Source organism: Lonchura striata, chromosome 2, assembly GCF_046129695.1.
Source record: "Lonchura striata isolate bLonStr1 chromosome 2, bLonStr1.mat, whole genome shotgun sequence".
In the NCBI taxonomy this organism is placed as follows: Eukaryota; Metazoa; Chordata; class Aves; order Passeriformes; family Estrildidae; genus Lonchura; species Lonchura striata.
The window spans coordinates 20,624,664-20,766,317 of NC_134604.1; positions in this window are offsets into that span (position 1 = coordinate 20,624,664).

Here is a 141,654-nt window from a genome sequence, read left to right on the forward strand (position 1 = left end):
TTGCTGATGTCAGTTTGTAGGGCTCCCTTTGGTCTAACAGGGCAGCACAAGTTTTAGGAGGGTACAACTTTGGTCTGCGATCCATCCTTCGGCATAGGGATTCTTTACAGTCAGGCCCCAGCCCAGGGCCAGGGGCCCCTGGGCACATCCTTTGGCCATTTTCCCTGGGAAAGAAAATTCACCAGTCCAGGTTGCTGATGTCAGTTTGTAGGGCTCCCTTGGGTCTATCAGGGCAGCAGAAGTATGAGATGGGGACAACTTCACTCAGGGGTCCATCCTTCGATATAGGGATATTTTGCATTCAGGTCCCAGCCAGGGGCCAGGGGCCCCTGGGCACATCCTTTGGCCATTTTCCCTGGGAAAGAAAACTCACCAGTCCATGTTTCTGATGTCAGTTTGTAGGGCTCACTTGGGTCTATCTAGGGAGGAGAAATTTGAGGAGGGGACAACTTCGGTTTGGGGTCCAAACTTGGATATAAGGATTCTTTGCAGTCAGGGCCCAGCTCAGGGCCAGGGGCCCCTGGGCACATCCTTTGGCCATTTTCCCTGGGAAAGAAAACTCACCAGTCCAGGTTGCTGATGTCAGTTTGTAGGGCTCCCTTGGGTCTATCAGGGCAGCAGAAATTTAAGGAGGGGACAACTTCGGTCTGGGGTCCATCCTTCGATATAAGGATTCTTATCAGTCAGGGCCCAGCCCAGTGCCATGGTCCCCTGGGCACATCCTTTGGCCATTTTCCCTGGGAAAGAAAACTCCACCAGTCCATGTTTCTGATGTCAGTTTGTAGGGCTCACTTGGGTCTATCTAGGGAGGAGAAATTTGAGGAGGGGACAACTTCGGTTTGGGGTCCAAACTTGGATATAAGGATTCTTTGCAGTCAGGGCCCAGCTCAGGGCCAGGGGCCCCTGGGCATATCCTTTGGCCATTTTCCCTGGAAAAGAAAATTCACCAGTCCAGGTTGCTGATGTCAGTTTGTAGGGCTCCCTTGAATCTATCAGGGCAGCACAAGTTTCAGGAGGGGACAACTTCGGTCTGGGGTCCATCCTTCGATATAAGGATTTTTTACGTTCAGGCCCCAGCCCAGTGCCAGGGTCCACAGGGCACATCCTTTGGCCATTTTCCCTGGGAAAGAATATTCACCAGTCCAGGTTGCTGATGTCAGTTTGTAGGGCTCCCTTGGGTCTATCAGGGCAGCACAAGTATGAGATGGGGACAACTTCACTCAGGGGTCCATCCTTCGATATAGGGATATTTTGCATTCAGGTCCCAGCCAGGGGCCAGGGGCCCCTGGGCACATCCTTTGGCCATTTTCCCTGGGAAAGAAAACTCACCAGTCCATGTTTCTGATGTCAGTTTGTAGGGCTCACTTGGGTCTATCTAGGCAGGAGAAATTTGAGGAGGGGACAACTTCGGTTTGGGGTCCAATCTTGGATATAAGGATTCTTTGCAGTCAGGGCCCAGCTCAGGGCCAGGGGCCCCTGGGCATATCCTTTGGACATTGTCCCTGGAAAAGAAAATTCACCAGTCCAGGTTGCTGATGTCAGTTTGTAGGGCTCCCTTGAATCTATCAGGGCAGCAAAAGTTTCAGGAGGGGACAACTTCGGTCTGGGGTCCATCCTTCGATATAAGGATTTTTTACATTCAGGCCCCAGCCCAGTGCCAGGGTCCACAGGGCACATCCTTTGGCCATTTTCCCTGGGAAAGAAAACTCACCAGTCCAGGTTCTTTATGTCAGTTTGTAGGGCTCCCTTGGGTCTATCAGGGCAGCACAACTTTCAGGAGGGGACAACTTCGATCTGGGGTCCATCCTTCGATATATGGATTTTTTGCAGTCAGGGCCCGCCCAGTGCAAGGGGCCCGGGGAACATCCTTTGGCCATTTTCCCTGGGAAAGAAAACTCACCAGTCCAGGTTCCTGATGTCAGTTTGTAGGGCTCCCTTGGGTCTATCTGGGCAGCAGAAATTTGAGGAGGGGACAACTTTGGTCTGCTATCCATCCTTCGATATAGGGATTCTTTGCAGTCAGGGCCCAGCCCAGGGCCAGGGGCCCCTGGGCACATCCTTTGGCCATTTTCCCTGGGAAAGAAAACTCACCAGTCCAGGTTCCTGATGTCAGTTTGTAGGGCTCCCTTGGGTCTATCAGGGCAGCAGAAGTATGAGATGGGGACAACTTCACTCAGGGGTCCATCCTTCGATATCGGGATTGTTTGCATTCAAACCCCAGCCGTGGGCCAGGGGCCCCTGGGCACATCCTTTGGCCATTTTCCCTGGGAAAGAAAACTCACCAGTCCAGGTTGCTGATGTCAGTTTGTAGGGCTCCCTTGGGTCTATCAGGGCAGCAGAAATTTGAGGAGGGGACAACTTCGGTCTGGGGTCCATCCTTCGATATAAGGATTCTTATCAGTCAGGGCCCAGCCCAGTGCCATGGCCCCCTGGGCACATCCTTTGGCCATTTTCCCTGGGAAAGAAAACTCACCAGTCCATGTTCCTGATGTCAGTTTGTAGGGCACCCTTGGGTCTATCTGGGCAGCAGAAATTTGAGGAGGGGACAACTTTGGTCTGCGATCCATCCTTCAATATAGGGATTCTTTGAAGTCAGGGCCCAGCCCAGGGCCGGGGGCCCCTGGGTACATCCTTTGGCCATTTTCCATAGGAAAGAAAACTCACCAGTCCAGGTTGCTGATGTCAGTTTGTAGGGCTCCCTTGGGTCTATCAGGGCCGCAGAAGTAAGAGATGGGGACAACTTCACTCAGGGGTCCATCCTTTGATATAAGGATTCTTTGCATTCAAACCCCAGCCGTGGGCTAGGGGCCCCTGGGCACATCCTGTGGCCATTTTCCCTGGGAAAGAAAACTCACCAGTCCAGGTTGCTGATGTCAGTTTGTAGGGCTCCCTTGGGTCTAACAGGGCATCAGAAATATGAGATGGGGACAACTTTGGTCTGGGGTGCGTCCTTCGATATAAGGATTCTTTGAAGTCAAGAGCCAGCCCAGGGCCAGGGGCCCCTGGGCACATCCTTTGGCCATTTTCCCTGGCAAAGAAAACTCACCAGTCCATGTTCCTGATGTCAGTTTGTAGGGCACCCTTGGGTCTATCTGGGCAGCAGAAATTTGAGGAGGGGAGAACTTCGGTTTGGGGTCCAAACTTGGATATAAGGATTCTTTGCAGTCAGGGCCCCAGCCCAGGGCCAGGGGCCCCTGGGCACAACCTTTGGCCATTTTCCCTGGGAAAGAATATTCACCAGTCCAGGTTCCTTATGTCACTTTGTAGGGGTCCCTTGGGTCTATCTGGGCAGCACAATTTTGAGGAGGGGACAATTTCGGTTTGGGGTCCAAACTTCGATATAAGGATTTTTTGCAGTCATGCCCGAGCCCAGTGCCAGGGTCCCCAGGGCACATCCTTTGGTCATTTTCCCTGGGAAAGAAAACTCACCAGTCCAGGTTGCTGATGTCAGTTTGTAGGGCTCCCTTTGGTCTAACAGGGCAGCACAAGTTTTAGGAGGGTACAACTTTGGTCTGCGATCCATCCTTCGGCATGAGGATTCTTTACAGTCAGGCCCCAGCCCAGGGCCAGGGGCCCCTGGGCACATCCTTTGGCCATTTTCCCTGGGAAAGAAAACTCACCAGTCCATGTTTCTGATGTCAGTTTGTAGGGCTCCCTTGGGTCTATCAGGGCAGCAGAAGTATGAGATGGGGACAACTTCACTCAGGGGTCCATCCTTCGATATAGGGATATTTTGCATTCAGGTCCCAGCCAGGGGCCAGGGGCCCCTGGGCACATCCTTTGGCCATTTTCCCTGGGAAAGAAAACTCCACCAGTCCATGTTTCTGATGTCAGTTTGTAGGGCTCACTTGGGTCTATCTAGGGAGGAGAAATTTGAGGAGGGGACAACTTCGGTTTGGGGTCCAAACTTGGATATAAGGATTCTTTGCAGTCAGGGCCCAGCTCAGGGCCAGGGGCCCCTGGGCATATCCTTTGGCCATTTTCCCTGTAAAAGAAAATTCACCAGTCCAGGTTGCTGATGTCAGTTTGTAGGGCTCCCTTGAATCTATCAGGGCAGCACAAGTTTCAGGAGGGGACAACTTCGGTCTGGGGTCCATCCTTCGATATAAAGATTTTTTACATTCAGGCCCCAGCCCAGTGCCAGGGTCCACAGGGCACATCCTTTGGCCATTTTCCCTGGGAAAGAAAATTCACCAGTCCAGGTTGCTGATGTCAGTTTGTAGGGCTCCCTTGGGTCTATCAGGGCAGCACAAGTATGAGATGGGGACAACTTCACTCAGGGGTCCATCCTTCGATATAGGGATATTTTGCATTCAGGTCCCAGCCAGGGGCCCGGGGCCCCTGGGCACATCCTTTGGCCATTTTCCCTGGGAAAGAAAACTCACCAGTCCATGTTTCTGATGTCAGTTTGTAGGGCTCCCTTGGGTCTATCAGGGCAGCACAACTTTCAGGAGGGGACAACTTCGATCTGGGGTCCATCCTTCGATATATGGATTTTTTGCAGTCAGGGCCCGCCCAGTGCAAGGGGCCCCTGGGCACATCCTTTGGTCATTTTCCCTGGGAAAGAAAACTCACCAGTCCAGGTTCCTGATGTCAGTTTGTAGGGCTCCCTTGGGTCTATCTGGGCAGCAGAAATTTGAGGAGGGGACAACTTTGGTCTGCGATCCATCCTTCGATATAGGGATTCTTTGCAGTCAGGGCCCAGCCCAGGGCCAGGGGCCCCTGGGCACATCCTTTGGCCATTTTCCCTGGGAAAGAAAACTCACCAGTCCAGGTTGCTGATGTCAGTTTGTAGGGCTCCCTTGGGTCTATCAGGGCAGCAGAAGTATGAGATGGGGACAACTTCACTCAGGGGTCCATCCTTCGATATCGGGATTGTTTGCATTCAAACCCCAGCCGTGGGCCAGGGGCCCCTGGGCACATCCTGTGGCCATTTTCCCTGGGAAAGAAAACTCACCAGTCCAGGTTGCTGATGTCAGTTTGTAGGGCTCCCTTGGGTCTATCAGGGCAGCAGAAATTTGAGGAGGGGACAACTTCGGTCTGGGGTCCATCCTTCGATATAAGGATTCTTTGCAGTCAGGGCCCAGCCCAGTGCCAGGGCCCAATGGCCACATCCTTTGGCCATTTTCCCTGGGAAAGAAAACTCACCAGTCCAGGTTGCTGATGTCAGTTTGTAGGGCTCCCTTGGGTCTATCTGGGCAGCAGAAATTTGAGGAGGCGACAACTTTGGTCTGCAATCCATCCTTCAATATAGGGACTCTTTGAAGTCAGTGCCCAGCCGAGTGCCGGAGGCCCCTGGGCACATCCTTTGGCCATTTTCCATAGGAAAGAAAACTCACCAGTCCAGGTTGCTGATGTCAGTTTGTAGGGCTCCCTTGGGTCTATCAGGGCAGCAGAAGTATGAGATGGGGACAACTTCACTCAGGGGTCCATCCTTCGATATATGGATTGTTTGCATTCAAACCCCAGCCGTGGGCCAGGGGCCCCTGGGCACATCCTTTGGCCATTTTCCCTGGGAAAGAAAACTCACCAGTCCAGGTTCCTGATGTCAGTTTGTAGGGCTCCCTTGGGTCTATCAGGGCAGCAGAAATTTGAGGAGGGGACAACTTCGGTCTGGGGTCCATCCTTCGATATAAGGATTCTTTGCAGTCAGGGCCCAGCCCAGTGCCAGGGCCCCCTGGGCACATCCTTTGGCCATTTTCCCTGGGAAAGAAAACTCACCAGTCCATGTTCCTGATGTCAGTTTGTTGGGCACCCTTGGGTCTATCTGGGCAGCAGAAATTTGAGGAGGGGACAACTTTGGTCTGCGATCCATCCTTCAATATAGGGATTCTTTGAAGTCAGGGCCCAGCCCAGGGCCAGGGGCCCCTGGGTACATCCTTTGGCCATTTTCCCTGGGAAAGAAAACTCACCAGTCCAGGTTGCTGATGTCAGTTTGTAGGGCTCCCTTGGGTCTATCAGGGCCACAGAAGTAAGAGATGGGGACAACTTCACTCAGGGGTCCATCCTTTGATATAAGGATTCTTTGCATTCAAACCCCAGCCGTGGGCTAGGGGCCCCTGGGCACATCCTGTGGCCATTTTCCCTGGGAAAGAAAACTCACCAGTCCAGGTTGCTGATGTCAGTTTGTAGGGCTCCCTTGGGTCTAACAGGGCAGCAGAAATATGAGATGGGGACAACTTTGGTCTGGGGTGCGTCCTTCGATATAAGGATTCTTTGAAGTCAAGAGCCAGCCCAGGGCCAGGGGTCCCTGGGCACATCCTTTGGCCATTTTCCCTGGCAAAGAAAACTCACCAGTCCATGTTCCTGATGTCAGTTTGTAGGGCATCCTTGGGTCTATCTGGGCAGCAGAAATTTGAGGAGGGGACAACTTCGGTTTGGGGTCCAAACTTGGATATAAGGATTCTTTGCAGTCAGGGCCCAGCCCAGGGCCAGGGGCCCCTGGGCACAACCTTTGGCCATTTTCCCTGGGAAAGAATATTCACCAGTCCAGGTTCCTTATGTCAATTTGTAGGGGTCCCTTGGGTCTATCTTGGCAGCACAATTTTGAGGAGGGGACAATTTCGGTTTGGGGTCCAGACTTCGATATAAGGATTTTTTGCAGTCATGCCCGAGCCCAGTGCCAGGGTCCCCAGGGCACATCCTTTGGCCATTTTCCCTGGGAAAGAAAACTCACCAGTCCAGGTTGCTGATGTCAGTTTGTAGGGCTCCCTTTGGTCTAACAGGGCAGCACAAGTTTTAGGAGGGTACAACTTTGGTCTGCGATCCATCCTTCGGCATAGGGATTTTTTACAGTAAGGCCCCAGCCCAGGGCCTGGGGCCCCTGGGCACATCCTTTGGCCATTTTCCCTGGGAAAGAAAATTCACCAGTCCAGGTTGCTGATGTCAGTTTGTAGGGCTCCCTTGGGTCTATCAGGGCAGCACAAGTATGAGATGGGGACAACTTCACTCAGGGGTCCATCCTTCGATATAGGGATATTTTGCATTCAGGTCCCAGCCAGGGGCCAGGGGCCCCTGGGCACATCCTTTGGCCATTTTCCCTGGGAAAGAAAACTCACCAGTCCATGTTTCTGATGTCAGTTTGTAGGGCTCACTTGGGTCTATCTAGGCAGGAGAAATTTGAGGAGGGGACAACTTCGGTTTGGGGTCCAAACTTGGATATAAGGTTTCTTTGCAGTCAAGCCCCAGACGAGGTCCAGGGGCCCCTGGGCACATCCTTTGGCCATTTTCCCTGGGAAAGAAAACTCACCAGTCCAGGTTCCGGATGTCACTTTGTAGGGCTCCCTTGGGTCTATCAGGGCAGCACAAGTTTGAGGAGGGGACAATTTCGGTCTGGGGTCCATTCTTCGATATAAGGATTCTTTGCATTCAGGTCCTCGCCAGGGGCCAGGGGCCCCTGGGCACATCCTTTGGCCATTTTCCCTGGGAAAGAAAATTCACCAGTCCAGGTTGCTGATGTCAGTTTGTAGGGCTCCCTTTGGTCTAACAGGGCACCAGAAATTTGAGGAGGGGACAACTTTGGTCGGCGATCCGTCATTCAACATAGGGATTCTTCACGGTCAGGCCCCAGCCCAGTGCCAGGGGCCCCTGGGCACATCCTTTGGCCATTTTCCCTGGGAAAGAAAACTCACCAGTCCAGGTTGCTGATGTCAGTTTGTAGGGCTCCCTTAGGTCTATCTAGGCAGCAGAAATTTGAGGAGGGGACAACTTCGGTCTGGGGTCCATCCTTCGATATAAGGATTTTTTGCATTCAGGCCCCAGCCCCGTGCCAGGGTCCCCAGGGCACATTCTTTGGCCATTTTCCCTAGGAAAGAAAACTCACCAGTCCAGGTTGCTGATGTCAGTTTGTAGGGCTCCCTTGGGTCTATCAGGGCAGCACAAGTTTCAGGAGGGGACAACTTTGGTCTGCAATCCATCCATCAATATAGGGATTCTTTGCAGTCAGGGCCCAGCCCAGGGCCAGGGGCCCCTGGGCACATCCTTTGGCCATTTTCCCTGGGAAAGAAAACTCACCAGTCCAGGTTGCTGATGTCAGTTTGTAGGGCTCCCTTGGGTCTATCAGGGCAGCACAAGTTTTAGTTGGAGACAACTTTTGTCTGTGATCAATCCTTCAATATAAGGATTATTTGCAGTCAGGTCCGAGCCCAGTGCCAGGGGCCCCTGGGCACATTCTTTGGCCATTTCCCCTGGGAAAGAAAACTCACCAGTCCAGGTTCCTGATGTCACTTTGTAGGGTTCCCTTGGGTCTATCTTGGCAGCACAATTTTGAGGAGGGGACAATTTCGGTTGGGGTCCAAACTTCGATATAAGGATTTTTTGCAGTCATGCCCGAGCCCAGGGCCAGGGTCCACAGGGCACATCCTTTGGCCATTTTCCCTGGGAAAGAAAACTCACCAGTCCAGGTTCTTTATGTCAGTTTGTAGGGCTCCCTTGGGTCTATCAGGGCAGCAGAAATTTGAGGAGGGGACAACTTCGGTCTGGGGTCCATCCTTCGATATATGGATTTTTTGCATTCAGGTCCCCGCCCAGTGCAAGGGGCCCCTGGGCACATCCTTTGGCCATTTTCCCTGGGAAAGAAAACTCACCAGTCCAGGTTCCTGATGTCAGTTTGTAGGGCTCCCTTGGGTCTATCTGGGCAGCAGAAATTTGAGGAGGGGACAACTTTGGTCTGCGATCCATCCTTCAATATATGGATTCTTTGCAGTCAGGGCCCAGCCCAGGGCCAGGGCCCCCTGGCCACATCCTTTGGCCATTTTCCCTGGGAAAGAAAACTCACCAGTCCATGTTTCTGATGTCAGTTTGTAGGGCTCCCTTGGGTCTATCTGGGCAGCAGAAATTTGAGGAGGCGACAATTTTGGTCTGCGATCCATCCTTCAATATAGGGACTCTTTGAAGTCAGGGCCCAGCCGAGTGCCAGAGGCCCCTGGGCACATCCTTTGGCCATTTTCCATAGGAAAGAAAACTCACCAGTCCAGGTTGCTGATGTCAGTTTGTAGGGCTCCCTTGGGTCTATCAGGGCAGCACAAGTATGAGATGGGGATAACTTCACTAAGGGGTCCATCCTTTGATATAAGGATTCTTTGCATTCAAACCCCAGCCGTGGGCTAGGGGCCCCTGGGCACATCCTGTGGCCATTTTCCCTGGGAAAGAAAACTCACCAGTCCAGGTTGCTGATGTCAGTTTGTAGGGCTCCCTTGGGTCTAACAGGGCAGCAGAAATATGAGATGGGGACAACTTTGGTCTGGGGTGCGTCCTTCGATATAAGGATTCTTTGAAGTCAAGAGCCAGCCCAGGGCCAGGGGCCCCTGGGCACATCCTTTGCCCATTTTCCCTGGGAAAGAAAACTCACCAGTCCATGTTCCTGATGTCAGTTTGTAGGGCACCCTTGGGTCTATCTGGGCAGCAGAAATTTGAGGAGGGGACAACTTCGGTTTGGGGTCCAAACTTGGATATAAGGATTCTTTGCAGTCAGGGCCCAGCCCAGGGCCAGGGGCCCCAGGGCACAACCTTTGGCCATTTTCCCTGGGAAAGAATATTCACAAGTCCAGGTTCCTTATGTCACTTTGTAGGGGTCGCTTGGGTCTATCTGGGCAGCACAATTTTGAGGAGGGGACAATTTCGTTTTGGGGTCCAAACTTGGATATAATGATTTTTTGCAGTCATGGCCGAGCCCAGTGCCAGGGTCCCCAGGGCACATCCTTTGGCCATTTTCCCTGGGAAAGAAAACTCACCAGTCCAGGTTGCTGATGTCAGTTTGTAGGGCTCCCTTTGGTCTAACAGGGCAGCACAAGTTTTAGGAGGGTACAACTTTGGTCTGCGATCCATCCTTCGGCATAGGGATTCTTTACAGTCAGGGCCCAGCCCAGGGCCAGGGGCCCCTGGGCACATCCTTTGGCCATTTTCCCTGGGAAAGAAAATTCACCAGTCCAGGTTGCTGATGTCAGTTTGTAGGGCTCCCTTGGGTCTATCAGGGCAGCACAAGTATGAGATGGGGACAACTTCACTCAGGGGTCCATCCTTCGATATAGGGATATTTTGCATTCAGGTCCCAGCCAGGGGCCAGGGGCCCCTGGGCACATCCTTTGGCCATTTTCCCTGGGAAAGAAAACTCACCAGTCCATGTTTCTGATGTCAGTTTGTAGGGCTCACTTGGGTCTATCTAGGCAGGAGAAATTTGAGGAGGGGACAACTTCGGTTTGGGGTCCAAACTTGGATATAAGGATTCTTTGCAGTCAGGGCCCAGCTCAGGGCCAGGGGCCCCTGGGCATATCCTTTGGCCATTTTCCCTGGAAAAGAAAATTCACCAGTCCAGGTTGCTGATGTCAGTTTGTAGGGCTCCCTTGAATCTATCAGGGCAGCAAAAGTTTCAGGAGGGGACAACTTCGGTCTGGGGTCCATCCTTCGATATAAGGATTTTTTACATTCAGGCCCCAGCCCAGTGCCAGGGTCCACAGGGCACATCCTTTGGCCATTTTCCCTGGGAAAGAAAACTCACCAGTCCAGGTTTCTAATGTCAGTTTGTAGGGATCACTTGGGTCTATCAGGGCAGCACAACTTTCAGGAGGGGACAACTTCGATCTGGGGTCCATCCTTCGATATATGGATTTTTTGCAGTCAGGGCCCAGCCCAGTGCAAGGGGCCCCTGGGCACATCCTTTGGCCATTTTCCCTGGGAAAGAAAACTCACCAGTCCAGGTTGCTGATGTCAGTTTGTAGGGCTCCCTTGGGTCTATCTGGGCAGCAGAAATTTGAGGAGGGGACAACTTTGGTCTGCGATCCATCCTTCGATATAGGGATTCTTTGCAGTCAGGGCCCAGCCCAGGGCCAGGGGCCCCTGGGCACATCCTTTGGCCATTTTCCCTGGGAAAGAAAACTCACCAGTCCAGGTTGCTGATGTCAGTTTGTAGGGCTCCCTTGGGTCTATCAGGGCAGCAGAAGTATGAGATGGGGACAACTTCACTCAGGGGTCCATCCTTCGATATAAGGTTTCTTTGCAGTCAAGCCCCAGACGAGGTCCAGGGGCCCCTGGGCACATCCTTTGGCCATTTTCCCTGGGAAAGAAAACTCACCAGTCCAGGTTGCTGATGTCAATTTTTAGGGCTCGCTTGGGTCTATCTGGGCAGCACAATTTTGAGGAGGGGATAACTTCGGTCTGCGATCGATACTTCGATATAAGGATTTTTTGCAGTCAGGTCCGAGCCCAGGGCCAGGGGCCCCTGGGCACATCCTTGGGCCATTTTCTCTGGGAAAGAATATTCACCAGCCCCGGTTGCTACTGTCAGTTTGTAGGGCTCCCTTGGGTTGATCTGGGCAGCACAAGTTTGAGGAGGGGACAATTTCGGTCTGGGGTCCATTCTTCGATATAAGGATTCTTTGCATTCAGGTCCTCGCCTGGGGCCAGGGGCCCCTGGGCACATCCTTTGGCCATTTTCCCTGGGAAAGAAAATTCACCAGTCCAGGTTGCTGATGTCAGTTTGTAGGGCTCCCTTTGGTCTAACAGGGCAGCAGAAATTTGAGGAGGGGACAACTTTGGTCGGCGATCCGACATTCGACATAGGGATTCTTCACAGTCAGGCCCCAGCCCAGTGCCAGGGGCCCCTGGGCACATCCTTTGGCCATTTTCCCTGGGAAAGAAAACTCACCAGTCCAGGTTGCTGATGTCAGTTTGTAGGGCTCCCTTAGGTCTATCTAGGCAGCAGAAATTTGAGGAGGGGACAACTTCGGTCTGGGGTCCATCCTTCGATATAAGGATTTTTTGCATTCAGGCCCCAGCCCCGTGCCAGGGTCCCCAGGGCACATTCTTTGGCCATTTTCCCTAGGAAAGAAAACTCACCAGTCCAGGTTGCTGATGTCAGTTTGTAGGGCTCCCTTGGGTCTATCAGGGCAGCACAAGTTTCAGGAGGGGACAACTTTGGTCTGCGATCCATCCATCAATATAGGGATTCTTTGCAGTCAGGGCCCAGCCCAGGGCCAGGGGCCCCTGGGCACATCCTTTGGCCATTTTCCCTGGGAAAGAAAACTCACCAGTCCAGGTTGCTGATGTCAGTTTGTAGGGCTCCCTTGGGTCTATCAGGGCAGCAGAAATTTGAGGAGGGGACAACTTCGGTCTGCGATCCATCCTTCGGCATAGGGATTCTTTACAGTCAGGGCCCAGCCCAGGGCCAGGGGCCCCTGGGCACATCCTTTGGCCATTTTCCCTGGGAAAGAAAATTCACCAGTCCAGGTTGCTGATGTCAGTTTGTAGGGCTCCCTTGGGTCTATCAGGGCAGCAGAAGTATGAGATGGGGACAACTTCACTCAGGGGTCCATCCTTCGATATAGGGATATTTTGCATTCAGGTCCCAGCCAGGGGCCAGGGGCCCCTGGGCACATCCTTTGGCCATTTTCCCTGGGAAAGAAAACTCACCAGTCCATGTTTCTGATGTCAGTTTGTAGGGCTCACTTGGGTCTATCTAGGCAGGAGAAATTTGAGGAGGGGACAACTTCGGTTTGGGGTCCAAACTTGGATATAAGGATTCTTTGCAGTCAGGGCCCAGCTCAGGGCCAGGGGCCCCTGGGCATATCCTTTGGCCATTTTCCCTGGAAAAGAAAATTCACCAGTCCAGGTTGCTGATGTCAGTTTGTAGGGCTCCCTTGAATCTATCAGGGCAGCAAAAGTTTCAGGAGGGGACAACTTCGGTCTGGGGTCCATCCTTCGATATAAGGATTTTTTACATTCAGGCCCCAGCCCAGTGCCAGGGTCCACAGGGCACATCCTTTGGCCATTTTCCCTGGGAAAGAAAACTCACCAGTCCAGGTTTCTAATGTCAGTTTGTAGGGATCACTTGGGTCTATCAGGGCAGCACAACTTTCAGGAGGGGACAACTTCGATCTGGGGTCCATCCTTCGATATATGGATTTTTTGCAGTCAGGGCCCAGCCCAGTGCAAGGGGCCCCTGGGCACATCCTTTGGCCATTTTCCCTGGGAAAGAAAACTCACCAGTCCAGGTTCCTGATGTCAGTTTGTAGGGCTCCCTTGGGTCTATCTGGGCAGCAGAAATTTGAGGAGGGGACAACTTTGGTCTGCGATCCATCCTTCGATATAGGGATTCTTTGCAGTCAGGGCCCAGCCCAGGGCCAGGGGCCCCTGGGCACATCCTTTGGCCATTTTCCCTGGGAAAGAAAACTCACCAGTCCAGGTTGCTGATGTCAGTTTGTAGGGCTCCCTTGGGTCTATCAGGGCAGCAGAAGTATGAGATGGGGACAACTTCACTCAGGGGTCCATCCTTCGATATAAGGTTTCTTTGCAGTCAAGCCCCAGACGAGGTCCAGGGGCCCCTGGGCACATCCTTTGGCCATTTTCCCTGGGAAAGAAAACTCACCAGTCCAGGTTGCTGATGTCAATTTTTAGGGCTCGCTTGGGTCTATCTGGGCAGCACAATTTTGAGGAGGGGATAACTTCGGTCTGCGATCGATACTTCGATATAAGGATTTTTTGCAGTCAGGTCCGAGCCCAGGGCCAGGGGCCCCTGGGCACATCCTTGGGCCATTTTCTCTGGGAAAGAATATTCACCAGCCCCGGTTGCTACTGTCAGTTTGTAGGGCTCCCTTGGGTTGATCTGGGCAGCACAAGTTTGAGGAGGGGACAATTTCGGTCTGGGGTCCATTCTTCGATATAAGGATTCTTTGCATTCAGGTCCTCGCCTGGGGCCAGGGGCCCCTGGGCACATCCTTTGGCCATTTTCCCTGGGAAAGAAAATTCACCAGTCCAGGTTGCTGATGTCAGTTTGTAGGGCTCCCTTTGGTCTAACAGGGCAGCAGAAATTTGAGGAGGGGACAACTTTGGTCGGCGATCCGACATTCGACATAGGGATTCTTCACAGTCAGGCCCCAGCCCAGTGCCAGGGGCCCCTGGGCACATCCTTTGGCCATTTTCCCTGGGAAAGAAAACTCACCAGTCCAGGTTGCTGATGTCAGTTTGTAGGGCTCCCTTAGGTCTATCTAGGCAGCAGAAATTTGAGGAGGGGACAACTTCGGTCTGGGGTCCATCCTTCGATATAAGGATTCTTTGCAGTCAGGGCCCAGCCCAGTGCCAGGGCCCCCTGGCCACATCCTTTGGCCATTTTCCCTGGGAAAGAAAACTCACCAGTCCAGGTTGCTGATGTCAGTTTGTAGGGCTCCCTTGGGTCTATCTGGGCAGCAGAAATTTGAGGAGGCGACAACTTTGGTCTGCGATCCATCCTTCAATATAGGGACTCTTTGAAGTCAGGGCCCAGCCGAGTGCCAGAGGCCCCTGGGCACATCCTTTGGCCATTTTCCATAGGAAAGAAAACTCACCAGTCCAGGTTGCTGATGTCAGTTTGTAGGGCTCCCTTGGGTCTATCAGGGCAGCACAAGTATGAGATGGGGACAACTTCACTAAGGGGTCCATCCTTCGATATATGGATTGTTTGCATTCAAACCCCAGCCGTGGGCCAGGGGCCCCTGGGCACATCCTTTGGCCATTTTCCCTGGGAAAGAAAACTCACCAGTCCAGGTTGCTGATGTCAGTTTGTAGGGCTCCCTTGGGTCTATCAGGGCAGCAGAAATTTGAGGAGGGGACAACTTCGGTCTGGGGTCCATCCTTCGATATAAGGATTCTTTGCAGTCAGGCCCCAGCCCAGTGCCATGGCCCCCTTGGCACATCCTTTGGCCATTTTCCCTGGGAAAGAAAACTCACCAGTCCATGTTCCTGATGTCAGTTTGTAGGGCTCCCTTGGGTCTATCTGGGCAGCAGAAATTTGAGGAGGGGACAAATTCACTTAGGGGTCCATCCTTCGATATATGGATTGTTTGCATTCAAACCGCAGCCGTGGGCCAGGGGCCCCTGGGCACATCCTTTGGCCATTTTCCCTGGGAAAGAAAACTCACCAGTCCAGGTTGCTGATGTCAGTTTGTAGGGCTCCCTTGGGTCTATCAGGGCAGCAGAAGTATGAGATGGGGACAACTTCACTCAGGGGTCCATCCTTCGATATAAGGATTCTTTGAAGTCAAGCGCCAGCCCAGGGCCAGGGGCCCCTGGGCACATCCTTTGGCCATTTTCCCTAGGAAAGAAAACTCACCAGTCCAGGTTGCTGATGTCAATTTTTAGGGCTCCCTTGGGTCTATCTGGGCAGCACAATTTTGAGGAGGGGATAACTTCGGTCTGCGATCGATACTTCGATATAAGGATTTTTTGCAGTCAGGTCCGAGCCCAGGACCAGGGGCCCCTGGGCACATCCTTGGGCCATTTTCCCTGGGAAAGAATATTCACCAGCCCCGGTTGCTAATGTCAGTTTGTAGGGCTCCCTTGGGTCGATCTGGGCAGCACAAGTTTGAGGAGGGCACAACTTCCGTCTGGGGTCCAATCTTCGATATAAGGATTCTTTGCAGTCAGGGCCCAGCCGAGTGCCGGAGGCCCCTGGGCACATCCTTTGGCCATTTTCCATAGGAAAGAAAACTCACCAGTCCAGGTTGCTGATGTCAGTTTGTAGGGCTCCCTTGGGTCTATCAGGGCAGCAGAAGTATGAGATGGGGACAACTTCACTCAGGGGTCCATCCTTCGATATATGGATTGTTTGCATTCAAACCGCAGCCGTGGGCCAGGGGCCCCTGGGCACATCCTTTGGCCATTTTCCCTGGGAAAGAAAACTCACCAGTCCAGGTTGCTGATGTCAGTTTGTAGGGCTCCCTTGGGTCTATCAGGGCAGCAGAAATTTGAGGAGGGGACAACTTCGGTCTGGGGTCCATCCTTCGATATAAGGATTCTTTGCAGTCAGGGTCCAGCCCAGTGCCAGGGCCCCCTGGGCACATCCTTTGGCCATTTTCCCTGGGAAAGAAAACTCACCAGTCCATGTTCCTGATGTCAGTTTGTAGGGCACCCTTGGGTCTATCTGGGCAGCAGAAATTTGAGGAGGGGACAACTTTGGTCTGCGATCCATCCTTCAATATAGGGATTCTTTGAAGTCAGGGCCCAGCCCAGGGCCAGGGGCCCCTGGGTACATCCTTTGGCCATTTTCCATAGGAAAGAAAACTCACCAGTCCAGGTTGCTGATGTCAGTTTGTAGGGCTCCCTTGGGTCTATCAGGGCAGCACAAGTATGAGATGGGGACAACTTCACTCAGGGGTCCATCCTTCGATATATGGATTGTTTGCATTCAAACCCCAGCCCAGTTCCAGGGCCCCCTGGGCACATCCTGTGGCCTTTTTCCCTGGGAAAGAAAACTCACCAGTCCAGGTTGCTGATGTCAGTTTGTAGGGCTCCCTTGGGTCTATCAGGGCAGCAGAAATTTGAGGAGGGGACAACTTCGGTCTGGGGTCCATCCTTCGATATAAGGATTCTTTGCAGTCAGGGCCCAGCCCAGTGCCAGGGCCCCCTGGGCACATCCTTGGGCCATTTTCCCTGGGAAAGAAAACTCACCAGTCCAGGTTGCTGATGTCAGTTTGTAGGGCTCCCTTGGGTCTATCAGGGCAGCACAACTTTCAGGAGGGGACAACTTCGATCTGGGGTCCATCCTTCGATATATGAATTTTTTGAATTCAGGTCCCAGCCCAGTGCAAGGGGCCCCTGGGCACATCCTTTGGCCATTTTCCCTGGGAAAGAAAACTCACCAGTCCAGGTTGCTGATGTCAGTTTGTAGGGCTCCCTTGGGTCTATCTGGGCAGCAGAAATTTGAGGAGGGGACAACTTTGGTCTGCGATCCATCCTTCGATATAGGGATTCTTTGCAGTCAGGGCCCAGCCCAGGGCCAGGGGCCCCTGGGCACATCCTTTGGCCATTTTCCCTGGGAAAGAAAATTCACCAGTCCAGGTTGCTGATGTCAGTTTGTAGGGCTCCCTTGGGTCTATCAGGGCAGCACAAGTATGAGATGGGGACAACTTCACTCAGGGGTCCATCCTTCGATATAGGGATATTTTGCATTCAGGTCCCAGCCAGGGGCCAGGGGCCCCTGGGCACATCCTTTGGCCATTTTCCCTGGGAAAGAAAACTCACCAGTCCATGTTTCTGATGTCAGTTTGTAGGGCTCACTTGGGTCTATCTAGGGTGGAGAAATTTGAGGAGGGGACAACTTCGGTTTGGGGTCCAAACTTGGATATAAGGATTCTTTGCAGTCAGGGCCCAGCTCAGGGCCAGGGGCCCCTGGGCATATCCTTTGGCCATTTTCCCTGGAAAAGAAAATTCACCAGTCCAGGTTGCTGATGTCAGTTTGTAGGGCTCCCTTGAATGTATCAGGGCAGCACAAGTTTCAGGAGGGGACAACTTCGGTCAGGGGTCCATCCTTCGATATAAGGATTTTTTACATTCAGGCCCCAGCCCAGTGCCAGGGTCCACAGGGCACATCCTTTGGCCATTTTCCCTGGGAAAGAAAACTCACCAGTCCAGGTTGCTGATGTCAGTTTGTAGGGCTCCCTTGGGTCTATCAGGGCAGCAGAAGTATGAGATGGGGACAACTTCACTCAGGGGTCCATCCTTCGATATATGGATTGTTTGCATTCAAACCCCAGCCGTGGGCCAGGGGCCCCTGGGCACATCCTTTGGCCATTTTCCCTGGGAAAGAAAACTCACCAGTCCAGGTTGCTGATGTCAGTTTGTAGGGCTCCCTTGGGTCTATCAGGGCAGCAGAAATTTGAGGAGGGGACAACTTCGGTCTGGGGTCCATCCTTCGATATAAGGATTCTTTGCAGTCAGGGCCCAGCCCAGTGATAGGGCCCCCTGGGCACATCCTTTGGCCATTTTCCCTGGGAAAGAAAACTCACCAGTCCATGTTCCTGATGTCAGTTTGTAGGGCACCCTTGGGTCTATCTGGGCAGCAGAAATTTGAGGAGGGGACAACTTTGGTCTGCGATCCATCCTCCAATATAGGGATTCTTTGAAGTCAGGGCCCAGCCCAGGGCCAGGGGCCCCTGGGTACATCCTTTGGCCATTTTCCATAGGAAAGAAAACTCACCAGTCCAGGTTGCTGATGTCAGTTTGTAGGGCTCCCTTGGGTCTATCAGGGCCGCAGAAGTAAGAGATGGGGACAACTTCACTCAGGGGTCCATCCTTTGATATAAGGATTCTTTGCATTTAAACCCCAGCCGTGGGCTAGGGGCCCCTGGGCACATCCTTTGGCCATTTTCCCTGGGAAAGAAAACTCACCAGTCCAGGTTGCTGATGTCAGTTTGTAGGGCTCCCTTGGGTCTAACAGGGCAGCAGAAATATGAGATGGGGACAACTTTGGTCTGGGGTGCGTCCTTCGATATAAGGATTCTTTGAAGTCAAGAGCCAGCCCAGGGCCAGGGGCCCCCTGGGCACATCCTTTGGCCATTTTCCCTGGCAAAGAAAACTCACCAGTCCATGTTCCTGATGTCAGTTTGTAGGGCACCCTTGGGTCTATCTGGGCAGCAGAAATTTGAGGAGGGGACAACTTCGGTTTGGGGTCCAAACTTGGATATAAGGATTCTTTGCAGTCAGGGCCCAGCCCAGGGCCAGGGGCCCCTGGGCACAACCTTTGGCCATTTTCCCTGGGAAAGAATATTCACCAGTCCAGGTTCCTTATGTCACTTTGTAGGGGTCCCTTGGGTCTATCTGGGCAGCACAATTTTGAAGAGGGGACAATTTCGGTTTGGGGTCCAAACTTGGATATAAGGATTTTTTGCAGTCATGCCCGAGCCCAGTGCCAGGGTCCCCAGGGCACATCCTTTGGCCATTTTCCCTGGGAAAGAAAACTCACCAGTCCAGGTTGCTGATGTCAGTTTGTAGGGCTCCCTTTGGTCTAACAGGGCAGCACAAGTTTTAGGAGGGTACAACTTTGGTCTGCGATCCATCCTTCGGCATAGGGATTCTTTACAGTCAGGCCCTAGCCCAGGGCCAGGGGCCCCTGGGCACATCCTTTGGCCATTTTCCCTGGGAAAGAAAATTCACCAGTCCAGGTTGCTGATGTCAGTTTGTAGGGCTCCCTTGGGTCTATCAGGGCAGCACAAGTATGAGATGGGGACAACTTCACTCAGGGGTCCATCCTTCGATATAGGGATATTTTGCATTCAGGTCCCAGCTGTGGGCCAGGGGCCCCTGGACACATCCTTTGGCCATTTTCCCTGGGAAAGAAAACTCACCAGTCCATGTTTCTGATGTCAGTTTGTAGGGCTCACTTGGGTCTATCTAGGGTGGAGAAATTTGAGGAGGGGACAACTTCGGTTTGGGGTCCAAACTTGGATATAAGGATTCTTTGCAGTCAGGGCCCAGCTCAGGGCCAGGGGCCCCTGGGCATATCCTTTGGCCATTTTCCCTGGAAAAGAAAATTCACCAGTCCAGGTTGCTGATGTCAGTTTGTAGGGCTCCCTTGAATGTATCAGGGCAGCACAAGTTTCAGGAGGGGACAACTTCGGTCTGGGGTCCATCCTTCGATATAAGGATTTTTTACATTCAGGCCCCAGCCCAGTGCCAGGGTCCACAGGGCACATCCTTTGGCCATTTTCCCTGGGAAAGAAAACTCACCAGTCCAGGTTCCTGATGTCAGTTTGTAGGGCTCCCTTGGTTCTATCTGGGCAGCAGAAATTTGAGGAGGGGACAACTTTGGTCTGCGATCCATCCTTCGATATAGGGATTCTTTGCAGTCAGGGCCCAGCCCAGGGCCAGGGGCCTCTGGGCACATCCTTTGGCCATTTTCCCTGGGAAAGAAAACTCACCAGTCCAGGTTGCTGATGTCAGTTTGTAGGGCTCCCTTGGGTCTATCAGGGCAGCAGAAGTATGAGATGGGGACAACTTCACTCAGGGGTCCATCCTTCGATATATGGATTGTTTGCATTCAAACCCCAGCCGTGGGCCAGGGGCCCCTGGGCACATCCTTTGGCCATTTTCCCTGGGAAAGAAAACTCACCAGTCCAGGTTGCTGATGTCAGTTTGTAGGGCTCCCTTGGGTCTATCAGGGCAGCAGAAATTTGAGGAGGGGACAACTTCGGTCTGGGGTCCATCCTTCGATATAAGGATTCTTTGCAGTCAGGGCCCAGCCCAGTGCCAGGGCCCCCTGGGCACATCCTTTGGCCATTTTCCCTGGCAAAGAAAACTCACCAGTCCATGTTCCTGATGTCAGTTTGTAGGGCACCCTTGGGTCTATCTGGGCAGCAGAAATTTGAGGAGGGGACAACTTTGGTCTGCGATCCATCCTTCAATATAGGGATTCTTTGAAGTCAGGGCCCAGCCCAGGGCCAGGGGCCCCTGGGTACATCCTTTGGCCATTTTCCATAGGAAAGAAAACTCACCAGTCCAGGTTGCTGATGTCAGTTTGTAGGGCTCCCTTGGGTCTATCAGGGCCGCAGAAGTAAGAGATGGGGACAACTTCACTCAGGGGTCCATCCTTTGATATAAGGATTCTTTGCATTCAAACCCCAGCCGTGGGCTAGGGGCCCCTGGGCACATCCTGTGGCCATTTTCCCTGGGAAAGAAAATTCACCAGTCCAGGTTGCTGATGTCAGTTTGTAGGGCTCCCTTGAATCTATCAGGGCAGCAAAAGTTTCAGGAGGGGACAACTTCGGTCTGGGGTCCATCCTTCGATATAAGGATTTTTTACATTCAGGCCCCAGCCCAGTGCCAGGGTCCACAGGGCACATCCTTTGGCCATTTTCCCTGGGAAAGAAAACTCACCAGTCCAGGTTTCTAATGTCAGTTTGTAGGGATCACTTGGGTCTATCAGGGCAGCACAACTTTCAGGAGGGGACAACTTCGATCTGGGGTCCATCCTTCGATATATGGATTTTTTGCAGTCAGGGCCCAGCCCAGTGCAAGGGGCCCCTGGGCACATCCTTTGGCCATTTTCCCTGGGAAAGAAAACTCACCAGTCCAGGTTCCTGATGTCAGTTTGTAGGGCTCCCTTGGGTCTATCTGGGCAGCAGAAATTTGAGGAGGGGACAACTTTGGTCTGCGATCCATCCTTCGATATAGGGATTCTTTGCAGTCAGGGCCCAGCCCAGGGCCAGGGGCCCCTGGGCACATCCTTTGGCCATTTTCCCTGGGAAAGAAAACTCACCAGTCCAGGTTGCTGATGTCAGTTTGTAGGGCTCCCTTGGGTCTATCAGGGCAGCAGAAGTATGAGATGGGGACAACTTCACTCAGGGGTCCATCCTTCGATATAAGGTTTCTTTGCAGTCAATCCCCAGACGAGGTCCAGGGGCCCCTGGGCACATCCTTTGGCCATTTTCCCTGGGAAAGAAAACTCACCAGTCCAGGTTGCTGATGTCAATTTTTAGGGCTCGCTTGGGTCTATCTGGGCAGCACAATTTTGAGGAGGGGATAACTTCGGTCTGCGATCGATACTTCGATATAAGGATTTTTTGCAGTCAGGTCCGAGCCCAGGGCCAGGGGCCCCTGGGCACATCCTTGGGCCATTTTCTCTGGGAAAGAATATTCACCAGCCCCGGTTGCTACTGTCAGTTTGTAGGGCTCCCTTGGGTTGATCTGGGCAGCACAAGTTTGAGGAGGGGACAATTTCGGTCTGGGGTCCATTCTTCGATATAAGGATTCTTTGCATTCAGGTCCTCGCCTGGGGCCAGGGGCCCCTGGGCACATCCTTTGGCCATTTTCCCTGGGAAAGAAAATTCACCAGTCCAGGTTGCTGATGTCAGTTTGTAGGGCTCCCTTTGGTCTAACAGGGCAGCAGAAATTTGAGGAGGGGACAACTTTGGTCGGCGATCCGACATTCGACATAGGGATTCTTCACAGTCAGGCCCCAGCCCAGTGCCAGGGGCCCCTGGGCACATCCTTTGGCCATTTTCCCTGGGAAAGAAAACTCACCAGTCCAGGTTGCTGATGTCAGTTTGTAGGGCTCCCTTAGGTCTATCTAGGCAGCAGAAATTTGAGGAGGGGACAACTTCGGTCTGGGGTCCATCCTTCGATATAAGGATTTTTTGCATTCAGGCCCCAGCCCCGTGCCAGGGTCCCCAGGGCACATTCTTTGGCCATTTTCCCTAGGAAAGAAAACTCACCAGTCCAGGTTGCTGATGTCAGTTTGTAGGGCTCCCTTGGGTCTATCAGGGCAGCACAAGTTTCAGGAGGGGACAACTTTGGTCTGCGATCCATCCATCAATATAGGGATTCTTTGCAGTCAGGGCCCAGCCCAGGGCCAGGGGCCCCTGGGCACATCCTTTGGCCATTTTCCCTGGGAAAGAAAACTCACCAGTCCAGGTTCCTGATGTCAGTTTGTAGGGCTCCCTTGGGTCTATCAGGGCAGCAGAAATTTGAGGAGGGGACAACTTCGGTCTGCGATCCATCCTTCGGCATAGGGATTCTTTACAGTCAGGGCCCAGCCCAGGGCCAGGGGCTCCTGGGCACATCCTTTGGCCATTTTCCCTGGGAAAGAAAATTCACCAGTCCAGGTTGCTGATGTCAGTTTGTAGGGCTCCCTTGGGTCTATCAGGGCAGCACAAGTATGAGATGGGGACAACTTCACTCAGGGGTCCATCCTTCGATATAGGGATATTTTGCATTCAGGTCCCAGCCAGGGGCCAGGGGCCCCTGGGCACATCCTTTGGCCATTTTCCCTGGGAAAGAAAACTCACCAGTCCATGTTTCTGATGTCAGTTTGTAGGGCTCACTTGGGTCTATCTAGGCAGGAGAAATTTGAGGAGGGGACAACTTCGGTTTGGGGTCCAAACTTGGATATAAGGATTCTTTGCAGTCAGGGCCCAGCTCAGGGCCAGGGGCCCCTGGGCATATCCTTTGGCCATTTTCCCTGGAAAAGAAAATTCACCAGTCCAGGTTGCTGATGTCAGTTTGTAGGGCTCCCTTGAATCTATCAGGGCAGCAAAAGTTTCAGGAGGGGACAACTTCGGTCTGGGGTCCATCCTTCGATATAAGGATTTTTTACATTCAGGCCCCAGCCCAGTGCCAGGGTCCACAGGGCACATCCTTTGGCCATTTTCCCTGGGAAAGAAAACTCACCAGTCCAGGTTTCTAATGTCAGTTTGTAGGGATCACTTGGGTCTATCAGGGCAGCACAACTTTCAGGAGGGGACAACTTCGATCTGGGGTCCATCCTTCGATATATGGATTTTTTGCAGTCAGGGCCCAGCCCAGTGCAAGGGGCCCCTGGGCACATCCTTTGGCCATTTTCCCTGGGAAAGAAAACTCACCAGTCCAGGTTCCTGATGTCAGTTTGTAGGGCTCCCTTGGGTCTATCTGGGCAGCAGAAATTTGAGGAGGGGACAACTTTGGTCTGCGATCCATCCTTCGATATAGGGATTCTTTGCAGTCAGGGCCCAGCCCAGGGCCAGGGGCCCCTGGGCACATCCTTTGGCCATTTTCCCTGGGAAAGAAAACTCACCAGTCCAGGTTGCTGATGTCAGTTTGTAGGGCTCCCTTGGGTCTATCAGGGCAGCAGAAGTATGAGATGGGGACAACTTCACTCAGGGGTCCATCCTTCGATATAAGGTTTCTTTCCAGTCAAGCCCCAGACGAGGTCCAGGGGCCCCTGGGCACATCCTTTGGCCATTTTCCCTGGGAAAGAAAACTCACCAGTCCAGGTTGCTGATGTCAATTTTTAGGGCTCGCTTGGGTCTATCTGGGCAGCACAATTTTGAGGAGGGGATAACTTCGGTCTGCGATCGATACTTCGATATAAGGATTTTTTGCAGTCAGGTCCGAGCCCAGGGCCAGGGGCCCCTGGGCACATCCTTGGGCCATTTTCTCTGGGAAAGAATATTCACCAGCCCCGGTTGCTACTGTCAGTTTGTAGGGCTCCCTTGGGTTGATCTGGGCAGCACAAGTTTGAGGAGGGGACAATTTCGGTCTGGGGTCCATTCTTCGATATAAGGATTCTTTGCATTCAGGTCCTCGCCTGGGGCCAGGGGCCCCTGGGCACATCCTTTGGCCATTTTCCCTGGGAAAGAAAATTCACCAGTCCAGGTTGCTGATGTCAGTTTGTAGGGCTCCCTTAGGTCTATCTAGGCAGCAGAAATTTGAGGAGGGGACAACTTCGGTCTGGGGTCCATCCTTCGATATAAGGATTTTTTGCATTCAGGCCCCAGCCCCGTGCCAGGGTCCCCAGGGCACATTCTTTGGCCATTTTCCCTAGGAAAGAAAACTCACCAGTCCAGGTTGCTGATGTCAGTTTGTAGGGCTCCCTTGGGTCTATCAGGGCAGCACAAGTTTCAGGAGGGGACAATTTCGGTCTGCGATCCATCCATCAATATAGGGATTCTTTGCAGTCAGGGCCCAGCCCAGGGCCAGGGGCCCCTGGGCACATCCTTTGGCCATTTTCCCTGGGAAAGAAAACTCACCAGTCCAGGTTGCTGATGTCAGTTTGTAGGGCTCCCTTGGGTCTATCAGGGCAGCAGAAATTTGAGGAGGGGACAACTTCGGTCTGGGGTCCATCCTTCGATATAAGGATTCTTTGCAGTCAGGGCCCAGCCCAGTGCCAGGGCCCCCTGGCCACATCCTTTGGCCATTTTCCCTGGGAAAGAAAACTCACCAGTCCAGGTTGCTGATGTCAGTTTGTAGGGCTCCCTTGGGTCTATCTGGGCAGCAGAAATTTGAGGAGGCGACAACTTTGGTCTGCGATCCATCCTTCAATATAGGGACTCTTTGAAGTCAGGGCCCAGCCGAGTGCCAGAGGCCCCTGGGCACATCCTTTGGCCATTTTCCATAGGAAAGAAAACTCACCAGTCCAGGTTGCTGATGTCAGTTTGTAGGGCTCCCTTGGGTCTATCAGGGCAGCCCAACTTTCAGGAGGGGACAACTTCGATCTGGGGTCCATCCTTCGATATATGAATTTTTTGAATTCAGGTCCCAGCCCAGAGCAAGGGGCCCCTGGGCACATCCTTTGGCCATTTTCCCTGGGAAAGAAAACTCACCAGTCCAGGTTGCTGATGTCAGTTTGTAGGGCTCCCTTGGGTCTATCTGGGCAGCAGAAATTTGAGGAGGGGACAATTTTGGTCTGCGATCCATCCTTCGATATAGGGATTCTTTGCAGTCAGGGCCCAGCCCAGGGCCAGGGGCCCCTGGGCACATCCTTTGGCCATTTTCCCTGGGAAAGAAAATTCACCAGTCCAGGTTGCTGATGTCAGTTTGTAGGGCTCCCTTGGGTCTATCAGGGCAGCACAAGTATGAGATGGGGACAACTTCACTCAGGGGTCCATCCTTCGATATAGGGATATTTTGCATTCAGGTCCCAGCCAGGGGCCAGGGGCCCCTGGGCACATCCTTTGGCCATTTTCCCTGGGAAAGAAAACTCACCAGTCCATGTTTCTGATGTCAGTTTGTAGGGCTCACTTGGGTCTATCTAGGGTGGAGAAATTTGAGGAGGGGACAACTTCGGTTTGGGGTCCAAACTTGGATATAAGGATTCTTTGCAGTCAGGGCCCAGCTCAGGGCCAGGGGCCCCTGGCCATATCCTTTGGCCATTTTCCCTGGAAAAGAAAATTCACCAGTCCAGGTTGCTGATGTCAGTTTGTAGGGCTCCCTTGAATCTATCAGGGCAGCACAAGTTTCAGGAGGGGACAACTTCGGTCTGGGGTCCATCCTTCGATATAAGGATTTTTTACATTCAGGCCCCAGCCCAGTGCCAGGGTCCACAGGGCACATCCTTTGGCCATTTTCCCTGGGAAAGAAAACTCACCAGTCCAGGTTCCTGATGTCAGTTTGTAGGGCTCCCTTGGGTCTATCTGGGCAGCAGAAATTTGAGGAGGGGACAACTTTGGTCTGCGATCCATCCTTCGATATAGGGATTCTTTGCAGTCAGGGCCCAGCCCAGGGCCAGGGGCCTCTGGGCACATCCTTTGGCCATTTTCCCTGGGAAAGAAAACTCACCAGTCCAGGTTGCTGATGGCAGTTTGTAGGGCTCCCTTGGGTCTATCAGGGCAGCAGAAGTATGAGATGGGGACAACTTCACTCAGGGGTCCATCCTTCGATATATGGATTGTTTGCATTCAAACCCCAGCCGTGGGCCAGGGGCCCCTGGGCACATCCTTTGGCCATTTTCCCTGGGAAAGAAAACTCACCAGTCCAGGTTGCTGATGTCAGTTTGTAGGGCTCCCTTGGGTCTATCAGGGCAGCAGAAATTTGAGGAGGGGACAACTTCGGTCTGGGGTCCATCCTTCGATATAAGGATTCTTTGCAGTCAGGGCCCAGCCCAGTGCCAGGGCCCCCTGGGCACATCCTTTGGCCATTTTCCCTGGGAAAGAAAACTCACCAGTCCATGTTCCTGATGTCAGTTTGTAGGGCACCCTTGGGTCTATCTGGGCAGCAGAAATTTGAGGAGGGGACAACTTTGGTCTGTGATCCATCCTTCAATATAGGGATTCTTTGAAGTCAGGGCCCAGCCCAGGGCCAGGGGCCCCTGGGTACATCCTTTGGCCATTTTCCATAGGAAAGAAAACTCACCAGTCCAGGTTGCTGATGTCAGTTTGTAGGGCTCCCTTGGGTCTATCAGGGCAGCAGAAGTATGAGATGGGGACAACTTCACTCAGGGGTCCATCCTTCGATATATGGATTGTTTGCATTCAAACCCCAGCCGTGGGCCAGGGGCCCCTGGGCACATCCTTTGGCCATTTTCCCTGGGAAAGAAAACTCACCAGTCCAGGTTGCTGATGTCAGTTTGTAGGGCTCCCTTGGGTCTATCAGGGCAGCAGAAATTTGAGGAGGGGACAACTTCGGTCTGGGGTCCATCCTTCGATATAAGGATTCTTTGCAGTCAGGGCCCAGCCCAGTGCCAGGGCCCCCTGGGCACATCCTTTGGCCATTTTCCCTGGGAAAGAAAACTCACCAGTCCATGTTCCTGATGTCAGTTTGTAGGGCACCCTTGGGTCTATCTGGGCAGCAGAAATTTGAGGAGGGGACAACTTTGGTCTGCGATCCATCCTTCAATATAGGGATTCTTTGAAGTCAGGGCCCTGCCCAGGGCCAGGGGCCCCTGGGTACATCCTTTGGCCATTTTCCATAGGAAAGAAAACTCACCAGTCCAGGTTGCTGATGTCAGTTTGTAGGGCTCCCTTGGGTCTATCTGGGCAGCAGAAATTTGAGGAGGGGACAACTTTGGTCTGCGATCCATCCTTCGATATAGGGATTCTTTGCAGTCAGGGCCCAGCCCAGGGCCAGGGGCCCCTGGGCACATCCTTTGGCCATTTTCCCTGGGAAAGAAAATTCACCAGTCCAGGTTGCTGATGTCAGTTTGTAGGGCTCCCTTGGGTCTATCAGGGCAGCACAAGTATGAGATGGGGACAACTTCACTCAGGGGTCCATCCTTCGATATAGGGATATTTTGCATTCAGGTCCCAGCCAGGGGCCAGGGGCCCCTGGGCACATCCTTTGGCCATTTTCCCTGGGAAAGAAAACTCACCAGTCCATGTTTCTGATGTCAGTTTGTAGGGCTCACTTGGGTCTATCTAGGGTGGAGAAATTTGAGGAGGGGACAACTTCGGTTTGGGGTCCAAACTTGGATATAAGGATTCTTTGCAGTCAGGGCCCAGCTCAGGGCCAGGGGCCCCTGGCCATATCCTTTGGCCATTTTCCCTGGAAAAGAAAATTCACCAGTCCAGGTTGCTGATGTCAGTTTGTAGGGCTCCCTTGAATCTATCAGGGCAGCACAAGTTTCAGGAGGGGACAACTTCGGTCTGGGGTCCATCCTTCGATATAAGGATTTTTTACATTCAGGCCCCAGCCCAGTGCCAGGGTCCACAGGGCACATCCTTTGGCCATTTTCCCTGGGAAAGAAAACTCACCAGTCCAGGTTCCTGATGTCAGTTTGTAGGGCTCCCTTGGGTCTATCTGGGCAGCAGAAATTTGAGGAGGGGACAACTTTGGTCTGCGATCCATCCTTCGATATAGGGATTCTTTGCAGTCAGGGCCCAGCCCAGGGCCAGGGGCCTCTGGGCACATCCTTTGGCCATTTTCCCTGGGAAAGAAAACTCACCAGTCCAGGTTGCTGATGGCAGTTTGTAGGGCTCCCTTGGGTCTATCAGGGCAGCAGAAGTATGAGATGGGGACAACTTCACTCAGGGGTCCATCCTTCGATATATGGATTGTTTGCATTCAAACCCCAGCCGTGGGCCAGGGGCCCCTGGGCACATCCTTTGGCCATTTTCCCTGGGAAAGAAAACTCACCAGTCCAGGTTGCTGATGTCAGTTTGTAGGGCTCCCTTGGGTCTATCAGGGCAGCAGAAATTTGAGGAGGGGACAACTTCGGTCTGGGGTCCATCCTTCGATATAAGGATTCTTTGCAGTCAGGGCCCAGCCCAGTGCCAGGGCCCCCTGGGCACATCCTTTGGCCATTTTCCCTGGGAAAGAAAACTCACCAGTCCATGTTCCTGATGTCAGTTTGTAGGGCACCCTTGGGTCTATCTGGGCAGCAGAAATTTGAGGAGGGGACAACTTTGGTCTGTGATCCATCCTTCAATATAGGGATTCTTTGAAGTCAGGGCCCAGCCCAGGGCCAGGGGCCCCTGGGTACATCCTTTGGCCATTTTCCATAGGAAAGAAAACTCACCAGTCCAGGTTGCTGATGTCAGTTTGTAGGGCTCCCTTGGGTCTATCAGGGCAGCAGAAGTATGAGATGGGGACAACTTCACTCAGGGGTCCATCCTTCGATATATGGATTGTTTGCATTCAAACCCCAGCCGTGGGCCAGGGGCCCCTGGGCACATCCTTTGGCCATTTTCCCTGGGAAAGAAAACTCACCAGTCCAGGTTGCTGATGTCAGTTTGTAGGGCTCCCTTGGGTCTATCAGGGCAGCAGAAATTTGAGGAGGGGACAACTTCGGTCTGGGGTCCATCCTTCGATATAAGGATTCTTTGCAGTCAGGGCCCAGCCCAGTGCCAGGGCCCCCTGGGCACATCCTTTGGCCATTTTCCCTGGGAAAGAAAACTCACCAGTCCATGTTCCTGATGTCAGTTTTTAGGGCACCCTTGGGTCTATCTGGGCAGCAGAAATTTGAGGAGGGGACAACTTTGGTCTGCGATCCATCCTTCAATATAGGGATTCTTTGAAGTCAGGGCCCTGCCCAGGGCCAGGGGCCCCTGGGTACATCCTTTGGCCATTTTCCATAGGAAAGAAAACTCACCAGTCCAGGTTGCTGATGTCAGTTTGTAGGGCTCACTTGGGTCTATCAGGGCCGCAGAAGTAAGAGATGGGGACAACTTCACTCAGGGGTCCATCCTTTCATATAAGAATTCTTTGCATTCAAACCCCAGCTGTGGGCTAGGGGCCCCTGGGCACATCCTGTGGCCATTTTCCCTGGGAAAGAAAATTCACCAGTCCAGGTTGCTGATGTCAGTTTGTAGGGCTCCCTTGGGTCTATCAGGGCAGCAGAAATATGAGATGGGGACAACTTTGGTCCTGGGTGCGTCCTTCGATATAAGGATTCTTTGAAGTCAAGAGCCAGCCCAGGGCCAGGGGCCCCTGGGCACATCCTTTGGCCATTTTCCCTGGCAAAGAAAACTCACCAGTCCATGTTCCTGATGTCAGTTTGTAGGGCACCCTTGGGTCTATCTGGGCAGCAGAAATTTGAGGAGGGGACAACTTCGGTTTGGGGTCCAAACTTGGATATAAGGATTCTTTGCAGTCAGGGCCCAGCCCAAAGCCAGGGGCCCCTGGGCACAACCTTTGGCCATTTTCCCTGGGAAAGAATATTCACCAGTCCAGGTTCCTTATGTCACTTTGTAGGGGTCCCTTGGGTCTATCTGGGCAGCACAATTTTGAGGAGGGGAGAATTTCGGTTTGGGGTCCAAACTTGGATATAAGGATTTTTTGCAGTCATGCCCGAGCCCAGTGCCAGGGTCCCCAGGGCACATCCTTTGGCCATTTTCCCTGGGAAAGAAAACTCACCAGTCCAGGTTGCTGATATCAGTTTGTAGGGCTCCCTTTGGTCTAACAGGGCAGCACAAGTTTTAGGCGGGTACAACTTTGGTCTGCGATCCATCCTTCGGCATAGGGATTCTTTACAGTCAGGCCCCAGCCCAGGGCCAGGGGCCCCTGGGCACATCCTTTGGCCATTTTCCCTGGGAAAGAAAACTCACCAGTCCAGGTTGCTGATGTCAGTTTGTAGGGCTCCCTTGGGTCTATCAGGGCAGCACAAGTATGAGATGGGGACAACTTCACTCAGGGGTCCATCCTTCGATATAGGGATATTTTGCATTCAGGTCCCAGCCAGGGGCCAGGGGCCCCTGGGCACATCCTTTGGCCATTTTCCCTGGGAAAGAAAACTCACCAGTCCATGTTTCGGATGTCAGTTTGTAGGGCTCACTTGGGTCTATCTAGGCAGGAGAAATTTGAGGAGGGGACAACTTCGGTTTGGGGTCCAAACTTGGATATAAGGATTCTTTGCAGTCAGGGCCCAGCTCAGGGCCAGGGGCCCCTGGGCATATCCTTTGGCCATTTTCCCTGGGAAAGAAAATTCACCAGTCCAGGTTGCTGATGTCAGTTTGTAGGGCTCCCTTGAATCTATCAGGGCAGCACAAGTTTCAGGAGGGGACAACTTCGGTCTGGGGTACATCCTTCGATATAAGGATTTTTTACATTCAGGCCCCAGCCCAGTGCCAGAGTCCACAGGGCACATCCTTTGGCCATTTTCCCTGGGAAAGAAAATTCACCAGTCCAGGTTGCTGATGTCAGTTTGTAGGGCTCCCTTGGGTCTATCAGGGCAGCACAACTTTCAGGAGGGGACAACTTCGATCTGGGGTCCATCCTTCGATATATGGATTTTTTGCAGTCAGGGCCCAGCCCAGTGCAAGGGGCCCCTGGGCACATCCTTTGGCCATTTTCCCTGGGAAAGAAAACTCACCAGTCCAGGTTGCTGATGTCAGTTTGTAGGGCTCCCTTGGGTCTATCTGGGCAGCAGAAATTTGAGGAGGGGACAACTTTGGTCTGCGATCCATCCTTCGATATAGGGATTCTTTGCAGTCAGGGCCCAGCTGTGGGCCAGGGGCCCCTGGGCACATCCTTTGGCCATTTTCCCTGGGAAAGAAAACTCACCAGTCCAGGTTGCTGATGTCAGTTTGTAGGGCTCCCTTGGGTCTATCAGGGCAGCACAAGTATGAGATGGGGACAACTTCACTCAGGGGTCCATCCTTCGATAAAAGGTTTCTTTGCAGTCAAGCCCCAGACGAGGTCCAGGGGCCCCTGGGCACATCCTTTGGCCATTTTCCCTGGGAAAGAAAACTCACCAGTCCAGGTTGCTGATGTCAATTTTTAGGGCTCGCTTGGGTCTATCTGGGCAGCACAATTTTGAGGAGGGGATAACTTCGGTCTGCGATCGACACTTCGATATAAGGATTTTTTGCAGTCAGGTCCGAGCCCAGGGCCAGGGGCCCCTGGGCACATCCTTGGGCCATTTTCTCTGGGAAAGAATATTCACCAGCCCCGGTTGCTACTGTCAGTTTGTAGGGCTCCCTTGGGTCGATCTGGGCAGCACAAGTTTGAGGAGGGGACAATTTCGGTCTGGGGTCCAAACTTCGATATAAGGATTCATTGCAGTCAGGTCCGAGCCCAGTGCCAGGGTCCCCTGGGCACATCCTTTAGCCATTTTCCCTGGGAAAGAAAACTCACCAGTCCAGGTTCCGGATGTCACTTTGTAGGGGTCCCTTGGGTCTATCTGGGCAGCACAAGTTTGAGGAGCGGACAATTTCGGTCTGGGGTCCATTCTTCGATATAAGGATTCTTTGCATTCAGGTCCTCGCCAGGGGCCAGGGGCCCCTGGGCACATCCTTTGGCCATTTTCCCTGGGAAAGAAAATTCACCAGTCCAGGTTGCTGATGTCAGTTTGTAGGGCTCCCTTTGGTCTAACAGGGCAGCAGAAATTTGAGGAGGGGACAACTTTGGTCTCCGATCCGTCATTCGACATAGGGATTCTTCACAGTCAGGCCCCAGCCCAGTGCCAGGGGCCCCTGGGCACATCCTTTGGCCATTTTCCCTGGGAAAGAAAATTCACCAGTCCAGGTTGCTGATGTCAGTTTGTAGGGCTCCCTTAGGTCTATCTAGGCAGCAGAAATTTGAGGAGGGGACAACTTCGGTCTGGGGTCCATCCTTCGATATAAGGATTTTTTGCATTCAGGCCCCAGCCCCGTGCCAGGGTCCCCAGGGCACATTCTTTGGCCATTTTCCCTAGGAAAGAAAACTCACCAGTCCAGGTTGCTGATGTCAGTTTGTAGGGCTCCCTTGGGTCTATCTGGGCAGCAGAAATTTGAGGAGGGGACAACTTTGGTCTGCGATCCATCCTTCGATATAGGGATTCTTTGCAGTCAGGGCCCAGCCCAGGGCCAGGGGCCCCTGGGCACATCCTTTGGCCATTTTCCCTGGGAAAGAAAACTCACCAGTCCAGGTTGCTGATGTCAGTTTGTAGGGCTCCCTTGGGTCTATCAGGGCAGCAGAAGTATGAGATGGGGACAACTTCACTCAGGGGTCCATCCTTCGATAAAAGGTTTCTTTGCAGTCAAGCCCCAGACGAGGTCCAGGGGCCCCTGGGCACATCCTTTGGCCATTTTCCCTGGCAAAGAAAACTCACCAGTCCAGGTTGCTGATGTCAATTTTTAGAGCTCCCTTGGGTCTATCAGGGCAGCAGAAATTTGAGGAGGGGACAACTTCGGTCTGGGGTCCATCCTTCGATATAAGGATTCTTTGCAGTCAGGGCCCAGCCCAGTGCCAGGGCCCCCTGGGCACATCCTTTGGCCATTTTCCCTGGGAAAGAAAACTCACCAGTCCATGTTCCTGATGTCAGTTTGTAGGGCACCCTTGGGTCTATCTGGGCAGCAGAAATTTGAGGAGGGGACAACTTTGGTCTGCGATCCATCCTTCAATATAGGGATTCTTTGAAGTCAGGGCCCAGCTCAGGGCCAGGGGCCCCTGGGTACATCCTTTGGCCATTTTCCATAGGAAAGAAAACTCACCAGTCCAGGTTGCTGATGTCAGTTTGTAGGGCTCCCTTGGGTCTATCAGGGCCGCAGAAGTAAGAGATGGGGACAACTTCACTCAGGGGTCCATCCTTTGATATAAGGATTCTTTGCATTCAAACCCCAGCCGTGGGCTAGGGGCCCCTGGGCACATCCTGTGGCCATTTTCCCTGGGAAAGAAAATTCACCAGTCCAGGTTGCTGATGTCAGTTTGTAGGGCTCCCTTGGGTCTATCAGGGCAGCAGAAATATGAGATGGGGACAACTTTGGTCTGGGGTGCGTCCTTCGATATAAGGATTCTTTGAAGTCAAGAGCCAGCCCAGGGCCAGGGGCCCCTGGGCACATCCTTTGGCCATTTTCCCTGGCAAAGAAAACTCACCAGTCCATGTTCCTGATGTCAGTTTGTAGGGCACCCTTGGGTCTATCTGGGCAGCAGAAATTTGAGGAGGGGACAACTTCGGTTTGGGGTCCAAACTTGGATATAAGGATTCTTTGCAGTCAGGGCCCAGCCCAGGGCCAGGGGCCCCTGGGCACAACCTTTGGCCATTTTCCCTGGGAAAGAATATTCACCAGTCCAGGTTCCTTATGTCACTTTGTAGGGGTCCCTTGGGTCTATCTGGGCAGCACAATTTTGAGGAGGGGAGAATTTCGGTTTGGGGTCCAAACTTGGATATAAGGATTTTTTGCAGTCATGCCCGAGCCCAGTGCCAGGGTCCCCAGGGCACATCCTTTGGCAATTTTCCCTGGGAAAGAAAACTCACCAGTCCAGGTTGCTGATGTCAGTTTGTAGGGCTCCCTTTGGTCTAACAGGGCAGCACAAGTTTTAGGCGGGTACAACTTTGGTCTGCGATCCATCCTTCGGCATAGGGATTCTTTACAGTCAGGCCCCAGCCCAGGGCCAGGGGCCCCTGGGCACATCCTTTGGCCATTTTCCCTGGGAAAGAAAACTCACCAGTCCAGGTTGCTGATGTCAGTTTGTAGGGCTCCCTTGGGTCTATCAGGGCAGCACAAGTATGAGATGGGGACAACTTCACTCAGGGGTCCATCCTTCGATATAGGGATATTTTGCATTCAGGTCCCAGCCAGGGGCCAGGGGCCCCTGGGCACATCCTTTGGCCATTTTCCCTGGGAAAGAAAACTCCACCAGTCCATGTTTCTGATGTCAGTTTGTAGGGCTCACTTGGGTCTATCTAGGGTGGAGAAATTTGAGGAGGGGACAACTTCGGTTTGGGGTCCAAACTTGGATATAAGGATTCTTTGCAGTCAGGGCCCAGCTCAGGGCCAGGGGCCCCTGGGCATATCCTTTGGCCATTTTCCCTGGAAAAGAAAATTCACCAGTCCAGGTTGCTGATGTCAGTTTGTAGGGCTCCCTTGAATCTATCAGGGCAGCACAAGTTTCAGGAGGGGACAACTTCGGTCTGGGGTCCATCCTTCGATATAAGGATTTTTTACATTCAGGCCCCAGCCCAGTGCCAGAGTCCACAGGGCACATCCTTTGGCCATTTTCCCTGGGAAAGAAAATTCACCAGTCCAGGTTGCTGATGTCAGTTTGTAGGGCTCCCTTGGGTCTATCAGGGCAGCACAACTTTCAGGAGGGGACAACTTCGATCTGGGGTCCATCCTTCGATATATGGATTTTTTGCAGTCAGGGCCCAGCCCAGTGCAAGGGGCCCCTGGGCACATCCTTTGGCCATTTTCCCTGGGAAAGAAAACTCACCAGTCCAGGTTGCTGATGTCAGTTTGTAGGGCTCCCTTGGGTCTATCTGGGCAGCAGAAATTTGAGGAGGGGACAACTTTGGTCTGCGATCCATCCTTCGATATAGGGATTCTTTGCAGTCAGGGCCCAGCCCAGGGCCAGGGGCCCCTGGGCACATCCTTTGGCCATTTTCCCTGGGAAAGAAAACTCACCAGTCCAGGTTGCTGATGTCAGTTTGTAGGGCTCCCTTGGGTCTATCAGGGCAGCAGAAGTATGAGATGGGGACAACTTCACTCAGGGGTCCATCCTTCGATATAGGGATATTTTGCATTCAGGTCCCAGCCAGGGGCCAGGGGCCCCTGGGCACATCCTTTGGCCATTTTCCCTGGGAAAGAAAACTCACCAGTCCATGTTTCTGATGTCAGTTTGTAGGGCTCACTTGGGTCTATCTAGGGTGGAGAAATTTGAGGAGGGGACAACTTCGGTTTGGGGTCCAAACTTGGATATAAGGATTCTTTGCAGTCAGGGCCCAGCTCAGGGCCAGGGGCCCCTGGGCATATCCTTTGGCCATTTTCCCTGGAAAAGAAAATTCACCAGTCCAGGTTGCTGATGTCAGTTTGTAGGGCTCCCTTGAATCTATCAGGGCAGCACAAGTTTCAGGAGGGTACAACTTCGGTCTGGGGTCCATCCTTCGATATAAGGATTTTTTACATTCAGGCCCCAGCCCAGTGCCAGGGTCCACAGGGCACATCCTTTGGCCATTTTCCCTGGGAAAGAAAACTCACCAGTCCAGGTTCCTGATGTCAGTTTGTAGGGCTCCCTTGGGTCTATCTGGGCAGCAGAAATTTGAGGAGGGGACAACTTTGGTCTGCGATCCATCCTTCGATATAGGGATTCTTTGCAGTCAGGGCCCAGCCCAGGGCCAGGGGCCTCTGGGCACATCCTTTGGCCATTTTCCCTGGGAAAGAAAACTCACCAGTCCAGGTTGCTGATGTCAGTTTGTAGGGCTCCCTTGGGTCTATCAGGGCAGCAGAAGTATGAGATGGGGACAACTTCACTCAGGGGTCCATCCTTCGATATATGGATTGTTTGCATTCAAACCCCAGCCATGGGCCAGGGGCCCCTGGGCACATCCTTTGGCCATTTTCCCTGGGAAAGAAAACTCACCAGTCCAGGTTGCTGATGTCAGTTTGTAGGGCTCCCTTGGGTCTATCAGGGCAGCAGAAATTTGAGGAGGGGACAACTTCGGTCTGGGGTCCATCCTTCGATATAAGGATTCTTTGCAGTCAGGGCCCAGCCCAGTGCCAGGGCCCCCTGGGCACATCCTTTGGCCATTTTCCCTGGGAAAGAAAACTCACCAGTCCATGTTCCTGATGTCAGTTTGTAGGGCACCCTTGGGTCTATCTGGGCAGCAGAAATTTGAGGAGGGGACAACTTTGGTCTGCGATCCATCCTTCAATATAGGGATTCTTTGAAGTCAGGGCCCAGCCCAGGGCCAGGGGCCCCTGGGTACATCCTTTGGCCATTTTCCATAGGAAAGAAAACTCACCAGTCCAGGTTGCTGATGTCAGTTTGTAGGGCTCCCTTGGGTCTATCAGGGCCGCAGAAGTAAGAGATGGGGACAACTTCACTCAGGGGTCCATCCTTTGATATAAGGATTCTTTGCATTCAAACCCCAGCCGTGGGCTAGGGGCCCCTGGGCACATCCTGTGGCCATTTTCCCTGGGAAAGAAAATTCACCAGTCCAGGTTGCTGATGTCAGTTTGTAGGGCTCCCTTGGGTCTATCAGGGCAGCAGAAATATGAGATGGGGACAACTTTGGTCCTGGGTGCGTCCTTCGATATAAGGATTCTTTGAAGTCAAGAGCCAGCCCAGGGCCAGGGGCCCCTGGGCACATCCTTTGGCCATTTTCCCTGGCAAAGAAAACTCACCAGTCCATGTTCCTGATGTCAGTTTTTAGGGCACACTTGGGTCTATCTGGGCAGCAGAAATTTGAGGAGGGGACAACTTCGGTTTGGGGTCCAAACTTGGATATAAGGATTCTTTGCAGTCAGGGCCCAGCCCAGGGCCAGGGGCCCCTGGGCACAACCTTTGGCCATTTTCCCTGGGAAAGAATATTCACCAGTCCAGGTTCCTTATGTCACTTTGTAGGGGTCCCTTGGGTCTATCTGGGCAGCACAATTTTGAGGAGGGGAGAATTTCGGTTTGGGGTCCAAACTTGGATATAAGGATTCATTGCAGTCAGGTCCGAGCCCAGTGCCAGGGTCCCCTGGGCACATCCTTTAGCCATTTTCCCTGGGAAAGAAAACTCACCAGTCCAGGCTCCGGATGTCACTTTGTAGGGCTCCCTTGGGTCTATCTGGGCAGCACAAGTTTGAGGAGGGGACAATTTCGGTCTGGGGTCCATTCTTCGATATAAGGATTCTTTGCATTCAGGTCCTCGCCAGGGGCCAGGGGCCCCTGGGCACATCCTTTGGCCATTTTCCCTGGGAAAGAAAATTCACCAGTCCAGGTTGCTGATGTCAGTTTGTAGGGCTCCCTTTGGTCTAACAGGGCAGCAGAAATTTGAGGAGGGGACAACTTTGGTCTCCGATCCGTCATTCGACATAGGGATTCTTCACAGTCAGGCCCCAGCCCAGTGCCAGGGGCCCCTGGGCACATCCTTTGGCCATTTTCCCTGGGAAAGAAAATTCACCAGTCCAGGTTGCTGATGTCAGTTTGTAGGGCTCCCTTAGGTCTATCTAGGCAGCAGAAATTTGAGGAGGGGACAACTTCGGTCTGGGGTCCAAACTTCGATATAAGGATTTTTTGCATTCAGGCCCCAGCCCAGTGCCAGGGTCCCCAGGGCACATTCTTTGGCCATTTTCCCTAGGAAAGAAAACTCACCAGTCCAGGTTGCTGATGTCAGTTTGTAGGGCTCCCTTGGGTCTATCTGGGCAGCAGAAATTTGAGGAGGGGACAACTTTGGTCTGCGATCCATCCTTCGATATAGGGATTCTTTGAAGTCAGGGCCCAGCTCAGGGCCAGGGGCCCCTGGGTACATCCTTTGGCCATTTTCCATAGGAAAGAAAACTCACCAGTCCAGGTTGCTGATGTCAGTTTGTAGGGCTCCCTTGGGTCTATCAGGGCCGCAGAAGTAAGAGATGGGGACAACTTCACTCAGGGGTCCATCCTTTGATATAAGGATTCTTTGCATTCAAACCCCAGCCGTGGGCTAGGGGCCCCTGGGCACATCCTGTGGCCATTTTCCCTGGGAAAGAAAATTCACCAGTCCAGGTTGCTGATGTCAGTTTGTAGGGCTCCCTTGGGTCTATCAGGGCAGCAGAAATATGAGATGGGGACAACTTTGGTCTGGGGTGCGTCCTTCGATATAAGGATTCTTTGAAGTCAAGAGCCAGCCCAGGGCCAGGGGCCCCTGGGCACATCCTTTGGCCATTTTCCCTGGCAAAGAAAACTCACCAGTCCATGTTCCTGATGTCAGTTTGTAGGGCACCCTTGGGTCTATCTGGGCAGCAGAAATTTGAGGAGGGGACAACTTCGGTTTGGGGTCCAAACTTGGATATAAGGATTCTTTGCAGTCAGGGCCCAGCCCAGGGCCAGGGGCCCCTGGGCACAACCTTTGGCCATTTTCCCTGGGAAAGAATATTCACCAGTCCAGGTTCCTTATGTCACTTTGTAGGGGTCCCTTGGGTCTATCTGGGCAGCACAATTTTGAGGAGGGGAGAATTTCGGTTTGGGGTCCAAACTTGGATATAAGGATTTTTTGCAGTCATGCCCGAGCCCAGTGCCAGGGTCCCCAGGGCACATCCTTTGGCAATTTTCCCTGGGAAAGAAAACTCACCAGTCCAGGTTGCTGATGTCAGTTTGTAGGGCTCCCTTTGGTCTAACAGGGCAGCACAAGTTTTAGGCGGGTACAACTTTGGTCTGCGATCCATCCTTCGGCATAGGGATTCTTTACAGTCAGGCCCCAGCCCAGGGCCAGGGGCCCCTGGGCACATCCTTTGGCCATTTTCCCTGGGAAAGAAAACTCACCAGTCCAGGTTGCTGATGTCAGTTTGTAGGGCTCCCTTGGGTCTATCAGGGCAGCACAAGTATGAGATGGGGACAACTTCACTCAGGGGTCCATCCTTCGATATAGGGATATTTTGCATTCAGGTCCCAGCCAGGGGCCAGGGGCCCCTGGGCACATCCTTTGGCCATTTTCCCTGGGAAAGAAAACTCCACCAGTCCATGTTTCTGATGTCAGTTTGTAGGGCTTACTTGGGTCTATCTAGGGTGGAGAAATTTGAGGAGGGGACAACTTCGGTTTGGGGTCCAAACTTGGATATAAGGATTCTTTGCAGTCAGGGCCCAGCTCAGGGCCAGGGGCCCCTGGGCATATCCTTTGGCCATTTTCCCTGGAAAAGAAAATTCACCAGTCCAGGTTGCTGATGTCAGTTTGTAGGGCTCCCTTGAATCTATCAGGGCAGCACAAGTTTCAGGAGGGGACAACTTCGGTCTGGGGTCCATCCTTCGATATAAGGATTTTTTACATTCAGGCCCCAGCCCAGTGCCAGAGTCCACAGGGCACATCCTTTGGCCATTTTCCCTGGGAAAGAAAATTCACCAGTCCAGGTTGCTGATGTCAGTTTGTAGGGCTCCCTTGGGTCTATCAGGGCAGCACAACTTTCAGGAGGGGACAACTTCGATCTGGGGTCCATCCTTCGATATATGGATTTTTTGCAGTCAGGGCCCAGCCCAGTGCAAGGGGCCCCTGGGCACATCCTTTGGCCATTTTCCCTGGGAAAGAAAACTCACCAGTCCAGGTTGCTGATGTCAGTTTGTAGGGCTCCCTTGGGTCTATCTGGGCAGCAGAAATTTGAGGAGGGGACAACTTTGGTCTGCGATCCATCCTTCGATATAGGGATTCTTTGCAGTCAGGGCCCAGCCCAGGGCCAGGGGCCCCTGGGCACATCCTTTGGCCATTTTCCCTGGGAAAGAAAACTCACCAGTCCAGGTTGCTGATGTCAGTTTGTAGGGCTCCCTTGGGTCTATCAGGGCAGCAGAAGTATGAGATGGGGACAACTTCACTCAGGGGTCCATCCTTCGATATAGGGATATTTTGCATTCAGGTCCCAGCCAGGGGCCAGGGGCCCCTGGGCACATCCTTTGGCCATTTTCCCTGGGAAAGAAAACTCACCAGTCCATGTTTCTGATGTCAGTTTGTAGGGCTCACTTGGGTCTATCTAGGGTGGAGAAATTTGAGGAGGGGACAACTTCGGTTTGGGGTCCAAACTTGGATATAAGGATTCTTTGCAGTCAGGGCCCAGCTCAGGGCCAGGGGCCCCTGGGCATATCCTTTGGCCATTTTCCCTGGAAAAGAAAATTCACCAGTCCAGGTTGCTGATGTCAGTTTGTAGGGCTCCCTTGAATCTATCAGGGCAGCACAAGTTTCAGGAGGGTACAACTTCGGTCTGGGGTCCATCCTTCGATATAAGGATTTTTTACATTCAGGCCCCAGCCCAGTGCCAGGGTCCACAGGGCACATCCTTTGGCCATTTTCCCTGGGAAAGAAAACTCACCAGTCCAGGTTCCTGATGTCAGTTTGTAGGGCTCCCTTGGGTCTATCTGGGCAGCAGAAATTTGAGGAGGGGACAACTTTGGTCTGCGATCCATCCTTCGATATAGGGATTCTTTGCAGTCAGGGCCCAGCCCAGGGCCAGGGGCCTCTGGGCACATCCTTTGGCCATTTTCCCTGGGAAAGAAAACTCACCAGTCCAGGTTGCTGATGTCAGTTTGTAGGGCTCCCTTGGGTCTATCAGGGCAGCAGAAGTATGAGATGGGGACAACTTCACTCAGGGGTCCATCCTTCGATATATGGATTGTTTGCATTCAAACCCCAGCCATGGGCCAGGGGCCCCTGGGCACATCCTTTGGCCATTTTCCCTGGGAAAGAAAACTCACCAGTCCAGGTTGCTGATGTCAGTTTGTAAGGCTCCCTTGGGTCTATCAGGGCAGCAGAAATTTGAGGAGGGGACAACTTCGGTCTGGGGTCCATCCTTCGATATAAGGATTCTTTGCAGTCAGGGCCCAGCCCAGTGCCAGGGCCCCCTGGGCACATCCTTTGGCCATTTTCCCTGGGAAAGAAAACTCACCAGTCCATGTTCCTGATGTCAGTTTGTAGGGCACCCTTGGGTCTATCTGGGCAGCAGAAATTTGAGGAGGGGACAACTTTGGTCTGCGATCCATCCTTCAATATAGGGATTCTTTGAAGTCAGGGCCCAGCCCAGGGCCAGGGGCCCCTGGGTACATCCTTTGGCCATTTTCCATAGGAAAGAAAACTCACCAGTCCAGGTTGCTGATGTCAGTTTGTAGGGCTCCCTTGGGTCTATCAGGGCCGCAGAAGTAAGAGATGGGGACAACTTCACTCAGGGGTCCATCCTTTGATATAAGGATTCTTTGCATTCAAACCCCAGCCGTGGGCTAGGGGCCCCTGGGCACATCCTGTGGCCATTTTCCCTGGGAAAGAAAATTCACCAGTCCAGGTTGCTGATGTCAGTTTGTAGGGCTCCCTTGGGTCTATCAGGGCAGCAGAAATATGAGATGGGGACAACTTCGGTCTGGGGTCCATCCTTCGATATAAGGATTCTTTGAAGTCAAGAGCCAGCCCAGGGCCAGGGGCCCCTGGGCACATCCTTTGGCCATTTTCCCTGGCAAAGAAAACTCACCAGTCCATGTTCCTGATGTCAGTTTTTAGGGCACACTTGGGTCTATCTGGGCAGCAGAAATTTGAGGAGGGGACAACTTCGGTTTGGGGTCCAAACTTGGATATAAGGATTCTTTGCAGTCAGGGCCCAGCCCAGGGCCAGGGGCCCCTGGGCACAACCTTTGGCCATTTTCCCTGGGAAAGAATATTCACCAGTCCAGGTTCCTTATGTCACTTTGTAGGGGTCCCTTGGGTCTATCTGGGCAGCACAATTTTGAGGAGGGGAGAATTTCGGTTTGGGGTCCAAACTTGGATATAAGGATTCATTGCAGTCAGGTCCGAGCCCAGTGCCAGGGTCCCCTGGGCACATCCTTTAGCCATTTTCTCTGGGAAAGAAAACTCACCAGTCCAGGCTCCGGATGTCACTTTGTAGGGCTCCCTTGGGTCTATCTGGGCAGCACAAGTTTGAGGAGGGGACAATTTCGGTCTGGGGTCCATTCTTCGATATAAGGATTCTTTGCATTCAGGTCCTCGCCAGGGGCCAGGGGCCCCTGGGCACATCCTTTGGCCATTTTCCCTGGGAAAGAAAATTCACCAGTCCAGGTTGCTGATGTCAGTTTGTAGGGCTCCCTTTGGTCTAACAGGGCAGCAGAAATTTGAGGAGGGGACAACTTTGGTCTCCGATCCGTCATTCGACATAGGGATTCTTCACAGTCAGGCCCCAGCCCAGTGCCAGGGGCCCCTGGGCACATCCTTTGGCCATTTTCCCTGGGAAAGAAAATTCACCAGTCCAGGTTGCTGATGTCAGTTTGTAGGGCTCCCTTAGGTCTATCTAGGCAGCAGAAATTTGAGGAGGGGACAATTTCGGTCTGGGGTCCAAACTTCGATATAAGGATTTTTTGCATTCAGGCCCCAGCCCAGTGCCAGGGTCCCCAGGGCACATTCTTTGGCCATTTTCCCTAGGAAAGAAAACTCACCAGTCCAGGTTGCTGATGTCAGTTTGTAGGGCTCCCTTGGGTCTATCTGGGCAGCAGAAATTTGAGGAGGGGACAACTTTGGTCTGCGATCCATCCTTCGATATAGGGATTCTTTGCAGTCAGGGCCCAGCCCAGGGCCAGGGGCCCCTGGGCACATCCTTTGGCCATTTTCCCTGGGAAAGAAAACTCACCAGTCCAGGTTGCTGATGTCAGTTTGTAGGGCTCCCTTGGGTCTATCACGGCAGCAGAAGTATGAGATGGGGACAACTTCACTCAGGGGTCCATCCTTCGATATAGGGATATTTTGCATTCAGGTCCCAGCCAGGGGCCAGGGGCCCCTGGGCACATCCTTTGGCCATTTTCCCTGGGAAAGAAAACTCACCAGTCCATGTTTCTGATGTCAGTTTGTAGGGCTCACTTGGGTCTATCTAGGGTGGAGAAATTTGAGGAGGGGACAACTTCGGTTTGGGGTCCAAACTTGGATATAAGGATTCTTTGCAGTCAGGGCCCAGCTCAGGGCCAGGGGCCCCTGGGCATATCCTTTGGCCATTTTCCCTGGAAAAGAAAATTCACCAGTCCAGGTTGCTGATGTCAGTTTGTAGGGCTCCCTTGAATCTATCAGGGCAGCACAAGTTTCAGGAGGGGACAACTTCGGTCTGGGGTCCATCCTTCGATATAAGGATTTTTTACATTCAGGCCCCAGCCCAGTGCCAGAGTCCACAGGGCACATCCTTTGGCCATTTTCCCTGGGAAAGAAAATTCACCAGTCCAGGTTGCTGATGTCAGTTTGTAGGGCTCCCTTGGGTCTATCAGGGCAGCACAACTTTCAGGAGGGGACAACTTCGATCTGGGGTTCATCCTTCGATATATGGATTTTTTGCAGTCAGGGCCCAGCCCAGTGCAAGGGGCCCCTGGGCACATCCTTTGGCCATTTTCCCTGGGAAAGAAAACTCACCAGTCCAGGTTGCTGATGTCAGTTTGTAGGGCTCCCTTGGGTCTATCTGGGCAGCAGAAATTTGAGGAGGGGACAACTTTGGTCTGCGATCCATCCTTCGATATAGGGATTCTTTGCAGTCAGGGCCCAGCCCAGGGCCAGGGGCCCCTGGGCACATCCTTTGGCCATTTTCCCTGGGAAAGAAAACTCACCAGTCCAGGTTGCTGATGTCAGTTTGTAGGGCTCCCTTGGGTCTATCAGGGCAGCAGAAATTTGAGGAGGGGACAACTTTGGTCTGCGATCCATCCTTCGATATAGGGATTCTTTGCAGTCAGGGCCCAGACGAGGTCCAGGGGCCCCTGGGCACATCCTTTGCCCATTTTCCCTGGGAAAGAAAACTCACCAGTCCAGGTTGCTGATGTCAATTTTTAGGGCTCGCTTGGGTCTATCTGGGCAGCACAATTTTGAGTAGGGGATAACTTCGGTCTGCGATCGACACTTCGATATATGGATTTTTTGCAGTCAGGTCCGAGCCCAGGGCCAGGGGCCCCTGGGCACATCCTTGGGCCATTTTCTCTGGGAAAGAATATTCACCAGCCCCGGTTGCTACTGTCAGTTTGTAGGGCTCCCTTGGGTCGATCTGGGCAGCACTAGTTTGAGGAGGGGACAATTTCGGTCTGGGGTCCAAACTTCGATATAAGGATTCATTGCAGTCAGGTCCGAGCCCAGTGCCAGGGTCCCCTGGGCACATCCTTTAGCCATTTTCCCTGGGAAAGAAAACTCACCAGTCCAGGTTCCGGAGGTCACTTTGTAGGGCTCCCTTGGGTCTATCTGGGCAGCACAAGTTTGAGGAGGGGACAATTTCGGTCTGGGGTCCATTCTTCGATATAAGGATTCTTTGCATTCAGGTCCTCGCCAGGGGCCAGGGGCCCCTGGGCACATCCTTTGGCCATTTTCCCTGGGAAAGAAAATTCACCAGTCCAGGTTGCTGATGTCAGTTTGTAGGGCTCCCTTTGGTCTAACAGGGCAGCAGAAATTTGAGGAGGGGACAACTTTGGTCTCCGATCCGTCATTCGACATAGGGATTCTTCACAGTCAGGCCCCAGCCCAGTGCCAGGGGCCCCTGGGCACATCCTTTGGCCATTTTCCCTGGGAAAGAAAATTCACCAGTCCAGGTTGCTGATGTCAGTTTGTAGGGCTCCCTTAGGTCTATCTAGGCAGCAGAAATTTGAGGAGGGGACAACTTCGGTCTGGGGTCCATCCTTCGATATAAGGATTTTTTGCATTCAGGCCCCAGCCCCGTGCCAGGGTCCCCAGGGCACATTCTTTGGCCATTTTCCCTAGGAAAGAAAACTCACCAGTCCAGGTTGCTGATGTCAGTTTGTAGGGCTCCCTTGGGTCTATCAGGGCAGCACAAGTTTCAGGAGGGGACAACTTTGGTCTGCGATCCATCCATCAATATAGGGATTCTTTGCAGTCAGGGCCCAGCCCAGTGGCATGGCCCCCTGGGCACATTCTTTGGCCATTTTCCCTGGGAAAGAAAACTCACCAGTCCATGTTCCTGATGTCAGTTTGTAGGGCACCCTTGGGTCTATCTGGGCAGCAGAAATTTGAGGAGGGGACAACTTTGGTCTGCGATCCATCCTTCAATATAGGGATTCTTTGAAGTCAGGGCCCAGCCCAGGGCCAGGGGCCCCTGGGTACATCCTTTGGCCATTTTCCATAGGAAAGAAAACTCACCAGTCCAGGTTGCTGATGTCAGTTTGTAGGGCTCCCTTGGGTCTATCAGGGCCGCAGAAGTAAGAGATGGGGACAACTTCACTCAGGGGTCCCTCCTTTGATATAAGGATTCTTTGCATTCAAACCCCAGCCGTGGGCTAGGGGCCCCTGGGCACATCCTGTGGCCATTTTCCCTGGGAAAGAAAACTCACCAGTCCAGGTTGCTGATGTCAGTTTGTAGGGCTCCCTTGGGTCTAACAGGGCAGCAGAAATATGAGATGGGGACAACTTTGGTCTGGGGTGCGTCCTTCGATATAAGGATTCTTTGAAGTCAAGAGCCAGCCCAGGGCCAGGGGCCCCTGGGCACATCCTTTGGCCATTTTCCCTGGCAAAGAAAACTCACCAGTCCATGTTCCTGATGTCAGTTTGTAGGGCACCCTTGGGTCTATCTGGGCAGCAGAAATTTGAGGAGGGGACAACTTCGGTTTGGGGTCCAAACTTGGATATAAGGATTCTTTGCAGTCAGGGCCCAGCCCAGGGCCAGGGGCCCCTGGGCACAACCTTTGGCCATTTTCCCTGGGAAAGAATATTCACCAGTCCAGGTTCCTTATGTCACTTTGTAGGGGTCCCTTGGGTCTATCTGGGCAGCACAATTTTGAGGAGGGGACAATTTCGGTTTGGGGTCCAAACTTGGATATAAGAATTTTTTGCAGTCATGCCCGAGCCCAGTGCCAGGGTCCCCAGGGCACATCCTTTGGCCATTTTCCCTGGGAAAGAAAACTCACCAGTCCAGGTTGCTGATGTCAGTTTGTAGGGCTCCCTTTGGTCTAACAGGGCAGCACAAGTTTTAGGAGGGTACAACTTTGGTCTGCGATCCATCCTTCGGCATAGGGATTCTTTACAGTCAGGCCCCAGCCCAGGGCCAGGGGCCCCTGGGCACATCCTTTGGCCATTTTCCCTGGGAAAGAAAACTCACCAGTCCATGTTTCTGATGTCAGTTTGTAGGGCTCACTTGGGTCTATCTAGGCAGGAGAAATTTGAGGAGGGGACAACTTCGGTTTGGGGTCCAAACTTGGATATAAGGATTCTTTGCAGTCAGGGCCCAGCTCAGGGCCAGGGGCCCCTGGGCATATCCTTTGGCCATTTTCCCTGGAAAAGAAAATTCACCAGTCCAGGTTGCTGATGTCAGTTTGTAGGGCTCCCTTGAATCTATCAGGGCAGCAAAAGTTTCAGGAGGGGACAACTTCGGTCTGGGGTCCATCCTTCGATATAAGGATTTTTTACATTCAGGCCCCAGCCCAGTGCCAGGGTCCACAGGGCACATCCTTTGGCCATTTTCCCTGGGAAAGAAAACTCACCAGTCCAGGTTCCTGATGTCAGTTTGTAGGGCTCCCTTGGGTCTATCAGGGCAGCACAACTTTCAGGAGGGGACAACTTCGATCTGGGGTCCATCCTTCGATATGTGGATTTTCTGCAGTCAGGGCCCAGCCCAGTGCAAGGGGCCCCTGGGCACATCCTGTGGCCATTTTCCCTGGGAAAGAAAACTCACCAGTCCAGGTTGCTGATGTCAGTTTGTAGGGCTCCCTTGGGTCTATCTGGGCAGCAGAAATTTGAGGAGGGGACAACTTTGGTCTCCGATCCGTCATTCGACATAGGGATTCTTTGCAGTCAGGGCCCAGCCCAGGGCCAGGGGCCCCTGGGCACATCCTTTGGCCATTTTCCCTGGGAAAGAAAACTCACCAGTCCAGGTTGCTGATGTCAGTTTGTAGGGCTCCCTTGGGTCTATCAGGGCAGCAGAAGTATGAGATGGGGACAACTTCACTCAGGGGTCCATCCTTCGATATCGGGATTGTTTGCATTCAAACCCCAGCCGTGGGCCAGGGGCCCCTGGGCACATCCTGTGGCCATTTTCCCTGGGAAAGAAAACTCACCAGTCCAGGTTGCTGATGTCAGTTTGTAGGGCTCCCTTGGGTCTATCAGGGCAGCAGAAATTTGAGGAGGGGACAACTTCGGTCTGGGGTCCATCCTTCGATATAAGGATTCTTATCAGTCAGGGCCCAGCCCAGTGCCATGGCCCCCTGGGCACATCCTTTGGCCATTTTCCCTGGGAAAGAAAACTCACCAGTCCATGTTCCTGATGTCAGTTTGTAGGGCACCCTTGGGTCTATCTGGGCAGCAGAAATTTGAGGAGGGGACAACTTTGGTCTGCGATCCATCCTTCAATATAGGGATTCTTTGAAGTCAGGGCCCAGCCCAGGGCCAGGGGCCCCTGGGTACATCCTTTGGCCATTTTCCCTGGGAAAGAAAACTCACCAGTCCAGGTTGCTGATGTCAGTTTGTAGGGCTCCCTTGGGTCTATCAGGGCAGCAGAAGTATGAGATGGGGACAACTTCACTCAGGGGTCCATCCTTCGATATCGGGATTGTTTGCATTCAAACCCCAGCCGTGGGCCAGGGGCCCCTGGGCACATCCTGTGGCCATTTTCCCTGGGAAAGAAAACTCACCAGTCCAGGTTGCTGATGTCAGTTTGTAGGGCTCCCTTGGGTCTATCAGGGCAGCAGAAATTTGAGGAGGGGACAACTTCGGTCTGGGGTCCATCCTTCGATATAAGGATTCTTATCAGTCAGGGCCCAGCCCAGTGCCATGGCCCCCTGGGCACATCCTTTGGCCATTTTCCCTGGGAAAGAAAACTCACCAGTCCATGTTCCTGATGTCAGTTTGTAGGGCACCCTTGGGTCTATCTGGGCAGCAGAAATTTGAGGAGGGGACAACTTTGGTCTGCGATCCATCCTTCAATATAGGGATTCTTTGAAGTCAGGGCCCAGCCCAGGGCCAGGGGCCCCTGGGTACATCCTTTGGCCATTTTCCATAGGAAAGAAAACTCACCAGTCCATGTTTCTGATGTCAGTTTGTAGGGCTCACTTGGGTCTATCTAGGGAGGAGAAATTTGAGGAGCGGACAACTTCGGTTTGGGGTCCAAACTTGGATATAAGGATTCTTTGCAGTCAGGGCCCAGCTCAGGGCCAGGGGCCCCTGGGCATATCCTTTGGCCATTTTCCCTGGAAAAGAAAATTCACCAGTCCAGGTTGCTGATGTCAGTTTGTAGGGCTCCCTTGAATCTATCAGGGCAGCAAAAGTTTCAGGAGGGGACAACTTCGGTCTGGGGTCCATCCTTCGATATAAGGATTTTTTACATTCAGGCCCCAGCCCAGTGCCAGGGTCCACAGGGCACATCCTTTGGCCATTTTCCCTGGGAAAGAAAATTCACCAGTCCAGGTTGCTGATGTCAGTTTGTAGGGCTCCCTTGGGTCTATCAGGGCAGCACAAGTATGAGATGGGGACACTTCACTCAGGGGTCCATCCTTCGATATAGGGATATTTTGCATTCAGGTCCCAGCCAGGGGCCAGGGGCCCCTGGGCACATCCTTTGGCCATTTTCCCTGGGAAAGAAAACTCACCAGTCCATGTTTCTGATGTCAGTTTGTAGGGCTCACTTGGGTCTATCTAGGCAGGAGAAATTTGAGGAGGGGACAACTTCGGTTTGGGGTCCAAACTTGGATATAAGGATTCTTTGCAGTCAGGGCCCAGCTCAGGGCCAGGGGCCCCTGGGCATATCCTTTGGCCATTTTCCCTGGAAAAGAAAATTCACCAGTCCAGGTTGCTGATGTCAGTTTGTAGGGCTCCCTTGAATCTATCAGGGCAGCAAAAGTTTCAGGAGGGGACAACTTCGGTCTGGGGTCCATCCTTCGATATAAGGATTTTTTACATTCAGGCCCCAGCCCAGTGCCAGGGTCCACAGGGCACATCCTTTGGCCATTTTCCCTGGGAAAGAAAACTCACCAGTCCAGGTTCCTGATGTCAGTTTGTAGGGCTCCCTTGGGTCTATCAGGGCAGCACAACTTTCAGGAGGGGACAACTTCGATCTGGGGTCCATCCTTCGATATGTGGATTTTCTGCAGTCAGGGCCCAGCCCAGTGCAAGGGGCCCCTGGGCACATCCTGTGGCCATTTTCCCTGGGAAAGAAAACTCACCAGTCCAGGTTGCTGATGTCAGTTTGTAGGGCTCCCTTGGGTCTATCTGGGCAGCAGAAATTTGAGGAGGGGACAACTTTGGTCTCCGATCCGTCATTCGACATAGGGATTCTTTGCAGTCAGGGCCCAGCCCAGGGCCAGGGGCCCCTGGGCACATCCTTTGGCCATTTTCCCTGGGAAAGAAAACTCACCAGTCCAGGTTGCTGATGTCAGTTTGTAGGGCTCCCTTGGGTCTATCAGGGCAGCAGAAGTATGAGATGGGGACAACTTCACTCAGGGGTCCATCCTTCGATATCGGGATTGTTTGCATTCAAACCCCAGCCGTGGGCCAGGGGCCCCTGGGCACATCCTGTGGCCATTTTCCCTGGGAAAGAAAACTCACCAGTCCAGGTTGCTGATGTCAGTTTGTAGGGCTCCCTTGGGTCTATCAGGGCAGCAGAAATTTGAGGAGGGGACAACTTCGGTCTGGGGTCCATCCTTCGATATAAGGATTCTTATCAGTCAGGGCCCAGCCCAGTGCCATGGCCCCCTGGGCACATCCTTTGGCCATTTTCCCTGGGAAAGAAAACTCACCAGTCCATGTTCCTGATGTCAGTTTGTAGGGCACCCTTGGGTCTATCTGGGCAGCAGAAATTTGAGGAGGGGACAACTTTGGTCTGCGATCCATCCTTCAATATAGGGATTCTTTGAAGTCAGGGCCCAGCCCAGGGCCAGGGGCCCCTGGGTACATCCTTTGGCCATTTTCCCTGGGAAAGAAAACTCACCAGTCCAGGTTGCTGATGTCAGTTTGTAGGGCTCCCTTGGGTCTATCAGGGCAGCAGAAATTTGAGGAGGGGACAACTTCACTCAGGGGTCCATCCTTCGATATCGGGATTGTTTGCATTCAAACCCCAGCCGTGGGCCAGGGGCCCCTGGGCACATCCTGTGGCCATTTTCCCTGGGAAAGAAAACTCACCAGTCCAGGTTGCTGATGTCAGTTTGTAGGGCTCCCTTGGGTCTATCAGGGCAGCAGAAATTTGAGGAGGGGACAACTTCGGTCTGGGGTCCATCCTTCGATATAAGGATTCTTATCAGTCAGGGCCCAGCCCAGTGCCATGGCCCCCTGGGCACATCCTTTGGCCATTTTCCCTGGGAAAGAAAACTCACCAGTCCATGTTCCTGATGTCAGTTTGTAGGGCACCCTTGGGTCTATCTGGGCAGCAGAAATTTGAGGAGGGGACAACTTTGGTCTGCGATCCATCCTTCAATATAGGGATTCTTTGAAGTCAGGGCCCAGCCCAGGGCCAGGGGCCCCTGGGTACATCCTTTGGCCATTTTCCATAGGAAAGAAAACTCACCAGTCCATGTTTCTGATGTCAGTTTGTAGGGCTCACTTGGGTCTATCTAGGGAGGAGAAATTTGAGGAGCGGACAACTTCGGTTTGGGGTCCAAACTTGGATATAAGGATTCTTTGCAGTCAGGGCCCAGCTCAGGGCCAGGGGCCCCTGGGCATATCCTTTGGCCATTTTCCCTGGAAAAGAAAATTCACCAGTCCAGGTTGCTGATGTCAGTTTGTAGGGCTCCCTTGAATCTATCAGGGCAGCAAAAGTTTCAGGAGGGGACAACTTCGGTCTGGGGTCCATCCTTCGATATAAGGATTTTTTACATTCAGGCCCCAGCCCAGTGCCAGGGTCCACAGGGCACATCCTTTGGCCATTTTCCCTGGGAAAGAAAATTCACCAGTCCAGGTTGCTGATGTCAGTTTGTAGGGCTCCCTTGGGTCTATCAGGGCAGCACAAGTATGAGATGGGGACACTTCACTCAGGGGTCCATCCTTCGATATAGGGATATTTTGCATTCAGGTCCCAGCCAGGGGCCAGGGGCCCCTGGGCACATCCTTTGGCCATTTTCCCTGGGAAAGAAAACTCACCAGTCCATGTTTCTGATGTCAGTTTGTAGGGCTCACTTGGGTCTATCTAGGCAGGAGAAATTTGAGGAGGGGACAACTTCGGTTTGGGGTCCAAACTTGGATATAAGGATTCTTTGCAGTCAGGGCCCAGCTCAGGGCCAGGGGCCCCTGGGCATATCCTTTGGCCATTTTCCCTGGAAAAGAAAATTCACCAGTCCAGGTTGCTGATGTCAGTTTGTAGGGCTCCCTTGAATCTATCAGGGCAGCAAAAGTTTCAGGAGGGGACAACTTCGGTTTGGGGTCCATCCTTCGATATAAGGATTTTTTACATTCAGGCCCCAGCCCAGTGCCAGGGTCCACAGGGCACATCCTTTGGCCATTTTCCCTGGGAAAGAAAACTCACCAGTCCAGGTTCCTGATGTCAGTTTGTAGGGCTCCCTTGGGTCTATCAGGGCAGCACAACTTTCAGGAGGGGACAACTTCGATCTGGGGTCCATACTTCGATATGTGGATTTTTTGCAGTCAGGGCCCAGCCCAGTGCAAGGGGCCCCTGGGCACATCCTGTGGCCATTTTCCCTGGGAAAGAAAACTCACCAGTCCAGGTTGCTGATGTCAGTTTGTAGGGCTCCCTTGGGTCTATCTGGGCAGCAGAAATTTGAGGAGGGGACAACTTTGGTCTCCGATCCGTCATTCGACATAGGGATTCTTTGAAGTCAGGGCCCAGCCCAGGGCCAGGGGCCCCTGGGCACATCCTTTGGCCATTTTCCCTGGGAAAGAAAACTCACCAGTCCAGGTTGCTGATGTCAGTTTGTAGGGCTCCCTTGGGTCTATCAGGGCAGCAGAAGTATGAGATGGGGACAACTTCACTCAGGGGTCCATCCTTCGATATCGGGATTGTTTGCATTCAAACCCCAGCCGTGGGCCAGGGGCCCCTGGGCACATCCTGTGGCCATTTTCCCTGGGAAAGAAAACTCACCAGTCCAGGTTGCTGATGTCAGTTTGTAGGGCTCCCTTGGGTCTATCAGGGCAGCAGAAATTTGAGGAGGGGACAACTTCGGTCTGGGGTCCATCCTTCGATATAAGGATTCTTATCAGTCAGGGCCCAGCCCAGTGCCATGGCCCCCTGGGCACATCCTTTGGCCATTTTCCCTGGGAAAGAAAACTCACCAGTCCATGTTCCTGATGTCAGTTTGTAGGGCACCCTTGGGTCTATCTGGGCAGCAGAAATTTGAGGAGGGGACAACTTTGGTCTGCGATCCATCCTTCAATATAGGGATTCTTTGAAGTCAGGGCCCAGCCCAGGGCCAGGGGCCCCTGGGTACATCCTTTGGCCATTTTCCATAGGAAAGAAAACTCACCAGTCCAGGTTGCTGATGTCAGTTTGTAGGGCTCCCTTGGGTCTATCAGGGCCGCAGAAGTAAGAGATGGGGACAACTTCACTAAGGGGTCCATCCTTTGATATAAGGATTCTTTGCATTGAAACCCCAGCCGTGGGCTAGGGGCCCCTGGGCACATCCTGTGGCCATTTTCCCTGGGAAAGAAAACTCACCAGTCCAGGTTGCTGATGTCACTTTGTAGGGCTCCCTTGGGTCTAACAGGGCAGCAGAAATATGAGATGGGGACAACTTTGGTCTGGGGTGCGTCCTTCGATATAAGGATTCTTTGAAGTCAAGAGCCAGCCCAGGGCCAGGGGCCCCTGGGCACATACTTTGGCCATTTTCCCTGGCAAAGAAAACTCACCAGTCCATGTTCCTGATGTCAGTTTGTAGGGCTCCCTTGGGTCTATCTGGGCAGCAGAAATTTGAGGAGGGGACAACTTCGGTTTGGGGTCCAAACTTGGATATAAGGACTCTTTGCAGTCAGGGCCCAGCCCAGGGCCAGGGGCCCCTGGGCACAACCTTTGGCCATTTTCCCTGGGAAAGAATATTCACCAGTCCAGGTTCCTTATGTCACTTTGTAGGGGTCCCTTGGGTCTATCTGGGCAGCACAATATTGAGGAGGGGAAAATTTCGGTTTGGGGTACAAACTTCGATATAAGGATTTTTTGCAGTCATGCCCGAGCCCAGTGCCAGGGTCCCCAGGGCACATCCTTTGGCCATTTTCCCTGGGAAAGAAAACTCACCAGTCCAGGTTCCTGATGTCAGTTTGTAGGGCTCCCTTTGGTCTAACAGGGCAGCACAAGTTTTAGGAGGGTACAACTTTGGTCTGCGATCCATCCTTCGGCATAGGGCTTCTTTACAGTCAGGCCCCAGCCCAGGGCCAGGGGCCCCTGGGCACATCCTTTGGCCATTTTCCCTGGGAAAGAAAATTCATCAGTCCAGGTTGCTGATGTCAGTTTGTAGGGCTCCCTTGGGTCTATCAGGGCAGCACAAGTATGAGATGGGGACAACTTCACTCAGGGGTCCATCCTTCGATATAGGGATATTTTGCATTCAGGTCCCAGCCAGGGGCCAGGGGCCCCTGGGCACATCCTTTGGCCATTTTCCCTGGGAAAGAAAACTCACCAGTCCATGTTTCTGATGTCAGTTTGTAGGGCTCACTTGGGTCTATCTAGGCAGGAGAAATTTGAGGAGGGGACAACTTCGGTTTGGGGTCCAAACTTGGATATAAGGATTCTTTGCAGTCAGGGCCCAGCTCAGGGCCAGGGGCCCCTGGGCATATCCTTTGGCCATTTTCCCTGGAAAAGAAAATTCACCAGTCCAGGTTGCTGATGTCAATTTGTAGGGCTCCCTTGAATCTATCAGGGCAGCAAAAGTTTCAGGAGGGGACAACTTCGGTCTGGGGTCCATCCTTCGATATAAGGATTTTTTACATTCAGGCCCCAGCCCAGTGCCAGGGTCCACAGGGCACATCCTTTGGCCATTTTCCCTGGGAAAGAAAACTCACCAGTCCAGGTTCCTGATGTCAGTTTGTAGGGCTCCCTTGGGTCTATCAGGGCAGCACAACTTTCAGGAGGGGACAACTTCGATCTGGGGTCCATCCTTCGATATATGGATTTTTTGCAGTCAGGGCCCAGCCCAGTGCAAGGGGCCCCTGGGCACATCCTTTGTCCATTTTCCCTGGGAAAGAAAACTCACCAGTCCAGGTTCCTGATGTCAGTTTGTAGGGCTCCCTTGGGTCTATCTGGGCAGCAGAAATTTGAGGAGGGGACAACTTTGGTCTGCGATCCATCCTTCGATATAGGGATTCTTTGCAGTCAGGGCCCAGCCCAGGGCCAGGGGCCCCTGGGCACATCCTTTGGCCATTTTCCCTGGGAAAGAAAACTCACCAGTCCAGGTTGCTGATGTCAGTTTGTAGGGCTCCCTTGGGTCTATCAGGGCAGCAGAAGTATGAGATGGGGACAACTTCACTCAGGGGTCCATCCTTCGATATCGGGATTGTTTGCATTCAAACCCCAGTTGTGGGCCAGGGGCCCCTGGGCACATCCTTTGGCCATTTTCCCTGGGAAAGAAAACTCACCAGTCCAGGTTGCTGATGTCAGTTTGTAGGGCTCCCTTGGGTCTATCAGGGCAGCAGAAATTTGAGGAGGGGACAACTTCGGTCTGGGGTCCATCCTTCGATATAAGGATTCTTATCAGTCAGGGCCCAGCCCAGTGCCATGGCCCCCTGGGCACATCCTTTGGCCATTTTCCCTGGGAAAGAAAACTCACCAGTCCAGGTTGCTGATGTCAGTTTGTAGGGCTCCCTTGGGTCTATCAGGGCAGCACAAGTATGAGATGGGGACAACTTCACTCAGGGGTCCATCCTTCGATATAGGGATATTTTGCATTCAGGTCCCAGCCAGGGGCCAGGGGCCCCTGGGCACATCCTTTGGCCATTTTCCCTGGGAAAGAAAACTCACCAGTCCATGTTTCTGATGTCAGTTTGTAGGGCTCACTTGGGTCTATCTAGGCAGGAGAAATTTGAGGAGGGGACAACTTCGGTTTGGGGTCGAAACTTGGATATAAGGATTCTTTGCAGTCAGGGCCCAGCTCAGGGCCAGGGGCCCCTGGGCATATCCTTTGGCCATTTTCCCTGGAAAAGAAAATTCACCAGTCCAGGTTGCTGATGTCAGTTTGTAGGGCTCCCTTGAATCTATCAGGGCAGCAAAAGTTTCAGGAGGGGACAACTTCGGTCTGAGGTCCATCCTTCGATATAAGGATTTTTTACATTCAGGCCCCAGCCCCGTGCCAGGGTCCACAGGGCACATCCTTTGGCCATTTTCCCTGGGAAAGAAAACTCACCAGTCCAGGTTCCTGATGTCAGTTTGTAGGGCTCCCTTGGGTCTATCAGGGCAGCACAAGTTTCAGGAGGGGACAACTTTGGTCTGCAATCCATCCATCAATATAGGGATTCTTTGCAGTCAGGGCCCAGCCCAGGGCCAGGGGCCCCTGGGCACATCCTTTGGCCATTTTCCCTGGGAAAGAAAACTCACCAGTCCAGGTTGCTGATGTCAGTTTGTAGGGCTCCCTTGGGTCTATCAGGGCAGCACAAGTTTTAGTTGGAGACAACTTTTGTCTGTGATCAATCCTTCAATATAAGGATTATTTGCAGTCAGGTCCGAGCCCAGTGCCAGGGGCCCCTGGGCACATCCTTTGGCCATTTCCCCTGGGAAAGAAAACTCACCAGTCCAGGTTCCTGATGTCACTTTGTAGGGTTCCCTTGGGTCTATCTTGGCAGCACAATTTTGAGGAGGGGACAATTTCGGTTTGGGGTCCAAACTTCGATATAAGGATTTTTTGCAGTCATGCCCGAGCCCAGTGCCAAGGTCCACAGGGCACATCCTTTGGCCATTTTCCCTGGGAAAGAAAACTCACCAGTCCAGGTTCTTTATGTCAGTTTGTAGGGCTCCCTTGGGTCTATCAGGGCAGCACAACTTTCAGGAGGGGACAACTTCGATCTGGGGTCCATCCTTCGATATATGGATTTTTTGCATTCAGGTCCCCGCCCAGTGCAAGGGGCCCCTGGGCACATCCTTTGGCCATTTTCCCTGGGAAAGAAAACTCACCAGTCCAGGTTCCTGATGTCAGTTTGTAGGGCTCCCTTGGGTCTATCTGGGCAGCAGAAATTTGAGGAGGGGACAACTTTGGTCTGCGATCCATCCTTCAATATATGGATTCTTTGCAGTCAGGGCCCAGCCCAGGGCCAGGGCCCCCTGGCCACATCCTTTGGCCATTTTCCCTGGGAAAGAAAACTCACCAGTCCATGTTTCTGATGTCAGTTTGTAGGGCTCCCTTGGGTCTATCTGGGCAGCAGAAATTTGAGGAGGGGACAACTTTGGTCTGCGATCCATCCTTCAATATAGGGACTCTTTGAAGTCAGGGCCCAGCCGAGTGCCAGAGGCCCCTGGGCACATCCTTTGGCCATTTTCCATAGGAAAGAAAACTCACCAGTCCAGGTTGCTGATGTCAGTTTGTAGGGCTCCCTTGGGTCTATCAGGGCAGCACAAGTATGAGATGGGGACAACTTCACTAAGGGGTCCATCCTTTGATATAAGGATTCTTTGCATTCAAACCCCAGCCGTGGGCTAGGGGCCCCTGGGCACATCCTTTGGCCATTTTCCCTGGGAAAGAAAACTCACCAGTCCAGGTTGCTGATGTCAGTTTGTAGGGCTCCCTTGGGTCTAACAGGGCAGCAGAAATATGAGATGGGGACAACTTTGGTCTGGGGTGCGTCCTTCGATATAAGGATTCTTTGAAGTCAAGAGCCAGCCCAGGGCCAGGGGCCCCTGGGCACATCCTTTGGCCATTTTCCCTGGCAAAGAAAACTCACCAGTCCATGTTCCTGATGTCAGTTTGTAGGGCACCCTTGGGTCTATCTGGGCAGCAGAAATTTGAGGAGGGGACAACTTCGGTTTGGGGTCCAAACTTGGATATAAGGATTCTTTGCAGTCAGGGCCCAGCCCAGGGCCAGGGGCCCCTGGGCACAACCTTTGGCCATTTTCCCTGGGAAAGAATATTCACCAGTCCAGGTTCCTTATGTCACTTTGTAGGGCTCCCTTGGGTCTATCTGGGCAGCACAGTTTTGAGGAGGGGACAATTTCGGTTTGGGGTCCAAACTTGGATATAAGGATTTTTTGCAGTCATGCCCGAGCCCAGTGCCAGGGTCCCCAGGGCACATCCTTTGGCCATTTTCCCTGGGAAAGAAAACTCACCAGTCCAGGTTGCTGATGTCAGTTTGTAGGGCTCCCTTTGGTCTAACAGGGCAGCACAAGTTTTAGGAGGGTACAACTTTGGTCTGCGATCCATCCTTCGGCATAGGGATTCTTTACAGTCAGGGCCCAGCCCAGGGCCAGGGGCCCCTGGGCACATCCTTTGGCCATTTTCCCTGGTAAAGAAAATTCACCAGTCCAGGCTGCTGATGTCAGTTTGTAGGGCTCCCTTGGGTCTATCAGGGCAGCACAAGTATGAGATGGGGACAACTTCACTCAGGGGTCCATCCTTCGATATAGGGATATTTTGCATTCAGGTCCCAGCCAGGGGCCAGGGGCCCCTGGGCACATCCTTTGGCCATTTTCCCTGGGAAAGAAAACTCACCAGTCCATGTTTCTGATGTCAGTTTGTAGGGCTCACTTGGGTCTATCTAGGGAGGAGAAATTTGAGGAGGGGACAACTTCGGTTTGGGGTCCAAACTTGGATATAAGGATTCTTTGCAGTCAGGGCCCAGCTCAGGGCCAGGGGCCCCTGGGCATATCCTTTGGCCATTTTCCCTGGAAAAGAAAATTCACCAGTCCAGGTTGCTGATGTCAGTTTGTAGGGCTCCCTTGAATCTATCAGGGCAGCACAAGTTTCAGGAGGGGACAACTTCGGTCTGGGGTCCATCCTTCGATATAAGGATTTTTTACATTCAGGCCCCAGCCCAGTGCCAGGGTCCACAGGGCACATCCTTTGGCCATTTTCCCTGGGAAAGAAAATTCACCAGTCCAGGTTGCTGATGTCAGTTTGTAGGGCTCCCTTGGGTCTATCAGGGCAGCACAAGTATGAGATGGGGACAACTTCACTCAGGGGTCCATCCTTCGATATAGGGATATTTTGCATTCAGGTCCCAGCCAGGGGCCAGGGGCCCCTGGGCACATCCTTTGGCCATTTTCCCTGGGAAAGAAAACTCACCAGTCCAGGTTCCTGATGTCAGTTTGTAGGGCTCCCTTGGGTCTATCTGGGCAGCAGAAATTTGAGGAGGGGACAACTTCGGTTTGGGGTCCAAACTTGGATATAAGGATTCTTTGCAGTCAGGGCCCAGCTCAGGGCCAGGGGCCCCTGGGCATATCCTTTGGCCATTTTCCCTGGAAAAGAAAATTCACCAGTCCAGGTTGCTGATGTCAGTTTGTAGGGCTCCCTTGAATCTATCAGGGCAGCAAAAGTTTCAGGAGGGGACAACTTCGGTCTGGGGTCCATCCTTCGATATAAGGATTTTTTACATTCAGGCCCCAGCCCAGTGCCAGGGTCCACAGGGCACATCCTTTGGCCATTTTCCCTGGGAAAGAAAACTCACCAGTCCAGGTTCCTGATGTCAGTTTGTAGGGCTCCCTTGGGTCTATCAGGGCAGCACAACTTTCAGGAGGGGACAACTTCGATCTGGGGTCCATCCTTCGATATATGGATTTTTTGCAGTCAGGGCCCAGCCCAGGGCCAGGGGCCCCTGGGCACATCCTTTGGCCATTTTCCCTGGGAAAGAAAACTCACCAGTCCAGGTTGCTGATGTCAGTTTGTAGGGCTCCCTTGGGTCTATCAGGGCAGCAGAAGTATGAGATGGGGACAACTTCACTCAGGGGTCCATCCTTCGATATAAGGTTTCTTTGCAGTCAAGCCCCAGACGAGGTCCAGGGGCCCCTGGGCACATCCTTTGGCCATTTTCCCTGGGAAAGAAAACTCACCAGTCCAGGTTGCTGATGTCAATTTTTAGGGCTCGCTTGGGTCTATCTGGGCAGCACAATTTTGAGGAGGGGATAACTTCGGTCTGCGATCGATACTTCGATATAAGGATTTTTTGCAGTCAGGTCCGAGCCCAGGGCCAGGGGCCCCTGGGTACATCCTTGGGCCATTTTCTCTGGGAAAGAATATTCACCAGCCCCGGTTGCTACTGTCAGTTTGTAGGGCTCCCTTGGGTTGATCTGGGCAGCACAAGTTTGAGGAGGGGACAATTTCGGTCTGGGGTCCATTCTTCGATATAAGGATTCTTTGCATTCAGGTCCTCGCCTGGGGCCAGGGGCCCCTGGGCACATCCTTTGGCCATTTTCCCTGGGAAAGAAAATTCACCAGTCCAGGTTGCTGATGTCAGTTTGTAGGGCTCCCTTTGGTCTAACAGGGCAGCAGAAATTTGAGGAGGGGACAACTTTGGTCGGCGATCCGTCATTCGACATAGGGATTCTTCACAGTCAGGCCCCAGCCCAGTGCCAGGGGCCCCTGGGCACATCCTTTGGCCATTTTCCCTGGGAAAGAAAACTCACCAGTCCAGGTTGCTGATGTCAGTTTGTAGGGCTCCCTTAGGTCTATCTAGGCAGCAGAAATTTGAGGAGGGGACAACTTCGGTCTGGGGTCCATCCTTCGATATAAGGATTTTTTGCATTCAGGCCCCAGCCCCGTGCCAGGGTCCCCAGGGCACATTCTTTGGCCATTTTCCCTAGGAAAGAAAACTCACCTGTCCAGGTTGCTGATGTCAGTTTGTAGGGCTCCCTTGGGTCTATCAGGGCAGCACAAGTTTCAGGAGGGGACAACTTTGGTCTGCGATCCATCCATCAATATAGGGATTCTTTGCAGTCAGGGCCCAGCCCAGGGCCAGGGGCCCCTGGGCACATCCTTTGGCCATTTTCCCTGGGAAAGAAAACTCACCAGTCCAGGTTGCTGATGTCAGTTTGTAGGGCTCCCTTGGGTCTATCAGGGCAACAGAAGTATGAGATGGGGACAACTTCACTCAGGGGTCCATCCTTGGATATAAGGATTCTTTGCATTCAAAGCCCAGCCGTGGGCCAGGGGCCCCTGGGCACATCCTTTGGCCATTTTCCCTGGGAAAGAAAACTCACCAGTCCAGGTTGCTGATGTCAGTTTGTAGGGCTCCCTTGGGTCTATCAGGGCAGCAGAAATTTGAGGAGGGACAACTTCAGTCTGGGTTCCATCCTTCGATATAAGGATTTTTTGCAGTCATGCCCGAGCCCAGTGCCGGGGTCCCCTGGGCACATCCTTTGGCCATTTCCCCTGGGAAAGAAAATTCACCAGTCCAGGTTGCTGATGTCAGTTTGTAGGGCTCCCTTGGGTCTAACAAGGCAGCAGAAGTATGAGATGGGGACAACTTCACTCAGGGGTCCATCCTTCGATATAAGGATTCTTTGCATTCAAGCCCCAGCCGAGGGCCAGGGGCCCATGGGGACATCCTTTGGCCATTTTCCCTGGGAAAGAAAACTCACCAGTCCATGTTTCTGATGTCAGTTTGTAGGGCTCCCTTGGGTCTATCAGGGCAGCACAACTTTCAGGAGGGGACAACTTCGGTCTGGGGTCCATCCTTCGATATAAGGATTCTTTGCATTCAGGACCCCGCCCAGTGCAAGGGGCCCCTGGGCCCATCCTTTGGCCATTTTCCCTGGGAAAGAAAACTCACCAGTCCAGGTTCCTGATGTCAGTTTGTAGGGCTCCCTTGGGTCTATCTGGGCAGCAGAAATTTGAGGAGGGGACAACTTTGGTCTGCGATCCATCCTTCAATATAGGGATTCTTTGCAGTCAGGCCCCAGCCCAGGGCCAGGGGCCCCTGGGCACATCCTTTGGCCATTTTCCCTGGGAAAGAAAACTCACCAGTCCAGGTTCCTGATGTCAGTTTGTAGGGCTCCCTTGGGTCTATCAGGGCAGCAGAAGTATGAGATGGGGACAACTTCACTCAGGGGTCCATCCTTCGATATAAGGATTCTTTGCAGTCAAGACTCAGTCGAGGTCCAGGGGCACCTGAGGACATCCTTTGGCCATTTTCCCTGGGAAAGAAAACTCACCAGTCCAGGTTGCTGATGTCAATTTTTAGGGCTCCCTTGGGTCTATCTGGGCAGCACTATTTTGAGGAGGGGATAACTTCGGTCTGCGATCGATACTTCGATATAAGGATTTTTTGCAGTCAGGTCCGAGCCCAGGGTCAGGGGCCCCTGGGCACATCCTTGGGCCATTTTCCCTGGGAAAGAATATTCACCAGCCCCGGTTGCTAATGTCAGTTTGTAGGGCTCCCTTGGGTCGATCTGGGCAGCACAAGTTTGAGGAGGGCACAACTTCTGTCTGGGGTCCAAACTTCGATATAAGGATCCTTTGCAGTCAGATCCGAGCCCAGCGCCAGGGGCCCCTGGGTACATCCTTTGGCCATTTTCCCTGGGAAAGAAAACTCACCAGTCCAGGTTGCTGATTTCAGTTTGTAGGGCTCCCTTGGGTCTATCAGGGCAGCAGAAATTTGAGGAGGGGACAACTTTGGTCTGTGATCCATCCTTCGATATAGGGATTCTTTACAGTCAGGCCCCAGCCCAGGGCCAGGGGCCCCTGGGCACATCCTTTGGCCATTTTCCCTGGGAAAGAAAACTCACCAGTCCAGGTTGCTGATGTCAGTTTGTAGGGCTCCCTTGGGTCTATCAGGGCAGCAGAAATTTGAGGAGGGGACAACTTCTGTCTGGGGTCCATCCTTCGATATAAGGATTCTTTGCAGTCAGGGCCCAGCCCAGTGCCAGGGCCCCCTGGCCACATCCTTTGGCCATTTTCCCTGGGAAAGAAAACTCACCAGTCCAGGTTGCTGATGTCAGTTTGTAGGGCTCCCTTGGGTCTATCTGGGCAGCAGAAATTTGAGGAGGCGACAACTTCGGTCTGCGATCCATCCTTCAATATAGGGACTCTTTGAAGTCAGGGCCCAGCCGAGTGCCAGAGGCCCCTGGGCACATCCTTTGGCCATTTTCCATAGGAAAGAAAACTCACCAGTCCAGGTTGCTGATGTCAGTTTGTAGGGCTCCCTTGGGTCTATCAGGGCAGCAGAAATTTGAGGAGGGGACAACTTCGGTCTGGGGTCCATCCTTCGATATAAGGATTCTTTGCAGTCAGGCCCCAGCCCAGTGCCATGGCCCCCTGGGCACATCCTTTGGCCATTTTCCCTGGGAAAGAAAACTCACCAGTCCATGTTCCTGATGTCAGTTTGTAGGGCACCCTTGGGTCTATCTGGGCAGCAGAAATTTGAGGAGGGGACAAATTTGGTCTGCGATCCATCCTTCAATATAGGGATTCTTTGAAGTCAGGCCCCAGCCCAGTGCCAGGGGCCCCTGGGCACATCCTTTGGCCATTTTCCCTGGGAAAGAAAACTCACCAGTCCAGGTTGCTGATGTCAGTTTGTAGGGCTCCCTTGGGTCTATCAGGGCAGCAGAAGTATGAGATGGGGACAACTTCACTCAGGGGTCCATCCTTCTATATAAGGAATCTTTGAAGTCAAGCGCCAGCCCAGGGCCAGGGGCCCCTGGACACATCCTTTGGCCATTTTCCCTGGGAAAGAAAACTCACCAGTCCAGGTTGCTGATGTCAATTTTTAGGGCTCCCTTGGGTCTATCTGGGCAGCACAATTTTGAGGAGGGGATAACTTCGGTCTGCGATCGATACTTCGATATAAGGATTTTTTGCAGTCAGGTCCGAGCCCAGGACCAGGGGCCCCTGGGCACATCCTTGGGCCATTTTCCCTGGGAAAGAATATTCACCAGCCCCGGTTGCTAATGTCAGTTTGTAGGGCTCCCTTGGGTCGATCTGGGCAGCACAAGTTTGAGGAGGGCACAACTTCTGCCTGGGGTCCAAACTTCGATATAAGGATTCTTTGCAGTCAGGTCCGAGCCCAGTGCCAGGGGCCCCTGGGCACATCCTTTGGCCATTTTCCCTGGGAAAGAAAACTCACCAGTCCAGGTTGCTGATGTCAGTTTGTAGGGCTCCCTTGGGTCTATCAGGGCAGCAGAAATTTGAGGAGGGGACAACTTTGGTCTGCGATCCATCCTTCAATATATGGATTCTTTGCAGTCAGGGCCCAGCCCAGGGCCAGGGCCCCCTGGCCACATCCTTTGGCCATTTTCCCTGGGAAAGAAAACTCACCAGTCCATGTTTCTGATGTCAGTTTGTAGGGCTCCCTTGGGTCTATCTGGGCAGCAGAAATTTGAGGAGGCGACAACTTTGGTCTGCGATCCATCCTTCAATATAGGGACTCTTTGAAGTCAGGGCCCAGCCGAGTGCCAGAGGCCCCTGGGCACATCCTTTGGCCATTTTCCATAGGAAAGAAAACTCACCAGTCCAGGTTGCTGATGTCAGTTTGTAGGGCTCCCTTGGGTCTATCAGGGCAGCACAAGTATGAGATGGGGACAACTTCACTAAGGGGTCCATCCTTTGATATAAGGATTCTTTGCATTCAAACCCCAGCCGTGGGCTAGGGGCCCCTGGGCACATCCTGTGGCCATTTTCCCTGGGAAAGAAAACTCACCAGTCCAGGTTGCTGATGTCAGTTTGTAGGGCTCCCTTGGGTCTAACAGGGCAGCAGAAATATGAGATGGGGACAACTTTGGTCTGGGGTGCGTCCTTCGATATAAGGATTCTTTGAAGTCAAGAGCCAGCCCAGGGCCAGGGGCCCCTGGGCACATCCTTTGGCCATTTTCCCTGGGAAAGAAAACTCACCAGTCCATGTTCCTGATGTCAGTTTGTAGGGCACCCTTGGGTCTATCTGGGCAGCAGAAATTTGAGGAGGGGACAACTTCGGTTTGGGGTCCAAACTTGGATATAAGGATTCTTTGCAGTCAGGGCCCAGCCCAGGGCCAGGGGCCCCTGGGCACAACCTTTGGCCATTTTCCCTGGGAAAGAATATTCACCAGTCCAGGTTCCTTATGTCACTTTGTAGGGGTCCCTTGGGTCTATCTGGGCAGCACAATTTTGAGGAGGGGACAACTTCGGTTTGGGGTCCAAACTTGGATATAAGGATTTTTTGCAGTCATGCCCGAGCCCAGTGCCAGGGTCCCCAGGGCACATCCTTTGGCCATTTTCCCTGGGAAAGAAAACTCACCAGTCCAGGTTGCTGATGTCAGTTTGTAGGGCTCCCTTTGGTCTAACAGGGCAGCACAAGTTTTAGGAGGGTACAACTTTGGTCTGCGATCCATCCTTCGGCATAGGGATTCTTTACAGTCAGGGCCCAGCCCAGGGCCAGGGGCCCCTGGGCACATCCTTTGGCCATTTTCCCTGGGAAAGAAAATTCACCAGTCCAGGTTGCTGATGTCAGTTTGTAGGGCTCCCTTGGGTCTATCAGGGCAGCACAAGTATGAGATGGGGACAACTTCACTCAGGGGTCCATCCTTCGATATAGGGATATTTTGCATTCCGGTCCCAGCCAGGGGCCAGGGGCCCCTGGGCACATCCTTTGGCCATTTTCCCTGGGAAAGAAAACTCACCAGTCCATGTTTCTGATGTCAGTTTGTAGGGCTCACTTGGGTCTATCTAGGGAGGAGAAATTTGAGGAGGGGACAACTTCGGTTTGGGGTCCAAACTTGGATATAAGGATTCTTTGCAGTCAGGGCCCAGCTCAGGGCCAGGGGCCCCTGGGCATATCCTTTGGCCATTTTCCCTGGAAAAGAAAATTCACCAGTCCAGGTTGCTGATGTCAGTTTGTAGGGCTCCCTTGAATCTATCAGGGCAGCACAAGTTTCAGGAGGGGACAACTTCGGTCTGGGGTCCATCCTTCGATATAAGGATTTTTTACATTCAGGCCCCAGCCCAGTGCCAGGGTCCACAGGGCACATCCTTTGGCCATTTTCCCTGGGAAAGAAAATTCACCAGTCCAGGTTGCTGATGTCAGTTTGTAGGGCTCCCTTGGGTCTATCAGGGCAGCACAAGTATGAGATGGGGACAACTTCACTCAGGGGTCCATCCTTCGATATAGGGATATTTTGCATTCAGGTCCCAGCCAGGGGCCAGGGGCCCCTGGGCACATCCTTGGGCCATTTTCTCTGGGAAAGAATATTCACCAGCCCCGGTTGCTACTGTCAGTTTGTAGGGCTCCCTTGGGTTGATCTGGGCAGCACAAGTTTGAGGAGGGGACAATTTCGGTCTGGGGTCCATTCTTCGATATAAGGATTCTTTGCATTCAGGTCCTCGCCTGGGGCCAGGGGCCCCTGGGCACATCCTTTGGCCATTTTCCCTGGGAAAGAAAATTCACCAGTCCAGGTTGCTGATGTCAGTTTGTAGGGCTCCCTTTGTTCTAACAGGGCAGCAGAAATTTGAGGAGGGGACAACTTCGGTCTGGGGTCCATCCTTCGATATAAGGATTTTTTGCATTCAGGCCCCAGCCCCGTGCCAGGGTCCCCAGGGCACATTCTTTGGCCATTTTCCCTAGGAAAGAAAACTCACCAGTCCAGGTTGCTGATGTCAGTTTGTAGGGCTCCCTTGGGTCTATCAGGGCAGCAAAAGTTTCAGGAGGGGACAACTTTGGTCTGCGATCCATCCATCAATATAGGGATTCTTTGCAGTCAGGTCCCAGCCCAGGGCCAGGGGCCCCTGGGTACATCCTTTGGCCATTTTCCCTGGGAAAGAAAACTCACCAGTCCAGGTTGCTGATGTCAGTTTGTAGGGCTCCCTTGGGTCTATCAGGGCAACAGAAGTATGAGATGGGGACAACTTCACTCAGGGGTCCATCCTTCTATATAAGGATTCTTTGCATTCAAAGCCCAGCCGTGGGCCAGGGGCCCCTGGGCACATCCTTTGGCCATTTTCCCTGGGAAAGAAAACTCACCAGTCCAGGTTGCTGATGTCAGTTTGTAGGGCTCCCTTGGGTCTATCAGGGCAGCACAAGTATGAGATGGGGACAACTTCACTCAGGGGTCCATCCTTCGATATAGGGATATTTTGCATTCAGGTCCCAGCCAGAGGCCAGGGGCCCCTGGGCACATCCTTTGGCCATTTTCCCTGGGAAAGAAAACTCACCAGTCCATGTTTCTGATGTCAGTTTGTAGGGCTCACTTGGGTCGATCTAGGGAGGAGAAATTTGAGGAGGGGACAACTTCGGTTTGGGGTCCAAACTTGGATATAAGGATTTTTTACATTCAGGCCCCAGCCCAGTGCCAGGGTCCACAGGGCACATCCTTTGGCCATTTTCCCTGGGAAAGAAAACTCACCAGTCCAGGTTCCTGATGTCAGTTTGTAGGGCTCCCTTGGGTCTATCAGGGCAGCACAACTTTCAGGAGGGGACAACTTCGATCTGGGGTCCATCCTTCGATATATGGATTTTTTGCAGTCAGGGCCCAGCCCAGTGCAAGGGGCCCCTGGGCACATCCTTTGGCCATTTTCCCTGGGAAAGAAAACTCACCAGTCCAGGTTCCTGATGTCAGTTTGTAGGGCTCCCTTGGGTCTATCAGGGCAGCAGAAGTATGAGATGGGGACAACTTCACTCAGGGGTCCATCCTTCGATATAAGGTTTCTTTGCAGTCAAGCCCCAGACGAGGTCCAGGGGCCCCTGGGCACATCCTTTGGCCATTTTCCCTGGGAAAGAAAACTCACCAGTCCAGGTTGCTGATGTCAATTTTTAGGGCTCCCTTGGGTCTATCTGGGCAGCACAATTTTGAGGAGGGGATAACTTCGGTCTGCGATCGATACTTCGATATAAGGATTTTTTGCAGTCAGGTCCGAGCCCAGGGCCAGGGGCCCCTGGGCACATCCTTGGGCCATTTTCTCTGGGAAAGAATATTCACCAGCCCCGGTTGCTACTGTCAGTTTGTAGGGCTCCCTTGGGTTGATCTGGGCAGCACAAGTTTGAGGAGGGGACAATTTCGGTCTGGGGTCCATTCTTCGATATAAGGATTCTTTGCATTCAGGTCCTCGCCTGGGGCCAGGGGCCCCTGGGCACATCCTTTGGCCATTTTCCCTGGAAAAGAAAATTCACCAGTCCAGGTTGCTGATGTCAGTTTGTAGGGCTCCCTTTGGTCTAACAGGGCAGCAGAAATTTGAGGAGGGGACAACTTTGGTCGGCGATCCGTCATTCGACATAGGGATTCTTCACAGTCAGGCCCCAGCCCAGTGCCAGGGGCCCCTGGGCACATCCTTTGGCCATTTTCCCTGGGAAAGAAAACTCACCAGTCCAGGTTGCTGATGTCAGTTTGTAGGGCTCCCTTAGGTCTATCTAGGCAGCAGAAATTTGAGGAGGGGACAACTTCGGTCTGGGGTGCATCCTTCGATATAAGGATTTTTTGCATTCAGGCCCCAGCCCCGTGCCAGGGTCCCCAGGGCACATTCTTTGGCCATTTTCCTTAGGAAAGAAAACTCACCAGTCCAGGTTGCTGATGTCAGTTTGTAGGGCTCCCTTGGGTCTATCAGGGCAGCACAAGTTTCAGGAGGGGACAACTTTGGTCTGCGATCCATCCATCAATATAGGGATTCTTTGCATTCAGGTCCCAGCCCAGGGCCAGGGGCCCCTGGGCACATCCTTTGGCCATTTTCCCTGGGAAAGAAAACTCACCAGTCCAGGTTGCTGATGTCAGTTTGTAGGGCTCCCTTGGGTCTATCAGGGCAACAGAAGTATGAGATGGGGACAACTTCACTCAGGGGTCCATCCTTCTATATAAGGATTCTTTGCATTCAAAGCCCAGCCGTGGGCCAGGGGCCCCTGGGCACATCCTTTGGCCATTTTCCCTGGGAAAGAAAACTCACCAGTCCAGGTTGCTGATGTCAGTTTGTAGGGCTCCCTTGGGTCTATCAGGGCAGCAGAAATTTGAGGAGGGGACAACTTCAGTCTGGGTTCCATCCTTCGATATAAGGATTTTTTGCAGTCATGCCCGAGCCCAGTGCCGGGGTCCCCTGGGCACATCCTTTGGCCATTTCCCCTGGGAAAGAAAATTCACCAGTCCAGGTTGCTGATGTCAGTTTGTAGGGCTCCCTTGGGTCTATCAGGGCAGCAGAAGTATGAGATGGGGACAACTTCACTCAGGGGTCCATCCTTCTATATAAGGATTCTTTGAAGTCAGGGCCCAGCCGAGTGCCAGAGGCCCCTGGGCACATCCTTTGGCCATTTTCCATAGGAAAGAAAACTCACCAGTCCAGGTTGCTGATGTCAGTTTGTAGGGCTCCCTTGGGTCTATCAGGGCAGCACAAGTATGAGATGGGGACAACTTCACTAAGGGGTCCATCCTTCGATATATGGATTGTTTGCATTCGAACCCCAGCCGTGGGCCAGGGGCCCCTGGGCACATCCTTTGGCCATTTTCCCTGGGAAAGAAAACTCACCAGTCCAGGTTGCTGATGTCAGTTTGTAGGGCTCCCTTGGGTCTATCAGGGCAGCAGAAATTTGAGGAGGGGACAACTTCGGTCTGGGGTCCATCCTTCGATATAAGGATTCTTTGCAGTCAGGCCCCAGCCCAGTGCCATGGCCCCCTGGGCACATCCTTTGGCCATTTTCCCTGGGAAAGAAAACTCACCAGTCCATGTTCCTGATGTCAGTTTGTAGGGCACCCTTGCGTCTATCTGGGCAGCAGAAATTTGAGGAGGGGACAAATTTGGTCTGCGATCCATCCTTCAATATAGGGATTCTTTGAAGTCAGGCCCCAGCCCACTTCCAGGGGCCCCTGGGCACATCCTTTGGCCATTTTCCCTGGGAAAGAAAACTCACCAGTCCAGGTTGCTGATGTCAGTTTGTAGGGCTCCCTTGGGTCTATCAGGGCAGCAGAAGTATGAGATGGGGACAACTTCACTCAGGGGTCCATCCTTCTATATAAGGATTCTTTGAAGTCAAGCGCCAGCCCAGGGCCAGGGGCCCCTGGACACACCCTTTGGCCATTTTCCCTGGGAAAGAAAACTCACCAGTCCAGGTTGCTGATGTCAATTTTTAGGGCTCCCTTGGGTCTATCTGGGCAGCACAATTTTGAGGAGGGGATAACTTCGGTCTGCGATCGATACTTCGATATAAGGATTTTTTGCAGTCAGGTCCGAGCCCAGGACCAGGGGCCCCTGGGCACATCCTTGGGCCATTTTCCCTGGGAAAGAATATTCACCAGCCCCGGTTGCTAATGTCAGTTTGTAGGGCTCCCTTGGGTCGATCTGGGCAGCACAAGTTTGAGGAGGGCACAACTTCTGCCTGGGGTCCAAACTTCGATATAAGGATTCTTTGCAGTCAGGTCCGAGCCCAGTGCCAGGGGCCCCTGGGCACATCCTTTGGCCATTTTCCCTGGGAAAGAAAACTCACCAGTCCAGGTTGCTGATGTCAGTTTGTAGGGCTCCCTTGGGTCTATCAGGGCAGCAGAAATTTGAGGAGGGGACAACTTCGGTCTGGGGTCCATCCTTCGATATAAGGATTCTTTGCAGTCAGGCCCCAGCCCAGTGCCATGGCCCCCTGGGCACATCCTTTGGCCATTTTCCCTAGGAAAGAAAACTCACCAGTCCATGTTCCTGATGTCAGTTTGTAGGGCACCCTTGGGTCTATCTGGGCAGCAGAAATTTGAGGAGGGGACAAATTTGGTCTGCGATCCATCCTTCAATATAGGGATTCTTTGAAGTCAGGCCCCAGCCCACTTCCAGGGGCCCCTGGGCACATCCTTTGGCCATTTTCCCTGGGAAAGAAAACTCACCAGTCCAGGTTGCTGATGTCAGTTTGTAGGGCTCCCTTGGGTCTATCAGGGCAGCAGAAGTATGAGATGGGGACAACTTCACTCAGGGGTCCATCCTTCGATATAAGGTTTCTTTGCAGTCAAGCCCCAGACGAGGTCCAGGGGCCCCTGGGCACATCCTTTGGCCATTTTCCCTGGGAAAGAAAACTCACCAGTCCAGGTTGCTGATGTCAATTTTTAGGGCTCGCTTGGGTCTATCTGGGCAGCACAATTTTGAGGAGGGGATAACTTCGGTCTGCGATCGATACTTCGATATAAGGATTTTTTGCAGTCAGGTCCGAGCCCAGGGCCAGGGGCCCCTGGGTACATCCTTGGGCCATTTTCTCTGGGAAAGAATATTCACCAGCCCCGGTTGCTACTGTCAGTTTGTAGGGCTCCCTTGGGTTGATCTGGGCAGCACAAGTTTGAGGAGGGGACAATTTCGGTCTGGGGTCCATTCTTCGATATAAGGATTCTTTGCATTCAGGTCCTCGCCTGGGGCCAGGGGCCCCTGGGCACATCCTTTGGCCATTTTCCCTGGGAAAGAAAATTCACCAGTCCAGGTTGCTGATGTCAGTTTGTAGGGCTCCCTTTGGTCTAACAGGGCAGCAGAAATTTGAGGAGGGGACAACTTTGGTCGGCGATCCGTCATTCGACATAGGGATTCTTCACAGTCAGGCCCCAGCCCAGTGCCAGGGGCCCCTGGGCACATCCTTTGGCCATTTTCCCTGGGAAAGAAAACTCACCAGTCCAGGTTGCTGATGTCAGTTTGTAGGGCTCCCTTAGGTCTATCTAGGCAGCAGAAATTTGAGGAGGGGACAACTTCGGTCTGGGGTCCATCCTTCGATATAAGGATTTTTTGCATTCAGGCCCCAGCCCCGTGCCAGGGTCCCCAGGGCACATTCTTTGGCCATTTTCCCTAGGAAAGAAAACTCACCTGTCCAGGTTGCTGATGTCAGTTTGTAGGGCTCCCTTGGGTCTATCAGGGCAGCACAAGTTTCAGGAGGGGACAACTTTGGTCTGCGATCCATCCATCAATATAGGGATTCTTTGCAGTCAGGGCCCAGCCCAGGGCCAGGGGCCCCTGGGCACATCCTTTGGCCATTTTCCCTGGGAAAGAAAACTCACCAGTCCAGGTTGCTGATGTCAGTTTGTAGGGCTCCCTTGGGTCTATCAGGGCAACAGAAGTATGAGATGGGGACAACTTCACTCAGGGGTCCATCCTTGGATATAAGGATTCTTTGCATTCAAAGCCCAGCCGTGGGCCAGGGGCCCCTGGGCACATCCTTTGGCCATTTTCCCTGGGAAAGAAAACTCACCAGTCCAGGTTGCTGATGTCAGTTTGTAGGGCTCCCTTGGGTCTATCAGGGCAGCAGAAATTTGAGGAGGGACAACTTCAGTCTGGGTTCCATCCTTCGATATAAGGATTTTTTGCAGTCATGCCCGAGCCCAGTGCCGGGGTCCCCTGGGCACATCCTTTGGCCATTTCCCCTGGGAAAGAAAATTCACCAGTCCAGGTTGCTGATGTCAGTTTGTAGGGCTCCCTTGGGTCTAACAAGGCAGCAGAAGTATGAGATGGGGACAACTTCACTCAGGGGTCCATCCTTCGATATAAGGATTCTTTGCATTCAAGCCCCAGCCGAGGGCCAGGGGCCCATGGGGACATCCTTTGGCCATTTTCCCTGGGAAAGAAAACTCACCAGTCCATGTTTCTGATGTCAGTTTGTAGGGCTCCCTTGGGTCTATCAGGGCAGCACAACTTTCAGGAGGGGACAACTTCGGTCTGGGGTCCATCCTTCGATATAAGGATTCTTTGCATTCAGGACCCCGCCCAGTGCAAGGGGCCCCTGGGCCCATCCTTTGGCCATTTTCCCTGGGAAAGAAAACTCACCAGTCCAGGTTCCTGATGTCAGTTTGTAGGGCTCCCTTGGGTCTATCTGGGCAGCAGAAATTTGAGGAGGGGACAACTTTGGTCTGCGATCCATCCTTCAATATAGGGATTCTTTGCAGTCAGGCCCCAGCCCAGGGCCAGGGGCCCCTGGGCACATCCTTTGGCCATTTTCCCTGGGAAAGAAAACTCACCAGTCCAGGTTCCTGATGTCAGTTTGTAGGGCTCCCTTGGGTCTATCAGGGCAGCAGAAGTATGAGATGGGGACAACTTCACTCAGGGGTCCATCCTTCGATATAAGGATTCTTTGCAGTCAAGACTCAGTCGAGGTCCAGGGGCACCTGAGGACATCCTTTGGCCATTTTCCCTGGGAAAGAAAACTCACCAGTCCAGGTTGCTGATGTCAATTTTTAGGGCTCCCTTGGGTCTATCTGGGCAGCACTATTTTGAGGAGGGGATAACTTCGGTCTGCGATCGATACTTCGATATAAGGATTTTTTGCAGTCAGGTCCGAGCCCAGGGTCAGGGGCCCCTGGGCACATCCTTGGGCCATTTTCCCTGGGAAAGAATATTCACCAGCCCCGGTTGCTAATGTCAGTTTGTAGGGCTCCCTTGGGTCGATCTGGGCAGCACAAGTTTGAGGAGGGCACAACTTCTGTCTGGGGTCCAAACTTCGATATAAGGATCCTTTGCAGTCAGATCCGAGCCCAGCGCCAGGGGCCCCTGGGTACATCCTTTGGCCATTTTCCCTGGGAAAGAAAACTCACCAGTCCAGGTTGCTGATTTCAGTTTGTAGGGCTCCCTTGGGTCTATCAGGGCAGCAGAAATTTGAGGAGGGGACAACTTTGGTCTGTGATCCATCCTTCGATATAGGGATTCTTTACAGTCAGGCCCCAGCCCAGGGCCAGGGGCCCCTGGGCACATCCTTTGGCCATTTTCCCTGGGAAAGAAAACTCACCAGTCCAGGTTGCTGATGTCAGTTTGTAGGGCTCCCTTGGGTCTATCAGGGCAGCAGAAATTTGAGGAGGGGACAACTTCTGTCTGGGGTCCATCCTTCGATATAAGGATTCTTTGCAGTCAGGGCCCAGCCCAGTGCCAGGGCCCCCTGGCCACATCCTTTGGCCATTTTCCCTGGGAAAGAAAACTCACCAGTCCAGGTTGCTGATGTCAGTTTGTAGGGCTCCCTTGGGTCTATCTGGGCAGCAGAAATTTGAGGAGGCGACAACTTCGGTCTGCGATCCATCCTTCAATATAGGGACTCTTTGAAGTCAGGGCCCAGCCGAGTGCCAGAGGCCCCTGGGCACATCCTTTGGCCATTTTCCATAGGAAAGAAAACTCACCAGTCCAGGTTGCTGATGTCAGTTTGTAGGGCTCCCTTGGGTCTATCAGGGCAGCAGAAATTTGAGGAGGGGACAACTTCGGTCTGGGGTCCATCCTTCGATATAAGGATTCTTTGCAGTCAGGCCCCAGCCCAGTGCCATGGCCCCCTGGGCACATCCTTTGGCCATTTTCCCTGGGAAAGAAAACTCACCAGTCCATGTTCCTGATGTCAGTTTGTAGGGCACCCTTGGGTCTATCTGGGCAGCAGAAATTTGAGGAGGGGACAAATTTGGTCTGCGATCCATCCTTCAATATAGGGATTCTTTGAAGTCAGGCCCCAGCCCAGTGCCAGGGGCCCCTGGGCACATCCTTTGGCCATTTTCCCTGGGAAAGAAAACTCACCAGTCCAGGTTGCTGATGTCAGTTTGTAGGGCTCCCTTGGGTCTATCAGGGCAGCAGAAGTATGAGATGGGGACAACTTCACTCAGGGGTCCATCCTTCTATATAAGGAATCTTTGAAGTCAAGCGCCAGCCCAGGGCCAGGGGCCCCTGGACACACCCTTTGGCCATTTTCCCTGGGAAAGAAAACTCACCAGTCCAGGTTGCTGATGTCAATTTTTAGGGCTCCCTTGGGTCTATCTGGGCAGCACAATTTTGAGGAGGGGATAACTTCGGTCTGCGATCGATACTTCGATATAAGGATTTTTTGCAGTCAGGTCCGAGCCCAGGACCAGGGGCCCCTGGGCACATCCTTGGGCCATTTTCCCTGGGAAAGAATATTCACCAGCCCCGGTTGCTAATGTCAGTTTGTAGGGCTCCCTTGGGTCGATCTGGGCAGCACAAGTTTGAGGAGGGCACAACTTCTGCCTGGGGTCCAAACTTCGATATAAGGATTCTTTGCAGTCAGGTCCGAGCCCAGTGCCAGGGGCCCCTGGGCACATCCTTTGGCCATTTTCCCTGGGAAAGAAAACTCACCAGTCCAGGTTGCTGATGTCAGTTTGTAGGGCTCCCTTGGGTCTATCAGGGCAGCAGAAATTTGAGGAGGGGACAACTTTGGTCTGCGATCCATCCTTCAATATATGGATTCTTTGCAGTCAGGGCCCAGCCCAGGGCCAGGGCCCCCTGGCCACATCCTTTGGCCATTTTCCCTGGGAAAGAAAACTCACCAGTCCATGTTTCTGATGTCAGTTTGTAGGGCTCCCTTGGGTCTATCTGGGCAGCAGAAATTTGAGGAGGCGACAACTTTGGTCTGCGATCCATCCTTCAATATAGGGACTCTTTGAAGTCAGGGCCCAGCCGAGTGCCAGAGGCCCCTGGGCACATCCTTTGGCCATTTTCCATAGGAAAGAAAACTCACCAGTCCAGGTTGCTGATGTCAGTTTGTAGGGCTCCCTTGGGTCTATCAGGGCAGCACAAGTATGAGATGGGGACAACTTCACTAAGGGGTCCATCCTTTGATATAAGGATTCTTTGCATTCAAACCCCAGCCGTGGGCTAGGGGCCCCTGGGCACATCCTGTGGCCATTTTCCCTGGGAAAGAAAACTCACCAGTCCAGGTTGCTGATGTCAGTTTGTAGGGCTCCCTTGGGTCTAACAGGGCAGCAGAAATATGAGATGGGGACAACTTTGGTCTGGGGTGCGTCCTTCGATATAAGGATTCTTTGAAGTCAAGAGCCAGCCCAGGGCCAGGGGCCCCTGGGCACATCCTTTGGCCATTTTCCCTGGGAAAGAAAACTCACCAGTCCATGTTCCTGATGTCAGTTTGTAGGGCACCCTTGGGTCTATCTGGGCAGCAGAAATTTGAGGAGGGGACAACTTCGGTTTGGGGTCCAAACTTGGATATAAGGATTCTTTGCAGTCAGGGCCCAGCCCAGGGCCAGGGGCCCCTGGGCACAACCTTTGGCCATTTTCCCTGGGAAAGAATATTCACCAGTCCAGGTTCCTTATGTCACTTTGTAGGGGTCCCTTGGGTCTATCTGGGCAGCACAATTTTGAGGAGGGGACAACTTCGGTTTGGGGTCCAAACTTGGATATAAGGATTTTTTGCAGTCATGCCCGAGCCCAGTGCCAGGGTCCCCAGGGCACATCCTTTGGCCATTTTCCCTGGGAAAGAAAACTCACCAGTCCAGGTTGCTGATGTCAGTTTGTAGGGCTCCCTTTGGTCTAACAGGGCAGCACAAGTTTTAGGAGGGTACAACTTTGGTCTGCGATCCATCCTTCGGCATAGGGATTCTTTACAGTCAGGGCCCAGCCCAGGGCCAGGGGCCCCTGGGCACATCCTTTGGCCATTTTCCCTGGGAAAGAAAATTCACCAGTCCAGGTTGCTGATGTCAGTTTGTAGGGCTCCCTTGGGTCTATCAGGGCAGCACAAGTATGAGATGGGGACAACTTCACTCAGGGGTCCATCCTTCGATATAGGGATATTTTGCATTCCGGTCCCAGCCAGGGGCCAGGGGCCCCTGGGCACATCCTTTGGCCATTTTCCCTGGGAAAGAAAACTCACCAGTCCATGTTTCTGATGTCAGTTTGTAGGGCTCACTTGGGTCTATCTAGGGAGGAGAAATTTGAGGAGGGGACAACTTCGGTTTGGGGTCCAAACTTGGATATAAGGATTCTTTGCAGTCAGGGCCCAGCTCAGGGCCAGGGGCCCCTGGGCATATCCTTTGGCCATTTTCCCTGGAAAAGAAAATTCACCAGTCCAGGTTGCTGATGTCAGTTTGTAGGGCTCCCTTGAATCTATCAGGGCAGCACAAGTTTCAGGAGGGGACAACTTCGGTCTGGGGTCCATCCTTCGATATAAGGATTTTTTACATTCAGGCCCCAGCCCAGTGCCAGGGTCCACAGGGCACATCCTTTGGCCATTTTCCCTGGGAAAGAAAATTCACCAGTCCAGGTTGCTGATGTCAGTTTGTAGGGCTCCCTTGGGTCTATCAGGGCAGCACAAGTATGAGATGGGGACAACTTCACTCAGGGGTCCATCCTTCGATATAGGGATATTTTGCATTCAGGTCCCAGCCAGGGGCCAGGGGCCCCTGGGCACATCCTTGGGCCATTTTCTCTGGGAAAGAATATTCACCAGCCCCGGTTGCTACTGTCAGTTTGTAGGGCTCCCTTGGGTTGATCTGGGCAGCACAAGTTTGAGGAGGGGACAATTTCGGTCTGGGGTCCATTCTTCGATATAAGGATTCTTTGCATTCAGGTCCTCGCCTGGGGCCAGGGGCCCCTGGGCACATCCTTTGGCCATTTTCCCTGGGAAAGAAAATTCACCAGTCCAGGTTGCTGATGTCAGTTTGTAGGGCTCCCTTTGTTCTAACAGGGCAGCAGAAATTTGAGGAGGGGACAACTTCGGTCTGGGGTCCATCCTTCGATATAAGGATTTTTTGCATTCAGGCCCCAGCCCCGTGCCAGGGTCCCCAGGGCACATTCTTTGGCCATTTTCCCTAGGAAAGAAAACTCACCAGTCCAGGTTGCTGATGTCAGTTTGTAGGGCTCCCTTGGGTCTATCAGGGCAGCAAAAGTTTCAGGAGGGGACAACTTTGGTCTGCGATCCATCCATCAATATAGGGATTCTTTGCAGTCAGGTCCCAGCCCAGGGCCAGGGGCCCCTGGGTACATCCTTTGGCCATTTTCCCTGGGAAAGAAAACTCACCAGTCCAGGTTGCTGATGTCAGTTTGTAGGGCTCCCTTGGGTCTATCAGGGCAACAGAAGTATGAGATGGGGACAACTTCACTCAGGGGTCCATCCTTCTATATAAGGATTCTTTGCATTCAAAGCCCAGCCGTGGGCCAGGGGCCCCTGGGCACATCCTTTGGCCATTTTCCCTGGGAAAGAAAACTCACCAGTCCAGGTTGCTGATGTCAGTTTGTAGGGCTCCCTTGGGTCTATCAGGGCAGCACAAGTATGAGATGGGGACAACTTCACTCAGGGGTCCATCCTTCGATATAGGGATATTTTGCATTCAGGTCCCAGCCAGAGGCCAGGGGCCCCTGGGCACATCCTTTGGCCATTTTCCCTGGGAAAGAAAACTCACCAGTCCATGTTTCTGATGTCAGTTTGTAGGGCTCACTTGGGTCGATCTAGGGAGGAGAAATTTGAGGAGGGGACAACTTCGGTTTGGGGTCCAAACTTGGATATAAGGATTCTTTGCAGTCAGGGCCCAGCTCAGGGCCAGGGGCCCCTGGGCACATCCTTTGGCCATTTTCCCTGGAAAAGAAAATTCACCAGTCCAGGTTGCTGATGTCAGTTTGTAGGGCTCCCTTGAATCTATCAGGGCAGCAAAAGTTTCAGGAGGGGACAACTTCGGTCTGGGGTCCATCCTTCGATATAAGGATTTTTTACATTCAGGCCCCAGCCCAGTGCCAGGGTCCACAGGGCACATCCTTTGGCCATTTTCCCTGGGAAAGAAAACTCACCAGTCCAGGTTCCTGATGTCAGTTTGTAGGGCTCCCTTGGGTCTATCAGGGCAGCACAACTTTCAGGAGGGGACAACTTCGATCTGGGGTCCATCCTTCGATATATGGATTTTTTGCAGTCAGGGCCCAGCCCAGTGCAAGGGGCCCCTGGGCACATCCTTTGGCCATTTTCCCTGGGAAAGAAAACTCACCAGTCCAGGTTCCTGATGTCAGTTTGTAGGGCTCCCTTGGGTCTATCAGGGCAGCAGAAGTATGAGATGGGGACAACTTCACTCAGGGGTCCATCCTTCGATATAAGGTTTCTTTGCAGTCAAGCCCCAGACGAGGTCCAGGGGCCCCTGGGCACATCCTTTGGCCATTTTCCCTGGGAAAGAAAACTCACCAGTCCAGGTTGCTGATGTCAATTTTTAGGGCTCCCTTGGGTCTATCTGGGCAGCACAATTTTGAGGAGGGGATAACTTCGGTCTGCGATCGATACTTCGATATAAGGATTTTTTGCAGTCAGGTCCGAGCCCAGGGCCAGGGGCCCCTGGGCACATCCTTGGGCCATTTTCTCTGGGAAAGAATATTCACCAGCCCCGGTTGCTACTGTCAGTTTGTAGGGCTCCCTTGGGTTGATCTGGGCAGCACAAGTTTGAGGAGGGGACAATTTCGGTCTGGGGTCCATTCTTCGATATAAGGATTCTTTGCATTCAGGTCCTCGCCTGGGGCCAGGGGCCCCTGGGCACATCCTTTGGCCATTTTCCCTGGAAAAGAAAATTCACCAGTCCAGGTTGCTGATGTCAGTTTGTAGGGCTCCCTTTGGTCTAACAGGGCAGCAGAAATTTGAGGAGGGGACAACTTTGGTCGGCGATCCGTCATTCGACATAGGGATTCTTCACAGTCAGGCCCCAGCCCAGTGCCAGGGGCCCCTGGGCACATCCTTTGGCCATTTTCCCTGGGAAAGAAAACTCACCAGTCCAGGTTGCTGATGTCAGTTTGTAGGGCTCCCTTAGGTCTATCTAGGCAGCAGAAATTTGAGGAGGGGACAACTTCGGTCTGGGGTGCATCCTTCGATATAAGGATTTTTTGCATTCAGGCCCCAGCCCCGTGCCAGGGTCCCCAGGGCACATTCTTTGGCCATTTTCCCTAGGAAAGAAAACTCACCAGTCCAGGTTGCTGATGTCAGTTTGTAGGGCTCCCTTGGGTCTATCAGGGCAGCACAAGTTTCAGGAGGGGACAACTTTGGTCTGCGATCCATCCATCAATATAGGGATTCTTTGCATTCAGGTCCCAGCCCAGGGCCAGGGGCCCCTGGGCACATCCTTTGGCCATTTTCCCTGGGAAAGAAAACTCACCAGTCCAGGTTGCTGATGTCAGTTTGTAGGGCTCCCTTGGGTCTATCAGGGCAACAGAAGTATGAGATGGGGACAACTTCACTCAGGGGTCCATCCTTCTATATAAGGATTCTTTGCATTCAAAGCCCAGCCGTGGGCCAGGGGCCCCTGGGCACATCCTTTGGCCATTTTCCCTGGGAAAGAAAACTCACCAGTCCAGGTTGCTGATGTCAGTTTGTAGGGCTCCCTTGGGTCTATCAGGGCAGCAGAAATTTGAGGAGGGGACAACTTCAGTCTGGGTTCCATCCTTCGATATAAGGATTTTTTGCAGTCATGCCCGAGCCCAGTGCCGGGGTCCCCTGGGCACATCCTTTGGCCATTTCCCCTGGGAAAGAAAATTCACCAGTCCAGGTTGCTGATGTCAGTTTGTAGGGCTCCCTTGGGTCTATCAGGGCAGCAGAAGTATGAGATGGGGACAACTTCACTCAGGGGTCCATCCTTCTATATAAGGATTCTTTGAAGTCAGGGCCCAGCCGAGTGCCAGAGGCCCCTGGGCACATCCTTTGGCCATTTTCCATAGGAAAGAAAACTCACCAGTCCAGGTTGCTGATGTCAGTTTGTAGGGCTCCCTTGGGTCTATCAGGGCAGCACAAGTATGAGATGGGGACAACTTCACTAAGGGGTCCATCCTTCGATATATGGATTGTTTGCATTCGAACCCCAGCCGTGGGCCAGGGGCCCCTGGGCACATCCTTTGGCCATTTTCCCTGGGAAAGAAAACTCACCAGTCCAGGTTGCTGATGTCAGTTTGTAGGGCTCCCTTGGGTCTATCAGGGCAGCAGAAATTTGAGGAGGGGACAACTTCGGTCTGGGGTCCATCCTTCGATATAAGGATTCTTTGCAGTCAGGCCCCAGCCCAGTGCCATGGCCCCCTGGGCACATCCTTTGGCCATTTTCCCTGGGAAAGAAAACTCACCAGTCCATGTTCCTGATGTCAGTTTGTAGGGCACCCTTGCGTCTATCTGGGCAGCAGAAATTTGAGGAGGGGACAAATTTGGTCTGCGATCCATCCTTCAATATAGGGATTCTTTGAAGTCAGGCCCCAGCCCACTTCCAGGGGCCCCTGGGCACATCCTTTGGCCATTTTCCCTGGGAAAGAAAACTCACCAGTCCAGGTTGCTGATGTCAGTTTGTAGGGCTCCCTTGGGTCTATCAGGGCAGCAGAAGTATGAGATGGGGACAACTTCACTCAGGGGTCCATCCTTCTATATAAGGATTCTTTGAAGTCAAGCGCCAGCCCAGGGCCAGGGGCCCCTGGACACACCCTTTGGCCATTTTCCCTGGGAAAGAAAACTCACCAGTCCAGGTTGCTGATGTCAATTTTTAGGGCTCCCTTGGGTCTATCTGGGCAGCACAATTTTGAGGAGGGGATAACTTCGGTCTGCGATCGATACTTCGATATAAGGATTTTTTGCAGTCAGGTCCGAGCCCAGGACCAGGGGCCCCTGGGCACATCCTTGGGCCATTTTCCCTGGGAAAGAATATTCACCAGCCCCGGTTGCTAATGTCAGTTTGTAGGGCTCCCTTGGGTCGATCTGGGCAGCACAAGTTTGAGGAGGGCACAACTTCTGCCTGGGGTCCAAACTTCGATATAAGGATTCTTTGCAGTCAGGTCCGAGCCCAGTGCCAGGGGCCCCTGGGCACATCCTTTGGCCATTTTCCCTGGGAAAGAAAACTCACCAGTCCAGGTTGCTGATGTCAGTTTGTAGGGCTCCCTTGGGTCTATCAGGGCAGCAGAAATTTGAGGAGGGGACAACTTCGGTCTGGGGTCCATCCTTCGATATAAGGATTCTTTGCAGTCAGGCCCCAGCCCAGTGCCATGGCCCCCTGGGCACATCCTTTGGCCATTTTCCCTAGGAAAGAAAACTCACCAGTCCATGTTCCTGATGTCAGTTTGTAGGGCACCCTTGGGTCTATCTGGGCAGCAGAAATTTGAGGAGGGGACAAATTTGGTCTGCGATCCATCCTTCAATATAGGGATTCTTTGAAGTCAGGCCCCAGCCCACTTCCAGGGGCCCCTGGGCACATCCTTTGGCCATTTTCCCTGGGAAAGAAAACTCACCAGTCCAGGTTGCTGATGTCAGTTTGTAGGGCTCCCTTGGGTCTATCAGGGCAGCAGAAGTATGAGATGGGGACAACTTCACTCAGGGGTCCATCCTTCTATATAAGGATTCTTTGAAGTCAAGCGCCAGCCCAGGGCCAGGGGCCCCTGGACACATCCTTTGGCCATTTTCCCTGGGAAAGAAAACTCACCAGTCCAGGTTGCTGATGTCAATTTTTAGGGCTCCCTTGGGTCTATCTGGGCAGCACAATTTTGAGGAGGGGATAACTTCGGTCTGCGATCGATACTTCGATATAAGGATTTTTTGCAGTCAGGTCCGAGCCCAGGACCAGGGGCCCCTGGGCACATCCTTGGGCCATTTTCCCTGGGAAAGAATATTCACCAGCCCCGGTTGCTAATGTCAGTTTGTAGGGCTCCCTTGGGTCGATCTGGGCAGCACAAGTTTGAGGAGGGCACAACTTCTGCCTGGGGTCCAAACTTCGATATAAGGATTCTTTGCAGTCAGGTCCGAGCCCAGTGCCAGGGGCCCCTGGGCACATCCTTTGGCCATTTTCCCTGGGAAAGAAAACTCACCAGTCCAGGTTGCTGATGTCAGTTTGTAGGGCTCCCTTGGGTCTATCAGGGCAGCAGAAATTTGAGGAGGGGACAACTTCGGTCTGGGGTCCATCCTTCGATATAAGGATTCTTTGCAGTCAGGCCCCAGCCCAGTGCCATGGCCCCCTGGGCACATCCTTTGGCCATTTTCCCTGGGAAAGAAAACTCACCAGTCCATGTTCCTGATGTCAGTTTGTAGGGCACCCTTGGGTCTATCTGGGCAGCAGAAATTTGAGGAGGGGACAAATTTGGTCTGCGATCCATCCTTCAATATAGGGATTCTTTGAAGTCAGGCCCCAGCCCACTTCCAGGGGCCCCTGGGCACATCCTTTGGCCATTTTCCCTGGGAAAGAAAACTCACCAGTCCAGGTTGCTGATGTCAGTTTGTAGGGCTCCCTTGGGTCTATCAGGGCAGCAGAAGTATGAGATGGGGACAACTTCACTCAGGGGTCCATCCTTCTATATAAGGATTCTTTGAAGTCAAGCGCCAGCCCAGGGCCAGGGGCCCCTGGACACATCCTTTGGCCATTTTCCCTGGGAAAGAAAACTCACCAGTCCAGGTTGCTGATGTCAATTTTTAGGGCTCCCTTGGGTCTATCTGGGCAGCACAATTTTGAGGAGGGGATAACTTCGGTCTGCGATCGATACTTCGATAAAAGGATTTTTTGCAGTCAGGTCCGAGCCCAGGACCAGGGGCCCCTGGGCACATCCTTGGGCCATTTTCCCTGGGAAAGAATATTCACCAGCCCCGGTTGCTAATGTCAGTTTGTAGGGCTCCCTTGGGTCGATCTGGGCAGCACAAGTTTGAGGAGGGCACAACTTCTGCCTGGGGTCCCAACTTCGATATAAGGATTCTTTGCAGTCAGGTCCGAGCCCAGTGCCAGGGGCCCCTGGGCACATCCTTTGGCCATTTTCCCTGGGAAAGAAAACTCACCAGTCCAGGTTGCTGATGTCAGTTTGTAGGGCTCCCTTGGGTCTATCAGGGCAGCAGAAATTTGAGGAGGGGACAACTTCGGTCTGGGGTCCATCCTTCGATATAGGGATTCTTTGAAGTCAGGCCCCAGCCCACTTCCAGGGGCCCCTGGGCACATCCTTTGGCCATTTTCCCTGGGAAAGAAAACTCACCAGTCCAGGTTGCTGATGTCAGTTTGTAGGGCTCCCTTGGGTCTATCAGGGCAGCAGAAGTATGAGATGGGGACAACTTCACTCAGGGGTCCATCCTTCTATATAAGGATTCTTTGAAGTCAAGCGCCAGCCCAGGGCCAGGGCCCCCTGGACACATCCTTTGGCCATTTTCCCTGGGAAAGAAAACTCACCAGTCCAGGTTGCTGATGTCAATTTTTAGGGCTCCCTTGGGTCTATCTGGGCAGCACAATTTTGAGGAGGGGATAACTTCGGTCTGCGATCGATACTTCGATATAAGGATTTTTTGCAGTCAAGTCCGAGCCAAGGCCAGGGGACCCTGGGCACATCCTTGGGCCATTTTCCCTGGGAAAGAATATTCACCAGCCCCGGTTGCTAATGTCAGTTTGTAGGGCTCCCTTGGGTCGATCTGGGCAGCACAAGTTTGAGGAGGGCACAACTTCTGCCTGGGGTCCAAACTTCGATATAAGGATTCTTTGCAGTCAGGTCCGAGCCCAGTGCCAGGGGCCCCTGGGCACATCCTTTGGCCATTTTCCCTGGGAAAGAAAACTCACCAGTCCAGGTTGCTGATGTCAGTTTGTAGGGCTCCCTTGGGTCTATCAGGGCAGCAGAAATTTGAGGAGGGGACAACTTTGGTCTGCGATCCATCCTTCGATATAGGGATTCTTTACAGTCAGGCCCCAGCCCAGGGCCAGGGGCCCCTGGGCACATCCTTTGGCCATTTTCCCTGGGAAAGAAAACTCACCAGTCCAGGTTGCTGATGTCAGTTTGTAGGGCTCCCTTGGGTCTATCTGGGCAGCAGAAATTTGAGGAGGCGACAACTTCGGTCTGCGATCCATCCTTCAATATAGGGACTCTTTGAAGTCAGGGCCCAGCCGAGTGCCAGAGGCCCCTGGGCACATCCTTTGGCCATTTTCCATAGGAAAGAAAACTCACCAGTCCAGGTTGCTGATGTCAGTTTGTAGGGCTCCCTTGGGTCTATCAGGGCAGCACAAGTATGAGATGGGGACAACTTCACTAAGGGGTCCATCCTTCGATATATGGATTGTTTGCATTCGAACCCCAGCCGTGGGCCAGGGGCCCCTGGGCACATCCTTTGGCCATTTTCCCTGGGAAAGAAAACTCACCAGTCCAGGTTGCTGATGTCAGTTTGTAGGGCTCCCTTGGGTCTATCAGGGCAGCAGAAATTTGAGGAGGGGACAACTTCGGTCTGGGGTCCATCCTTCGATATAAGGATTCTTTGCAGTCAGGCCCCAGCCCAGTGCCATGGCCCCCTGGGCACATCCTTTGGCCATTTTCCCTGGGAAAGAAAACTCACCAGTCCATGTTCCTGATGTCAGTTTGTAGGGCACCCTTGGGTCTATCTGGGCAGCAGAAATTTGAGGAGGGGACAAATTTGGTCTGCGATCCATCCTTCAATATAGGGATTCTTTGAAGTCAGGCCCCAGCCCACTTCCAGGGGCCCCTGGGCACATCCTTTGGCCATTTTCCCTAGGAAAGAAAACTCACCAGTCCAGGTTGCTGATGTCAGTTTGTAGGGCTCCCTTGGGTCTATCAGGGCAGCAGAAGTATGAGATGGGGACAACTTCACTCAGGGGTCCATCCTTCTATATAAGGATTCTTTGAAGTCAAGCGCCAGCCCAGGGCCAGGGGCCCCTGGACACACCCTTTGGCCATTTTCCCTGGGAAAGAAAACTCACCAGTCCAGGTTGCTGATGTCAATTTTTAGGGCTCCCTTGGGTCTATCTGGGCAGCAAAATTTTGAGGAGGGGATAACTTCGGTCTGCGATCGATACTTCGATATAAGGATTTTTTGCAGTCAGGTCCGAGCCCAGGACCAGGGGCCCCTGGGCACATCCTTGGGCCATTTTCCCTGGGAAAGAATATTCACCAGCCCCGGTTGCTAATGTCAGTTTGTAGGGCTCCCTTGGGTCGATCTGGGCAGCACAAGTTTGAGGAGGGCACAACTTCTGCCTGGGGTCCAAACTTCGATATAAGGATTCTTTGCAGTCAGGTCCGAGCCCAGTGCCAGGGGCCCCTGGGCACATCCTTTGGCCATTTTCCCTGGGAAAGAAAACTCACCAGTCCAGGTTGCTGATGTCAGTTTGTAGGGCTCCCTTGGGTCTATCAGGGCAGCAGAAATTTGAGGAGGGGACAACTTCGGTCTGGGGTCCATCCTTCGATATAAGGATTCTTTGCAGTCAGGCCCCAGCCCAGTGCCATGGCCCCCTGGGCACATCCTTTGGCCATTTTCCCTGGGAAAGAAAACTCACCAGTCCATGTTCCTGATGTCAGTTTGTAGGGCACCCTTGGGTCTATCTGGGCAGCAGAAATTTGAGGAGGGGACAAATTTGGTCTGCGATCCATCCTTCAATATAGGGATTCTTTGAAGTCAGGCCCCAGCCCACTTCCAGGGGCCCCTGGGCACATCCTTTGGCCATTTTCCCTGGGAAAGAAAACTCACCAGTCCAGGTTGCTGATGTCAGTTTGTAGGGCTCCCTTGGGTCTATCAGGGCAGCAGAAGTATGAGATGGGGACAACTTCACTCAGGGGTCCATCCTTCTATATAAGGATTCTTTGAAGTCAAGCGCCAGCCCAGGGCCAGGGGCCCCTGGACACATCCTTTGGCCATTTTCCCTGGGAAAGAAAACTCACCAGTCCAGGTTGCTGATGTCAATTTTTAGGGCTCCCTTGGGTCTATCTGGGCAGCACAATATTGAGGAGGGGATAACTTCGGTCTGCGATCGATACTTCGATATAAGGATTTTTTGCAGTCAGGTCCGAGCCCAGGACCAGGGGCCCCTGGGCACATCCTTGGGCCATTATACCTGGGAAAGAATATTCACCAGCCCCGGTTGCTAATGTCAGTTTGTAGGGCTCCCTTGGGTCGATCTGGGCAGCACAAGTTTGAGGAGGGCACAACTTCTGCCTGGGGTCCAAACTTCGATATAAGGATTCTTTGCAGTCAGGTCCGAGCCCAGTGCCAGGGGCCCCTGGGCACATCCTTTGGCCATTTTCCCTGGGAAAGAAAACTCACCAGTCCAGGTTGCTGATTTCAGTTTGTAGGGCTCCCTTGGGTCTATCAGGGCAGCAGAAATTTGAGGAGGGGACAACTTTGGTCTGCGATCCATCCTTCAATATATGGATTCTTTGCAGTCAGGGCCCAGCCCAGGGCCAGGGCCCCCTGGCCACATCCTTTGGCCATTTTCCCTGGGAAAGAAAACTCACCAGTCCATGTTTCTGATGTCAGTTTGTAGGGCTCCCTTGGGTCTATCTGGGCAGCAGAAATTTGAGGAGGCGACAACTTTGGTCTGCGATCCATCCTTCAATATAGGGACTCTTTGAAGTCAGGGCCCAGCCGAGTGCCAGAGGCCCCTGGGCACATCCTTTGGCCATTTTCCATAGGAAAGAAAACTCACCAGTCCAGGTTGCTGATGTCAGTTTGTAGGGCTCCCTTGGGTCTATCAGGGCAGCACAAGTATGAGATGGGGACAACTTCACTAAGGGGTCCATCCTTTGATATAAGGATTCTTTGCATTCAAACCCCAGCCGTGGGCTAGGGGCCCCTGGGCACATCCTGTGGCCATTTTCCCTGGGAAAGAAAACTCACCAGTCCAGGTTGCTGATGTCAGTTTGTAGGGCTCCCTTGGGTCTAACAGGGCAGCAGAAATATGAGATGGGGACAACTTTGGTCTGGGGTGCGTCCTTCGATATAAGGATTCTTTGAAGTCAAGAGCCAGCCCAGGGCCAGGGGCCCCTGGGCACATCCTTTGGCCATTTTCCCTGGCAAAGAAAACTCACCAGTCCATGTTCCTGATGTCAGTTTGTAGGGCACCCTTGGGTCTATCTGGGCAGCAGAAATTTGAGGAGGGGACAACTTCGGTTTGGGGTCCAAACTTGGATATAAGGATTCTTTGCAGTCAGGGCCCAGCCCAGGGCCAGGGGCCCCTGGGCACAACCTTTGGCCATTTTCCCTGGGAAAGAATATTCACCAGTCCAGGTTCCTTATGTCACTTTGTAGGGCTCCCTTGGGTCTATCAGGGCAGCACAAGTATGAGATGGGGACAACTTCACTAAGGGGTCCATCCTTCGATATATGGATTGTTTGCATTCGAACCCCAGCCGTGGGCCAGGGGCCCCTGGGCACATCCTTTGGCCATTTTCCCTGGGAAAGAAAACTCACCAGTCCAGGTTGCTGATGTCAGTTTGTAGGGCTCCCTTGGGTCTATCAGGGCAGCAGAAATTTGAGGAGGGGACAACTTCGGTCTGGGGTCCATCCTTCGATATAAGGATTCTTTGCAGTCAGGCCCCAGCCCAGTGCCATGGCCCCCTGGGCACATCCTTTGGCCATTTTCCCTGGGAAAGAAAACTCACCAGTCCATGTTCCTGATGTCAGTTTGTAGGGCACCCTTGGGTCTATCTGGGCAGCAGAAATTTGAGGAGGGGACAAATTTGGTCTGCGATCCATCCTTCAATATAGGGATTCTTTGAAGTCAGGCCCCAGCCCACTTCCAGGGGCCCCTGGGCACATCCTTTGGCCATTTTCCCTGGGAAAGAAAACTCACCAGTCCAGGTTGCTGATGTCAGTTTGTAGGGCTCCCTTGGGTCTATCAGGGCAGCAGAAGTATGAGATGGGGACAACTTCACTCAGGGGTCCATCCTTCTATATAAGGATTCTTTGAAGTCAAGCGCCAGCCCAGGGCCAGGGCCCCCTGGACACATCCTTTGGCCATTTTCCCTGGGAAAGAAAACTCACCAGTCCAGGTTGCTGATGTCAATTTTTAGGGCTCCCTTGGGTCTATCTGGGCAGCACAATTTTGAGGAGGGGATAACTTCGGTCTGCGATCGATACTTCGATATAAGGATTTTTTGCAGTCAAGTCCGAGCCAAGGCCAGGGGACCCTGGGCACATCCTTGGGCCATTTTCCCTGGGAAAGAATATTCACCAGCCCCGGTTGCTAATGTCAGTTTGTAGGGCTCCCTTGGGTCGATCTGGGCAGCACAAGTTTGAGGAGGGCACAACTTCTGCCTGGGGTCCAAACTTCGATATAAGGATTCTTTGCAGTCAGGTCCGAGCCCAGTGCCAGGGGCCCCTGGGCACATCCTTTGGCCATTTTCCCTGGGAAAGAAAACTCACCAGTCCAGGTTGCTGATGTCAGTTTGTAGGGCTCCCTTGGGTCTATCAGGGCAGCAGAAATTTGAGGAGGGGACAACTTTGGTCTGCGATCCATCCTTCGATATAGGGATTCTTTACAGTCAGGCCCCAGCCCAGGGCCAGGGGCCCCTGGGCACATCCTTTGGCCATTTTCCCTGGGAAAGAAAACTCACCAGTCCAGGTTGCTGATGTCAGTTTGTAGGGCTCCCTTGGGTCTATCTGGGCAGCAGAAATTTGAGGAGGCGACAACTTCGGTCTGCGATCCATCCTTCAATATAGGGACTCTTTGAAGTCAGGGCCCAGCCGAGTGCCAGAGGCCCCTGGGCACATCCTTTGGCCATTTTCCATAGGAAAGAAAACTCACCAGTCCAGGTTGCTGATGTCAGTTTGTAGGGCTCCCTTGGGTCTATCAGGGCAGCACAAGTATGAGATGGGGACAACTTCACTAAGGGGTCCATCCTTCGATATATGGATTGTTTGCATTCGAACCCCAGCCGTGGGCCAGGGGCCCCTGGGCACATCCTTTGGCCATTTTCCCTGGGAAAGAAAACTCACCAGTCCAGGTTGCTGATGTCAGTTTGTAGGGCTCCCTTGGGTCTATCATTGCAGCAGAAATTTGAGGAGGGGACAACTTCGGTCTGGGGTCCATCCTTCGATATAAGGATTCTTTGCAGTCAGGCCCCAGCCCAGTGCCATGGCCCCCTGGGCACATCCTTTGGCCATTTTCCCTGGGAAAGAAAACTCACCAGTCCATGTTCCTGATGTCAGTTTGTAGGGCACCCTTGGGTCTATCTGGGCAGCAGAAATTTGAGGAGGGGACAAATTTGGTCTGCGATCCATCCTTCAATATAGGGATTCTTTGAAGTCAGGCCCCAGCCCACTTCCAGGGGCCCCTGGGCACATCCTTTGGCCATTTTCCCTAGGAAAGAAAACTCACCAGTCCAGGTTGCTGATGTCAGTTTGTAGGGCTCCCTTGGGTCTATCAGGGCAGCAGAAGTATGAGATGGGGACAACTTCACTCAGGGGTCCATCCTTCTATATAAGGATTCTTTGAAGTCAAGCGCCAGCCCAGGGCCAGGGGCCCCTGGACACACCCTTTGGCCATTTTCCCTGGGAAAGAAAACTCACCAGTCCAGGTTGCTGATGTCAATTTTTAGGGCTCCCTTGGGTCTATCTGGGCAGCAAAATTTTGAGGAGGGGATAACTTCGGTCTGCGATCGATACTTCGATATAAGGATTTTTTGCAGTCAGGTCCGAGCCCAGGACCAGGGGCCCCTGGGCACATCCTTGGGCCATTTTCCCTGGGAAAGAATATTCACCAGCCCCGGTTGCTAATGTCAGTTTGTAGGGCTCCCTTGGGTCGATCTGGGCAGCACAAGTTTGAGGAGGGCACAACTTCTGCCTGGGGTCCAAACTTCGATATAAGGATTCTTTGCAGTCAGGTCCGAGCCCAGTGCCAGGGGCCCCTGGGCACATCCTTTGGCCATTTTCCCTGGGAAAGAAAACTCACCAGTCCAGGTTGCTGATGTCAGTTTGTAGGGCTCCCTTGGGTCTATCAGGGCAGCAGAAATTTGAGGAGGGGACAACTTCGGTCTGGGGTCCATCCTTCGATATAAGGATTCTTTGCAGTCAGGCCCCAGCCCAGTGCCATGGCCCCCTGGGCACATCCTTTGGCCATTTTCCCTGGGAAAGAAAACTCACCAGTCCATGTTCCTGATGTCAGTTTGTAGGGCACCCTTGGGTCTATCTGGGCAGCAGAAATTTGAGGAGGGGACAAATTTGGTCTGCGATCCATCCTTCAATATAGGGATTCTTTGAAGTCAGGCCCCAGCCCACTTCCAGGGGCCCCTGGGCACATCCTTTGGCCATTTTCCCTGGGAAAGAAAACTCACCAGTCCAGGTTGCTGATGTCAGTTTGTAGGGCTCCCTTGGGTCTATCAGGGCAGCAGAAGTATGAGATGGGGACAACTTCACTCAGGGGTCCATCCTTCTATATAAGGATTCTTTGAAGTCAAGCGCCAGCCCAGGGCCAGGGGCCCCTGGACACATCCTTTGGCCATTTTCCCTGGGAAAGAAAACTCACCAGTCCAGGTTGCTGATGTCAATTTTTAGGGCTCCCTTGGGTCTATCTGGGCAGCACAATATTGAGGAGGGGATAACTTCGGTCTGCGATCGATACTTCGATATAAGGATTTTTTGCAGTCAGGTCCGAGCCCAGGACCAGGGGCCCCTGGGCACATCCTTGGGCCATTATACCTGGGAAAGAATATTCACCAGCCCCGGTTGCTAATGTCAGTTTGTAGGGCTCCCTTGGGTCGATCTGGGCAGCACAAGTTTGAGGAGGGCACAACTTCTGCCTGGGGTCCAAACTTCGATATAAGGATTCTTTGCAGTCAGGTCCGAGCCCAGTGCCAGGGGCCCCTGGGCACATCCTTTGGCCATTTTCCCTGGGAAAGAAAACTCACCAGTCCAGGTTGCTGATTTCAGTTTGTAGGGCTCCCTTGGGTCTATCAGGGCAGCAGAAATTTGAGGAGGGGACAACTTTGGTCTGCGATCCATCCTTCAATATATGGATTCTTTGCAGTCAGGGCCCAGCCCAGGGCCAGGGCCCCCTGGCCACATCCTTTGGCCATTTTCCCTGGGAAAGAAAACTCACCAGTCCATGTTTCTGATGTCAGTTTGTAGGGCTCCCTTGGGTCTATCTGGGCAGCAGAAATTTGAGGAGGCGACAACTTTGGTCTGCGATCCATCCTTCAATATAGGGACTCTTTGAAGTCAGGGCCCAGCCGAGTGCCAGAGGCCCCTGGGCACATCCTTTGGCCATTTTCCATAGGAAAGAAAACTCACCAGTCCAGGTTGCTGATGTCAGTTTGTAGGGCTCCCTTGGGTCTATCAGGGCAGCACAAGTATGAGATGGGGACAACTTCACTAAGGGGTCCATCCTTTGATATAAGGATTCTTTGCATTCAAACCCCAGCCGTGGGCTAGGGGCCCCTGGGCACATCCTGTGGCCATTTTCCCTGGGAAAGAAAACTCACCAGTCCAGGTTGCTGATGTCAGTTTGTAGGGCTCCCTTGGGTCTAACAGGGCAGCAGAAATATGAGATGGGGACAACTTTGGTCTGGGGTGCGTCCTTCGATATAAGGATTCTTTGAAGTCAAGAGCCAGCCCAGGGCCAGGGGCCCCTGGGCACATCCTTTGGCCATTTTCCCTGGCAAAGAAAACTCACCAGTCCATGTTCCTGATGTCAGTTTGTAGGGCACCCTTGGGTCTATCTGGGCAGCAGAAATTTGAGGAGGGGACAACTTCGGTTTGGGGTCCAAACTTGGATATAAGGATTCTTTGCAGTCAGGGCCCAGCCCAGGGCCAGGGGCCCCTGGGCACAACCTTTGGCCATTTTCCCTGGGAAAGAATATTCACCAGTCCAGGTTCCTTATGTCACTTTGTAGGGCTCCCTTGGGTCTATCAGGGCAGCACAAGTATGAGATGGGGACAACTTCACTAAGGGGTCCATCCTTCGATATATGGATTGTTTGCATTCGAACCCCAGCCGTGGGCCAGGGGCCCCTGGGCACATCCTTTGGCCATTTTCCCTGGGAAAGAAAACTCACCAGTCCAGGTTGCTGATGTCAGTTTGTAGGGCTCCCTTGGGTCTATCAGGGCAGCAGAAATTTGAGGAGGGGACAACTTCGGTCTGGGGTCCATCCTTCGATATAAGGATTCTTTGCAGTCAGGCCCCAGCCCAGTGCCATGGCCCCCTGGGCACATCCTTTGGCCATTTTCCCTGGGAAAGAAAACTCACCAGTCCATGTTCCTGATGTCAGTTTGTAGGGCACCCTTGGGTCTATCTGGGCAGCAGAAATTTGAGGAGGGGACAAATTTGGTCTGCGATCCATCCTTCAATATAGGGATTCTTTGAAGTCAGGCCCCAGCCCACTTCCAGGGGCCCCTGGGCACATCCTTTGGCCATTTTCCCTAGGAAAGAAAACTCACCAGTCCAGGTTGCTGATGTCAGTTTGTAGGGCTCCCTTGGGTCTATCAGGGCAGCAGAAGTATGAGATGGGGACAACTTCACTCAGGGGTCCATCCTTCTATATAAGGATTCTTTGAAGTCAAGCGCCAGCCCAGGGCCAGGGGCCCCTGGACACACCCTTTGGCCATTTTCCCTGGGAAAGAAAACTCACCAGTCCAGGTTGCTGATGTCAATTTTTAGGGCTCCCTTGGGTCTATCTGGGCAGCACAATTTTGAGGAGGGGATAACTTCGGTCTGCGATCGATACTTCGATATAAGGATTTTTTGCAGTCAGGTCCGAGCCCAGGACCAGGGGCCCCTGGGCACATCCTTGGGCCATTTTCCCTGGGAAAGAATATTCACCAGCCCCGGTTGCTAATGTCAGTTTGTAGGGCTCCCTTGGGTCGATCTGGGCAGCACAAGTTTGAGGAGGGCACAACTTCTGCCTGGGGTCCAAACTTCGATATAAGGATTCTTTGCAGTCAGGTCCGAGCCCAGTGCCAGGGGCCCCTGGGCACATCCTTTGGCCATTTTCCCTGGGAAAGAAAACTCACCAGTCCAGGTTGCTGATGTCAGTTTGTAGGGCTCCCTTGGGTCTATCAGGGCAGCAGAAATTTGAGGAGGGGACAACTTCGGTCTGGGGTCCATCCTTCGATATAAGGATTCTTTGCAGTCAGGCCCCAGCCCAGTGCCATGGCCCCCTGGGCACATCCTTTGGCCATTTTCCCTGGGAAAGAAAACTCACCAGTCCATGTTCCTGATGTCAGTTTGTAGGGCACCCTTGGGTCTATCTGGGCAGCAGAAATTTGAGGAGGGGACAAATTTGGTCTGCGATCCATCCTTCAATATAGGGATTCTTTGAAGTCAGGCCCCAGCCCACTTCCAGGGGCCCCTGGGCACATCCTTTGGCCATTTTCCCTGGGAAAGAAAACTCACCAGTCCAGGTTGCTGATGTCAGTTTGTAGGGCTCCCTTGGGTCTATCAGGGCAGCAGAAGTATGAGATGGGGACAACTTCACTCAGGGGTCCATCCTTCTATATAAGGATTCTTTGAAGTCAAGCGCCAGCCCAGGGCCAGGGGCCCCTGGACACATCCTTTGGCCATTTTCCCTGGGAAAGAAAACTCACCAGTCCAGGTTGCTGATGTCAATTTTTAGGGCTCCCTTGGGTCTATCTGGGCAGCACAATTTTGAGGAGGGGATAACTTCGGTCTGCGATCGATACTTCGATATAAGGATTTTTTGCAGTCAGGTCCGAGCCCAGGACCAGGGGCCCCTGGGCACATCCTTGGGCCATTATACCTGGGAAAGAATATTCACCAGCCCCGGTTGCTAATGTCAGTTTGTAGGGCTCCCTTGGGTCGATCTGGGCAGCACAAGTTTGAGGAGGGCACAACTTCTGCCTGGGGTCCAAACTTCGATATAAGGATTCTTTGCAGTCAGGTCCGAGCCCAGTGCCAGGGGCCCCTGGGCACATCCTTTGGCCATTTTCCCTGGGAAAGAAAACTCACCAGTCCAGGTTGCTGATTTCAGTTTGTAGGGCTCCCTTGGGTCTATCAGGGCAGCAGAAATTTGAGGAGGGGACAACTTTGGTCTGCGATCCATCCTTCAATATATGGATTCTTTGCAGTCAGGGCCCAGCCCAGGGCCAGGGCCCCCTGGCCACATCCTTTGGCCATTTTCCCTGGGAAAGAAAACTCACCAGTCCATGTTTCTGATGTCAGTTTGTAGGGCTCCCTTGGGTCTATCTGGGCAGCAGAAATTTGAGGAGGCGACAACTTTGGTCTGCGATCCATCCTTCAATATAGGGACTCTTTGAAGTCAGGGCCCAGCCGAGTGCCAGAGGCCCCTGGGCACATCCTTTGGCCATTTTCCATAGGAAAGAAAACTCACCAGTCCAGGTTGCTGATGTCAGTTTGTAGGGCTCCCTTGGGTCTATCAGGGCAGCACAAGTATGAGATGGGGACAACTTCACTAAGGGGTCCATCCTTTGATATAAGGATTCTTTGCATTCAAACCCCAGCCGTGGGCTAGGGGCCCCTGGGCACATCCTGTGGCCATTTTCCCTGGGAAAGAAAACTCACCAGTCCAGGTTGCTGATGTCAGTTTGTAGGGCTCCCTTGGGTCTAACAGGGCAGCAGAAATATGAGATGGGGACAACTTTGGTCTGGGGTGCGTCCTTCGATATAAGGATTCTTTGAAGTCAAGAGCCAGCCCAGGGCCAGGGGCCCCTGGGCACATCCTTTGGCCATTTTCCCTGGCAAAGAAAACTCACCAGTCCATGTTCCTGATGTCAGTTTGTAGGGCACCCTTGGGTCTATCTGGGCAGCAGAAATTTGAGGAGGGGACAACTTCGGTTTGGGGTCCAAACTTGGATATAAGGATTCTTTGCAGTCAGGGCCCAGCCCAGGGCCAGGGGCCCCTGGGCACAACCTTTGGCCATTTTCCCTGGGAAAGAATATTCACCAGTCCAGGTTCCTTATGTCACTTTGTAGGGGTCCCTTGGGTCTATCTGGGCAGCACAATTTTGAGGAGGGGACAATTTCGGTTTGGGGTCCAAACTTGGATATAAGGATTTTTTGCAGTCATGCCCGAGCCCAGTGCCAGGGTCCCCAGGGCACATCCTTTGGCCATTTTCCCTGGGAAAGAAAACTCACCAGTCCAGGTTGCTGATGTCAGTTTGTAGGGCTCCCTTTGGTCTAACAGGGCAGCACAAGTTTTAGGAGGGTACAACTTTGGTCTGCGATCCATCCTTCGGCATAGGGATTCTTTACAGTCAGGGCCCAGCCCAGGGCCAGGGGCCCCTGGGCACATCCTTTGGCCATTTTCCCTGGGAAAGAAAATTCACCAGTCCAGGTTGCTGATGTCAGTTTGTAGGGCTCCCTTGGGTCTATCAGGGCAGCACAAGTATGAGATGGGGACAACTTCACTCAGGGGTCCATCCTTCGATATAGGGATATTTTGCATTCCGGTCCCAGCCAGGGGCCAGGGGCCCCTGGGCACATCCTTTGGCCATTTTCCCTGGGAAAGAAAACTCACCAGTCCATGTTTCTGATGTCAGTTTGTAGGGCTCACTTGGGTCTATCTAGGGAGGAGAAATTTGAGGAGGGGACAACTTCGGTTTGGGGTCCAAACTTGGATATAAGGATTCTTTGCAGTCAGGGCCCAGCTCAGGGCCAGGGGCCCCTGGGCATATCCTTTGGCCATTTTCCCTGGAAAAGAAAATTCACCAGTCCAGGTTGCTGATGTCAGTTTGTAGGGCTCCCTTGAATCTATCAGGGCAGCACAAGTTTCAGGAGGGGACAACTTCGGTCTGGGGTCCATCCTTCGATATAAGGATTTTTTACATTCAGGCCCCAGCCCAGTGCCAGGGTCCACAGGGCACACCCTTTGGCCATTTTCCCTGGGAAAGAAAATTCACCAGTCCAGGTTGCTGATGTCAGTTTGTAGGGCTCCCTTGGGTCTATCAGGGCAGCACAAGTATGAGATGGGGACAACTTCACTCAGGGGTCCATCCTTCGATATAGGGATATTTTGCATTCAGGTCCCAGCCAGGGGCCAGGGGCCCCTGGGCACATCCTTTGGCCATTTTCCCTGGGAAAGAAAACTCACCAGTCCATGTTTCTGATGTCAGTTTGTAGGGCTCACTTGGGTCTATCTAGGGAGGAGAAATTTGAGGAGGGGACAACTTCGGTTTGGGGTCCAAACTTGGATATAAGGATTCTTTGCAGTCAGGGCCCAGCTCAGGGCCAGGGGCCCCTGGGCATATCCTTTGGCCATTTTCCCTGGAAAAGAAAATTCACCAGTCCAGGTTGCTGATGTCAGTTTGTAGGGCTCCCTTGAATCTATCAGGGCAGCAAAAGTTTCAGGAGGGGACAACTTCGGTCTGGGGTCCATCCTTCGATATAAGGATTTTTTACATTCAGGCCCCAGCCCAGTGCCAGGGTCCACAGGGCACATCCTTTGGCCATTTTCCCTGGGAAAGAAAACTCACCAGTCCAGGTTGCTGATGTCAGTTTGTAGGGCTCCCTTGGGTCTATCAGGGCAGCAGAAGTATGAGATGGGGACAACTTCACTCAGGGGTCCATCCTTCGATATAAGGTTTCTTTGCAGTCAAGCCCCAGACGAGGTCCAGGGGCCCCTGGGCACATCCTTTGGCCATTTTCCCTGGGAAAGAAAACTCACCAGTCCAGGTTGCTGATGTCAATTTTTAGGGCTCCCTTGGGTCTATCTGGGCAGCACAATTTTGAGGAGGGGATAACTTCGGTCTGCGATCGATACTTCGATATAAGGATTTTTTGCAGTCAGGTCCGAGCCCAGGGCCAGGGGCCCCTGGGCTCATCCTTGGGCCATTTTCTCTGGGAAAGAATATTCACCAGCCCCGGTTGCTACTGTCAGTTTGTAGGGCTCCCTTGGGTTGATCTGGGCAGCACAACTTTGAGGAGGGGACAATTTCGGTCTGGGGTCCATTCTTCGATATAAGGATTCTTTGCATTCAGGTCCTCGCCTGGGGCCAGGGGCCCCTGGGCACATCCTTTGGCCATTTTCCCTGGGAAAGAAAATTCACCAGTCCAGGTTGCTGATGTCAGTTTGTAGGGCTCGCTTTGGTCTAACAGGGCAGCAGAAATTTGAGGAGGGGACAACTTTGGTCGGCGATCCGTCATTCGACATAGGGATCCTTCACAGTCAGGCCCCAGCCCAGTGCCAGGGGCCCCTGGGCACATCCTTTGGCCATTTTCCCTGGGAAAGAAAACTCACCAGTCCAGGTTGCTGATGTCAGTTTGTAGGGCTCCCTTAGGTCTATCTAGGCAGCAGAAATTTGAGGAGGGGACAACTTCGGTCTGGGGTCCATCCTTCGATATAAGGATTTTTTGCATTCAGGCCCCAGCCCCGTGCCAGGGTCCCCAGGGCACATTCTTTGGCCATTTTCCCTAGGAAAGAAAACTCACCAGTCCAGGTTGCTGATGTCAGTTTGTAGGGCTCCCTTGGGTCTATCAGGGCAGCAAAAGTTTCAGGAGGGGACAACTTTGGTCTGCGATCCATCCATCAATATAGGGATTCTTTGCAGTCAGGGCCCAGCCCAGGGCCAGGGGCCCCTGGGCACATCCTTTGGCCATTTTCCCTGGGAAAGAAAACTCACCAGTCCAGGTTGCTGATGTCAGTTTGTAGGGCTCCCTTGGGTCTATCAGGGCAACAGAAGTATGAGATGGGGACAACTTCACTCAGGGGTCCATCCTTCTATATAAGGATTCTTTGCATTCAAAGCCCAGCCGTGGGCCAGGGGCCCCTGGGCACATCCTTTGGCCATTTTCCCTGGGAAAGAAAACTCACCAGTCCAGGTTGCTGATGTCAGTTTGTAGGGCTCCCTTGGGTCTATCAGGGCAGCAGAAATTTGAGGAGGGGACAACTTCAGTCTGGGTTCCATCCTTCGATATAAGGATTTTTTGCAGTCATGCCCGAGCCCAGTGCCGGGGTCCCCTGGGCACATCCTTTGGCCATTTCGCCTGGGAAAGAAAATTCACCAGTCCAGGTTGCTGATGTCAGTTTGTAGGGCTCCCTTGGGTCTAACAGGGCAGCAGAAGTATGAGATGGGGACAACTTCACTCAGGGGTCCATCCTTCGATATAAGGATTCTTTGCAGTCAAGCCCCAGCCGAGGGCCAGGGGCCCCTGGGGACATCCTTGGCCATTTTCCCTGGGAAAGAAAACTCACCAGTCCAGGTTGCTGATGTCAATTTTTAGGGCTCCCTTGGGTCTATCTGGGCAGCACAATTTTGAGGAGGGGATAACTTCGGTCTGCGATCGATACTTCGATATAAGGATTTTTTGCAGTCAGGTCCGAGCCCAGGACCAGGGGCCCCTGGGCACATCCTTGGGCCATTTTCCCTGGGAAAGAATATTCACCAGCCCCGGTTGCTAATGTCAGTTTGTAGGGCTCCCTTGGGTCGATCTGGGCAGCACAAGTTTGAGGAGGGCACAACTTCTGCCTGGGGTCCAAACTTCGATATAAGGATTCTTTGCAGTCAGGTCCGAGCCCAGTGCCAGGGGCCCCTGGGCACATCCTTTGGCCATTTTCCCTGGGAAAGAAAACTCACCAGTCCAGGTTGCTGATGTCAGTTTGTAGGGCTCCCTTGGGTCTATCAGGGCAGCAGAAATTTGAGGAGGGGACAACTTCGGTCTGGGGTCCATCCTTCGATATAAGGATTCTTTGCAGTCAGGCCCCAGCCCAGTGCCATGGCCCCCTGGGCACATCCTTTGGCCATTTTCCCTGGGAAAGAAAACTCACCAGTCCATGTTCCTGATGTCAGTTTGTAGGGCACCCTTGGGTCTATCTGGGCAGCAGAAATTTGAGGAGGGGACAAATTTGGTCTGCGATCCATCCTTCAATATAGGGATTCTTTGAAGTCAGGCCCCAGCCCACTTCCAGGGGCCCCTGGGCACATCCTGTGGCCATTTTCCCTGGGAAAGAAAACTCACCAGTCCAGGTTGCTGATGTCAATTTTTAGGGCTCCCTTGGGTCTATCTGGGCAGCACAATTTTGAGGAGGGGATAACTTCGGTCTGCGATCGATACTTCGATATAAGGATTTTTTGCAGTCAGGTCCGAGCCCAGGACCAGGGTCCCCTGGGCACATCCTTGGGCCATTTTCCCTGGGAAAGAATATTCACCAGCCCCGGTTGCTAATGTCAGTTTGTAGGGCTCCCTTGGGTCGATCTGGGCAGCACAAGTTTGAGGAGGGCACAACTTCTGCCTGGGGTCCAAACTTCGATATAAGGATTCTTTGCAGTCAGGTCCGAGCCCAGTGCCAGGGGCCCCTGGGCACATCCTTTGGCCATTTTCCCTGGGAAAGAAAACTCACCAGTCCAGGTTGCTGATGTCAGTTTGTAGGGCTCCCTTGGGTCTATCAGGGCAGCAGAAATTTGAGGAGGGGACAACTTCGGTCTGGGGTCCATCCTTCGATATAGGGATTCTTTGAAGTCAGGCCCCAGCCCACTTCCAGGGGCCCCTGGGCACATCCTGTGGCCATTTTCCCTGGGAAAGAAAACTCACCAGTCCAGGTTGCTGATGTCAGTTTGTAGGGCTCCCTTGGGTCTATCAGGGCAGCAGAAGTATGAGATGGGGACAACTTCACTCAGGGGTCCATCCTTCTATATAAGGATTCTTTGAAGTCAAGCGCCAGCCCAGGGCCAGGGGCCCCTGGACACATCCTTTGGCCATTTTCCCTGGGAAAGAAAACTCACCAGTCCAGGTTGCTGATGTCAATTTTTAGGGCTCCCTTGGGTCTATCTGGGCAGCACAATTTTGAGGAGGGGATAACTTCGGTCTGCGATCGATACTTCGATATAAGGATTTTTTGCAGTCAGGTCCGAGCCAAGGCCAGGGGCCCCTGGGCACATCCTTGGGCCATTTTCCCTGGGAAAGAATATTCACCAGCCCCGGTTGCTAATGTCAGTTTGTAGGGCTCCCTTGGGTCGATCTGGGCAGCACAAGTTTGAGGAGGGCACAACTTCTGCCTGGGGTCCAAACTTCGATATAAGGATTCTTTGCAGTCAGGTCCGAGCCCAGTGCCAGGGGCCCCTGGGCACATCCTTTGGCCATTTTCCCTGGGAAAGAAAACTCACCAGTCCAGGTTCTTTATGTCAGTTTGTAGGGCTCCCTTGGGTCTATCAGGGCAGCACAACTTTCAGGAGGGGACAACTTCGGTCTGGGGTCCATCCTTCGATATATGGATTTTTTGCATTCAGGTCCCCGCCCAGTGCAAGGGGCCCCTGGGCACATCCTTTGGCCATTTTCCCTGGGAAAGAAAACTCACCAGTCCAGGTTCCTGATGTCAGTTTGTAGGGCTCCCTTGGGTCTATCTGGGCAGCAGAAATTTCAGGAGGGGACAACTTCGGTCTGGGGTCCATCCTTCGATATATGGATTTTTTGCATTCAGGTCCCAGCCCAGTGCAAGGGGCCCCTGGGCACATCCTTTGGCCATTTTCCCTGGGAAAGAAAACTCACCAGTCCAGGTTGCTGATGTCAGTTTGTAGGGCTCCCTTGGGTCTATCTGGGCAGCAGAAATTTGAGGAGGGGACAACTTCACTCAGGGGTCCATCCTTCGATATATGGATTGTTTGCATTCAAACCCCAGCTGTGGGCCAGGGGCCCCTGGGCACATCCTTTGGCCATTTTCCCTGGGAAAGAAAACTCACCAGTCCAGGTTGCTGATGTCAGTTTGTAGGGCTCCCTTGGGTCTATCAGGGCAGCAGAAGTATGAGATGGGGACAACTTCACTCAGGGGTCCATCCTTCTATATAAGGATTCTTTGAAGTCAAGCGCCAGCCCAGGGCCAGGGGCCCCTGGGCACATCCTTTGGCCATTTTCCCTAGGAAAGAAAACTCACCAGTCCATGTTGCTGATGTCAATTTTTAGGGCTCCCTTGGGTCTATCTGGGCAGCACAATTTTGAGGAGGGGATAACTTCGGTCTGCGATCGATACTTCGATATAAGGATTTTTTGCAGTCAGGTCCGAGCCCAGGACCAGGGGCCCCTGGGCACATCCTTGGGCCATTTTCCCTGGGAAAGAATATTCACCAGCCCCGGTTGCTAATGTCAGTTTGTAGGGCTCCCTTGGGTCGATCTGGGCAGCACAAGTTTGAGGAGGGCACAACTTCCGTCTGGGGTCCAATCTTCGATATAAGGATTCTTTGCAGTCAGGGCCCAGCCGAGTGCCGGAGGCCCCTGGGTACAACCTTTGGCCATTTTCCATAGGAAAGAAAACTCACCAGTCCAGGTTGCTGATGTCAGTTTGTAGGGCTCCCTTGGGTCTATCAGGGCAGCAGAAGTATGAGATGGGGACAACTTCACTCAGGGGTCCATCCTTCGATATATGGATTGTTTGCATTCAAACCGCAGCCGTGGGCCAGGGGCCCCTGGGCACACCCTTTGGCCATTTTCCCTGGGAAAGAAAACTCACCAGTCCAGGTTGCTGATGTCAGTTTGTAGGGCTCACTTGGGTCTATCTGGGCAGCAGAAATTTGAGGAGGGGACAACTTCGGTCTGGGGTCCATCCTTCGATATAAGGATTTTTTGCAGTCAGGGCCCAGCCCAGTGCCAGGGCCCCCTGGGCACATCCTTTGGCCATTTTCCCTGGGAAAGAAAACTCACCAGTCCATGTTCCTGATGTCAGTTTGTAGGGCACCATTGGGTCTACCTGGGCAGCAGAAATCTGAGGAGGGGACAACTTTGGTCTGCGATCCATCCTTCAATATAGGGATTCTTTGAAGTCAGGGCCCAGCCCAGGGCCAGGGGCCCCTGGGTACATCCTTTGGCCATTTTCCATAGGAAAGAAAACTCACCAGTCCAGGTTGCTGATGTCAGTTTGTAGGGCTCCCTTGGGTCTATCAGGGCAGCAGAAGTATGAGATGGGGACAACTTCACTCAGGGGTCCATCCTTCGATATATGGATTGTTTGCATTCAAACCCCAGCCCAGTTCCAGGGCCCCCTGGGCACATCCTTTGGCCATTTTCCCTGGGAAAGAAAACTCACCAGTCCAGGTTGCTGATGTCAGTTTGTAGGGCTCCCTTGGGTCTATCAGGGCAGCAGAAATTTGAGGAGGGGACAACTTCGGTCTGGGGTCCATCCTTCGATATAAGGATTTTTTGAAGTCAGGGCCCAGCCCAGTGCCAGGGCCCCCTGGGCACATCCTTTGGCCATTTTCCCTGGGAAAGAAAACTCACCAGTCCATGTTCCTGATGTCAGTTTGTAGGGCACCCTTGGGTCTATCTGGGCAGCAGAAATTTGAGGAGGGGACAATTTTGGTCTGCGATCCATCCTTCAATATAGGGATTCTTTGAAGTCAGGGCCCAGCCCAGGGCCAGGGGCGCCTGGGTACATCCTTTGGCCATTTTCCATAGGAAAGAAAACTCACCAGTCCAGGTTGCTGATGTCAGTTTGTAGGGCTCCCTTGGGTCTATCAGGGCAGCAGAAGTAAGAGATGGGGACAACTTCACTCAGGGGTCCATCCTTTGATATAAGGATTCTTTGCATTCAAACCCCAGCCGTGGGCTAGGGGCCCCTGGGCACATCCTTTGGCCATTTTCCCTGGGAAAGAAAACTCACCAGTCCAGGTTGCTGATGTCAGTTTGTAGGGCTCCCTTGGGTCTAACAGGGCAGCAGAAATATGAGATGGGGACAACTTTGGTCTGGGGTGCATCCTTCGATATAAGGATTCTTTGAAGTCAAGAGCCAGCCCAGGGCCAGGGGCCCCTGGGCACATCCTTTGGCCATTTTCCCTGGGAAAGAAAACTCACCAGTCCATGTTCCTGATGTCAGTTTGTAGGGCACCCTTGGGTCTATCTGGGCAGCAGAAATTTGAGGAGGGGACAACTTCGGTTTGGGGTCCAAACATGGATATAAGGATTCTTTGCAGTCAGGGCCCAGCCCAGGGCCAGGGGCCCCTGGGCACAACCTTTGGCCATTTTCCCTGGGAAAGAATATTCACCAGTCCAGGTTCCTTATGTCACTTTGTAGGTGTCCCTTGGGTCTATCTGGGCAGCACAATTTTGAAGAGGGGACAATTTCGGTTTGGGGTCCAAACTTGGATATAAGGATTTTTTGCAGTCATGCCCGAGCCCAGTGCCAGGGTCCCCAGGGCACATCCTTTGGCCATTTTCCCTGGGAAAGAAAACTCACCAGTCCAGGTTGCTGATGTCAGTTTGTAGGGCTCCCTTTGGTCTAACAGGGCAGCACAAGTTTTAGGAGGGTACAACTTTGGTCTGCGATCCATCCTTCGGCATAGGGATTTTTTACAGTCAGGCCCCAGCCCAGGGCCAGGGGCCCCTGGGCACATCCTTTGGCCATTTTCCCTGGGAAAGAAAATTCACCAGTCCAGGTTGCTGATGTCAGTTTGTAGGGCTCCCTTGGGTCTATCAGGGCAGCACAAGTATGAGATGGGGACAACTTCACTCAGGGGTCCATCCTTCGATATAGGGATATTTTGCATTCAGGTCCCAGCCAGGGGCCAGGGGCCCCTGGGCACATCCTTTGGCCATTTTCCCTGGGAAAGAAAACTCACCAGTCCATGTTTCTGATGTCAGTTTGTAGGGCTCACTTGGGTCTATCTAGGGTGGAGAAATTTGAGGAGGGGACAACTTCGGTTTGGGGTCCAAACTTGGATATAAGGATTCTTTGCAGTCAGGGCCCAGCTCAGGGCCAGGGGCCCCTGGGCATATCCTTTGGCCATTTTCCCTGGAAAAGAAAATTCACCAGTCCAGGTTGCTGATGTCAGTTTGTAGGGCTCCCTTGAATCTATCAGGGCAGCACAAGTTTCAGGAGGGGACAACTTCGGTCTGGGGTCCATCCTTCGATATAAGGATTTTTTACATTCAGGCCCCAGCCCAGTGCCAGGGTCCACAGGGCACATCCTTTGGCCATTTTCCCTGGGAAAGAATACTCACCAGTCCAGGTTCCTGATGTCAGTTTGTAGAGCTCCCTTCGGTCTATCTGGGCAGCAGAAATTTGAGGAGGGGACAACTTTGGTCTGCGATCCATCCTTCGATATAGGGATTCTTTGCAGTCAGGGCCCAGCCCAGGGCCAGGGGCCTCTGGGCACATCCTTTGGCCATTTTCCCTGGGAAAGAAAACTCACCAGTCCAGGTTGCTGATGTCAGTTTGTAGGGCTCCCTTGGGTCTATCAGGGCAGCAGAAGTATGAGATGGGGACAACTTCACTCAGGGGTCCATCCTTCGATATATGGATTGTTTGCATTCAAACCCCAGCCGTGGGCCAGGGGCCCCTGGGCACATCCTTTGGCCATTTTCCCTGGGAAAGAAAACTCACCAGTCCAGGTTGCTGATGTCAGTTTGTAGGGCTCCCTTGGGTCTATCTGGGCAGCAGAAATTTGAGGAGGGGACAACTTTGGTCTGCGATCCATCCTTCGATATAGGGATTCTTTGCAGTCAGGGCCCAGCCCAGGGCCAGGGGCCCCTGGGCACATCCTTTGGCCATTTTCCCTGGGAAAGAAAACTCACCAGTCCAGGTTGCTGATGTCAGTTTGTAGGGCTCCCTTGGGTCTATCAGGGCAGCAGAATTATGAGATGGGGACAACTTCACTCAGGGGTCCATCCTTCGATAAAAGGTTTCTTTGCAGTCAAGCCCCAGACGAGGTCCAGGGGCCCCTGGGCACATCCTTTGGCCATTTTCCCTGGGAAAGAAAACTCACCGGTCCAGGTTGCTGATGTCAATTTTTAGGGCTCGCTTGGGTCTATCTGGGCAGCACAATTTTGAGGAGGGGATAACTTCGGTCTGCGATCGACACTTCGATATAAGGATTTTTTGCAGTCAGGTCCGAGCCCAGGGCCAGGGGCCCCTGGGCACATCCTTGGGCCATTTTCTCTGGGAAAGAATATTCACCAGCCCCGGTTGCTCCTGTCAGTTTGTAGGGCTCCCTTGGGTCGATCTGGGCAGCACAAGTTTGAGGAGGGGACAATTTCGGTCTGGGGTCCAAACTTCGATATAAGGATTCATTGCAGTCAGGTCCGAGCCCAGTGCCAGGGTCCCCTGGGCACATCCTTTAGCCATTTTCCCTGGGAAAGAAAACTCACCAGTCCAGGTTCCGGATGTCACTTTGTAGGGCTCCCTTGCGTCTATCTGGGCAGCAGAAATTTGAGGAGGGGACAACTTTGGTCTGCGATCCATCCTTCAATATAGGGATTCTTTGAAGTCAGGGCCCAGCCCAGGGCCAGGGGCCCCTGGGTACATCCTTTGGCCATTTTCCATAGGAAAGAAAACTCACCAGTCCAGGTTGCTGATGTCAGTTTGTAGGGCTCCCTTGGGTCTATCAGGGCCGCAGAAGTAAGAGATGGGGACAACTTCACTCAGGGGTCCCTCCTTTGATATAAGGATTCTTTGCATTCAAACCCCAGCCGTGGGCTAGGGGCCCCTGGGCACATCCTGTGGCCATTTTCCCTGGGAAAGAAAACTCACCAGTCCAGGTTGCTGATGTCAGTTTGTAGGGCTCCCTTGGGTCTAACAGGGCAGCAGAAATATGAGATGGGGACAACTTTGGTCTGGGGTGCGTCCTTCGATAAAAGGATTCTTTGAAGTCAAGAGCCAGACCAGGGCCAGGGGCCCCTGGGCACATCCTTTGGCCATTTTCCCTGGCAAAGAAAACTCACCAGTCCATGTTCCTGATGTCAGTTTGTAGGGCACCCTTGGGTCTATCTGGGCAGCAGAAATTTGAGGAGGGGACAACTTCGGTTTGGGGTCCAAACTTGGATATAAGGATTCTTTGCAGTCAGGGCCCAGCCCAGGGCCAGGGGCCCCTGGGCACAACCTTTGGCCATTTTCCCTGGGAAAGAATATTCACCAGTCCAGGTTCCTTATGTCACTTTGTAGGGGTCCCTTGGGTCTATCTGGGCAGCACAATTTTGAGGAGGGGACAACTTCGGTTTGGGGTCCAAACTTGGATATAAGGATTTTTTGCAGTCATGCCCGAGCCCAGTGCCAGGGTCCCCAGGGCACATCCTTTGGCCATTTTCCCTGGGAAAGAAAACTCACCAGTCCAGGTTGCTGATGTCAGTTTGTAGGGCTCCCTTTGGTCTAACAGGGCAGCACAAGTTTTAGGAGGGTACAACTTTGGTCTGCGATCCATCCTTCGGCATAGGGATTCTTTACAGTCAGGGCCCAGCCCAGGGCCAGGGGCCCCTGGGCACATCCTTTGGCCATTTTCCCTGGGAAAGAAAATTCACCAGTCCAGGTTGCTGATGTCAGTTTGTAGGGCTCCCTTGGGTCTATCAGGGCAGCACAAGTATGAGATGGGGACAACTTCACTCAGGGGTCCATCCTTCGATATAGGGATATTTTGCATTCAGGTCCCAGCCAGGGGCCAGGGGCCCCTGGGCACATCCTTTGGCCATTTTCCCTGGGAAAGAAAACTCACCAGTCCATGTTTCTGATGTCAGTTTGTAGGGCTCACTTGGGTCTATCTAGGGAGGAGAAATTTGAGGAGCGGACAACTTCGGTTTGGGGTCCAAACTTGGATATAAGGATTCTTTGCAGTCAGGGCCCAGCTCAGGGCCAGGGGCCCCTGGGCATATCCTTTGGCCATTTTCCCTGGAAAAGAAAATTCACCAGTCCAGGTTGCTGATGTCAGTTTGTAGGGCTCCCTTGAATCTATCAGGGCAGCAAAAGTTTCAGGAGGGGACAACTTCGGTCTGGGGTCCATCCTTCGATATAAGGATTTTTTACATTCAGGCCCCAGCCCAGTGCCAGGGTCCACAGGGCACATCCTTTGGCCATTTTCCCTGGGAAAGAAAATTCACCAGTCCAGGTTGCTGATGTCAGTTTGTAGGGCTCCCTTGGGTCTATCAGGGCAGCACAAGTATGAGATGGGGACAACTTCACTCAGGGGTCCATCCTTCGATATAGGGATATTTTGCATTCAGGTCCCAGCCAGGGGCCAGGGGCCCCTGGGCACATCCTTTGGCCATTTTCCCTGGGAAAGAAAACTCACCAGTCCATGTTTCTGATGTCAGTTTGTAGGGCTCACTTGGGTCTATCTAGGCAGGAGAAATTTGAGGAGGGGACAACTTCGGTTTGGGGTCCAAACTTGGATATAAGGATTCTTTGCAGTCAGGGCCCAGCTCAGGGCCAGGGGCCCCTGGGCATATCCTTTGGCCATTTTCCCTGGAAAAGAAAATTCACCAGTCCAGGTTGCTGATGTCAGTTTGTAGGGCTCCCTTGAATCTATCAGGGCAGCAAAAGTTTCAGGAGGGGACAACTTCGGTCTGGGGTCCATCCTTCGATATAAGGATTTTTTACATTCAGGCCCCAGCCCCGTGCCAGGGTCCACAGGGCACATCCTTTGGCCATTTTCCCTGGGAAAGAAAACTCACCAGTCCAGGTTCCTGATGTCAGTTTGTAGGGCTCCCTTGGGTCTATCAGGGCAGCACAACTTTCAGGAGGGGACAACTTTGGTCTGCAATCCATCCATCAATATAGGGATTCTTTGCAGTCAGGGCCCAGCCCAGGGCCAGGGGCCCCTGGGCACATCCTTTGGCCATTTTCCCTGGGAAAGAAAACTCACCAGTCCAGGTTGCTGATGTCAGTTTGTAGGGCTCCCTTGGGTCTATCAGGGCAGCACAAGTTTTAGTTGGAGACAACTTTTGTCTGTGATCAATCCTTCAATATAAGGATTATTTGCAGTCAGGTCCGAGCCCAGTGCCAGGGGCCCCTGGGCACATCCTTTGGCCATTTCCCCTGGGAAAGAAAACTCACCAGTCCAGGTTCCTGATGTCACTTTGTAGGGTTCCCTTGGGTCTATCTTGGCAGCACAATTTTGAGGAGGGGACAATTTCGGTTTGGGGTCCAAACTTCGATATAAGGATTTTTTGCAGTCATGCCCGAACCCAGTGCCAGGGTCCACAGGGCACATCCTTTGGCCATTTTCCCTGGGAAAGAAAACTCACCAGTCCAGGTTCTTTATGTCAGTTTGTAGGGCTCCCTTGGGTCTATCAGGGCAGCACAACTTTCAGGAGGGGACAACTTCAGTCTGGGGTCCATCCTTCGATATATGGATTTTTTGCATTCAGGTCCCCGCCCAGTGCAAGGGGCCCCTGGGCACATCCTTTGGCCATTTTCCCTGGGAAAGAAAACTCACCAGTCCAGGTTCCTGATGTCAGTTTGTAGGGCTCCCTTGGGTCTATCAGGGCAGCAGAAATTTGAGGAGGGGACAACTTTGGTCTGCGATCCATCCTTCAATATATGGATTCTTTGCAGTCAGGGCCCAGCCCAGGGCCAGGGCCCCCTGGCCACATCCTTTGGCCATTTTCCCTGGGAAAGAAAACTCACCAGTCCATGTTTCTGATGTCAGTTTGTAGGGCTCCCTTGGGTCTATCTGGGCAGCAGAAATTTGAGGAGGCGACAACTTTGGTCTGCGATCCATCCTTCAATATAGGGACTCTTTGAAGTCAGGGCCCAGCCGAGTGCCAGAGGCCCCTGGGCACATCCTTTGGCCATTTTCCATAGGAAAGAAAACTCACCAGTCCAGGTTGCTGATGTCAGTTTGTAGGGCTCCCTTGGGTCTATCAGGGCAGCACAAGTATGAGATGGGGACAACTTCACTAAGGGGTCCATCCTTTGATATAAGGATTCTTTGCATTCAAACCCCAGCCGTGGGCTAGGGGCCCCTGGGCACATCCTGTGGCCATTTTCCCTGGGAAAGAAAACTCACCAGTCCAGGTTGCTGATGTCAGTTTGTAGGGCTCCCTTGGGTCTAACAGGGCAGCAGAAATATGAGATGGGGACAACTTTGGTCTGGGGTGCGTCCTTCGATATAAGGATTCTTTGAAGTCAAGAGCCAGCCCAGGGCCAGGGGCCCCTGGGCACATCCTTTGGCCATTTTCCCTGGCAAAGAAAACTCACCAGTCCATGTTCCTGATGTCAGTTTGTAGGGCACCCTTGGGTCTATCTGGGCAGCAGAAATTTGAGGAGGGGGCAACTTCGGTTTGGGGTCCAAACTTGGATATAAGGATTCTTTGCAGTCAGGGCCCAGCCCAGGGCCAGGGGCCCCTGGGCACAACCTTTGGCCATTTTCCCTGGGAAAGAATATTCACCAGTCCAGGTTCCTTATGTCACTTTGTAGGGGTCCCTTGGGTCTATCTGGGCAGCACAATTTTGAGGAGGGGACAATTTCAGTTTGGGGTCCAAACTTGGATATAAGGATTTTTTGCAGTCATGCCCGAGCCCAGTGCCAGGGTCCCCAGGGCACATCCTTTGGCCATTTTCCCTGGGAAAGAAAACTCACCAGTCCAGGTTCCGGATGTCACTTTGTAGGGCTCCCTTGCGTCTATCTGGGCAGCAGAAATTTGAGGAGGGGACAACTTTGGTCTGCGATCCATCCTTCAATATAGGGATTCTTTGAAGTCAGGGCCCAGCCCAGGGCCAGGGGCCCCTGGGTACATCCTTTGGCCATTTTCCATAGGAAAGAAAACTCACCAGTCCAGGTTGCTGATGTCAGTTTGTAGGGCTCCCTTGGGTCTATCAGGGCCGCAGAAGTAAGAGATGGGGACAACTTCACTCAGGGGTCCCTCCTTTGATATAAGGATTCTTTGCATTCAAACCCCAGCCGTGGGCTAGGGGCCCCTGGGCACATCCTGTGGCCATTTTCCCTGGGAAAGAAAACTCACCAGTCCAGGTTGCTGATGTCAGTTTGTAGGGCTCCCTTGGGTCTAACAGGGCAGCAGAAATATGAGATGGGGACAACTTTGGTCTGGGGTGCGTCCTTCGATAAAAGGATTCTTTGAAGTCAAGAGCCAGACCAGGGCCAGGGGCCCCTGGGCACATCCTTTGGCCATTTTCCCTGGCAAAGAAAACTCACCAGTCCATGTTCCTGATGTCAGTTTGTAGGGCACCCTTGGGTCTATCTGGGCAGCAGAAATTTGAGGAGGGGACAACTTCGGTTTGGGGTCCAAACTTGGATATAAGGATTCTTTGCAGTCAGGGCCCAGCCCAGGGCCAGGGGCCCCTGGGCACAACCTTTGGCCATTTTCCCTGGGAAAGAATATTCACCAGTCCAGGTTCCTTATGTCACTTTGTAGGGGTCCCTTGGGTCTATCTGGGCAGCACAATTTTGAGGAGGGGACAACTTCGGTTTGGGGTCCAAACTTGGATATAAGGATTTTTTGCAGTCATGCCCGAGCCCAGTGCCAGGGTCCCCAGGGCACATCCTTTGGCCATTTTCCCTGGGAAAGAAAACTCACCAGTCCAGGTTGCTGATGTCAGTTTGTAGGGCTCCCTTTGGTCTAACAGGGCAGCACAAGTTTTAGGAGGGTACAACTTTGGTCTGCGATCCATCCTTCGGCATAGGGATTCTTTACAGTCAGGGCCCAGCCCAGGGCCAGGGGCCCCTGGGCACATCCTTTGGCCATTTTCCCTGGGAAAGAAAATTCACCAGTCCAGGTTGCTGATGTCAGTTTGTAGGGCTCCCTTGGGTCTATCAGGGCAGCACAAGTATGAGATGGGGACAACTTCACTCAGGGGTCCATCCTTCGATATAGGGATATTTTGCATTCAGGTCCCAGCCAGGGGCCAGGGGCCCCTGGGCACATCCTTTGGCCATTTTCCCTGGGAAAGAAAACTCACCAGTCCATGTTTCTGATGTCAGTTTGTAGGGCTCACTTGGGTCTATCTAGGGAGGAGAAATTTGAGGAGCGGACAACTTCGGTTTGGGGTCCAAACTTGGATATAAGGATTCTTTGCAGTCAGGGCCCAGCTCAGGGCCAGGGGCCCCTGGGCATATCCTTTGGCCATTTTCCCTGGAAAAGAAAATTCACCAGTCCAGGTTGCTGATGTCAGTTTGTAGGGCTCCCTTGAATCTATCAGGGCAGCAAAAGTTTCAGGAGGGGACAACTTCGGTCTGGGGTCCATCCTTCGATATAAGGATTTTTTACATTCAGGCCCCAGCCCAGTGCCAGGGTCCACAGGGCACATCCTTTGGCCATTTTCCCTGGGAAAGAAAATTCACCAGTCCAGGTTGCTGATGTCAGTTTGTAGGGCTCCCTTGGGTCTATCAGGGCAGCACAAGTATGAGATGGGGACAACTTCACTCAGGGGTCCATCCTTCGATATAGGGATATTTTGCATTCAGGTCCCAGCCAGGGGCCAGGGGCCCCTGGGCACATCCTTTGGCCATTTTCCCTGGGAAAGAAAACTCACCAGTCCATGTTTCTGATGTCAGTTTGTAGGGCTCACTTGGGTCTATCTAGGCAGGAGAAATTTGAGGAGGGGACAACTTCGGTTTGGGGTCCAAACTTGGATATAAGGATTCTTTGCAGTCAGGGCCCAGCTCAGGGCCAGGGGCCCCTGGGCATATCCTTTGGCCATTTTCCCTGGAAAAGAAAATTCACCAGTCCAGGTTGCTGATGTCAGTTTGTAGGGCTCCCTTGAATCTATCAGGGCAGCAAAAGTTTCAGGAGGGGACAACTTCGGTCTGGGGTCCATCCTTCGATATAAGGATTTTTTACATTCAGGCCCCAGCCCCGTGCCAGGGTCCACAGGGCACATCCTTTGGCCATTTTCCCTGGGAAAGAAAACTCACCAGTCCAGGTTCCTGATGTCAGTTTGTAGGGCTCCCTTGGGTCTATCAGGGCAGCACAACTTTCAGGAGGGGACAACTTTGGTCTGCAATCCATCCATCAATATAGGGATTCTTTGCAGTCAGGGCCCAGCCCAGGGCCAGGGGCCCCTGGGCACATCCTTTGGCCATTTTCCCTGGGAAAGAAAACTCACCAGTCCAGGTTGCTGATGTCAGTTTGTAGGGCTCCCTTGGGTCTATCAGGGCAGCACAAGTTTTAGTTGGAGACAACTTTTGTCTGTGATCAATCCTTCAATATAAGGATTATTTGCAGTCAGGTCCGAGCCCAGTGCCAGGGGCCCCTGGGCACATCCTTTGGCCATTTCCCCTGGGAAAGAAAACTCACCAGTCCAGGTTCCTGATGTCACTTTGTAGGGTTCCCTTGGGTCTATCTTGGCAGCACAATTTTGAGGAGGGGACAATTTCGGTTTGGGGTCCAAACTTCGATATAAGGATTTTTTGCAGTCATGCCCGAACCCAGTGCCAGGGTCCACAGGGCACATCCTTTGGCCATTTTCCCTGGGAAAGAAAACTCACCAGTCCAGGTTCTTTATGTCAGTTTGTAGGGCTCCCTTGGGTCTATCAGGGCAGCACAACTTTCAGGAGGGGACAACTTCAGTCTGGGGTCCATCCTTCGATATATGGATTTTTTGCATTCAGGTCCCCGCCCAGTGCAAGGGGCCCCTGGGCACATCCTTTGGCCATTTTCCCTGGGAAAGAAAACTCACCAGTCCAGGTTCCTGATGTCAGTTTGTAGGGCTCCCTTGGGTCTATCAGGGCAGCAGAAATTTGAGGAGGGGACAACTTTGGTCTGCGATCCATCCTTCAATATATGGATTCTTTGCAGTCAGGGCCCAGCCCAGGGCCAGGGCCCCCTGGCCACATCCTTTGGCCATTTTCCCTGGGAAAGAAAACTCACCAGTCCATGTTTCTGATGTCAGTTTGTAGGGCTCCCTTGGGTCTATCTGGGCAGCAGAAATTTGAGGAGGCGACAACTTTGGTCTGCGATCCATCCTTCAATATAGGGACTCTTTGAAGTCAGGGCCCAGCCGAGTGCCAGAGGCCCCTGGGCACATCCTTTGGCCATTTTCCATAGGAAAGAAAACTCACCAGTCCAGGTTGCTGATGTCAGTTTGTAGGGCTCCCTTGGGTCTATCAGGGCAGCACAAGTATGAGATGGGGACAACTTCACTAAGGGGTCCATCCTTTGATATAAGGATTCTTTGCATTCAAACCCCAGCCGTGGGCTAGGGGCCCCTGGGCACATCCTGTGGCCATTTTCCCTGGGAAAGAAAACTCACCAGTCCAGGTTGCTGATGTCAGTTTGTAGGGCTCCCTTGGGTCTAACAGGGCAGCAGAAATATGAGATGGGGACAACTTTGGTCTGGGGTGCGTCCTTCGATATAAGGATTCTTTGAAGTCAAGAGCCAGCCCAGGGCCAGGGGCCCCTGGGCACATCCTTTGGCCATTTTCCCTGGCAAAGAAAACTCACCAGTCCATGTTCCTGATGTCAGTTTGTAGGGCACCCTTGGGTCTATCTGGGCAGCAGAAATTTGAGGAGGGGGCAACTTCGGTTTGGGGTCCAAACTTGGATATAAGGATTCTTTGCAGTCAGGGCCCAGCCCAGGGCCAGGGGCCCCTGGGCACAACCTTTGGCCATTTTCCCTGGGAAAGAATATTCACCAGTCCAGGTTCCTTATGTCACTTTGTAGGGGTCCCTTGGGTCTATCTGGGCAGCACAATTTTGAGGAGGGGACAATTTCAGTTTGGGGTCCAAACTTGGATATAAGGATTTTTTGCAGTCATGCCCGAGCCCAGTGCCAGGGTCCCCAGGGCACATCCTTTGGCCATTTTCCCTGGGAAAGAAAACTCACCAGTCCAGGTTGCTGATGTCAGTTTGTAGGGCTCCCTTTGGTCTAACAGGGCAGCACAAGTTTTAGGAGGGTACAACTTTGGTCTGCGATCCATCCTTCGGCATAGGGATTCTTTACAGTCAGGGCCCAGCCCAGGGCCAGGGGCCCCTGGGCACATCCTTTGGCCATTTTCCCTGGGAAAGAAAATTCACCAGTCCAGGTTGCTGATGTCAGTTTGTAGGGCTCCCTTGGGTCTATCAGGGCAGCACAAGTATGAGATGGGGACAACTTCACTCAGGGGTCCATCCTTCGATATAGGGATATTTTGCATTCAGGTCCCAGCCAGGGGCCAGGGGCCCCTGGGCACATCCTTTGGCCATTTTCCCTGGGAAAGAAAACTCACCAGTCCATGTTTCTGATGTCAGTTTGTAGGGCTCACTTGGGTCTATCTAGGGTGGAGAAATTTGAGGAGGGGACAACTTCGGTTTGGGGTCCAAACTTGGATATAAGGATTCTTTGCAGTCAGGGCCCAGCTCAGGGCCAGGGGCCCCTGGGCATATCCTTTGGCCATTTTCCCTGGAAAAGAAAATTCACCAGTCCAGGTTGCTGATGTCAGTTTGTAGGGCTCCCTTGGGTCTATCAGGGCAGCACAAGTTTCAGGAGGGGACAACTTCGGTCTGGGGTCCATCCTTCGATATAAGGATTTTTTACATTCAGGCCCCAGCCCCGTGCCAGGGTCCACAGGGCACATCCTTTGGCCATTTTCCCTGGGAAAGAAAACTCACCAGTCCAGGTTCCTGATGTCAGTTTGTAGGGCTCCCTTGGGTCTATCAGGGCAGCACAACTTTCAGGAGGGGACAACTTTGGTCTGCAATCCATCCATCAATATAGGGATTCTTTGCAGTCAGGGCCCAGCCCAGGGCCAGGGGCCCCTGGGCACAACCTTTGGCCATTTTCCCTGGGAAAGAAAACTCACCAGTCCAGGTTGCTGATGTCAGTTTGTAGGGCTCCCTTGGGTCTATCAGGGCAGCACAAGTTTTAGTTGGAGACAACTTTTATCTGTGATCAATCCTTCAATATAAGGATTATTTGCAGTCAGGTCCGAGCCCAGGGCCAGGGGCCCCTGGGCACATCCTTTGGCCATTTCCCCTGGGAAAGAAAACTCACCAGTCCAGGTTCCTGATGTCACTTTGTAGGGTTCCCTTGGGTCTATCTTGGCAGCACAATTTTGAGGAGGGGACAATTTCGGTTTGGGGTCCAAACTTCGATATAAGGATTTTTTGCAGTCATGCCCGAGCCCAGTGCCAGGGTCCACAGGGCACATCCTTTGGCCATTTTCCCTGGGAAAGAAAACTCACCAGTCCAGGTTCTTTATGTCAGTTTGTAGGGCTCCCTTGGGTCTATCAGGGCAGCACAACTTTCAGGAGGGGACAACTTCGGTCTGGGGTCCATCCTTCGATATATGGATTTTTTGCATTCAGGTCCCCGCCCAGTGCAAGGGGCCCCTGGGCACATCCTTTGGCCATTTTCCCTGGCAAAGAAAACTCACCAGTCCATGTTCCTGATGTCAGTTTGTAGGGCTCCCTTGGGTCTATCTGGGCAGCAGAAATTTGAGGAGGGGACAACTTTGGTCTGCGATCCATCCTTCAATATATGGATTCTTTGCAGTCAGGGCCCAGCCCAGGGCCAGGGCCCCCTGGGCACATCCTTTGGCCATTTTCCCTGGGAAAGAAAACTCACCAGTCCATGTTTCTGATGTCAGTTTGTAGGGCTCCCTTGGGTCTATCTGGGCAGCAGAAATTTGAGGAGGCGACAACTTTGGTCTGCGATCCATCCTTCAATATAGGGACTCTTTGAAGTCAGGGCCCAGCTGAGTGCCAGAGGCCCCTGGGCACATCCTTTGGCCATTTTCCATAGGAAAGAAAACTCACCAGTCCATGTACCTGATGTCAGTTTGTAGGGCTCCCTTGGGTCTATCAGGGCAGCACAAGTATGAGATGGGGACAACTTCACTAAGGGGTCCATCCTTTGATATAAGGATTCTTTGCATTCAAACCCCAGCCGTGGGCTAGGGGCCCCTGGGCACATCCTGTGGCCATTTTCCCTGGGAAAGAAAACTCACCAGTCCAGGTTGCTGATGTCAGTTTGTAGGGCTCCCTTGGGTCTAACAGGGCAGCAGAAATATGAGATGGGGACAACTTTGGTCTGGGGTGCGTCCTTCGATATAAGGATTCTTTGAAGTCAAGAGCCAGCCCAGGGCCAGGGGCCCCTGGGCACATCCTTTGGCCATTTTCCCTGGCAAAGAAAACTCACCAGTCCAGGTTGCTGATGTCAGTTTGTAGGGCACCCTTGGGTCTATCTGGGCAGCAGAAATTTGAGGAGGGGACAACTTCGGTTTGGGGTCCAAACTTGGATATAAGGATTCTTTGCAGTCAGGGCCCAGCCCAGGGCCAGGGGCCCCTGGGCACAACCTTTGGCCATTTTCCCTGGGAAAGAATATTCACCAGTCCAGGTTCCTTATGTCACTTTGTAGGGGTCCCTTGGGTCTATCTGGGCAGCACAATTTTGAGGAGGGGACAATTTCGGTTTGGGGTCCAAACTTGGATATAAGGATTTTTTGCAGTCATGCCCGAGCCCAGTGCCAGGGTCCCCAGGGCACATCCTTTGGCCATTTTCCCTGGGAAAGAAAATTCACCAGTCCAGGTTGCTGATGTCAGTTTGTAGGGCTCCCTTGGGTCTATCAGGGCAGCACAAGTATGAGATGGGGACAACTTCACTCAGGGGTCCATCCTTCGATATAGGGATATTTTGCATTCAGGTCCCAGCCAGGGGCCAGGGGCCCCTGGGCACATCCTTTGGCCATTTTCCCTGGGAAAGAAAACTCACCAGTCCATGTTTCTGATGTCAGTTTGTAGGGCTCACTTGGGTCTATCTAGGCAGGAGAAATTTGAGGAGGGGACAACTTCGGTTTGGGGTCCAAACTTGGATATAAGGATTCTTTGCAGTCAGGGCCCAGCTCAGGGCCAGGGGCCCCTGGGCATATCCTTTGGCCATTTTCCCTGGAAAAGAAAATTCACCAGTCCAGGTTGCTGATGTCAGTTTGTAGGGCTCCCTTGAATCTATCAGGGCAGCAAAAGTTTCAGGAGGGGACAACTTCGATCTGGGGTCCATCCTTCGATATATGGATTTTTTGCAGTCAGGGCCCAGCCCAGTGCAAGGGGCCCCTGGGCACATCCTTTGGCCATTTTCCCTGGGAAAGAAAACTCACCAGTCCAGGTTCCTGATGTCAGTTTGTAGGGCTCCCTTGGGTCTATCTGGGCAGCAGAAATTTGAGGAGGGGACAACTTTGGTCTGCGATCCATCCTTCGATATAGGGATTCTTTGCAGTCAGGGCCCAGCCCAGGGCCAGGGGCCCCTGGGCACATCCTTTGGCCATTTTCCCTGGGAAAGAAAACTCACCAGTCCAGGTTGCTGATGTCAGTTTGTAGGGCTCCCTTGGGTCTATCAGGGCAGCAGAAGTATGAGATGGGGACAACTTCACTCAGGGGTCCATCCTTCGATATAAGGTTTCTTTGCAGTCAAGCCCCAGACGAGGTCCAGGGGCCCCTGGGCACATCCTTTGGCCATTTTCCCTGGGAAAGAAAACTCACCAGTCCAGGTTGCTGATGTCAATTTTTAGGGCTCGCTTGGGTCTATCTGGGCAGCACAATTTTGAGGAGGGGATAACTTCGGTCTGCGATCGATACTTCGATATAAGGATTTTTTGCAGTCAGGTCCGAGCCCAGGGCCAGGGGCCCCTGGGCACATCCTTGGGCCATTTTCTCTGGGAAAGAATATTCACCAGCCCCGGTTGCTACTGTCAGTTTGTAGGGCTCCCTTGGGTTGATCTGGGCAGCACAAGTTTGAGGAGGGGACAATTTCGGTCTGGGGTCCATTCTTCGATATAAGGATTCTTTGCATTCAGGTCCTCGCCTGGGGCCAGGGGCCCCTGGGCACATCCTTTGGCCATTTTCCCTGGGAAAGAAAATTCACCAGTCCAGGTTGCTGATGTCAGTTTGTAGGGCTCCCTTTGGTCTAACAGGGCAGCAGAAATTTGAGGAGGGGACAACTTTGGTCGGCGATCCGTCATACGACATAGGGATTCTTCACAGTCAGGGCCCAGCCCAGTGCCAGGGGCCCCTGGGCACATCCTTTGGCCATTTTCCCTGGGAAAGAAAACTCACCAGTCCAGGTTGCTGATGTCAGTTTGTAGGGCTCCCTTAGGTCTATCTAGGCAGCAGAAATTTGAGGAGGGGACAACTTTGGTCTGCGATCCATCCTTCGATATAGGGATTCTTTGCAGTCAGGGCCCAGCCCAGGGCCAGGGGCCCCTGGGCACATTCTTTGGCCATTTTCCCTAGGAAAGAAAACTCACCAGTCCAGGTTGCTGATGTCAGTTTGTAGGGCTCCCTTGGGTCTATCAGGGCAGCACAAGTTTCAGGAGGGGACAACTTTGGTCTGCGATCCATCCATCAATATAGGGATTCTTTGCAGTCAGGTCCCAGCCCAGGGCCAGGGGCCCCTGGGCACATCCTTTGGCCATTTTCCCTGGGAAAGAAAACTCACCAGTCCAGGTTGCTGATGTCAGTTTGTAGGGCTCCCTTGGGTCTATCAGGGCAACAGAAGTATGAGATGGGGACAACTTCACTCAGGGGTCCATCCTTCTATATAAGGATTCTTTGCATTCAAAGCCCAGCCGTGGGCCAGGGGCCCCTGGGCACATCCTTTGGCCATTTTCCCTGGGAAAGAAAACTCACCAGTCCAGGTTACTGATGTCAGTTTGTAGGGCTCCCTTGGGTCTATCAGGGCAGCAGAAATTTGAGGAGGGGACAACTTCAGTCTGGGTTCCATCCTTCGATATAAGGATTTTTTGCAGTCATGCCCGAGCCCAGTGCCGGGGTCCCCTGGGCACATCCTTTGGCCATTTTCCCTGGGAAAGAAAATTCACCAGTCCAGGTTGCTGATGTCAGTTTGTAGGGCTCCCTTGGGTCTAACAGGGCAGCAGAAGTATGAGATGGGGACAACTTCACTCAGGGGTCCATCCTTCGATATAAGGATTCTTTGCAGTCAAGCCCCAGCCGAGGGCCAGGGGCCCCTGGGGACATCCTTTGGCCATTTTCCCTGGGAAAGAAAACTCACCAGTCCAGGTTGCTGATGTCAGTTTGTAGGGCTCCCTTGGGTCTATCAGGGCAGCACAACTTTCAGGAGGGGACAACTTCGGTCTGGGGTCCATCCTTCGATATAAGGATTCTTTGCATTCAGGTCCCCGCCCAGTGCAAGGGGCCCCTGGGCCCATCCTTTGGCCATTTTCCCTGGGAAAGAAAACTCACCAGTCCAGGTTCCTGATGTCAGTTTGTAGGGCTCCCTTGGGTCTATCTGGGCAGCAGAAATTTGAGGAGGGGACAACTTTGGTCTGCGATCCATCCTTCAATATAGGGATTCTTTGCAGTCAGGGCCCAGCCCAGGGCCAGGGGCCCCTGGGCACATCCTTTGGCCATTTTCCCTGGGAAAGAAAACTCACCAGTCCAGGTTGCTGATGTCAGTTTGTAGGGCTCCCTTGGGTCTATCAGGGCAGCAGAAGTATGAGATGGGGACAACTTCACTCAGGGGTCCATCCTTCGATATAAGGATTCTTTGCAGTCAAGACTCAGCCGAGGTCCAGGGGCACCTGAGGACATCCTTTGGCCATTTTCCCTGGGAAAGAAAACTCACCAGTCCAGGTTGCTGATGTCAATTTTTAGGGCTCCCTTGGGTCTATCTGGGCAGCACTATTTTGAGGAGGGCATAACTTCGGTCTGCGATCGATACTTCGATATAAGGATTTTTTGCAGTCAGGTCCGAGCCCAGGGTCAGGGGCCCCTGGGCACATCCTTGGGCCATTTTCCCTGGGAAAGAATATTCACCAGCCCCGGTTGCTAATGTCAGTTTGTAGGGCTCCCTTGGGTCGATCTGGGCAGCACAAGTTTGAGGAGGGCACAACTTCTGTCTGGGGTCCAAACTTCGATATAAGGATTCTTTGCAGTCAGATCCGAGCCCAGCGCCATGGGCCCCTGGGCACATCCTTTGGCCATTTTCCCTGGGAAAGAAAACTCACCAGTCCAGGTTGCTGATTTCAGTTTGTAGGGCTCCCTTGGGTCTATCAGGGCAGCAGAAATTTGAGGAGGGGACAACTTTGGTCTGTGATCCATCCTTCGATATAGGGATTCTTTACAGTCAGGCCCCAGCCCAGGGCCAGGGGCCCCTGGGCACATCCTTTGGCCATTTTCCCTGGGAAAGAAAACTCACCAGTCCAGGTTGCTGATGTCAGTTTGTAGGGGTCCCTTGGGTCTATCAGGGCAGCAGAAATTTGAGGAGGGGACAACTTCGGTCTGGGGTCCATCCTTCGATATAAGGATTCTTTGCAGTCAGGGCCCAGCCCAGTGCCAGGGCCCCCTGGCCACATCCTTTGGCCATTTTCCCTGGGAAAGAAAACTCACCAGTCCAGGTTGCTGATGTCAGTTTGTAGGGCTCCCTTGGGTCTATCTGGGCAGCAGAAATTTGAGGAGGCGACAACTGTGGTCTGCGATCCATCCTTCAATATAGGGACTCTTTGAAGTCAGGGCCCAGCCGAGTGCCAGAGGCCCCTGGGCACATCCTTTGGCCATTTTCCCTGTGAAAGAAAACTCACCAGTCCAGGTTGCTGATGTCAGTTTGTAGGGCTCCCTTGGGTCTATCAGGGCAGCACAAGTATGAGATGGGGATAACTTCACTAAGGGGTCCATCCTTCGATATATGGATTGTTTGCATTCGAACCCCAGCCGTGGGCCAGGGGCCCCTGGGCACATCCTTTGGCCATTTTCCCTGGGAAAGAAAACTCACCAGTCCAGGTTGCTGATGTCAGTTTGTAGGGCTCCCTTGGGTCTATCAGGGCAGCAGAAATTTGAGGAGGGGACAACTTCGGTCTGGGGTCCATCCTTCGATATAAGGATTCTTTGCAGTCAGGCCCCAGCCCAGTGCCATGGCCCCCTGGGCACATCCTTTGGCCATTTTCCCTGGGAAAGAAAACTCACCAGTCCATGTTCCTGATGTCAGTTTGTAGGGCACCCTTGGGTCTATCTGGGCAGCAGAAATTTGAGGAGGGGACAAATTTGGTCTGCGATCCATCCTTCAATATAGGGATTCTTTGAAGTCAGGCCCCAGCCCACTTCCAGGGGCCCCTGGGCACATCCTGTGGCCATTTTCCCTGGGAAAGAAAACTCACCAGTCCAGGTTGCTGATGTCAGTTTGTAGGGCTCCCTTGGGTCTATCTGGGCAGCAGAAATTTGAGGAGGCGACAACTGTGGTCTGCGATCCATCCTTCAATATAGGGACTCTTTGAAGTCAGGGCCCAGCCGAGTGCCAGAGGCCCCTGGGCACATCCTTTGGCCATTTTCCATAGGAAAGAAAACTCACCAGTCCAGGTTGCTGATGTCAGTTTGTAGGGCTCCCTTGGGTCTATCAGGGCAGCACAAGTATGAGATGGGGATAACTTCACTAAGGGGTCCATCCTTCGATATATGGATTGTTTGCATTCGAACCCCAGCCGTGGGCCAGGGGCCCCTGGGCACATCCTTTGGCCATTTTCCCTGGGAAAGAAAACTCACCAGTCCAGGTTGCTGATGTCAGTTTGTAGGGCTCCCTTGGGTCTATCAGGGCAGCAGAAATTTGAGGAGGGGACAACTTCGGTCTGGGGTCCATCCTTCGATATAAGGATTCTTTGCAGTCAGGCCCCAGCCCAGTGCCATGGCCCCCTGGGCACATCCTTTGGCCATTTTCCCTGGGAAAGAAAACTCACCAGTCCATGTTCCTGATGTCAGTTTGTAGGGCACCCTTGGGTCTATCTGGGCAGCAGAAATTTGAGGAGGGGACAAATTTGGTCTGCGATCCATCCTTCAATATAGGGATTCTTTGAAGTCAGGCCCCAGCCCACTTCCAGGGGCCCCTGGGCACATCCTGTGGCCATTTTCCCTGGGAAAGAAAACTCACCAGTCCAGGTTGCTGATGTCAGTTTGTAGGGCTCCCTTGGGTCTATCAGGGCAGCAGAAGTATGAGATGGGGACAACTTCACTCAGGGGTCCATCCTTCTATATAAGGATTCTTTGAAGTCAAGCGCCAGCCCAGGGCCAGGGGCCCCTGGACACATCCTTTGGCCATTTTCCCTGGGAAAGAAAACTCACCAGTCCAGGTTGCTGATGTCAATTTTTAGGGCTCCCTTGGGTCTATCTGGGCAGCACAATTTTGAGGAGGGGATAACTTCGGTCTGCGATCGATACTTCGATATAAGGATTTTTTGCAGTCAGGTCCGAGCCCAGGGCCAGGGGCCCCTGGGCACATCCTTGGGCCATTTTCCCTGGGAAAGAATATTCACCAGCCCCGGTTGCTAATGTCAGTTTGTAGGGCTCCCTTGGGTCGATCTGGGCAGCACAAGTTTGAGGAGGGCACAACTTCTGCCTGGGGTCCAAACTTCGATATAAGGATTCTTTGCAGTCAGGTCCGAGCCCAGTGCCAGGGGCCCCAGGGCACATCCTTTGGCCATTTTCCCTGGGAAAGAAAACTCACCAGTCCAGGTTGCTGATTTCAGTTTGTAGGGCTCCCTTGGGTCTATCAGGGCAGCAGAAATTTGAGGAGGGGACAACTTTGGTCTGCGATCCATCCTTCGATATAGGGATTCTTTACAGTCAGGCCCCAGCCCAGGGCCAGGGGCCCCTGGGCACATCCTTTGGCCATTTTTCATAGGAAAGAAAAGTCACCAGTCCAAATTGCTGATGTCAGTTTGTAGGGCTCCCTTGGGTCTATCAGGGCCGCAGAAGTAAGAGATGGGGACAACTTCACTCAGGGGTCCATCCTTCGATATATGGATTGTTTGCATTCAAACCCCAGCCGTGGGCCAGGGGCCCCTGGGCACATCCTTTGGCCATTTTCCCTGGGAAAGAAAACTCACCAGTCCAGGTTGCTGATGTCAGTTTGTAGGGCTCCCTTGGGTCTATCAGGGCAGCAGAAATTTGAGGAGGGGACAACTTCGGTCTGGGGTCCATCCTTCGATATAAGGATTCTTTGCAGTCAGGGCCCAGCCCAGTGCCATGGCCCCCTGAGCACATCCTTTGGCCATTTTCCCTGGGAAAGAAAACTCACCAGTCCATGTTCCTGATGTCAGTTTGTAGGGCACCCTTGGGTCTATCTGGGCAGCAGAAATTTGAGGAGGGGACAAATTTGGTCTGCGATCCATCCTTCAATATAGGGATTCTTTGAAGTCAGGCCCCAGCCCACTTCCAGGGGCCCCTGGGCACATCCTTTGGCCATTTTCCCTGGGAAAGAAAACTCACCAGTCCAGGTTCCTGATGTCAGTTTGTAGGGCTCCCTTGGGTCTATCAGGGCAGCACAACTTTCAGGAGGGGACAACTTCGGTCTGGGGTCCATCCTTCGATATATGGATTTTTTGCATTCAGGTCCCAGCCCAGTGCAAGGGGCCCCTGGGCACATCCTGTGGCCATTTTCCCTGGGAAAGAAAACTCACCAGTCCAGGTTGCTGATGTCAGTTTGTAGGGCTCCCTTGGGTCTATCTGGGCAGCAGAAATTTGAGGAGGGGACAACTTCACTCAGGGGTCCATCCTTCGATATATGGATTGTTTGCATTCAAACGGCAGCCGTGGGCCAGGGGCCCCTGGGCACATCCTTTGGCCATTTTCCCTGGGAAAGAAAACTCACCAGTCCAGGTTGCTGATGTCAGTTTGTAGGGCTCCCTTGGGTCTATCAGGGCAGCACAATTTTGAGGAGGGGATAACTTCGGTCTGCGATCGATACTTCGATATAAGGATTTTTTGCAGTCAGGTCCGAGCCCAGGACCAGGGGCCCCTGGGCACATCCTTGGGCCATTTTCCTTGGGAAAGAATATTCACCAGCCCCGGATGCTAATGTCAGTTTGTAGGGCTCCCTTGGGTCGATCTGGGCAGCACAAGTTTGAGGAGGGCACAACTTCCGTCTGGGGTCCAATCTTCGATATAAGGATTCTTTGCAGTCAGGGCCCAGCCGAGTGCCGGAGGCCCCTGGGCACAACCTTTGGCCATTTTCCCTGGGAAAGAAAACTCACCAGTCCAGGTTGCTGATGTCAGTTTGTAGGGCTCCCTTGGGTCTATCAGGGCAGCAGAAGTATGAGATGGGGACAACTTCACTCAGGGGTCCATCCTTCGATATATGGATTGTTTGCATTCAAACCCCAGCCGTGGGCCAGGGGCCCCTGGGCACATCCTTTGGCCATTTTCCCTGGGAAAGAAAACTCACCAGTCCAGGTTCCTGATGTCAGTTTGTAGGGCTCCCTTGGGTCTATCTAGGCAGCAGAAATTTGAGGAGGGGACAACTTCGGTCTGGGGTCCATCCTTCGATATAAGGATTCTTTGCAGTCAGGGTCCAGCCCAGTGCCAGGGCCCCCTGGGCACATCCTTTGGCCATTTTCCCTGGGAAAGAAAACTCACCAGTCCATGTTCCTGATGTCAGTTTGTAGGGCACCCATGGGTCTATCTGGGCAGCAGAAATTTGAGGAGGGGACAACTTTGGTCTGCGATCCATCCTTCAATATAGGGATTCTTTGAAGTCAGGGCCCAGCCCAGGGCCAGGGGCCCCTGGGTACATCCTTTGGCCATTTTTCATAGGAAAGAAAACTCACCAGTCCAGGTTGCTGATGTCAGTTTGTAGGGCTCCCTTGGGTCTATCAGGGCAGCAGAAGTATGAGATGGGGACAACTTCACTCAGGGGTCCATACTTCGATATATGGATTGTTTGCATTCAAACCCCAGCCCAGTTCCAGGGCCCCCTGGGCACATCCTGTGGCCTTTTTCCCTGGGAAAGAAAACTCACCAGTCCAGGTTGCTGATGTCAGTTTGTAGGGCTCCCTTGGGTCTATCAGGGCCGCAGAAGTAAGAGATGGGGACAACTTCACTCAGGGGTCCATCCTTTGATATAAGGATTCTTTGCATTCAAACCCCAGCCGTGGGCTAGGGGCCCCTGGGCACATCCTTTGGCCATTTTCCCTGGGAAAGAAAACTCACCAGTCCAGGTTGCTGATGTCAGTTTGTAGGGCTCCCTTGGGTCTAACAGGGCAGCAGAAATATGAGATGGGGACAACTTTGGTCTGGGGTGCGTCCTTCGATATAAGGATTCTTTGAAGTCAAGAGCCAGCCCAGGGCCAGGGGCCCCTGGGCACATCCTTTGGCCATTTTCCCTGGCAAAGAAAACTCACCAGTCCATGTTCCTGATGTCAGTTTGTAGGGCACCCTTGGGTCTATCTGGGCAGCAGAAATTTGAGGAGGGGACAACTTCGGTTTGGGGTCCAAACTTGGATATAAGGATTCTTTGCAGTCAGGGCCCAGCCCAGGGCCAGGGGCCCCTGGGCACAACCTTTGGCCATTTTCCCTGGGAAAGAATATTCACCAGTCCAGGTTCCTTATGTCACTTTGTAGGGGTCCCTTGGGTCTATCTGGGCAGCACAATTTTGAAGAGGGGACAATTTCGGTTTGGGGTCCAAACTTGGATATAAGGATTTTTTGCAGTCATGCCCGAGCCCAGTGCCAGGGTCCCCAGGGCACATCCTTTGGCCATTTTCCCTGGGAAAGAAAACTCACCAGTCCAGGTTGCTGATGTCAGTTTGTAGGGCTCCCTTTGGTCTAACAGGGCAGCACAAGTTTTAGGAGGGTACAACTTTGGTCTGCGATCCATCCTTCGGCATAGGGATTCTTTACAGTCAGGCCCCAGCCCAGGGCCAGGGGCCCCTGGGCACATCCTTTGGCCATTTTCCCTGGGAAAGAAAATTCACCAGTCCAGGTTGCTGATGTCAGTTTGTAGGGCTCCCTTGGGTCTATCAGGGCAGCACAAGTATGAGATGGGGACAACTTCACTCAGGGGTCCATCCTTCGATATAGGGATATTTTGCATTCCGGTCCCAGCCAGGGGCCAGGGGCCCCTGGGCACATCCTTTGGCCATTTTCCCTGGGAAAGAAAACTCACCAGTCCATGTTTCTGATGTCAGTTTGTAGGGCTCACTTGGGTCTATCTAGGGAGGAGAAATTTGAGGAGGGGACAACTTCGGTTTGGGGTCCAAACTTGGATATAAGGATTCTTTGCAGTCAGGGCCCAGCTCAGGGCCAGGGGCCCCTGGGCATATCCTTTGGCCATTTTCCCTGGAAAACAAAATTCACCAGTCCAGGTTGCTGATGTCAGTTTGTAGGGCTCCCTTGAATCTATCAGGGCAGCACAAGTTTCAGGAGGGGACAACTTCGGTCTGGGGTCCATCCTTCGATATAAGGATTTTTTACATTCAGGCCCCAGCCCAGTGCCAGGGTCCACAGGGCACATCCTTTGGCCATTTTCCCTGGGAAAGAAAACTCACCAGTCCAGGTTCCTGATGTCAGTTTGTAGGGCTCCCTTGGGTCTATCTGGGCAGCAGAAATTTGAGGAGGGGACAACTTTGGTCTGCGATCCATCCTTCGATATATGGATTCTTTGCAGTCAGGGCCCAGCCCAGGGCCAGGGGCCTCTGGGCACATCCTTTGGCCATTTTCCCTGGGAAAGAATATTCACCAGTCCAGGTTCCTTATGTCACTTTGTAGGGGTCCCTTGGGTCTATCAGGGCAGCAGAAGTATGAGATGGGGACAACTTCACTCAGGGGTCCATCCTTCGATATATGGATTGTTTGCATTCAAACCCCAGCCGTGGGCCAGGGGCCCCTGGGCACATCCTTTGGCCATTTTCCCTGGGAAAGAAAACTCACCAGTCCAGGTTGCTGATGTCAGTTTGTAGGGCTCCCTTGGGTCTATCAGGGCAGCAGAAATTTGAGGAGGGGACAACTTCGGTCTGGGGTCCATCCTTCGATATAAGGATTCTTTGCAGTCAGGGCCCAGCCCAGTGCCAGGGCCCCCTGGGCACATCCTTTGGCCATTTTCCCTGGGAAAGAAAACTCACCAGTCCATGTTCCTGATGTCAGTTTGTAGGGCACCCTTGGGTCTATCTGGGCAGCAGAAATTTGAGGAGGGGACAACTTCGGTTTGGGGTCCAAACTTGGATATAAGGATTCTTTGCAGTCAGGGCCCAGCCCAGGGCCAGGGGCCCCTGGGCACAACCTTTGGCCATTTTCCCTGGGAAAGAATATTCACCAGTCCATGTTCCTGATGTCACTTTGTAGGGGTCCCTTGGGTCTATCTGGGCAGCACAATTTTGAGGAGGGGAGAATTTCGGTTTGGGGTCCAAACTTGGATATAAGGATTTTTTGCAGTCATGCCCGAGCCCAGTGCCAGGGTCCCCAGGGCACATCCTTTGGCCATTTTCCCTGGGAAAGAAAACTCACCAGTCCAGGTTGCTGATGTCAGTTTGTAGGGCTCCCTTTGGTCTAACAGGGCAGCACAAGTTTTAGGCGGGTACAACTTTGGTCTGCGATCCATCCTTCGGCATAGGGATTCTTTACAGTCAGGCCCCAGCCCAGGGCCAGGGGCCCCTGGGCACATCCTTTGGCCATTTTCCCTGGGAAAGAAAACTCACCAGTCCAGGTTGCTGATGTCAGTTTGTAGGGCTCCCTTGGGTCTATCAGGGCAGCACAAGTATGAGATGGGGACAACTTCACTCAGGGGTCCATCCTTCGATATAGGGATATTTTGCATTCAGGTCCCAGCCAGGGGCCAGGGGCCCCTGGGCACATCCTTTGGCCATTTTCCCTGGGAAAGAAAACTCACCAGTCCATGTTTCTGATGTCAGTTTGTAGGGCTCACATGGGTCTATCTAGGCAGGAGAAATTTGAGGAGGGGACAACTTCGGTTTGGGGTCCAAACTTCGATAAAAGGATTCTTTGCAGTCAGGGCCCAGCTCAGGGCCAGGGGCCCCTGGGCATATCCTTTGGCCATTTTCCCTGGAAAAGAAAATTCACCAGTCCAGGTTGCTGATGTCAGTTTGTAGGGCTCCCTTGAATCTATCAGGGCAGCACAAGTTTCAGGAGGGGACAACTTCGGTCTGGGGTCCATCCTTCGATATAAGGATTTTTTACATTCAGGCCCCAGCCCAGTGCAAGGGGCCCCTGGGCACATCCTTTGGCCATTTTCCCTGGGAAAGAAAACTCACCGGTCCAGGTTGCTGATGTCAGTTTGTAGGGCTCCCTTGGGTCTATCTGGGCAGCAGAAATTTGAGGAGGGGACAACTTTGGTCTGTGATCCATCCTTCGATATAGGGATTCTTTGCAGTCAGGGCCCAGCCCAGGGCCAGGGGCCCCTGGGCACATCCTTTGGCCATTTTCCCTGGGAAAGAAAACTCACCAGTCCAGGTTGCTGATGTCAGTTTGTAGGGCTCCCTTGGGTCTATCAGGGCAGCACAAGTATGAGATGGGGACAACTTCACTCACGGGTCCATCCTTCGATATAAGGTTTCTTTGCAGTCAAGCCCCAGACGAGGTCCAGGGGCCCCTGGGCACATCCTTTGGCCATTTTCCCTGGGAAAGAAAACTCACCAGTCCAGGTTGCTGATGTCAATTTTTAGGGCTCGCTTGGGTCTATCTGGGCAGCACAATTTTGAGGAGGGGATAACTTCGGTCTGCGATCGACACTTCGATATAAGGATTTTTTGCAGTCAGGTCCGAGCCCAGGGCCAGGGGCCCCTGGGCACATCCTTGGGCCATTTTCTCTGGGAAAGAATATTCACCAGCCCCGGTTGCTCCTGTCAGTTTGTAGGGCTCCCTTGGGTCGATCTGGGCAGCACAAGTTTGAGGAGGGGACAATTTCGGTCTGGGGTCCAAACTTCGATATAAGGATTCATTGCAGTCAGGTCCGAGCCCAGTGCCAGGGTCCCCTGGGCACATCCTTTAGCCATTTTCCCTGGGAAAGAAAACTCACCAGTCCAGGTTCCGGATGTCACTTTGTAGGGCTCCCTTGGGTCTATCTGGGCAGCAGAAATTTGAGGAGGGGACAACTTTGGTCTGCGATCCATCCTTCAATATAGGGATTCTTTGAAGTCAGGGCCCAGCCCAGGGCCAGGGGCCCCTGGGTACATCCTTTGGCCATTTTCCATAGGAAAGAAAACTCACCAGTCCAGGTTGCTGATGTCAGTTTGTAGGGCTCCCTTGGGTCTATCAGGGCCGCAGAAGTAAGAGATGGGGACAACTTCACTCAGGGGTCCCTCCTTTGATATAAGGATTCTTTGCATTCAAACCCCAGCCGTGGGCTAGGGGCCCCTGGGCACATCCTGTGGCCATTTTCCCTGGGAAAGAAAACTCACCAGTCCAGGTTGCTGATGTCAGTTTGTAGGGCTCCCTTGGGTCTAACAGGGCAGCAGAAATATGAGATGGGGACAACTTTGGTCTGGGGTGCGTCCTTCGATAAAAGGATTCTTTGAAGTCAAGAGCCAGCCGTGGGCCAGGGGCCCCTGGGCACATCCTTTGGCCATTTTCCCTGGGAAAGAAAACTCACCAGTCCATGTTCCTGATGTCAGTTTGTAGGGCACCCTTGGGTCTATCTGGGCAACAGAAATTTGAGGAGGGGACAACTTCGGTTTGGGGTCCAAACTTGGATATAAGGATTCTTTGCAGTCAGGGCCCAGCCCAGGGCCAGGGGCCCCTGGGCACAACCTTTGGCCATTTTCCCTGGGAAAGAATATTCACCAGTCCAGGTTCCTTATGTCACTTTGTAGGGGTCCCTTGGGTCTATCTGGGCAGCACAATTTTGAGGAGGGGACAATTTAGGTTTGGGGTCCAAACTTGGATATAAGGATTTTTTGCAGTCATGCCCGAGCCCAGTGCCAGGGTCCCCAGGGCACATCCTTTGGCCATTTTCCCTGGGAAAGAAAACTCACCAGTCCAGGTTGCTGATGTCAGTTTGTAGGGCTCCCTTGAATCTATCAGGGCAGCAAAAGTTTCAGGAGGGGACAACTTCGGTCTGGGGTCCATCCTTCGATATAAGGATTTTTTACATTCAGGCCCCAGCCCAGTGCCAGGGTCCACAGGGCACGTCCTTTGGCCATTTTCCCTGGGAAAGAAAATTCACCAGTCCAGGTTGCTGATGTCAGTTTGTAGGGCTCCCTTGGGTCTATCAGGGCAGCACAAGTATGAGATGGGGACAACTTCACTCAGGGGTCCATCCTTCGATATAGGGATATTTTGCATTCAGGTCCCAGCCAGGGGCCAGGGGCCCCTGGGCACATCCTTTGGCCATTTTCCCTGGGAAAGAAAACTCACCAGTCCATGTTTCTGATGTCAGTTTGTAGGGCTCACTTGGGTCTATCTAGGCAGGAGAAATTTGAGGAGGGGACAACTTCGGTTTGGGGTCCAAACTTGGATATAAGGATTCTTTGCAGTCAGGGCCCAGCTCAGGGCCAGGGGCCCCTGGGCATATCCTTTGGCCATTTTCCCTGGAAAAGAAAATTCACCAGTCCAGGTTGCTGATGTCAGTTTGTAGGGCTCCCTTGAATCTATCAGGGCAGCAAAAGTTTCAGGAGGGGACAACTTCGGTCTGGGGTCCATCCTTCGATATAAGGATTTTTTACATTCAGGCCCCAGCCCAGTGCCAGGGTCCACAGGGCACATCCTTTGGCCATTTTCCCTGGGAAAGAAAATTCACCAGTCCACGTTGCTGATGTCAGTTTGTAGGGCTCCCTTGGGTCTATCAGGGCAGCACAAGTATGAGATGGGGACAACTTCACTCAGGGGTCCATCCTTCGATATAGGGATATTTTGCATTCAGGTCCCAGCCAGGGGCCAGGGGCCCCTGGGCACATCCTTTGGCCATTTTCCCTGGGAAAGAAAACTCACCAGTCCATGTTTCTGATGTCAGTTTGTAGGGCTCACTTGGGTCTATCTAGGCAGGAGAAATTTGAGGAGGGGACAACTTCGGTTTGGGGTCCAAACTTGGATATAAGGATTCTTTGCAGTCAGGGCCCAGCTCAGGGCCAGGGGCCCCTGGGCATATCCTTTGGCCATTTTCCCTGGAAAAGAAAATTCACCAGTCCAGGTTGCTGATGTCAGTTTGTAGGGCTCCCTTGAATCTATCAGGGCAGCAAAAGTTTCAGGAGGGGACAACTTCGGTCTGGGGTCCATCCTTCGATATAAGGATTTTTTACATTCAGGCCCCAGCCCAGTGCCAGGGTCCACAGGGCACATCCTTTGGCCATTTTCCCTGGGAAAGAAAATTCACCAGTCCAGGTTGCTGATGTCAGTTTGTAGGGCTCCCTTGGGTCTATCAGGGCAGCACAAGTATGAGATGGGGACAACTTCACTCAGGGGTCCATCCTTCGATATAGGGATATTTTGCATTCAGGTCCCAGCCAGGGGCCAGGGGCCCCTGGGCACATCCTTTGGCCATTTTCCCTGGGAAAGAAAACTCACCAGTCCATGTTTCTGATGTCAGTTTGTAGGGCTCACTTGGGTCTATCTAGGCAGGAGAAATTTGAGGAGGGGACAACTTCGGTTTGGGGTCCAAACTTGGATATAAGGATTCTTTGCAGTCAGGGCCCAGCTCAGGGCCAGGGGCCCCTGGGCATATCCTTTGGCCATTTTCCCTGGAAAAGAAAATTCACCAGTCCAGGTTGCTGATGTCAGTTTGTAGGGCTCCCTTGAATCTATCAGGGCAGCAAAAGTTTCAGGAGGGGACAACTTCGGTCTGGGGTCCATCCTTCGATATAAGGATTTTTTACATTCAGGCCCCAGCCCAGTGCCAGGGTCCACAGGGCACATCCTTTGGCCATTTTCCCTGGGAAAGAAAACTCACCAGTCCAGGTTCCTGATGTCAGTTTGTAGGGCTCCCTTGGGTCTATCAGGGCAGCCCAACTTTCAGGAGGGGACAACTTCGATCTGGGGTCCATCCTTCGATATATGGATTTTTTGCAGTCAGGGCCCAGCCCAGTGCAAGGAGCCCCTGGGCACATCCTTTGGCCATTTTCCCTGGGAAAGAAAACTCACCAGTCCAGGTTCCTGATGTCAGTTTGTAGGGCTCCCTTGGGTCTATCTGGGCAGCAGAAATTTGAGGAGGGGACAACTTTGGTCTCCAATCCGTCATTCGACATAGGGATTCTTTGCAGTCAGGGCCCAGCCCGGGGCCAGGGGCCCCTGGGCACATCCTTTGGCCATTTTCCCTGGGAAAGAAAACTCACCAGTCCAGGTTGCTGATGTCAGTTTGTAGGGCTCCCTTGGGTCTATCAGGGCAGCAGAAGTATGAGATGGGGACAACTTCACTCAGGTGTCCATCCTTCGATATCGGGATTGTTTGCATTCAAACCCCAGCCGTGGGCCAGGGGCCCCTGGGCACATCCTGTGGCCATTTTCCCTGGGAAAGAAAACTCACCAGTCCAGGTTGCTGATGTCAGTTTGTAGGGCTCCCTTGGGTCTATCAGGGCAGCAGAAATTTGAGGAGGGGACAACTTCGGTCTGGGGTCCATCCTTCGATATAAGGATTCTTATCAGTCAGGGCCCAGCCCAGTGCCATGGCGCCCTGGGCACATCCTTTGGCCATTTTCCCTGGGAAAGAAAACTCACCAGTCCATGTTCCTGATGTCAGTTTGTAGGGCACCCTTGGGTCTATCTGGGCAGCAGAAATTTGAGGAGGGGACAACTTTGGTCTGCGATCCATCCTTCAATATAGGGATTCTTTGAAGTCAGGGCCCAGCCCAGGGCCAGGGGCCCCTGGGTACATCCTTTGGCCATTTTCCATAGGAAAGAAAACTCACCAGTCCAGGTTGCTGATGTCAGTTTGTAGGGCTCCCTTGGGTCTATCAGGGCCGCAGAAGTAAGAGATGGGGACAACTTCACTCAGGGGTCCATCCTTTGATATAAGGATTCTTTGCATTCAAACCCCAGCCGTGGGCTAGGGGCCCCTGGGCACATCCTGTGGCCATTTTCCCTGGGAAAGAAAACTCACCAGTCCAGGTTGCTGATGTCAGTTTGTAGGGCTCCCTTGGGTCTAACAGGGCAGCAGAAATATGAGATGGGGACAACTTTGGTCTGGGGTGCGTCCTTCGATATAAGGATTCTTTGAAGTCAAGAGCCAGCCGTGGGCCAGGGGCCCCTGGGCACATCCTTTGGCCATTTTCCCTGGCAAAGAAAACTCAGCAGTCCATGTTCCTGATGTCAGTTTGTAGGGCACCCTTGGGTCTATCTGGGCAGCAGAAATTTGAGGAGGGGACAACTTCGGTTTGGGGTCCAAACTTGGATATAAGGATTCTTTGCAGTCAGGGCCCAGCCCAGGGCCAGGGGCCCCTGGGCACAACCTTTGGCCATTTTCCCTGGGAAAGAATATTCACCAGTCCAGGTTCCTTATGTCACTTTGTAGGGGTCCCTTGGGTCTATCTGGGCAGCACAATTTTGAGGAGGGGACAATTTCGGTTTGGGGTCCAAACTTCGATATAAGGATTTTTTTCAGTCATGCCCGAGCCCAGTGCCAGGGTCCCCAGGGCACATCCTTTGGCCATTTTCCCTGGGAAAGAAAACTCACCAGTCCAGGTTGCTGATGTCAGTTTGTAGGGCTCCCTTGGGTCTATCAGGGCAGCACAAGTTTTAGGAGGGGACAACTTTGGTCTGCGATCCATCCTTCGACATAGGGATTCTTTACAGTCAGGCCCCAGCCCAGGGCCAGGGGCCCCTGGGCACATCCTTTGGCCATTTTCCCTGGGAAAGAAAACTCACCAGTCCAGGTTGCTGATGTCAGTTTGTAGGGCTCCCTTGGGTCTAACAGGGCAGCAGAAATTTGAGGAGGGGACATCTTTGGTCGGCGATCCGTCATTCGACATAGGGATTCTTCACAGTCAGGCCCCAGCCCAGTGCCAGGGGCCCCTGGGCACATCCTTTGGCCACTTTCCCTGGGAAAGAAAACTCACCAGTCCAGGTTGCTGATGTCAGTTTGTAGGGCTCCCTTAGGTCTATCTAGGCCTCAGAAATTTGAGGAGGGGACAACTTCGGTCTGGGGTCCATCCTTCGATATAAGGATTTTTTGCATTCAGGCCCCAGCCCCGTGCCAGGGTCCCCAGGGCACATTCTTTGGCCATTTTCCCTAGGAAAGAAAACTCACCAGTCCAGGTTGCTGATGTCAGTTTGTAGGGCTCCCTTGGGTCTATCAGGGCAGCACAAGTTTCAGGAGGGGACAACTTTGGTCTGCGATCCATCCATCAATATAGGGATTCTTTGCAATCAGGGCCCAGCCCAGGGCCAGGGGCCCCTGGGCACATCCTTTGGCCATTTTCCCTGGGAAAGAAAACTCACCAGTCCAGGTTGCTGATGTCAGTTTGTAGGGCTCCCTTGGGTCTATCAGGGCAACAGAAGTATGAGATGGGGACAATTTCACTCAGGGGTCCATCCTTCTATATAAGGATTCTTTGCATTCAAAGCCCAGCCGTGGGCCAGGGGCCCCTGGGCACATCCTTTGGCCATTTTCCCTGGGAAAGAAAACTCACCAGTCCAGGTTGCTGATGTCAGTTTGTAGGGCTCCCTTGGGTCTATCAGGGCAGCAGAAATTTGAGGAGGGGACAACTTCAGTCTGGGTTCCATCCTTCGATATAAGGATTTTTTGCAGTCATGCCCGAGCCCAGTGCCGGGGTCCCCTGGGCACATCCTTTGGCCATTTTCCCTGGGAAAGAAAATTCACCAGTCCAGGTTGCTGATGTCAGTTTGTAGGGCTCCCTTGGGTCTAACAGGGCAGCAGAAGTATGAGATGGGGACAACTTCACTCAGGGGTCCATCCTTCGATATAAGGATTCTTTGCAGTCAAGCCCCAGCCGAGGCCCAGGGGCCCCTGGGGACATCCTTTGGCCATTTTCCCTGGGAAAGAAAACTCACCAGTCCATGTTTCTGATGTCAGTTTGTAGGGCTCCCTTGGGTCTATCAGGGCAGCACAAGTTTTAGTTGGAGACAACTTTTGTCTGTGATCAATCCTTCAATATAAGGATTCTTTGCAGTCAGGTCCGAGCCCAGTGCCAGGGGCCCCTGGGCACATCCTTTGGCCATTTCCCCTGGGAAAGAAAACTCACCAGTCCAGGTTCCTGATGTCACTTTGTAGGGTTCCCTTGGGTCTATCTTGGCAGCACAATTTTGAGGAGGGGACAATTTCGGTTTGGGGTCCAAACTTCGATATAAGGATTTTTTGCAGTCATGCCCGAGCCCAGTGCCAGGGTCCACAGGGCACATCCTTTGGCCATTTTCCCTGGGAAGGAAAACTCACCAGTCCAGGTTCTTTATGTCAGTTTGTAGGGCTCCCTTGGGTCTATCAGGGCAGCACAACTTTCAGGAGGGGACAACTTCGGTCTGGGGTCCATCCTTCGATATATGGATTTTTTGCATTCAGGTCCCCGCCCAGTGCAAGGGGCCCCTGGGCACATCCTTTGGCCATTTTCCCTGGGAAAGAAAACTCACCAGTCCAGGTTCCTGATGTCAGTTTGTAGGGCTCCCTTGGGTCTATCTGGGCAGCAGAAATTTGAGGAGGGGACAACTTCGGTTTGGGGTCCAAACTTGGATATAAGGATTCTTTGCAGTCAGGGCCCAGCCCAGGGCCAGGGGCCCCTGGGCACAACCTTTGGCCATTTTCCCTGGGAAAGAATATTCACCAGTCCAGGTTCCTTATGTCACTTTGTAGGGGTCCCTTGGGTCTATCTGGGCAGCACAATTTTGAGGAGGGGACAATTTCGGTTTGGGGTCCAAACTTCGATATAAGGATTTTTTGCAGTCATGCCCGAGCCCAGTGCCAGGGTCCCCAGGGCACATCCTTTGGCCATTTTCCCTGGGAAAGAAAACTCACCAGTCCAGGTTCCTGATGTCAGTTTGTAGGGCTCCCTTTGGTCTAACAGGGCAGCACAAGTTTTAGGAGGGTACAACTTTGGTCTGCGATCCATCCTTCGGCATAGGGCTTCTTTACAGTCAGGCCCCAGCCCAGGGCCAGGGGCCCCTGGGCACATCCTTTGGCCATTTTCCCTGGGAAAGAAAATTCATCAGTCCAGGTTGCTGATGTCAGTTTGTAGGGCTCCCTTGGGTCTATCAGGGCAGCACAAGTATGAGATGGGGACAACTTCACTCAGGGGTCCATCCTTCGATATAGGGATATTTTGCATTCAGGTCCCAGCCAGGGGCCAGGGGCCCCTGGGCACATCCTTTGGCCATTTTCCCTGGGAAAGAAAACTCACCAGTCCATGTTTCTGACGTCAGTTTGTAGGGCTCACTTGGGTCTATCTAGGCAGGAGAAATTTGAGGAGGGGACAACTTCGGTTTGGGGTCCAAACTTGGATATAAGGATTCTTTGCAGTCAGGGCCCAGCTCAGGTCAAGGGGCCCCTGGGCATATCCTTTGGCCATTTTCCCTGGAAAAGAAAATTCACCAGTCCAGGTTGCTGATGTCAGTTTGTAGGGCTCCCTTGAATCTATCAGGGCAGCACAAGTTTCAGGAGGGGACAACTTCGGTCTGGGGTCCATCCTTCGATATAAGGATTTTTTACATTCAGGCCCCAGCCCAGTGCCAGGGTCCACAGGGCACATCCTTTGGCCATTTTCCCTGGGAAAGAAAATTCACCAGTCCAGGTTGCTGATGTCAGTTTGTAGGGCTCCCTTGGGTCTATCAGGGCAGCACAAGTATGAGATGGGGACAACTTCACTCAGGGGTCCATCCTTCGATATAGGGATATTTTGCATTCAGGTCCCAGCCAGGGGCCAGGGGCCCCTGGGCACATCCTTTGGCCATTTTCCCTGGGAAAGAAAACTCACCAGTCCATGTTTCTGATGTCAGTTTGTAGGGCTCACTTGGGTCTATCTAGGCAGGAGAAATTTGAGGAGGGGACAACTTCGGTTTGGGGTCCAAACTTGGATATAAGGATTCTTTGCAGTCAGGGCCCAGCTCAGGGCCAGGGGCCCCTGAGCATATCCTTTGGCCATTTTCCCTGGAAAAGAAAATTCACCAGTCCAGGTTGCTGATGTCAGTTTGTAGGGCTCCCTTGAATCTATCAGGGCAGCACAAGTTTCAGGAGGGGACAACTTCGGTCTGGGGTCCATCCTTCGATATAAGGATTTTTTACATTCAGGCCCCAGCCCAGTGCAAGGGTCCACAGGGCACATCCTTTGGCCATTTTCCCTGGGAAAGAAAACTCACCAGTCCAGGTTCCTGATGTCAGTTTGTAGGGCTCCCTTGGGTCTATCAGGGCAGCACAACTTTCAGGAGAGGACAACTTCGATCTGGGGTCCATCCTTCGATATATGGATTTTTTGCAGTCAGGGCCCAGCCCAGTGCAAGGGGCCCCTGGGCACATCCTTTGGCCATTTTCCCTGGGAAAGAAAACTCACCAGTCCAGGTTCCTGATGCCAGTTTGTAGGGCTCCCTTGGGTCTAACTGGGCAGCAGAAATTTGAGGAGGGGACAACTTTGGTCTGCGATCCATCCTTCGATATAGAGATTCTTTGCAGTCAGGGCCCAGCCCAGGGCCAGGGGCCCCTGGGCACATCCTTTGGCCATTTTCCCTGGGAAAGAAAACTCACCAGTCCAGGTTCCTGATGTCAGTTTGTAGGGCTCCCTTGGGTCTATCAGGGCAGCACAACTTTCAGGAGAGGACAACTTCGATCTGGGGTCCATCCTTCGATATATGGATTTTTTGCAGTCAGGGCCCAGCCCAGTGCAAGGGGCCCCTGGGCACATCCTTTGGCCATTTTCCCTGGGAAAGAAAACTCACCAGTCCAGGTTCCTGATGCCAGTTTGTAGGGCTCCCTTGGGTCTAACTGGGCAGCAGAAATTTGAGGAGGGGACAACTTTGGTCTGCGATCCATCCTTCGATATAGAGATTCTTTGCAGTCAGGGCCCAGCCCAGGGCCAGGGGCCCCTGGGCACATCCTTTGGCCATTTTCCCTGGGAAAGAAAACTCACCAGTCCAGGTTGCTGATGTCAGTTTGTAGGGCTCCCTTGGGTCTATCAGGGCAGCAGAAGTATGAGATGGGGACAACTTCACTCACGGGTCCATCCTTCGATATAAGGTTTCTTTGCAGTCAAGCCCCAGACGAGGTCCAGGGGCCCCTGGGCACATCCTTTGGCCATTTTCCCTGGGAAAGAAAACTCACCAGTCCAGGTTGCTGATGTCAATTTTTAGGGCTCCCTTGGGTCTATCTGGGCAGCACAATTTTGAGGAGGGGATAACTTCGGTCTGCGATCGATACTTCGATATAAGGATTTTTTGCATTCAGGTCCGAGCCCAGGGCCAGGGGCCCCTGGGCACATCCTTGGGCCATTTTCTCTGGGAAAGAATATTCACCAGCCCTGGTTGCTACTGTCAGTTTGTAGGGCTCCCTTGGGTCGATCTGGGCAGCACAAGTTTGAGGAGGGGACAATTTCGGTCTGGGGTCCATCCTTCGATATAAGGATTCTTTGCATTCAAGTCCTGGCCAGGGGCCAGGGGCCCCTGGGCACATCCTTTGGCCATTTTCCCTGGGAAAGAAAATTCACCAGTCCAGGTTGCTGATGTCAGTTTGTAGGGCTCCCTTGGGTCTAACAGGGCAGCAGAAATTTGAGGAGGGGACATCTTTGGTCGGCGATCCGTCATTCGACATAGGGATTCTTCACAGTCAGGCCCCAGCCCAGTGCCAGGGGCCCCTGGGCACATCCTTTGGCCACTTTCCCTGGGAAAGAAAACTCACCAGTCCAGGTTGCTGATGTCAGTTTGTAGGGCTCCCTTAGGTCTATCTAGGCCTCAGAAATTTGAGGAGGGGACAACTTCGGTCTGGGGTCCATCCTTCGATATAAGGATTTTTTGCATTCAGGCCCCAGCCCCGTGCCAGGGTCCCCAGGGCACATTCTTTGGCCATTTTCCCTAGGAAAGAAAACTCACCAGTCCAGGTTGCTGATGTCAGTTTGTAGGGCTCCCTTGGGTCTATCAGGGCAGCACAAGTTTCAGGAGGGGACAACTTTGGTCTGCGATCCATCCATCAATATAGGGATTCTTTGCAATCAGGGCCCAGCCCAGGGCCAGGGGCCCCTGGGCACATCCTTTGGCCATTTTCCCTGGGAAAGAAAACTCACCAGTCCAGGTTGCTGATGTCAGTTTGTAGGGCTCCCTTGGGTCTATCAGGGCAACAGAAGTATGAGATGGGGACAATTTCACTCAGGGGTCCATCCTTCTATATAAGGATTCTTTGCATTCAAAGCCCAGCCGTGGGCCAGGGGCCCCTGGGCACATCCTTTGGCCATTTTCCCTGGGAAAGAAAACTCACCAGTCCAGGTTGCTGATGTCAGTTTGTAGGGCTCCCTTGGGTCTATCAGGGCAGCAGAAATTTGAGGAGGGGACAACTTCAGTCTGGGTTCCATCCTTCGATATAAGGATTTTTTGCAGTCATGCCCGAGCCCAGTGCCGGGGTCCCCTGGGCACATCCTTTGGCCATTTTCCCTGGGAAAGAAAATTCACCAGTCCAGGTTGCTGATGTCAGTTTGTAGGGCTCCCTTGGGTCTAACAGGGCAGCAGAAGTATGAGATGGGGACAACTTCACTCAGGGGTCCATCCTTCGATATAAGGATTCTTTGCAGTCAAGCCCCAGCCGAGGGCCAGGGGCCCCTGGGGACATCCTTTGGCCATTTTCCCTGGGAAAGAAAACTCACCAGTCCATGTTTCTGATGTCAGTTTGTAGGGCTCCCTTGGGTCTATCAGGGCAGCACAAGTTTTAGTTGGAGACAACTTTTGTCTGTGATCAATCCTTCAATATAAGGATTCTTTGCAGTCAGGTCCGAGCCCAGTGCCAGGGGCCCCTGGGCACATCCTTTGGCCATTTCCCCTGGGAAAGAAAACTCACCAGTCCAGGTTCCTGATGTCACTTTGTAGGGTTCCCTTGGGTCTATCTTGGCAGCACAATTTTGAGGAGGGGACAATTTCGGTTTGGGGTCCAAACTTCGATATAAGGATTTTTTGCAGTCATGCCCGAGCCCAGTGCCAGGGTCCACAGGGCACATCCTTTGGCCATTTTCCCTGGGAAAGAAAACTCACCAGTCCAGGTTCCTGATGCCAGTTTGTAGGGCTCCCTTGGGTCTAACTGGGCAGCAGAAATTTGAGGAGGGGACAACTTTGGTCTGCGATCCATCCTTCGATATAGAGATTCTTTGCAGTCAGGGCCCAGCCCAGGGCCAGGGGCCCCTGGGCACATCCTTTGGCCATTTTCCCTGGGAAAGAAAACTCACCAGTCCAGGTTGCTGATGTCAGTTTGTAGGGCTCCCTTGGGTCTATCAGGGCAGCAGAAGTATGAGATGGGGACAACTTCACTCACGGGTCCATCCTTCGATATAAGGTTTCTTTGCAGTCAAGCCCCAGACGAGGTCCAGGGGCCCCTGGGCACATCCTTTGGCCATTTTCCCTGGGAAAGAAAACTCACCAGTCCAGGTTGCTGATGTCAATTTTTAGGGCTCCCTTGGGTCTATCTGGGCAGCACAATTTTGAGGAGGGGATAACTTCGGTCTGCGATCGATACTTCGATATAAGGATTTTTTGCATTCAGGTCCGAGCCCAGGGCCAGGGGCCCCTGGGCACATCCTTGGGCCATTTTCTCTGGGAAAGAATATTCACCAGCCCTGGTTGCTACTGTCAGTTTGTAGGGCTCCCTTGGGTCGATCTGGGCAGCACAAGTTTGAGGAGGGGACAATTTCGGTCTGGGGTCCATCCTTCGATATAAGGATTCTTTGCATTCAAGTCCTGGCCAGGGGCCAGGGGCCCCTGGGCACATCCTTTGGCCATTTTCCCTGGGAAAGAAAATTCACCAGTCCAGGTTGCTGATGTCAGTTTGTAGGGCTCCCTTGGGTCTAACAGGGCAGCAGAAATTTGAGGAGGGGACATCTTTGGTCGGCGATCCGTCATTCGACATAGGGATTCTTCACAGTCAGGCCCCAGCCCAGTGCCAGGGGCCCCTGGGCACATCCTTTGGCCACTTTCCCTGGGAAAGAAAACTCACCAGTCCAGGTTGCTGATGTCAGTTTGTAGGGCTCCCTTGGGTCTATCAGGGCAGCAGAAATTTGAGGAGGGGACAACTTCGGTCTGGGGTCCATCCTTCGATATAAGGATTTTTTGCATTCAGGCCCCAGCCCCGTGCCAGGGTCCCCAGGGCACATTCTTTGGCCATTTTCCCTAGGAAAGAAAACTCACCAGTCCAGGTTGCTGATGTCAGTTTGTAGGGCTCCCTTGGGTCTATCAGGGCAGCACAAGTTTCAGGAGGGGACAACTTTGGTCTGCGATCCATCCATCAATATAGGGATTCTTTGCAATCAGGGCCCAGCCCAGGGCCAGGGGCCCCTGGGCACATCCTTTGGCCATTTTCCCTGGGAAAGAAAACTCACCAGTCCAGGTTGCTGATGTCAGTTTGTAGGGCTCCCTTGGGTCTATCAGGGCAACAGAAGTATGAGATGGGGACAATTTCACTCAGGGGTCCATCCTTCTATATAAGGATTCTTTGCATTCAAAGCCCAGCCGTGGGCCAGGGGCCCCTGGGCACATCCTTTGGCCATTTTCCCTGGGAAAGAAAACTCACCAGTCCAGGTTGCTGATGTCAGTTTGTAGGGCTCCCTTGGGTCTATCAGGGCAACAGAAGTATGAGATGGGGACAATTTCACTCAGGGGTCCATCCTTCTATATAAGGATTCTTTGCATTCAAAGCCCAGCCGTGGGCCAGGGGCCCCTGGGCACATCCTTTGGCCATTTTCCCTGGGAAAGAAAACTCACCAGTCCAGGTTGCTGATGTCAGTTTGTAGGGCTCCCTTGGGTCTATCAGGGCAGCAGAAATTTGAGGAGGGGACAACTTCAGTCTGGGTTCCATCCTTCGATATAAGGATTTTTTGCAGTCATGCCCGAGCCCAGTGCCGGGGTCCCCTGGGCACATCCTTTGGCCATTTTCCCTGGGAAAGAAAATTCACCAGTCCAGGTTGCTGATGTCAGTTTGTAGGGCTCCCTTGGGTCTAACAGGGCAGCAGAAGTATGAGATGGGGACAACTTCACTCAGGGGTCCATCCTTCGATATAAGGATTCTTTGCAGTCAAGCCCCAGCCGAGGGCCAGGGGCCCCTGGGGACATCCTTTGGCCATTTTCCCTGGGAAAGAAAACTCACCAGTCCATGTTTCTGATGTCAGTTTGTAGGGCTCCCTTGGGTCTATCAGGGCAGCACAAGTTTTAGTTGGAGACAACTTTTGTCTGTGATCAATCCTTCAATATAAGGATTCTTTGCAGTCAGGTCCGAGCCCAGTGCCAGGGGCCCCTGGGCACATCCTTTGGCCATTTCCCCTGGGAAAGAAAACTCACCAGTCCAGGTTCCTGATGTCACTTTGTAGGGTTCCCTTGGGTCTATCTTGGCAGCACAATTTTGAGGAGGGGACAATTTCGGTTTGGGGTCCAAACTTCGATATAAGGATTTTTTGCAGTCATGCCCGAGCCCAGTGCCAGGGTCCACAGGGCACATCCTTTGGCCATTTTCCCTGGGAAAGAAAACTCACCAGTCCAGGTTCTTTATGTCAGTTTGTAGGGCTCCCTTGGGTCTATCAGGGCAGCACAACTTTCAGGAGGGGACAACTTCGGTCTGGGGTCCATCCTTCGATATATGGATTTTTTGCATTCAGGTCCCCGCCCAGTGCAAGGGGCCCCTGGGCACATCCTTTGGCCATTTTCCCTGGGAAAGAAAACTCACCAGTCCAGGTTCCTGATGTCAGTTTGTAGGGCTCCCTTCGGTCTATCTGGGCAGCAGAAATTTGAGGAGGGGACAACTTTGGTCTGCGATCCATCCTTCAATATAGGGATTCTTTGCAGTCAGGGCCCAGCCCAGGGCCAGGGGCCCCTGGGCACATCCTTTGGCCATTTTCCCTGGGAAAGAAAACTCACCAGTCCAGGTTGCTGATGTCAGTTTGTAGGGCTCCCTTGGGTCTATCAGGGCAGCAGAAGTATGAGATGGGGACAACTTCACTCAGGGGTCCATCCTTCGATATAAGCATTCTTTGCAGTCAAGACTCAGCCGAGGTCCAGGGGCACCTGAGGACATCCTTTGGCCATTTTCCCTGGGAAAGAAAACTCACCAGTCCAGGTTGCTGATGTCAATTTTTAGGGCTCCCTTGGGTCTATCTGGGCAGCACAATTTTGAGGAGGGGATAACTTCGGTCTGCGATCGATACTTCGATATAAGGATTTTTTGCAGTCAGGTCCGAGCCCAGGGCCAGGGGCCCCTCGGCACATCCTTGGGCCATTTTCTCTGGGAAAGAATATTCACCAGCCCCGGTTGCTAATGTCAGTTTGTAGGGCTCCCTTGGGTCGATCTGGGCAGCACAAGTTTGAGGAGGGCACAACTTCTGTCTGGGGTCCAAACTTCGATATAAGGATTCTTTGCAGTCAGGTCCGAGCCCAGTGC